The 144,179-nt window shown below is 30.3% G+C and overlaps 1 protein-coding gene and 1 non-coding gene across 2 annotated transcripts; one reads left to right on the top strand and one right to left on the bottom strand.

Annotated features, from left to right (window-relative positions):
• Nucleotides 1–14,794: 14,794 nt before the first annotated feature.
• LOC142332661 (5S ribosomal RNA) lies at nucleotides 14,795–14,913 on the bottom strand. The gene has a single exon (XR_012758374.1). It is a non-coding gene; the product is annotated as a 5S ribosomal RNA (ribosomal RNA).
• A 76,066-nt stretch (nucleotides 14,914–90,979) lies between these two features.
• LOC142331934 (soluble guanylate cyclase 88E-like) lies at nucleotides 90,980–142,784 on the top strand. The gene is made up of 13 exons (XM_075377987.1): nucleotides 90,980–91,147; nucleotides 99,112–99,238; nucleotides 103,729–103,907; nucleotides 107,167–107,348; nucleotides 110,938–111,061; nucleotides 118,024–118,168; nucleotides 118,379–118,505; nucleotides 119,052–119,256; nucleotides 123,299–123,445; nucleotides 126,500–126,674; nucleotides 132,655–132,882; nucleotides 136,859–137,089; nucleotides 142,315–142,784. Exons 1-13 carry the CDS (start codon nucleotides 90,980–90,982, stop codon nucleotides 142,782–142,784), a joined length of 2,508 nt encoding a protein of 835 aa, XP_075234102.1.
• The last annotated feature ends 1,395 nt before the right edge of the window (nucleotides 142,785–144,179 follow it).

Raw genomic sequence — 144,179 nt, 5'->3', positions numbered from 1 at the left:
ATGTGGTGGTTTATAAAAAATGAACTGAGGGGGTTACGTGTCATTATTTTAACCACACTATCGCAATTTAAATCAATAAATGTATGAGATTGTTGTTACAGCTCGGTTAAAATGCTATGAACGCTACTCTGAGCATGTGCACTTGTTACTAAATGCCTTCCGAACCAACAGTCTTCAGTACATTGCATAATATTAAAAATAAATCATACAAAACATAATGAACTATTTCATACACACCTTACTATTAGCCTGTATTATATGCGTGGTCATACAAAAAAGTCATTCTATTTAAAATTTAAAATATCTTCTCAATGGTTAATTTATTCATTTTATATTTAGCTGCACTACTTATAGAACGTTATTTACATTTTAATACATTAGGAAAAAAACCACAAAAATTATTCAGTGAATGATAAAAATATTCAATAATATTTTCAGATTAAGTATTATTGAGAATTTTTTTTTCCTGAATTTTTATGGGCATCGACTGCTAAGGTCATTAGCCCTCGTCACATTCTTTAAAAGAAATTATTATCTCCATCAGGATCGTCATATGTAAGGGTGTAAAGGGCCCTTACATTTTATTTAAAAACACAAACTTCACAATAAACATTCAGACATAAAAGACAAGGACAATCATAAAAACTTACGGGGTGTAAAGGGCCCCAATATTAAAATTTGAGATAAGGTTCTCAAAAGACCATGAAATTAAAATTTCAACTTATCAATACCATTTCTTTCTTTATATATATATATATATAAAACTACCGCTTAGAGATTCTTTTATCACAGCTTTAAACTTTCATTTTATAGACTTTTAAGAAGTCCACTGGCGTGCAAAAATGCAATTATATTTTCTTCATTTCCATTATCCAGATCAGCACTAATATTGTTTCTAAGACGGAACCTCTTTCTGAGGTCCTCATATATGGTACACTCTTCTATTAGATGCTTGATTGTCAGTGTTTTATTACAAACACCGCACATTGGTCTCACTTCGCCGGTTAACATATAAATTTGTTAATCGCGTGTGACCGATTCTAAGTCTGGTCACCGCTACTTGTTCACGGCGAGTCAACTTAAAGTCGCTTTTCCATTTATAAAGAGAAGTTTTTACTAAGTTTAATTTTGTATTTAAACTCCTCCATTCAGCGTTCCACTTGTTTTTTACTATGTTTGTTAGACGGTTTTTAACATCTGCCACTCTTACAGGAAATGCATCCAAATCATCGCAGACTGTTGTCTTTCTGGCAGCTTCGTCTGCGATTTCATTACCTGTAATACCAGCATGCAAATACAAATACAAATACGGAGTCCATACAAATACACATCGCTGTCCTCGTTGTTTTAGAACGTGTAAAATGGACAGGATGTTTGCAATTAGGACATCCTTAATGTTCTTGTTCAGAATTATATACATAAAAATTTTATACATTTAAATTTAAGATTTATTTAAAATACATAGACAAATTAAATTCAGTAAATGCTTTTTCCTCAAAACGTTTTATTTTTTGACATGAAACCTCTATACTCCACAGTTCCAAGGTTCCATGAGGAGCAATTCTAAAATTTGGTTGGAAAGTATAGGGTTGTGACATATCATTTTAAAAGAAATTGAAAAACAAAAATTTTGACGAAAAATTCATAGGTCTACGACAATACTAAACAAAATGGCTATAATGATTTTCAAAAGTGGTTTAAAAAACTCTTAATAACAATGAAACACACTTTTAAAATTAATTTTTAATGTTTTTTTAATATATTTTTTTGCATTTTTATGGAATTTTACGGGTGATTTTTTTTTTTTTTTTTTTAAATTTTGCTGTTTGAGTTTAAAATTTATTCTTTTTTTAATTTCCCGTCTAGCGCTGTAGCTGAACTATAGCTGTAGAAGGGAAAGTATAATTATCGTTTCAATTTGTGCATAAGCGATTTTCACCCGATCTTGATGTTTTGACACTTAAGGAACCCAAAAAACCGAATGGAAATTTTTCCGGATGTTCGTATATACGTGCGTGTTTTCGGTGTTTCACACCTTACATCTCCAGAACTACAGGATCGATTTCGAACAAACTTGGTCAGATTACTTTTGTATGTTGATGACATTAAATTTTCAATTAAAAAGGTTAAGAAGAGGGTAATGCTGTAGAGCAAGGCCATCCTCAGTATCTTGAGATTTTGGCCAATTAAGGTCTTATTTTTCTTAGGTATATTTCTTAACGATTAAAAATAATATTTGCAAAAAAGGTATTTCAAAATCGCCCTCCCACCTCAAAAGTACTCTAAACTAGTGGCTAAGTGGGTGTAATGCACCAATAGTACCTCCTCTGTCGCCACAAGGAACGCTATTGTAACACTGACGTACAGTTGTAGAAAAATATTATATTTAAATAAAATGATAAATATTTTAAATTAAGTTGTTGTATATGCGTGTGTAAGCCGTGAATCAGCACCCGTGGGTAGGGGATGCAAGGCTTCACCTGCGACGTGAAGATGCGGTGCCTGCTCAATGCTGATGGGTGTCTGTGGGGGACAGTCCCGTTCAGAAAGGGTGGGAGGCTCCGACGTCCACCATCAATGACTGGACAGGGACTCCTTTGCAGCACCTCTGGGGGAAGGAATGTAAGACCGTAGTTTCCGGTGGGGGACTCCTTGGGGGTTCCCTATTAGAGGCAGGGCATTAAGACCGGAGTTCCGGTGAGGAGACCCCTTTGGAGTCCTCTCATTAGAGACATATACTGCAAGTACTGTGTCACGGCTACCTGGACGGAACATTGTGTTCTGCCGAGGTAGTTTGAGGTTTAACCCACCGGGTTTGTCTAGTGGTTAACGTCTTCCCAAATCAGCTGATTTGGAAGTCGAGAGTTACAGCGTTCAAGTCCTAGTAAAGCCAGATATTTTTACACGGATTTGAATACTAGATCGTGGATACCGGTGTTCTTTGGTGGTTGGGTTTCAATTAACCACACATCTCAGGAACGGTCGAACTGAGAATGTACAAGTTACCGGAGGCTAAACAGGAAAAAAAAAGAAGAAGAAGAGGTAGTTTGAGGCGAAGGCATCCCCCGGAGCTGAGTTATGCTTAGATGCTTGTTCTGGCTCCGGGGGGCGGGGTAAATGAAGATGAAAGAAAAAAAGCCGTTCATCAGAATCAACCAACCATTATAAGACTTTTCCGGATCGCGGCTTTAGCCTCGGGAAAATCCTACAACTATGTTGTATTTATTATAAGTGTAGCTTTTATTTATTTAATTTTTTTAAAAATATTTCTAAGCGTTTATATTTCAATAAACCCAATATTTTTTTCACAGCCTAAAGTTTCTTTATGTCAAAACTTTTGTTTTTCACATATGTGATTTGTGCAAATACGAGTATATGTGATAATAAAGTAAGGGCTTAAATAACCTTTTAACAGTAAAACATATAGAAATGAACTTTAACAAATGCTTCTTCCTCGAAATTATCTATTTTTCAGTATTAGATTACTCACTACAATTCAAAACACTAAGGGAGACAACTGAAAAAAAAAAGGATAGGATATGACCCTGCAGATGTCCCGACAAAAGGGCGTTGTTTTAATTGTGCAGTTGAGGGCACCTCCGGAAGGACTGTCAAACGGAGGCTAAATGTTCGCTATGCAACACTCGCGGGCATTTCAGGGCCAGCAGAACGTTTCATCACCCCTACAGATTAGATTACTTCACTACCTAACCAATCAATTTACCGCATTTTCTTAACCAATCACTAGTGAGAATACGATTGACTTATCAAAATGATACTACCACGCACCAATCACCGTTGTAAATGGAACTGACCAATGAACAGGCAGCAAATTCCAACCAATCATAATCCTTTTTTATAACCAATGATGAGGTGTGAATAAAACTTATCAATTAGGATAAAAACGAATTTTGCAGTATAAAATAAGACCGCTCCTATATGATGTTAACACTATACCATATACAATTTTCAAACTTTGCATTTTTCATCAGACAGAGACAGACAATCATCCAACATGTAATTATGTGTGACCAAACCAAAGAGAGAGAATTATCATCACTATTATTTATTCGATAAACATATCAAAAATAATTTTAACCAATACAATTCAATATTTATACATATGTTTACAAAATCGACTGTATCATATTTGTATGATTTTAATTAAATAACTGAAATAATGTATTACTATATCTAGTACTTTTTAACAGATGAAAATAGGAAACTTTTTGTAGACCATAAATAAGTGTAAAAGCAGTTTAATTTGCAGATAATTTTAAAAATATATATTGATTGAATATTCTTATTCGTTGAATGTATTAACCAAACTAGGAAACAAAACTTAATTTTGCGGAATATTAGTAAACCGGTTTTTGATTCGTTCAATGAATTAGGAATGATGAAACTTTTCAATGCTCTTCACAACGATTTAAAGATTCTATCATGTAACAGAAAAGCCTTATCTGGTATTTTATATAGAATTATTTTTTATTTTCGTATTATGGTTTTTAAAAAAAATAATCCATTGTTACATTTTACAAATTATAATTTCAATGTTGTATATATTTTCTATTTACTCTTTGCCAAGACAACGAGTTTATCTGTATAGAATCAAATATATCAATTTTTGTTAACTATTTAAGTATTAACTGTTTCTTAACAGTTAAATACAATGTTTGTATAATTCTATATTCTGGTTTAAACAAATAAATTATAACTTTAAGGATTATTACAGCTATGTTTAGGAAATTCGCCTAGATCCTCGAAAACATTTAAAAGCAGACATTTATAAATTGACTTATAAAAACATTAAAAGCAATTTAGGGATATTTAGAACGAACTAAAAGAAAGATTGAAACTGGAGTACAGTAGCATTAGCTTAATAAAATCATAAAAGAGCAGAGTAAAAGAAAGTAGCGAAACATTGTCAAGAGACCGTTAACAAAAGTATTTTATTAGAAACAGTAATTTTAAAAACTTACGTTTTAAAGGAATTAAGTGAGTTAAAAACTTCATCTGATAGCCTTTTAAATTTTAAATAAACTAATTAAATTTTTTTTTTAATCAAATGAAGGAAGACCAATCAAAATATCTAATATGTATTAAATATCTTATTTTTCATACTATTTATTTGCTTAAGTAGGTATCATAAAATTAGAAATAAATATTTTTATATAAAAATCTGATGTGTTCACTACATGACTTCCTTGTACGCCTATTAAATTATATATACACATTTAAAAAAAAATGAAAAGTATATAAAATTTTATTTCATTAATAACTTAAAATATTTTTTCATTTTTATTATTATTTAACGCAAAATTTTTTTAAAATAATAATATTTAATAATTTAATTAAATTATAATTAAGTTAAATTAATTATTTTTTATTAATAATTATTAATAAATCAATATATTTAAATTAAAAAAAAAGGAAATGAAATCTGATTCGAACAGATGTGCCTTCCCCTTGTAAGATCGAAATATTTCATTAATTAAAATTTTATTTCGCTATAACCCTGGAATCAATGAAAATAATATACACTTATGATATATGGTTGAAAAGCTCTCAATGAGGGCTTATTACTGCAATTAAGAAAAGGTCCAAAATTCAGATTTTTCGGATTTTTTAACACTTTTGGTCCAGTTGATTTTAATCAAAAGGGGAAATGCACAACTAGATGTTACAACAGTCCTAAATCCAAAATTTCAACATCCTGCGGCTAATCGTTTTTGAGTTATGCGAGATACATACGTACGTACAGATATCAAAACGAAACTAATCAAAATGGTTTCAAGGATGATCAAATATTTCCTTGAAATCTGAAAACCAATCTTTTTCGCGATTACAATGCTTACTTTATTTTGCACAAGGAAGTAGAAAGATAAAAATTTGCAACAGAATTTATGGAGTATTTAATTCCGAGAAAATCTGTTAAAAGTATTGTCAATTGAACGTCAAGAAGAGTATAAATAATTTTATTTTTAATTTAAACGAATAGAGATATTGAATAAAAAAATAAAAATTTCTGTCTGATTCCAACTGATGTGACTTCCCCTAAGATCTAAATATTTCATTAATTAAATAAAATTTTATTTTGCTATAACTCTGGAACTAATGAAAATCTGTTCCACTTATCGTTGAAAAGCTCTCAATGAGGGCTTATTACTGCAGGACCCTGCCCGTTGTCCAATGTCCCAGCATTGATAACATCGTTCCTCGCCAGATCTCCTCGAAACCCGACAAGATACACATCCTACACGAAGTCGGCTACCTTTAGTAGTTCCTTGGCCCGCAATGTCGGGACCGCCACCTTAGTTTCCCGATACGACGGCCGCAGGAAGATTACATCAATAGTGATCTAATCCCAGCAATCTTCCTCATGTCACGTAGCAATTCCTTCTCCGAGGTAACGGCGTCGACGTCGTTTATCAGCAAATGGATCCACCGAACGTCCCTACCAGCTGTGACAGTGGTTTCTTCCGCCTTGTCCAGTATTTGTTACCTCAACTTGGAAGTAATGTCACTAGTATCCTGAAATAATATGTGGAGGTTTTCTCCCTAACCCCTACGTATGTTGGCCTCTATCGGCGACAAGGTATCTCTTACTGTCCGGAGAAGATCCCCGTACGACGCCTTTAACATTAAATGATATAATGGTACTATTTGAAATCTTTGAGTTGCCCTTCTTCACATAACTTCCTGGATGCTTGACTTATGATGGTGTCATGCTTAAAAAATAGATCGTTTAATAGCAGTGACATCTACTAAATATGAAAAGTTATAGTTTAGTGTCGCTTCGACAGATGTACTCTAGATACCTATTATCTATGAGATTCAGCATGTTATTTCGCAAATGCCTCGACGTAACAAAACTGTGAGCTTCTGCTGGATACCCAGTCATATAGGAATTTCAGGCAATCAGCGAGCTGATGGTGCGGAAAAATAGCCTTGTTTTCAGCCTCCTTTCACCAATCGCATCGCTTCGAACAATTTTGTCTTTTTTTTTGAAGAGAGTGTTTCATGATGAGTGGCAGAGTAAGTGAAGTGGATTGCTAATATTAACAATAAACTTTGCCCGATTAAGAACAGTGTATCTCAGTAGAGCTTCTCGTGCAGAAATAACAGTCGAGAGAAGATTATTATTTGCCATTTGCAAATAGGACACACTAGGCTCACTCATGGATATCTGATGAGTTAACATAAAAAAATAATAAAATTGATTAATATAAAGCTGGTTTTTTTTAATCCGCATTTTAATTTTCAAAATACGATAATTGTGTTCTACGTCAATTATTCGGACAAAAAAAGAGTTTTTTTTTTTTAAATCCTCGACAAATTAAATATTTTTTCCTTTAAAGCTATTTATTTTAATTTAATTTAAACAGAAGCACCCGTTCGTTCATTGCATCGCAAGTTTAACCTAGGGGCTGACATGCGACCTATTCTAGAGGATAATGAAATGATGTTATTTTATGATTTACGATATCTTAAAGCCGTCTGTTTATTTGAATTACTGTAGTGTGTTTCAGTTATTTAGCCATTTGCCGTAAATCAGATGGTAATTTCATTATTTTAAGTTAGATATATAATGTGATGTAGCTTTATGTTTTTATTTCGCTTTTAGCATACTTTACAGGCTTTTTACTTATAAGATGTATTTATATATTACTAGGTTTTAGTTTTTAATAGTCAGTTTTTAACATTTATTTATTTACAACGCTTATATCGTGCCCGAGTGATGATAACGCAAAAGCGTTTTTCGCCAAGAACCCCCCAAAAAAATATTGAATTGTTATTTTAAATTTTTCACACTATATTCACATTCAGTGTGTTCCAGATGTGCAACTTGAAATTTCCATTACGAAATCTGAAAAAACAAAAATTTTTTGACTTTCTGTCTATCAGAAAATTTGTCTATTTTTAAATTATGATAAGAGTGCAGTTTTTAGTTTAGTTCTATAATTTTAGGAAGTTATTTAACTATAATAAAAAAAAAATTCTCTTTCGGTTTGCCGGAAAGTGGAGGTAGATTTCACCGGTGCTAAGTAGAGGATCAAAAAGATTTCCACCATAAAATTAAGAAAAACTTCAAATTTATTCAATACGACAATTGTTGTATGTGAAAAAAGGTTTCACATATTTAACATACGACAAGCCCCATCTTCTTACAATTCCAGCAACCAATGCTGTAAGGGTTAGTCATATCAAAAATTGTTACATACAAACGTTTTAGGTAATATTTAGAGGATTAACGACCGCTTTAAACCGATTCGATACTGTGCCTATTAAGGGTGGTATGATTTTTTTTTATCTTTGAAACCCCATTTTTTCCACCCAGTGGTTTGTGATATCAAAAAACTTTACTTAAATAGGTTTAAGGCCCTTATCCAAAGAATAGTAGGAACTTTAAACGAATTCGATATTTTACTTAATAAGAAAGTTATAGCGATATTTTGTTTTTTCGAAAATTCCCCCCCCCTCCGTTTCCTCCGCCACGGACCGATTTTTCCCATTAACGAACTCGACCGAGATTTTGGGTCGTTATATTTTATGTATCAATTTGAAAGTGATTGGCTAAAAATTACGGCAGTTATCGTGTCCACAAGAAAGTGAAATATGTGTGTGTGTGTGTGTGTGTGTGTGTGTATGTGTGTGTGTTTATATATATATGTATATAAACTTTTGAAATTATGGTGGTTTTGGGGTCTGGGGAATGTGAAAGACGAAGATGTGTCTAAATTTTCCTGAAGTCTGATTTCTCATGAAGTCTATAAAAAAATTAATTGTTAAATTAAACTTTTTTAATTCACTTTTCATAAGAAATTCATAATTTTTTAAGTGTTTTTATTTTATTTTTTTTTTACCGACTTTACGAAGAAAAATACGGTATTACTTTCGGTGATAAGGTGTAATTGGGGGAGGGGGGGGAAATGTAATTTTCTTTACGTTTTCCGGTATGAGGAGTATAAAAATACTATTCACTTAAAATGTATTTTCCTCCTATATGCATATATATATATTTATTTATAGGCTTATGTATAAAATTTGTGGCTGGAAAATCTCCAAAACCGCAAAAAAATTTTATTGAAATTTAAATATGCTGTAGTAGTATATGTGAAAATTTGATGAAGACTGATCAAATCATTCTTTAGTTTCGATTAAACTTGACAACAGACAAAATAACCTCAATTTGAAGTATTTTTTTCGATCGTATGGTGAGAGTGGGAGGTGAAAAAAAATTTTCTTTACGTTTTCAGGTATGAGGATTACGAAAATATCATTTATGTATTTTGGGTCGTAGATTTCCAAAAATACTTGATCAATTTTATCGAAATTTAGATATGTTGTAGTAGTGTATCTTAAGTTTTCCATGTGAAAATTTGATGAAGAATTTTGGTTGATACACTCTTCAGTCACGCTAAATTTAATGTCGACAACAGACAACCTAACCCACCGGGTTGGTCTAGTGGTGAACGCGTCTTCGCAAATCAACTGATTTCGAAGTCGAGAGTTCTAACGTTCAAATCCTAATAAAGGCAGTTTGTTACTTTTATACGGATTTGAATAATTGATCATGGATACCGATGTTCTTTGGTGGTTGGGTTTCAATTAACTATCCATCTCAGAAATGGTCGACCTGAGATTGTACAAGATTATACTTCACTTACACTCATACATATCATCCTCTGAAGTAATACCTTACAGTAAATCCCGGAGGTTGAACAGGAAAAAACCGACCTAACCTCAATTTCAGGTTATGTTGACCGTGTAGTAGTGTATTTTTCATACGTGCTTATGCAGCGAATCACAATAGTAGTGAGTTTACTCGTTAATCGAACGTATTTAGTGCGTTTCACTCTGAAAATCAGTGCTTTTCTGACTACGAAATAATGAGGGCTTCGGAAAGGAAAAGTCGGAATTTTTTTATTTCATTATTTTGAGTATTAATAGTTACTTTTATTTGTAATCTTTATCAAAGAAATTTTTAGTTTTAAACAAAAGTTGTATTCTTTTAAATTTATAGTTGTTTTCAATTAAATAATTTTTTTCAGAATTAATTTAACAGTTTAACAAATAATTATGCCAAATCTTTAAAATGTGTTTTTCAACTAAAACTTTTCGAATTTTACTAAAATATTTACGGAAACTTTTTAAAATAAATCTGGACTCATTTTTAAAAAAAAAATTCAAATATTAAAACGATTCAATTTTTTAATATATAATTTATGTACGAAAAATTTCCGTATTTTTACATTTTCAGGTGAAATCTGGGCGAAAGTTTTTGTTAACCGAAATTAAAAAAAATAAAATGTTTTCGTAACAATATTATAATTATATTGACCTTTTTTTATTGTTTTAATAACAGGAATAAATACTTATAAAGTTTAATTGGAATCTCCAGGAACACTCTGTATATCTTTACTAAAACTTTAATTTGACTGTAATGGGTTTTTTCTAGCCCTATAAAGTAGGTTTCGTAAAAAGTATGTGTGTGTGTGTGCGCGCGCGCGGGCGCGGGTGTGCGAATTGAAACGGTTGTAACAGAATCCTAATTCTTGAACTGCACATCTTTATTACATTAGTTTTAAATAAGATATTTTACTCGAGGGAGAAATTTATTTTTCTTTAAATGTATTACTGTAGATAAAATAATTTTTAGTTATTATGTTTAATTGTATAATCGTAATTTATGATTACGTGCATAATTTGTGAATACTGAAATAAAGATTAGGAATTATATTTTTTAATTAAATATCATTTTCGTTTAAAGTTAAATAGAATTTTTTATGTCATATATATTACTATAAAATTTAAACTTTAAAAGTTAAACATTGTTTTAAAATATGATTTATTTGTTTCATAACCTACTTTCTTTGTTAAGTGAAAGAAAGTTTAACTTTAGTTAAACTTCGAGTATAATAAAGGCTGTTGACTCTAACTTGGAAAAAATATATATCTCACTTTTTAATAAAATTTGACTCTCTCATTCTCTATCTCTTATCTCTCTCTCTCTCTCTCTCTCTCTCTCTCTATATATATATATATATATATATATATATATATATATATAAGATAATAATAAAATATTTAAATCTCTTTCTTTACCGATATAATGAAAAATATTATTATTATTACATGTCGTTTGATGTAACAAGAACCGTGAACACCAGTATAACGTAATTATTAACGTACGGATATAACATATAAGGGTGTGTATTTTTCACACAGAAGTGGTTTTTTTTTATAAAAAGATAACTAATAGCAAAAAAATGAAAAATTTGAAGTTAGCGCCAAAGTGAACGATTTTAGTATTTTTAAATTTGATGTCGACTTCAAAAAAACCTGTAATGAATTGTATGATGTGCAATTCATTTTAGCCAGAAAGTACTTTAAAGAAAAAAATCTGATGTGAGTACCATATGAATCATTGTACGCGTATTAAATTACATAAACACATTTTTTTTTTTTAAATGAAAAGTACATGGAATTTTATTTTATTAATAACTTCTGATATTTTTTCATTTTTTTTTTTTTTGTTACTGAATTTTATTAATCGGAAAACGTTTTTTACAATGAGAAGTTAATAAATCATTACATTTAAATTAAAAAAAACATTTAAAAAAGAAGATGAAGTCTGATTCGAACCGATATGCTTTCCCCTGAGATTCAAACATTCATAAATTAAAATGTTATTTTTAACTCTGGAACCAATGAAAATAAGTACCACTTATAATATATCCTTGAAAGCTCTCAATGAGGGCTTATTACTGCAGTAATAAAAGTCCGAGATTCCCTATCTAGTGCTAGTCGTTTCATTTCGGTATACCCTCTACATCCTACATTCCTAACAATTTGTTTTACATATTCCAAACGCTGCTTGTCTACACAATTTTTTCCTTCTACCTGTCCCTCCAATATTAAAGCGATTAATCCAGGATGCCTTAATATGTGGCCTATAAGTCTATCTTCTTTTAGCTATATTTTTCCAAATGCTTCTTTCTTCATCTATTTGCCGCAACACCTCTTCGTTTGTCACTTTATCCACTCATTTCATTTTTAACATTCTCCTATAGCACCGCATTTCAAAAGTTTCTTATCTTTTCTTCTCAGGCACTCCGATCGTCCAAGTTTCACATCAATGTAAAGCGACGCTCCAAACATATACTTTCAAAAATCTTTTCCTGACGTTTAAATGAATTTTTGATGTAAACAAATTATATTTCTGACTGAAGGCTCGTTTCGCCTGTGCTATTTGACATTTTATATCGCTCCTGCTTCGTCCATCTTTAGTAATTCTACTTCCCAAATAACAAAATTCTTCTACCTCCATAAACTTTTCGCCTCCTATTTTCACATTCAGTGGTCCATCTTTGTTATTTCTACTACATTTCATTACTTTTGTTTTGTTCTTGTTTATTTTCATGCGATAGTTCTTGCGTAGGACTTCATCTATGCCGTTCATTGTATCTTCTAAATCCTTTTTACTCAGCTAGAATTACTATGTCATCGGCAAATCGTAGCATTTTTAACTTTTCACCTTGTACTGTTACTCCGAATCTAAATTGTTCTTTAACATCATAGGGAACATCCTTGTCGGAATCTCTTTCTTATTACGGCTTCTTTCTTATGTTCTTCAATTATTACTGTTGCTGATTGGTTCCTGTAAATGTTAGCAATCTTTCTTCTATCTCTGTATTTGAACCCTAATTTTTTAAAAATGTTGAACATTTTATTCCAGTCTACGTTATCGAATGCATTTTCTAAGTCTATAAATGCCAAGTAGGGTTGGTAATGGTAAGTAAGGTTTGTTTTTCTTTAATCTTCCTTCTACTGTTAATCTGAGGCCTAAAATTGCTTCCCTTGTCCCTATACTTTTCCTGAAACCAAATTGGTCTTTTCCTAACACTTCTTCCACTCTCCTCTCAATTCTTCTGTATAGAATTCTAGTTAAGATTTTTGATGCAAGACTAGTTAAACTAATTGTTCTGTATTCTTCACATTTATCTGCTCCTGCTTTCTTTGGTATCATGACTATAACACTTTTTTTGAAGTCTGACGGAACTTCCACTTTTCATAAATATTACACACCAGATTGTATAATCTATCAATCGCTTCCTCACCTGCAGCTACAGTCATATATGCAGCGATAACAACAATGGAAAGTACGTAGATCGGTCAAAACAAAATCTGTTATTTTTTAAATTTTCGGTCTTAAGGGAAACTTAAAAAGAAATTTTGATGTGGACACCACATGACTTCCTTGTACGCCTATTAAATTATATATACACATTTAAAAAAAATTAAAAGTACATAAAATTTTATTTCACAAATAACTGCTGATTTTTTTTTCGTTTATTTTTTTATTGTTAGTTTAGAATAATTATTTATTGTTAAAAATTTTTTACAATCAGAAGTTAATAATTAATAAATCAATATATTTAAATTAAAAAACAAAAAAAGTAAAAAAAAAAAGAAATGAAGTCGGATTCGATCCGATGTGCCTTCCCCTTGTAAGATCGAAATATTTCATTAATTAAAATTTTATTTCGCTGTAACTCTGCAACCAATGAAAATGAGTACCACTTATCATTGAAAAGCTCTCAATGAGGGCTTATTAGTCCAGTTAAGAAAAGACAAAAATCGAAATTGTTTGGTTTTTTGGCTATTTTGGACATTTTTGGTCAAGTTGATTGCAATCAAAAGGGGAGGCGCATAACTAGATGTTACAACAGTTCTATATCCAAAATTTCAACATTCTACGGCTAATCGTTTTTGAGTTATGTGAGGTAAATGTGCACGTACGTTTGTGCGTGCGTTCCTTTACTTCGTACAAGGAAGTAAAAAACAACAAAATTGATTTAAATGACTTGCAAAGAATATACGAAAAGAATTATTCAAATGTTCCCTAGTACAAAAATTCTATTCGAAATTTAGATATGCTGTAATAAAGTATCTTAAGTTGCTCATTTGATGAAGATTGGTTGAGTTGTTGGTGAGTTATGATCAACATAACATCAAAAGAATTTGAGCGGACAAAGTTAGAAGCAATGTTCCACATGATGCTATAATTTGGAAGGATGAAGTTTCTTTATCTGCAGTATCTACCAGCCATTTTAAATCCAATTAAAAAAAGTATTAAATGAACGAAAAGTCAGTCTTTTCTCTCATAACTGCCAGGAATTTTTTAAATTTATTATTACCGCTTAGGAATTACCGTCATAAACATTAATTTTACCCGTACGCTTTCTTTTCAATATAGGAAGCCCGAAATAAATTTTCTTTTTTCGCATTTTCAAATTTTTAATTCTCGAGTCACTTGTAACTCGATAATTGAGTTCTCGAGTCACTTGAATAATTGAATTCCCTAACCCTAACGGGGAGGTCACAGATGTTAAATAAAATCCATTTTTTTAAATTTATTTTGATATTAATATATTAAACGATAATTTTAATGAATATTTCAGTTTTAAACAATCCCCTCCGATCAATGAACCTTCGAAAATATATATATTTTTTCTAATTTGTAATAATAAACAGATATTAAAAAAATTTGGTTATTGTTCTTTTTAACCAGCTTAGATTCAATAATTAAAATTAAGAGACTTAAATAAGTGAAATATGTATTTAACATAAAAAAGACTTTTTTTTTGAATAAAAACCGTTAAAATATATTACAGTACATGTTTTTCTTTAATACAACGATGAAGAAATAACTGAAGCTAGTTTAACGTACGTTTTTTGGTCTGTATTTATAAAGAAGAAAAAATTATTTTGATAAAAGAAAAAATAATGCCAACAGCACGCGGTATTCCCAAGCGGTCACCCATCCAAGTACTAACCGCGCCCGACGTTGCTTAACTTCGGTGATCGGACGAGAACCGGTGTATTCAACGTGGTATGGCCGTTGACGACGATTGCAATAATTTGCCTACGTTTTCTATAACTGTATTCCTATTAGTAATATTTATACATTAATTTTTTTTTTTTTTTTTTTTTTTTTTAAATAAACCTCTTTTTTAATAAAAAAAAACGGTTCACTAATTTACACTGCCACTTATACATTTGATAACTTAAACAATGCGATATAAATAAGGAACTAGTTTTGTTTTGTTTTTTTTTTTTTTTACTTATCCATCATATTTACGAGGGTTATTTTTTTTTCAAGACCTTGAAAATACCCTGGTATTTAATAATAAATACCAAATAAATAGTCGATTGAAATTTTTAATGTCATTCCCGACTCTTCGAGATCTGTGTGAATAGTTCGGTAAACGTGTAGCTAGAAAAAGCGCAGACTTGAGATTTTAGTTATTTCGCAATATATAATCAAATGAAAATTAATCTTGTGTGTATAATTCAGAGAAGGGTAAAAAAAAATCCTATTGATTATAAATTGATCAATCAAATCATTGCCGTACATTAATTAATTAACAACACGTAATGAGAACTGGGTGAGGAATATAAAATGACTTCCCCCGGAAGCAAGTTATGAAAAGTGAACACCGTCACGCCCAGCGTATATAGTTTGATGGATTTGGGTCGTTCCTGTTTCTTCTGATTTGGTTACAGCGTTCTCAAGTCCTGGTAAAGCCAGTTATTTTTACATGGATTTGAATACTATCATCCTCTGAAGTATTATTATCTAAACTGTACCGGAGGCTAAACAGGACGAAGAAAAACACGGGGTCGTTCCTGATTAAACTTTTAAAAGAATCGGTAGTTAATTCTACCGGTTCGTTTAAAAGACGATTCCCTTCATTACGACGAAAAGTGGACCCGTCGAAAATACAGTTTACTTATTCCATCCGTCTACGATAATCCACATATTACTTCAGGTGTGTATATATATATAAATAAACTTTACTGAAATACAGATCGTGATGCAACGATGCTATTAGCACTTCAGGGATAATTTTGATCTAAGAGTAGGTGAGGCGAGAGAAAGAGGCCAAGAGGCGATAAGGGATACGCACACCACCGACACACCCGCCCAGAAATTTTACAAACTAAGATTCGAGAAGTTACAATATTTTTAATATTTTTCTCATTGTAATTTAATAAAAATAATTTTCAGTAAAAAAATTACATTAAAAAATACTTACATATTACAAGGATTCTAAGAAAATTAGATTAGAGCACTAAAAATACGTTTAAATTATATTAAATAAAGAATGTACAACAACGACGCTATCTGTATTAGTTTTAGGAACTGAAATATATATCAATATCTTAACACCATTATACATAGTACAACTACTTTTACTCGTAATTCTGATTTTAAAAGTATTATTTCTTCTTGAATAGAAACATCCATTACGGACCTTAGTTTACATTATTACACATTTAAATTATCTTTTTATTATCATCATCCTTTTAAACGTAAAACATGTATTATTTCATAACGTACTACGTTAAATCGAAATTGATTTACCAGTATTAAAAATATTAATACTTCACAGTATAATCCAATTCATAATGGGTATACATTTACTATTTTATTCTTCTGTCAATTTTGATATCGAATTTATAAAACTGAAAACGGATTATGTTTATTATAATAGTTTCAGGTTGCTGGTCTGCTCACTCATCCTTTCCTGTATTCCTTAGGATTTGTTACTAAAATTAATTCTACCATGACAACTAAACTAATAAATTTAGAAACTAAATCATTATTTTTATTACTGATAAAAAATAAACCGCTCTTAAGGTTCGGCTGAATGTCATAGCGATACGTGAGAAACTGGTCGAAAAACATAACTGAAATTTTACCTCTAACTAGCCTACCCGTAGCGGTGTAAAGAGCTACTTCACAAATGAATATCTAGGTTTGGTTAAAAGCCTACATCTAACTTATGAAATTTTAGCAACGGCTCGTCCATACGGACTGGAATTCTAACTGTAGCTTCTAATGAAATATTAATCAAATAAACATAAATTCGGTGATCGGTAGGTATGTACAACGTGGTTCGGCCGTTGACAAAAGGTTTATTTGTTAACAACTTTCGTAAAAAACCAAATTACGTGCTCCTTTTTTTCGTTTTATGAATTAATTTAATTAAAAAATAAGATATTTTAAAAACTTGGTGCATAAAAAATTAATATAGAAATAATTTTGTAAAGTTGTCCGACAAATTATGAAGTATTGAACAAAAAAAAAAAAAACAAGAAAACGATGCTGTTATTCCTAAGCGGTCACCCAACCAAGTATTAACCTCGGTCGTCGTTGCTTAACTTCGGTGATGAGACGAGAACCGCTGGGTTCAACCTGGTATGGACATTGAAACGATCTGTAACTATCCGAAAACAATTTTTTCTACGTTTTCTATTAATTCAAATAACATTCTAACTCTATTTTTCATTTAAAATTTAAAAAAACGAGAATTTTTAATTTTTCAGGTGAAACAACTACAACAATGGAAAACTGTATAGATCGGTTAAAAAAAATCTCCAAGTTTTTTACCCTAAGGGAAACTTAAATAAATACAACAAATAGAAATAAATGAATTGTAAATAATATACGAAAAAAAAATTCTAATGTTTCCTTTTCCAAAAAATCTATTTTTGTCAGACAGACAAAAATAGAATTACTTAATTACAAATTAATTACTTAATTTTTGTAATTACTAATTACAAAAATAAAATAGTTCGAATATACTTACGTTGGTCTTATAATTCTGGAGTTCGTAGACATATTTTCTACAAACTTGTTAGACGGGTAACACCTATTGGATGGGACAAATATATTAAATTTTTGAAAAATCTGAATAAAGGTAGGATCGGGTGCACTGGACGATAAAAAAATTTCTAAACTTAACTCGGGCAATTTAGCAAATAATTTTTCTTACTATACTTGATGTATATTATTATCAAGATCACAAATTATTTAAAAAAGAAAATTTAATATTCATCACAACCCAAAAAAATTATTTTTCCCCATCAATACCTACAATAGTCTGTAGTAATAAAAATAATTTTTTTAATAAAAATCGTTTTTTTCAAATTTTTTTAAAGTTTAAATCCATCTCAAAAGTTACCATTTCCTGTAAAATCTAAAAATCTTAATTTTTTTCATAGACCTCAGTCTTTGGTATTTGTTGAGAAAAGGAAACCAAACTATTCTTTCTACTCCTAGAAAATTACAACTTTGTTTAGTTGAATTTACGGTTGTATTTTTATTTTTTTTTTTTAAGCAATTCTTTTAGTTTATTTTTACTGACTTTTCCATGAAAAGTACAGTATTACTTTCCTTCACATGATAGTGGTAGGTGGTAAAAATGAATTTTCATTATCTGTTAAGGTATGATGAATACGAGAAAATACGATTTATTTAAATTGTGGTTTCCTTATATACATATTCATAATCAGACCTGAGTCAGTACAAGACTAACAAATTAATCGGTACAATTACATTCACTAGACAGAGAGCGTAAAGGTGCCTTGGCATCTCTGTAAAGTATTGTTGTTACCATCTTACTTGGTTTGTTACCTTGTAAACTGGTAATAAATAAACAAAAAATAAAAAAAAAATAAAAACATACGACTATATACGATCGAAAATCTTCAGAAATAAATCAGTTTCATTGAAATTTAAATATGCTGTAGTAAAGTATATATATGTAGTGAAGTTATGCACTTGAAATTTCGGTGAATTGTTCTTGACTTAAAATCGCTCAACATAAAACCGAAAAAATTAGACCAGGGCAAGTTAGAAGCAACGTCGTTATGATGCTGTAAGGTGGAACGCTGAAGTTTCTTACTGTGCAATTTCTGTCAACCATATTAATTCTTATTAAAAAAAAATGTTAACAAATAAAAACCAAATTAAATGAACAAAACTGTCAAAGAAGAATTAAATTTATTATCAGGACTTAGGGATTATTGTTTTAAACATTACTTTTACCCGCATGCTTTGTGCTCAGTACAGGAATCCCGAAATAAATTTTATTTTTATTTTTAATGCTCTAAACATATTTTGTTAAACAATAAAGTCCCACATGGATGGGTTATTAAATACCCCATCGCTAATGAGAAGCAAAAGATGTTTAAAAAAATTCAAAATTCTTTTTTTTTAATTTGATTTTAATTTATTAACCGGTAATAATTTTAGGGAATATTTTCATCATTAAATATCCCGCTGATCCATCATGAAGCTTTGAAATTTTCAAAAAGTAGAAAATATTTGTTTCGAATTTGTAATGCTAATAAAACTAATTGTTATTTTTTTCATCTTAGCTTCAACAATTAAGATTAACACAGTTTAAACAAGTGATATATATATATATATATATATATATAAAATATTAATAAAAACCGTTAAAACATATTACAGTAGAGGTTTGTCTTTAATACCGCGATTAAAAAATAACTGTAGTTGGTTAAGTGAACATTTTTTGGTGTATGTTTATTTATTTGTTTCGATAACGTAGACTGGAATAAAATGTTAAACATTTAAAAAAAATTAGGATTCAAATACAGAGATAGAAGAACAATTGCTAGCATTTACAGCAAAAGTAATAATTGAACAACAGAAGAAAGAAGCCGTAATAAGAAAGGGAGTCCGACAAGAATTTTCCCTATCACCGTTACTTTTTAATCTTTACATGGATCTAGCAGTTAATGTTGTTAAAGAACAATTTAGATTCGGAGTAACATTACAAGGTGAAAAGATAAAGATGCTACGATTTGCTGATGATGTAGTAATTCTAGCTGAGAGTAAAAAGGATTTAGAAGAAACAATGAACGGCATGGATGAAGTCCTACGCAAGAACTACCGCATGAAAATAAACAAGAACAAAACGAAAGTAATGAAATGTAGTAGAAATAACAATGATGGACCACTGAATGTGAAAATAGGAGGAGAAAAGATTATGGAGGTAGAAGAATTTTGTTATTTGGGAAGTAGAAATACTAAAGATGGACGAAGCAGGAGCGATATAAAATGCCGAATAGCATAGGCGAAACGAGCCTTCAGTCAGAAATATAATTTGTTTATATCAAAAATTAATTTAAATGCCTAGAAAACATTTTTGAAAGTTTATGTTTGGAGTGTCGCTTTATACGGAAGTGAAACTTGGACGATCGGAGTATTTGAGAAGAAAAGATTAGAAGCTTTTGAAATACGGTGCTCTAAGAGAATGTTAAAAATCAGATGGGTGGATAAAGTGACAAATGAAGAGGTGTTGCGGCAAATAAATGAAGAAAGAAGCATTTGAAAGATGTAGCTAAAAGAAGAGGCCACATATTAAGGCATCCTGGAATAGTCGCTTTAATATTTGAGGGACAGGTAGAAGGAAAAAATTGAGTAGGCAAACCCTTTTGGAATATGTAATAGAAATTGTTAGGGATGTAGGATGTAGGGGGTATCCCGAAATGAAACGATTAGCACAAGATAGGGAATCTTGAAGAGCTGCATCAAACCAGTCAAATGACTGAAGACAAAAAAAAATTATTACCTGCTGTACTTAGAATATAATAAAAAGAAAGATGCCAACACGCGATATTCCCAAGCAGGTACCATCCAGGTACTAAGCGTGCCCGATGTTGTTTAAGTTCGGTGATCCGACAAGAACCGGTCTATTCAACATGGTATGGCCGTTGACAAGATTTTTCGCTGTCCGCCAGCAACTTAATTTTTTTTTACGTTATCTATAAATACAAATAACGATCTGTATTTTTCATTTAAACTTTCAAAAAATGAGATTATTTTTATTTTACAACTACAGCCAAATATGCAGCAATAACACCAACAATGGAAAGTATATAGATCGGTCAAAAAAAATCTGTCAATTTTTAATTTTTCTGTTCTAAGGGAAACTTAAAAAAAAAATTGATGTGGACAGCTCATGACTTCCTTGTTCGCCTATTAATTTACATATACATTTTTTTTGAATGAAAAGTGCATAACATTTTATTTCACAAATAGCTTCTGATTTTTTTTTATCGTATTATTGAATTATTATTTATTGTAATTTTTTTTACAATCAGAGATTAATTAATAAATCAATATATTTAAATTAAGAAAAAAAGTTAAAAGAAAAGGAGATGAAGCCTGATTCGAACCGATGTGTCTTCCTCTTGTAAGATCAAAATATTTCATTTATTAAAATATTTTTCCGCTATAACTCTGGAACCGATGAAAATAAGTACCACTGATCGTTGAAAAGCTCTCAATGAGAGCTTATTACTGGAGTTAAGAAAAAGTCCAAAATCCAATATTTTTTTTAATTTTGGACTTTTTTGGACACTTTTGGTCCAGTCGATTGCAATCAAAAGAGAAGGTACATAATTAGATATTACAACAGTCCTAAATCCAAAATTTCAACATTCTATGGCTAATAGTTTTGAGTTATGCGAGATACATACGTACGTATGTACAGACGTCACGCTGAACTAGTCAAAATGGATTCAGGGATGGTCAAAATGGATATTTCCGTTGAAATCTGAAAACCGAAATTTGTCACGATTTCAGTACTTCCTTTACTTCGTACAAGGAAGTAAAAACTAATCATAACTTTCTAAAATTTTACGAAATTAAATATTAAACAATTGCAATAGTTAGGGAAAAATATTTACTTTTAGATAGTAATATATGTTTTACGTAAATTTTAATTTTTTACTGCGTTTTGTGAGTTTAATATTTGTAAAATGCATCAGTGCGTACCAAATAGTGAAAATAACAATATAAATAAATATTTGTAAAAAGTTAAAAATAGATTTTTATGTTAAACTTGGTAAAATTATCCAGACAATATGTACTTTATTGAGTGTGTTGGCCTTCAATTTCATTATCTTTAAATGAAATTTCAATAAATTGAATTAAGAAGAAAAAATAATTTTTTTTTTGTTTTTGATATAAATAACAAATCATTCTCATTTTTATTTATAATCTTATAAAAATGTTATCAAACGTTTCTGTGTAAAATTTTCCGTTCTACAACTTTTTTTGAAAAGTTTTTCGAAAAATTCAATATTTAATTAGTTACAACCGAAAAACGGGGACTACGACACGTTTACATCGATATAGAATGGGCCATTTTACTACATTTACCCGGATATCTCAAACTGTTTTTTGTAAGTCTCTCGACTTTTAGTCTGTTAATTGAGGCCTGCTTAGGGACCTTTTCTACTTTGTCTAATCGATAGGAAAATTTTATCCTAAATTCATATTTTGAATTTAATGCACCTATTCTGGATGAGCTGAATCTTTTTGGGGAATTCTATTATCACTCATCCTTAAAAATTGGATTATGAAAGCCAATCTCTCTCGTGATCTTTTTCTTTAAATTTCTGGTATAACACTTAGGAATAAAGTAATTTCTGGTATTGTAGGAATAAAGTTTATATACGAGGTGTGTGAGAAAAGTAATGAGATTAGTAACACTGCGAGCGATCTGGCAACGCTGTGTCTACCAGTCTGTGCTAGACCGGTTTGTTCATCCTTTTCACATGCTCAGTACGAGTTTCAACTCCGTTCAGACAACACATTATTTTTGACAGCGCCATCAGTTAAGTTGTGTTTCTGTTTTGTGTTACGAAAATGAAGCATCGGAATTTAGAACGACGTTGTGCAATCAAGTTTTGTGTTAAACTTGGGGAATCTGTGAGTGTGTCTGACGAAAATGTTGAGCGTGTGAGGGTTCCTGTAAGATCAGACCGTCGTCTAACAATAAGGATGATGAGTGAACAGTTAAATTTAAACGCTTTCACCGTACATCAAATTTTGACAGACGATTTGGACATGGGAAAGTTTTGTGCGAATTGGTGTCGAGAAACCTCACAACGGAACAGAAGGACGATCGAAGAAACGTGTGCTTTGATCTTCTTGTGAGGATTGACAATGACCAAGAATTATTCAATCTTGTGATCACAGGTGATGAATCCTGGATATTTGAGTACGATCGAGAAACAAAGCGGCAAAGCGAAGAGTGGCACACTACATCATCTCCTCTACCGAAAAAATGTCGAATGAGCAAATCAAAGATCAAAACCGTGCCGATTTGCTTTTTTTAGGGGTATCGTGAATAACCCACCGGGTTGGTCTAGTGATTAACGCGTCTTCCCAAATCAGCTGATTTGGAAGTCGAGAGTTACAGCGTTGAAGTCCTAGTAAAGCCAGATATTTTTACACGGATTTGAAAACTAGATCGTGGATACCGGTGTTCTTTGGTGGTTGGGTTTCAATTAACCACACATCTCAGGAATGGTCGAACTGAGAATGTACTACACTACATTTACACTCATACATATCATCCTCATTCATCCTCTGAAGAATTATCTAAACGGTAGTTACCGGAGGCTAAACAGGAAAAAGTAAAAGAAAGGGGTATCGTGAAACCCACCGGGTTGGACTAGTGGTTAACGTGTCTTCCCAAATCAGCTGATTTGGAAGTCGAGAGTTACAGTGTTCAAGTCCTAGTAAAGCCAGATATTTTTACACGGATTTGAAAACTAGATCGTGGATACCGGTATTCTTTGGTGGTTGGGTTTCAATTAACCACACATCTCAGGAATGCTCGAACTGAGAATGTACAAGACTGCACTTCATTTACACTCATACATATCATCCTCATTCATCGTCTGAAAAATTATCTAAACGGTAGTTACCGGAGGCTAAAGAGGAAAAAGAAAAAAATGGGGTATCGTGAATAAAGAATTTTATCCTCCAGGACAAACTGTCAACCGAGTGTTTTACAAAGGTGACCTTGAAAGGCTCAGGAAAAGAGTGATTCACGTGAGACCAGACATTACAGACAAGTGGATGTTTCATCATGACAATACCCCTTGTCACACGGCCGTTTCCAACAGGGAATTTTTGATCTCAAAACGCATCCTACGGTTCCTCAACCCCCCTATTCACCTGATTTGAGTCCTTTTGTTTTTTTTTCCTTTTCCCGAAATTGAAACGTGTCTTAAAAGGACGAAATTTTGGAACTCTGGAGAACATTCAAAAGACTGTGACAGACAGTTGAAACCTTCAGGGCTGCTACCAGGTGTGGGAACAACGACTCTGCCGGTGTATAGCTGCCCAAGGGAACTACTTTGAAGGGGATAATATTGTTGTTTGAAAAAAATAAAAACTTTGGTAAGTAAAACGTCAGTCTCATTATTTTTCTCACACACCTCGTATATTATATGTGTTGTTCTTTATAGGAATATAAAAATATTTCCCTTAAAAAGCTCCTTTCTTTTAAATTTCTTTTTAAAGGCCCATATTGATCAACCCCAAAAATTCCGTTGCGTTTGTGTTGTTTCACTTTACTTTAATGTGTAAATTTTCTGTTTATAGAGGAAGTTTTTTTGTAGAAAATATTTTGTTTTAAACGAAAGATTAGTTCCATTTTGTTTGTTTGATTATTGAGGGCTGTTCTTTTATTGGTCTTGCCATTCTAAATTTTTTTCTACATATTTAAATTTATTTTTCCATACGTGGTTTTACGGAAAAATAGTATATATGTATTTTTTTTTTTTTTTGTTAATTAATATTATTAGGTTTTATTTAAAATCAATTTTCTATTATTACAACTGATTAAAAATCTAAAGATATTGCTGAAAGAAAGACAAGAGAGACAGAAAATAGATAAAAATGGAAAAAGGATTTTGTAAGTAAAAGCTTTTAAGCGATTGGGGGAAAAATTATTGGCCCGAGATAATGTACGGGTCAAAGGTTCAGATAATAAAAAGTGACTCTAAATGTTGAAATCAAAGCAGCTTGACTGTGTAACGTGTAGTGTAAAAGTGCCATATATTGAAAACATGTATAATTTTGTTAACTATTCTCTTTAATTTATATTATTTATAGAATTTTATTTCTCATTTATTTAATTCATGAATTGAATTTAGTGTTTTCTAAAAATTACATTTTCTAAAGTTTATTCTTTTATCAGTTTAAAAAAAAATTCAAAATTCGAAATTTTTGTACTAACAAAAAAATAAATAGAAAATTAAATTTTCAAGAAAAATATGGCGTAACGCTAAGAACTATGTTTCTCATTCAGAGGAAATTTATTTGAAATTCGATTAAGGTATACAATCTCCAATTTTGTGTGGATGATTATACTTGTCACACATATTATATCTTTATCTATGAGTTTGAAGAATAATACTTCGCTTCTTAACGGTAAAAAATCAATATAAATTATTTTTTTATTTCCCAATTAAGTTTTTATTATGTATTTTCAAACTGTATTGAATTTAATTTCTGAAATATGATTTATAATTTAAACAAAAAAAATTCTCATTATACAAAAATATGTATAGTTGCGGTATGAAAAGGATGTACGAATAGTGTGTGATGAATTATTAATTATAGTATTACTCTTAAACAAAAACTAGTCAAATTTCAATTAATATATAAAAAGTCCCTTTTGGCACGCCAGAATGGGGAGGAAACGGTAGGTTTCCTCCCCATTCTGGCGTGCCGAAATTATATTTCCCTACGAAAATCAGTCTCATTACTGTTTGGACCGCCCACTTTATACATACGTTAATCAAGTGAAATTTTGCATATCTTCTTTTAACAAAAATTTTGCAGATCTTTTCATTTCGTAACCGTTTAACCAAAAAAAATCCTTTTTGGCACGCCGAAAGGCGGAGGTAGATTTCAACGGTAATAAGTAGGGGATAAAAAAGATTTCCACCTGAAAGTTAAGAAAAACATCAAATTTACTCGATACGACAATGGTTGCATGTGAAAAAAATTTTCACATGTTTAGCATACAAAGCCCCATCTTCTTACAATTCCGGCAACATTTTGATCATCTCTTGCCGTAAGGGTGGTCATTCAAAAATCGTTTCAGACAAAAGTTTTAGGTAATGTTTAGAGAACTAACGACTACTTTAAAGCGATTCGATACTGTGCCTATTAAGGGAGGTATGATTTTTTTTTGTCTTCGAAACCCCATTTTCCTGAATCAATGTTTGGTGATATCAAAAAACTTTACTTAGATAAGTTTCAGACCCTTATCAAAAAAATAGTAGGAACTTAAACGAATTCGATATTGTACTTAATAAGAAAGTTATAGCGATATTTTGTTTTTTTTCGAAAAAGCTCCCCATGGTCTGATTTTGACCATTAACAAACTTGACCGAGATTTTTGAACAAGTAATTTTTAAGGAACAGTTTGATACTGATTGGCGCAAAATTACGGCACTTTCGTGCCGACAAAAAAGTGAAATATATATATATAATTTTGAGCTGATTGTAGTTTTGGGGTCTGGGGGATGTGAAACGCATGTCGAAATTATCCGGAAGTCGAATCATGGTACTCATTACCAATAGATAGCTTTCTTATAAAATAATCTAATTAACATATATACTGAGTCTATTACAAAATTCTCCAGTGACTTTCCTAACCTATTATATTCGTGAAAATAATGAAAAAAGTTCATACCAACATATATCCTAAAATAATTCGTTTAAGAGTTATGGCTAGTGAAAGATTTCGCCCGGATTTCAGCTACTTTGCTGAAATGAGGTCGTACTGAAATTTTTAAAACTTTAATTAAGGAACAGAATTAGTGATTTCTTATATTTTTTGACCTGAAAAATCGATAAAATAGGTTCCAGAACAGTCACATCTGGAGTAGTTTTTTGAGAAATCTGGGGTGAAAGTCAATAATGGGGGTAAAAACCCTGTTATATGTTTGATGTACAATAATTTTGTTAAATGATAATAAACACATAAAACTTTTAAATTAAACGTGTAGAAAATTTAATTATAAACAAAATAGTGTAAGATAAGTTGAATAAAACAAAGAAAAGTTAGAAAATTTGGAATTTTATTTATAAACAGTACACTAGAACAAAGTGCATAATTTTTGTAAATTTTCTAGATTTTTTGAAATTCTATCTTGATCGGAAGATGAAAGTTAAAAAAATTTTGAACAATAATCGCAAATGTTTTTAATTTCTGACTATACTAAATGAGATATTCATTAAATTTGGGCTTGTAAATACTATTTTTATTTTTTAATTTCCATTGTTTAACGGGTGCGACGGTATACGGTACGGCGGCTCAACCAACATAGCCACTGTTACAGTATATACGATGCGACTGGGCGAAGCTGCGACGGGGATGCTAACTACCTCCCCCCCCAAAAAAATAAACCTGAAACTTCTTTTAATAAATTTAATATCGTTGTACATACTAAGAGATGTCGTGTATATCGATCGTTGTCTATGTCAATATCGACTTTCACAGACAGTTATTATGTGATTAAATATTATGGAACTAACAACACTCCTGGGATAAATAATAATAAATTGTGAAATTTTCAACGAAATAGGTTAAGTAGTTTTTGAGTTATTACGACACTTACAAAGCGAAGATTGTATATATATTATATATATATATATATATAAATAAAAGACAATATATATATATATATATATATATCACGAAATCAGTGACTGTACATTTTAGAAATGATTTGAATTAATGAATATAAATACAAGAAGGATAAGTTAAAATTTATTCTAACCAGGATTTTATCGCGGTTTCCTTTGATCCATCCAGGAAAATTCTGAGATAGTTACTTTTTACTTCCTGTACGAAGTAAAGAAAGTATTGTGATCGCGAACAATTTCGGTTTTCAGATTTTAATGGAAATATCCATTTTGACCATCCCGAATTCATTTTGACTAGTTTCGTCTTGAGGTCTGTACGTACGTACATATGTATTTCGCATAACTCAAAAACGATTAGTCGTAGGTTGTTAAAATTTTAGATTTACGACTAACTGCAGTAATAAGATATCATTGAGTGATTTTCAACTGTATAAGTATCATAAGTGGTACTTACTTTCATTGGTTCCAGAGTTATAGCCAAATAAGATTTTAATTAATGAAGCACTTGGATCTTATAAGTGAAGGCACATCGGTTCGAATCAGTCTTCATCTTTTTTATTTAACTTTTTTTTTTATTATTTAAATATATTGATTTATTAATAGTTATAACCTTTGATGGTAAAAAAAAATAAAATACGATAAATAATGATTCATTAATAACAATAAAAAAAAATAAAAAATATCAGATGTTATTAATGAAAAAAATTTAAACTATTTTTCCTTTAAAAAAAAATGTGTATATGCAGTTTTAATATTCATAGCTAGAGTGGTCCAAATAGGGCAAAATTTTTGTCGAAAAAAGTGCACCCTCTGATTTAAAAGTACTCTTAAAAACAAAATTTTTGACGCGTTGATGAACCCTTTCCGTTCGAAAAAGTCATCCCCCACTCCACTTGAATTTTAAAGGGGATTTAACATGGGTTTTAGGTTATTTTCAAGTCGTGACGATATAGCGCTAGCATGTTTCTTCACAAAACTTCAAAAATAACGTATATAAGAGTTTTTGGGGTCGGAGAACACGAATTTGAAGTAAAAAAAACTCATTTTGGCTAGCTACGCTAGCTCTTTTTGATGAAGACGTCTCAACTGAATTAAAACTGAAAATGGTTGAAAAACTAGCAATTTCGAGTGAAACTTACGAAAATTTATTAACTGCGACAGATGATGATTGTGATTATGATAACGAACCTGCTCACACGAAACGCTACGAAACTAAATATGTTAACGAATTGTTAAACAACGAAATCGACTTTTTTGTCAACACGGAGTCCTTGAATTTTTTTAAACGATTCGAACTTGCGACTAACTTTCTAGAAATTGATCCATGTAAGTGGAGCGAAAACGAAGATTATTTGGCTGCTTTGAATTGTGTTAAAAATCTAAAGGTCGTCAATGACTGCTCAGAAAGAATGGTTAAGTTGGTGAAAGAATTTAGATGTAAATTCACTAGTGATGAACGTCAATTGCAATATATACTACAAATTGTAAATGATCATCGCAAAAAACATCCAAATGTATATAATTACATTACATATGTAATGTAATATAATAATAGAGATAGAAATCATAAAATTTTAACAACATTATTTGAATAATTATATACATGAATATAAAATTTTTTAAATAAAATGAGAGTTGATCTTTTTGAATCTATCCTTCAGATTTTTTTTAATTGACAACGACTTCAACAGTTTTAATGTGTCAAAACAATTTTTTCACTTCAAATTCGTGTTCTCCGATCCCAAAAACCCTAATTAACGTTGTTTGTAATGTCTAACATTGATTTTTCTACATAAAAAAGCTAGTTGTCAATTAATTGGCAGCGATAATGACAGTTTTAACTTGTCAAAATAAGTTTTTAACTTAAAATTCGTGTTCTCCGACCTCGAAAACCCTTATTAACGTTATTTGTAATGTCTACCATTGATTTTTATACATAAAAACGCTAGTTGTCAATTGATTGACAGCGATTTTGACAGTTACAATGTGCCAAAATGAGTTTTTTTACTTCAAATTCGTTGTTCTCCGACCCCAAAAACTCTTATATACGTTATTTTTGAAGTTTTGTGAAGAAACATGCAAGCGCTATATCGTAACGACTTGAAAATAACCTAAAACCCATGTTTAATCCCCTTTAAAATTCAAGTGGAGTGAGTGATGACTTTTTTCAAACGGAAAGGGTTCATCAACGCGTCAAAAATGTTGTTTTTGAGAGTACTTTTAAATCATGGGGTGCACGTTTTTCGACAAAAATTTTTCCCTATTTGGACCACTCTTTGCGTACAAGGAAATCATGTGGTGTCCACATCACATTTTTTTACTAGTGGAGGTGGTATAACTTCCTATTCCTGACGCGATCTATATAATGTACTATTTTATATAGATCAGATTAAAAGATTTATTTATAACTCACTTACATTAACTTTTTTTAAATCTATTTAAACTTTTAATATTAAAATAAATTTCCATCCCCAAAAAAGAAAAAAAAAACTTAGGTAACTTTTTATTGGTTGTACATTTTTCAATAGAATATTTTTTTAGTTTATTTTATTTAATAAAGTAATCGTACTCAATTAAAAATTTTCTTGGGAGGTGATTTTGGGGGTAAGGGATTAAAAAAAAAATGAAAAAATCTTCGTTTTTTTTCAAATATCGTTATTTTCCCATTTAAAAAAATAACTCACCGATTTCGGGAAAGTATTACAGCTTTGTTTTTTTTTAATAACTTAAAAAAAATAAAATAAATAAATAACTTGAAGCCCAGAAATGAGTATTTAAATCGTACCGTAAATTGTATCGGTGACCTTCCTAATATAAGATGGCTGTAATTTTTTTATATTCTGTAATATATCATTCTTTACATCGTATGTTAAGCTTTTCTTTTTTGATCTACTTCTGATGTGCACTTAAAATAAAAATGTGAATACGGTACATGTTCTTACACACACACACACACACGCGCGCGCGGGCGCATTATTCAGATTTATTATTTTTTATTTATGCTATTTATAAGGTCGATAGATGGTCTCGTTTCCTTGACCTAATTGCATCATTTTTAATACCCTTGAGACCTGATTTTTCTCTACCTCTTTTTTTGCAGAAGGGAGAAAGATATGCGTTTCTTACTTTTTAATAAATTACCCGCGTAGTTTCTACTACGTACATACATTACGGCCTTCCTAACTAGCTGAGTACGATCAAATAAAAAATAATAATAACTGGTAATATGTGTGCGATATACATTTTCAGGGTTTTTTTTAAAAAATTATTATATAAGTGATTTTTTTTTTGTTATTCAGTATGTTTGATTTATCAATAGATCAAAGATTACTTTTAAAAATTAAAAAGATAAACTATTAATTAATTAGTAAGCAGAGAGACATGTGATTTAAATCGATTGATGAATATTTTCATTTTAAAGAGTCGGTCAAAGTAACATGTAAATTTAAAGGTTTTTTGACTATTTTTTTAACCATTTTATACTGATAAAAGAAGTAAATTAAATTTACCGGCGGATATAACTAGACTCTAAGTTATATTCTTATAAGTTATAGCTAGTTGTATAAGTTATACTTAAGGGGAAAGTATTGTGATTATGTAAATAATAGGTTCTCGAGTTTTTTCCAAATCATAACGTTTTATGTTTCAATTAATTATTTTATACAAAAAAAAAACAACATTATGTATGTCGCAGTGATTTTAGCAATTTATTTCAGGATTGACCGAACCGTTTTTATTTTTTCAAATTTAGCTAAATATCTCAATATATGGGGCATTGATGATATTATTTCTTTTAAAATTCGTTATAGCAATGAGGGGAAATCGCGAAAAAACCTGTTTCATTTTTTTTCAGTGATATTCTTTTTTTTTTGTTTGTCTTCAGTCATTTGACTGGTTTGATACAGCTCTCCAAGATTCCCTATCTAGTGCTAGTCGTTTCATTTCAGTATATCCTCTACATCCTACATCCCTAACAATTTGTTTTACATATTCCAAACGTGGCCTGCCTACACAATTTTTCCCTTCTACCTGTCCTTCCAATAGTAAAGCGATTATTCCAGGATGCCTTAGTATTTGGCCTATAAGTCTGTCTCTTCTTTTAGCTATATTTTTCCAAATGCTTCTTTCTTCATCTATTTGTCGCAATACCTCTTCATTTGTCACTTTATCCACCCATCTGATTTTTAACATTCTCCTATAGCACACACATTTCAAAAGCTTGTAATCTTTTCTTCTCAGATACTCCGATCGTCCAATTTTCACTTCCATATAAAGCGACACTCCAAACATATACTTTCAAAAATCTTTTCCTGACATTTAAATTAATTTTTGATGTAAACAAATTATATTTCTTACTGAAGGCTCGTTTCGCTTGTGCTATTTCGCATTTTATATCGCTCCTGCTTCGTCCATTTTTAGTAATTCTACTTCCCAAATAACAAAATTCTTCTACCTCCATAATCTTTTCTCCTCCTATTTTCACATTCAGTGGTCCATCTTTGTTATTTCTACTACATTTCATTACTTTTGTTTTGTTCTTGTTTATTTTCATGCGATTGTTCTTGCGTAGGACTTCATCTATGCCGTTCATTGTTTCTTCTAAATCCTTTTTACTCTCGGCTAGAATTACTTTATCATCAGCAAATCGTAGCATCTTTATCTTTTCACCTTGTACTGTTACTCCGAATCTAAATTGTTCTTTAACATCATTAACTGCTAGTTCCATGTAAAGATTAAAAAGTAACGGAGATAGGGAACTCCCTTTCTTATTACGGCTTCTTTCTTATGTTCTTCAATTGTTACTGTTGCTGTTTGGTTCTCGTACATGTTAGCAATTGTTCTTCTATCTCTGTATTTGAACCCTAATTTTTTTAAAATGTTGAACATTTTATTCCAGTCTACGTTATCGAATGTCTTTACTAGGTCTATAAACGCCAAGTATGTTGGTTTGTTTTGCTTTAATCTTCCTTCCACTATTAATCTGAGGCCTAAAATTGCTTCCCTTGTCCGTATACTTTTCCTGAAACCAAATTGGTCTTCTCCTAACACTTCTTCCACTCTCCTCTCAATTCTTCTGTATAGAATTCTAGTTAAGATTTTTGATGCATGACTAGTTAAACTAATTGTTCTGTTTTCTTCACATTTATCTGCCCCTGCTTTCTTTGGTATCATGACTATAACACTTTTTTTGAAGTCTGATCATGACTATTGAAGTCTGACGGAACTCCCACTTTTCATAAATATTACACACCAGTTTGTATAATCTATCAATCACTTCCTCACCTGCACTGCGCACTAATTCTACAGGTATTCCGTCTATTCCAGGAGCCTTTCTGCCATTTAAATCTTTTAATGTTCTCTTAAATTCAGATCTCAGTATTGTTTCTAGTAGTATTCTAGAGAAACTTTATTAAAGCAAATTTGTTACCTAAAATGCATATATAAATGATACAAAAATAATAATAATAAAAAAAAAACAACCCCCACCTCTTAAAATTGATGAAATATATATTTTTTGTTCTTTTTCTTTATCACCCTTCGGTTTAAATATTTTGTAAAATCTTTTTTAAGTTTTATACTTCATATATAGCTCTATCAAGAGATGTTTAAATTTTTTAAATTATAAACCCCGGACTTGAAATGCGGAATTTTTTTTGAAAACCTTATAATTTTAGTCTTTATTTAAAGGGGTGTTAGATTTAGAGAAAATCTTATTTAGGCAAATTTGTTAAACTTACCTGTATATGAATATTTTTATATATAGGAATATTATTATTATACAATAATATATATTAATAATTATTACATATAAAAATAGATGAACTAATTATGCTATAAAAGGTAAAAATTTTCAAAAACCCAATACCCCATTTTTTGTCATGACATCGTACTTTCCCGTTTAATATTCCAGCTATACTCACAGGGAAAGTAATAATTACGAGAGTAAGTCTCCATCACTGAGCAGGTAATCACTATTACTTGTGTAGCTGTACTGATTTGTATTACCTGATATACGAGTATAAGTCAATTATTATCCGCAATGTAGTTATACATTTTATTGCAATACAAATAGGAAACTTACATGTACATCATTTTTCAACATAGTTCCCTTGCATTTTAACGCACTTGATCCATCGTTGCACAAGCTTCCTGATGCCCTCATAAAAGAAGGTTTTCGGTTGAGCTGCGAGCCCGGAATGCATCTCTTTTTTCACTGTTTCGTCTGAGGTAAATCGACGGCCCCTTTATGCCTCTTTGAGTGGACCAAACAAGTGGTAATCAGAAGGGGCAAAATCAGGACTATACGGAGGATGAGCCGGTTCTTCAAAGTTGAGTTTCTGGAGCGTTTCAGCAGTTTGGGCAGCAGTATGTGGACGGCCATTGTCGTGCAACAACACGAACACCTTTCGACAGCAGTTCTAGGCGTTTCCTTCTAATTGCAGGCTTCAGTTTGGCAGTAAGCATCTCACTGTAACGCGCACTGTTTATTGTCGTGCCCCTTTCCTCATAATGTTCCAGTACTGGGTCTTGTTAGTCCAAAAAAACCGTAAGCATCAGTTTTCCTGCGGACGGTTGGGTCTTGAATTTTTTTTTGCAGGGCGAATTTGGATGTTTCCATTCCATACTCTGCCGTTTACTCTCCGGTTCGTAATGATGGATCCGTGTTTCATCACCAGTGATGATTCTGTCTAAGATGTCTCGTTCGTTATCATAGCGATCCAAATGTTTTTGGCAGATGTCCAAGAGCATTTGTTTATGCAACTGTGTGAGTTGTTTTGGGACCCGTCTTGCACATACTTTATGAAACCCAAGTCTGTTGTGGATGATTTCGTAGACAGAACCGTGACTAATTTGCAGACGATGTGCCACTTCATAGATAGTTACTTGTCTGTCTAAGAAAACCATGTCACGTGTACGCTGTGTTTTCCTCATTTTTGGCGGTAAACGGTCGTCCGGCTCCTTCGTCGTGTGTAACACTTGTGCGACAGTTTTTGAATTTTTCAATCCATTCGTAGACACTCCGTTGCGGCAACACACTGTTCCCGTACTGTACCGAAAGTCTTCGATGAATTTCAGCCCCTGATACACCTCCGGTTAGCTTCTGAAAACTGATACGTATATATTTATATATAACCAAATATTTGCGCTAAATTTCAACATTTTTAATCAACGGTTTTTCGAAATATGACGTGAAAACTGTTTAGAAATAATGTTGAATATCTCCCAGTTCTAAATCCTATTGACTTAACACTTTTAAATTTTAAATAATAATAATAATAAGTAATTTCATCGTACTAAAGCTCAATTTTCTACGATCTACAAAAAGTCAAACGAGTACTCATATATGGTTATGACCATATAAATTTCATCGAAATTTCATCGTACTAAAGATCAATTTTCTACGATCTACAAAAAGTCAAACGAGTACTCATATGTGGTTATGGTAAGTCTTCCTAAATTATGAACTGTCGAATTTGAGAAACCATTTACTGTAGCAAAAGATGCTATAGCAAACCTTTTTTCATTTCAACTGATATAAAAATTAGCTGAAATGAAAAAGAAAAAATATAACATAATTTAATGTTACTTTATTTTTTATTGTTAAACTAATCGGTCAGGGGATTCCACCCCCTCGATCGCCGCTGTATTCGTTATCCTCATTGTTTGAAAATAATACTGATAAATAATAATTAAAACCTGAAAAGCTCTCCAAAATTTCCCTTCTACTTTACATGGAAGCTTCTGATGAAGACAAACATTTACATTTTGGTTTCCCTTTCCATTTCCAAGCGTAACAATATGAACACAATTTGTCATTTAAGCAAATGATGGGCTCACGTAATCTGTACTTTATAGCTAAAACCACTTATACTGTTATGTTACAATGATAGCTCTACAATGACATTAGTGACGAACTGATCAGGGGTTTAACTGCAACCAGCGTTGCAAATTTATTGTAACTCGAGTCTTCGCGTAGCGCTCTCGGTCAGCAGATAACCGAGAATCACGCATTTCAACTGTTTCAGAGGACCGATATATTCTCTTTCATTTAGTAGACTTTGAATAATAAGATAGGTTAATTTATTTCTTGGAAACATATTTTTTTAATTTTTGACAGTCAAACATAGACAGCCAAAATAAACAATCAAAACCCATAAAAGCTGCTAAATGTGCTAGCTAATTTAAACTAATTACAATAATAGTTATAATAATACCCTAATAAAATATTAAATAATTTACAGATTAGGTTGGATGATTTGTATATAGATAAATTAAAAATAATTAATTGTTAGTGAAATAAAATATTATGTACTTTTAAAAACGTGTATATGTAATTTAATAGGCTTTACATATGTGTATATGTATTAAATTTGGCGAAACATCTGATTATTTAATATTAATTGAAAATTATAATTAAGAATCGTATTATTTTTTAATTTTCTTAGCAAATTCTTATAAAAATTGTATATTTATTTTAAAAAATCATTTTATTTAATTATTAGACAAAAATAAAATACATTTTTGAATTGTATTCAATTTTAAGTGATTGTTGAAAATTTTTTTCACTTGCGCTTAATATGCACAGGATTTCTGGTGTGTCGTATAAATAAAAATCAATAATAATTAAACTTTTCCGTTTAGTGAACTCCAGTATACTGGTTACACATTTTAATTTTGACTTTACGGTGTAAAATATCCAGTTTTTATTATTGAATTATTTGGTAAACAATTTATTTAAAGAGTAATCAAGGGACGTTTGCTCTAACCTAATATTTCAGGTAAAATTGTTGAATTAATAATTGTATAAATATTTGACGTTAATAAAAACTAATATTTTAGCAATTGTATACTTTTATTAAAGAATTGGTGGATCGTATCTCACTTTCAAATGAAATGAGTTTAAATGAAGTGAAACAAAATTCTGTATATGTAATTTAATAGACGTTCAAGAAAGTCATGTGGTGTTCACATCAATTTTTATATATATATATAATATATATATATATATATATAGATTAGTGATCATTCATTTTTTACAAAAAAGATTATTTAGTAGCAAGTAACTTATGTACGGGGAATTTCATGCAAAAAATGAAATCAAAACACATTTTGTCAAGCTTAAACTTTCGTTCTATCATTTTCCTATTACATGAAGTTTCTTTTATATTTCAATATATGACAGTATTTTCTACATACAATTCTATGCCTAAACATATTTATGTTGAACTAATGTTTTTTTTTTTCAAACCATTTATATGCTAGATCTTAAAGTAAGGCCCGATCACACTGGCGTTGATACGACACACCAAACTGTAATCTTTTGACTGTGTAATGGTCGTTCGTGCCATTAACGAGGGTTTTCAGCCGTTCAATGTCCACAATTCTGCTTATTTACATATTCGTTGATAAGGAAATAAGCCTCATTCGATATAAAATGGTTGTCAACAAAATTGGAGTCGTCATTAATACTTTCAATCACTTTAACACAGAATGGTTGTCGCCCCACGTAGTCCGATGGTTTCAATTCCTGTACAACTTGAATTTTGTAAGGTGAAATTTCAAATTACAATAGGTATTGTTCAATTTAGGTTCAATGCTACTGCTGCTACCTTGCCCATCATCATGAGCTCCTTTCAATCGACACCCGAAGTGCTTCAATTTTTTCTGTAGTTCGTGTACCTCCTAGTAGTTTCTCTTTTAGAGCTGAACCTGTCACCTCGTAATTCTCAACCCATATCTCAGTCGTAAGATGGAACGCGACTGTGACGTCCTAAATTATGACTCGGAATTCTCGTCGAGCAGTATTCACACTGCACCATTCTTGTAAAATGCCTACACAGCAAACGCACGTTGTATACTGACCCACTGGTTCATGATTACTAAATTGGAGGTAATTATGCACAGAAGGATGCCACGCCCACCTTTACCAACTCCTCAGGGCTGCCACTATTACTTTCAAAATTTCCCGTTTCCCTGTGCCACTCTGAACATGTAATATACGCAACCATAATAAATTTTTAATAATGAAAAATTAAGCGTTTTATTAAATCGTTTCATATTAACATTAAGAAGGAATTACCAAGTGTAGTTTCATTCTCTACTGTGTATTTACTAAAAGACTAATTGTATAAAACTATTCATATCGATTCTGTTTGCTCTGTAATTGTTACAGGAAAAATATTTCGTTTTAATTAAAATTAATGAAAAATTGTCTGTCAAGAGCAAACCCTTTGCCGGGTTTTTTATAGGTGATTATAAAGAGATATTAAAAACATACTTTAAGAGAAACAAATACACTAAAAATTATTGTACATAAATTTAATTTTGTTTTATAGAAGTGAATAATGAATTATGAATTTCAAAAGCTGCTTTTATAACTCGTAAAAATAAATGTTACACAATAAAACGTAACATCTGAAAATAATGTTGAAAGTTATTGATAAGTTTGTTCTTAAAAATACCAATTTATTTGATTGAGTACTATTTATAATTTATATTCATCATGTTTTTCTTTTTCTGTTTTGCTTTTTTTATTACTTATTTTTACATTTCTCTATTATTTACTATGCTTTACTATGATTTTCCTTAAATAAAAAATACAGAAACACGTAAACACATATACATTAGTTGGAAAAATAGAAATTTAATAACAATAAAAACCTTATAAAGTAAAATAAAATTTTTATGTCTCTTGATAACTTGTTTTATATCTTTTTCATAAATTATAAATACAGAGTGATATAAAAGTTTGGAAACGGTTTCATATTTCAAAACTGAGGGATACTAAGAAGTAAAAAACAAATGCGGATCTACAGAGTGTGCGGGGATTAACTTCCTATTGAAAATTGTTTATAATACTTATACTTTATTGTTTGTAATCTTTAATACTTAAAAGATTTTCATGAAACAAAAAACATTTTGCTCCTTATAATGATAGAATTGTTATGCATTGTTAAAATTCCACATAAGCACCACTATTATCCACCAGTTTTCGTAAAGGTTACGGGTGTTTGCGACAGACTTCTGTAGATAATCCAGCGGTACGTTTCTAAGAACTAGGCGAATTCGCTGCTCCAATTCATCAAGAGTTTTTGGTTTTGTGCGATAAACTTCTTCTTTCGCCCAACCCCAGAGGAAGAAGTCGCAGGGCGAACTGGTCAATAGTCAGTAAGGTAATAGGGAACATCATCCGAAAGAAGACCCTGGAAGAAGTGGAAGGTGGGTGTTAGGGCAGGGAGGACAGTCCCGTTCAGGAGAAGTGGGATGCTCCGGGGTCCCATCTTCAATTATTCTTGGGGTCCTTAGGTGGGGAAAAGAAAGACCAAGACCCGGTAGCGGACCCCGGTAGAGGCAGGCGCTTATTAAAAGGCCGAGACCTAGTCACCTGGGGGGTGCTGTCGGGAACGGCATAGCCGGGTCTGGCATGGCCTCCCAAGGGAATAGAGGCAACTGGGGCACCCTCATGGCCGTGTTATACGGAATCGTGCCTTGAGGGGAAAGAGTTAAAAAAAAGGAAAAAAGGCCATTCAAGGGGGCCACGACGTCCCAACCAGCGTCTTGGAAAATGGGTGCCGAGCCACGCACGGACAGGACTTGCGAAGTGAGGCGGAGCACATCTTGCATAAAGATTATGTCGTTGTATTTGTCCCATGTGGATACAATACCGTGAACATAATCTTCAAGCATATCAAGGTACCGTTCTGCATTCATTGTATCCGAAGGAGATATGGAACTATAACTTTTGTGGATGCCATACCACACCACACTGTGATCTTTAGGCGATGTTGGCTTTTTTCAATAACCATCGTCGGGTTCTCTGTTTTCCAATAATACAGATTGTGCAGGTTAACAAATCCCCCTACATGAAACACTGATCATCTGACCACAAATGAATGCCGAAAATATCGGACCAATCTACATACCAAGCAAGCATCTCTCTATATTCCAACCGATGATCACAGTCGTCCGGCGATAATTCCTGGCAGTTCTGTGGTTTCCATGGACGAAAATTCAACTCTTTTTTTCAGAACAGTTCGGATTGTGTGTCTGGTTAAACCGCTTTCGCGAGATGCCTGTCTTTGTGATTTCGAGTGAACATTTCCTGAACCATTTACACATTTTTTTTTGTCCTGGATGTTGAGGGCGATTGCGTCTCCTAACATCTGATACAGAACCTATGTCCATTAACTTCGAGCGACAATTCCTTATGGTCTTTGCATCTACCGAGGTACTTGGTCTCTTTCACACTTCGCCACCATCTCTGTACTTATATGTACTTGTACCACTGACCGCCGTACTTCGTACCGAGAAGCCAACTGAGCACCCTCACCATCCATGGTGGACCGTGGAGACGTTGCTCCACGGTCCATCACTGATACCTGCAATGACATAAATGAGTTATCATGTAATAAATTCTACCATTGTAAGGAACAGAATGCTTTTTGTCTAATCAAAATCGGTTAAGTATTAAAAAAGTTATAATAATTTTTCAATAGGGTGTTTATTCCAACTCTCCCATATATAAGGTTACAAAATTACTACTTTATGGAGTGTTTGAAAATTTTGTATGCCATTTTCAATCAAACGTTTTTTTTTTAAAAGATAAGAAGGTGGATGTGTGATACATGATTTTACTATAAGATTTTACAAGAAAAAAGATCCCGAAACCCGTTTTTCGATAAATTACTTCATTTTCGATTTAATATGCGATAAAAGTTGCAAGAACGGGAAATTCATGATAGGGATAAAACTAGGTAGTACACCTTTCTACTTCCTTGTATGAAGTAAAGGAAGTATTGTGATCGCGAAAATATCCATTTTGATCATCCCTAAATCCATTTCAACTAGTTTCGGTGTGACGTCTGTATGTACGTACATATCTCGCATAATTTAAAAACGATTTGCCGTAGGATGTTGAAATTTTGGATTTAGGACTGTTGTAACATCTAGTTGTTCACCTCCCCTTTTAATCAACTGAATCAAAATGTCCAAAAAGCCGAAAATCCAAACAAACTGGACTTTTTCTTAACTGCAGTAATAAGCCCTCATTGAGAGTTTTTCAATGATATATCATAAGTGGTACTTATTTTAATTGGTTCCAAAGTTATAGCCAAATAAAATATTAATTAATGAAATATTTGAATCTTACAAGGGAAAGACATATCGGTTAGAACTGAACTTCATTTCCTCCTTTTTTTTATCTTTTTTTAATTAAAAAAAAATTACAACAAATAATAATTCAATAATAATATTTAAAAAAAAATATGAAAAGAATTCTTTATTGAAGAATTGGAGGATCGTATTTCACTTTCAAATGAAATAAGTTTAAATGAAGTGCAGCAAAATATATGAGTATGTAATTTAATAGGCGTACACAAGGAAGTCATGTGTTGGGTTTCAGTTAACCACACATCTCAGGAACGGTCGAACTGAGAGTGTACAAGACTACACTTCAATTACATTCATACATGTCATCCTCATTTTTTCTCTGAAGTAATACCTTGCGATGGTTCTGGAGGCTAAACAGAAAAAATAAAGGAAGTCACGTAGTGTCCACATCAGATTTTTTTTAAATTCCAAAACTTTTAAATTGTTAAAGTTTTTTTCATATACCTTACAGTAGCAATTTTGTATCTACCTCCTAATATCCATAAGTTTTGAAATATGAATCCGTTTCCACATTTCGTTACACCTCTTATATTATTGTATGTAATTTATAATTATGTTAATGTAACTGCATATAAGTTTATATACGAGGTTTGTTCCAAAAGTAAGTTTACTGATTTTCCTACGGACAAATAGATAATTTAAATAGTCCTTGATGTATAACAGCGTGTAGGTAGTGTGTGACCTTGGCTGCACATGCATACTTGTTTCAACTCTTATCTTTTTCCTATTTAGCCTCCGGTAACTACCGTTCAGATAATACTTCAGAGGATGATATGTATGAGTGTAAATGAAGTGTAGTCTTGTACATTCTCAATTCGACCATTTCTGAGATGTGTAGTTAATTGAAACCCAACCACCAAAGAACATCGGTATCCACGATTTAGTATTCAATCTGTGTAAAATTAACTGGCTTTACTAGGACTTGAACGCTGGAACTCTCGACTTCCAAATCAGCTGATTTGGGAAGACGCGTTCACCACTAGACCAACCCGGTGGGTTATACTTGTTTCAACTGGATCGGTTGAGTCAGTCGCGCGCTACCGTTGTCGTGTTTTACAACCTCGTTACGTTTGCGTTGGAGGAAAATATTGAATAACATTACGCTATAAAATTTTGTGTGAAAGAAGTCTGCCACAGAAACATTTGATTCTTTAACAAAAGCTTATGGAGATGCCACTCTATCGAGAACTATAAAAGTAACTGCTTTTACTAGGACTTGAACGCTGGAACTGTCGACTTCGAAATCAGCTGATTTGGGAAGACGCGTTTACCACTAGACCGACCCGGTGTGTCCTAAGTTTGTCGAGGATTAAGTCCTCGGTTGCGGGCGAGGCTAAAAAAAATCGTACACCTCTTTTAAAATAAAAACTACATTAAATAAAATTGTTCCGTAGATCATCGAAGTTAGATAATTGTCGATGAATTAGTAATAATAGTAAAGAAATGATGTATTTCCATAATTTTGGAACTATATTGTTGTCTAAATAAATTTTTTTATATCAGTGATCCAAAAATTCTAATGAAACGATTATCCAAAAAGGAATTTTAACAATTATTGAAGTTAAAAATAAATATTATTTATAGATTTATTAATCTAAGGTTAAATTAATATATAAAATATGGAAATAGCAGCCTTTATTTTTTTTTGACAAAAAATTTAAAATTAGCAGCATCGTTTTGAAATTAATAATATTTTATAACTCGTAATGAAATCAGGTCGAAAAAAATACAAGTTTTTAAAAGAAAAAAAATATCATTATCTAAAGTTAAATCAGTTTTCTTTCTAAAATTACCATAATAAGGAAAAGATATGAAAGAGCTTTTAAATAAATGAACACATTTTCTACCTCTTTTTTTTTGTTTAAAAATAATGACATGCTTTATAAATACAACATGTTACACTTTATATAGCTTAAACATCACGCACAAAATACTTAATTACAGAAATAGAAATTATTTCATAATTATACTTTAATTAGCATTTTAATCTTTTTATACAATTTTTACCTCGCCTTAATTAAAAAGTAATCTTACAAAAAATAAATATTTTTAAAAGCTACGCATTTGTTACAATACTAATAAAATTGGTCTAGAAAAAAAAATTTTTTCTATAAGATGCATTTAATAAGGTGGGTGTTATAATAATTATTTGAACCAAATTTCAAACCTGCAAAACGAAATTTAATTGAGGGTAGGTTATTGTCTCACTGGCGTGAGTGGTAGCGTCTCGGCCTTTCATCCGGAAGTCCCGGGTTCGAATCCCGTTTAGGCATGGCATTATTTTCAAACACGCTACAAATCATTCATCTCATTCTCTGAACCAATACCTAACGGTAGTCCCGGAGGTTAAACAAGAAAAAAGAAAGTTGTTTAAGTAACAGGAATTTAAAGAAAATCTTCTTTTTTTTAAAATTAATTATACAGTGTAAGCAATATAAAACCGAACCATAACGTAACCCCTGGAGAATTTATCGGTAATGTTGGAATGAAATTTTATGAATGATACAGATAGATTAAATAAGAAAAATATAAAACGTAATTTAAATGTTGCGTTTATTTACCTTATTGTTACAAAAGATGTTCAAAATGACCATCCTGGGTATCGATGTACTTTTTGTGCTCGAGTCATCTGATGCAAAACGTTGACGTCAATTGCGTTGATTTCTCGTTGAATGTTCACCTTCAGTTGATCAATAATGTGGAGATTAGATGTAAAACTCTCTCCTTTAAGTAGCCCCAAAGGAAAAAATCGCATGTAGACAACTCTACCTGTCCACTAAAAATGTTTTCGAGAAGCCAGTTGCAATAATCAAGTCGTTTCGATTTGTCTGTCTTCTTCAGTACGGTTTCGATATTAATTCACGAATAATTTTACGACAAAATGTGTATTTAACACCAGATTGATGAGATAACTTGCATAGTGATTTTTTTGGACAGGCAGTAATTTTCCTTTCAATATCGACGATGGTCTGTGGAGTTCTAACGGAAGAACGGATTCGTTTTTCATTTCAAATCGAATCTGTTGTACGCCATTTTTTAACTAAATCGTGTATACTCCTCTTCGCTGGGATTAAGATATTCGGACATTTTTCTACGAATACTCGACGTGATTCTTACAAATGATCCAGAATGAATATAGTCCTCAACTATAGTTATCCTCTCCCGGATTGAATAAGGCATTTTACACAAAACATAACTTTCTTTCTTTTTCCTGTTTAGCCTTCGGGAATTACCGTTCAGGTATTACTTCAGAGGATGATATGTATGAGTGTAAATGAAGTTTAGTCTTGTACAGTCTCAGTTCGACCATTTCTGAAATGTGTGTTTAATTGAAACCCAACCACCAAAAAACACCGGTATCCACGATCTAGTATTCAAATCCTTATAAAAATAACTGACTTTTCTAGGACTTGAACGCTGGAACTCTCGACTTCCAAATCAGCTGATTTGGGAAGATGCGTTTACCACTAAACCAACCCGATGGGTTTCCACTTCTTTTTCCTGTTAAGCCTCCGGTAATTACAGTTCAGATATTACTTCAGAGGATGAATGAGGGTGACATGTATGAGTGTCAATGAAGTGTAGTCTTGTACAGTCTCAGTTCGACCATTCCTGAGATGTGTGATTAATTGAAACCCAACCACCAAAGAACACCGGTATCCATGATCTAGTATTCAAATCCAAATAAAAATAACTGACTTTACTAGGACTTGAACGCTGGAACTCTCGAAACCCGATGGGTTAACACAAACATAACTGCACTCACAATACTGCACTGCAAGAAAACGTATACTGCACTGACAAGTAACCACCTGACAAACGGCAGCAACAATCAGTAGTAACATATACATCCACTAATTGCGCTAGTTGTGTCAGAATCTTTCATAATTAGTGTTGGGTATCGGTTTAATTATGGGTTCTTCTTTTTTTAAGTTATGGATTCGGTTTTATGTTGTTCACTGTGCTTATTTATTATTATTCCTACTGCGTACGTTGTAATCTGTTCAACTATTGAACAACATGCAACCCCATTGGCTCAGTGACATAAGGATGATATTTATGACATATAAATGAATTGTAGTCTTGTACAGACTTAGGCCGACCATTTCTGAGATGTGTGGTTAATTGAACCCCAACCATCAAAGTATACCGGCATTCATTATCTGGTATTCAGATCCGTATAAAAATAAACTAACTTTTGCTGGGATTCGAATCTCAGAGTAATTGACTTCGAAAATCAGATATTAAACAAGTAATTTACGACAAAGAAAATGCCATTAGATCAGTCTTTCAAAATTCTAAATCACTGATAGGTATCGTAGAGCATGCATGGGCTCCAACCCGGGGTCCGTTTCAAAGATTTTTGTGGCCGCGAACTCAAAAAAAAAAATGATTATAAACATTGATTAAATATTTGAGTACTTATAAAATAACTTAAACAGAATTAAAGTATGAAATATTGGGTAAAACCTTATTTAACTTCGTTCATTATTTGTCAAGTTTTTAATAACTATTTTGGAATATTAAACACAACTGAATATAGTGATCACTTTAAAAATTAAATTTGCATATTAATAAATCGATATATTTAAATTAAAAAAAAAAAAAAGTTAAAAAAAAAGGAGATGAAATCGGATTCGAACCGATGTTCCTTTCCCTTGTAAGATCCAAATAATTCATAATTAAAATTTTATTTGGCTATAACTCGGGAACTAATGAAAAAAAGTATCACTTATGATATCGTTGAAAAGCTCTCAATGAGGACTTATTAATCCGGTTAAGAAAAAGTCTAAAATCCAAATTGTTTTAGATTTCAGGCTTTTTTTTTGGATAATTTTGATTTTTTCGATTGCAATCAAAAGAGGAGCCGGCCGCCGTGGCGCGAGTGATAGCGTCTCGGCCTTTCATCCGGAAGTCCCGGGTTCGAATCCCATATAGGCATGGCATTTTCTACCACGCTACAAATTATTCATCTCATCCTCTGTGGAGTGAATTGCTTGATTCCGGACCCGGAGGTAGAACAAACCAAAAAAAAAAATCGAAAGGGGAGGTGCACAACTAGATGTTACAACAGTCTAAATCCAAAATTTCAACATCCTACGGCTAATCATTTTTGAGTTATGCGAGATACATACCTACGCCGAAGCTAGTCAAAATGGATTCAGGGATGGCCAAAATGGATATTTCCATTGTAATCTGAAAACCGACATTTTTCGCGATCATAATATTCCTTTACTTCGTACAATGTTCAGTTTCATGTTCTCTGTATTAATGGTAAATAATCTATGTAACACTTTTCTTCTTATGTAAAAAATATAAATTTGTTATCCAGTTAAATTGAACAGCTGTTTTATATTATATATTTTATATTTCTAATAGTAAATCAAACAAAAACAAAAGATATAAGTACATTAATTTAAACATTAATATTGTACATGTACACCATTTTAAACTTAACAATGTGAGATAATTTATTAATAATAAAATACTCGTATCTAAATGTGTAATAAATAAAATATATATTGATTAGACTAACAACGACTTTATTTAAAGATATTAATGATCCAGCGGCATAAGTTCTGAATAACTGGCACTTAGACGCAGTTATTCAAACTAGTACAAGGAAGTAAAAATTCTATAATAAAAGTATGAAAATTTCCATAACTCAAAATTAGTATACATTGAAATGATACGGGCTTTTGGCTTAGAATAATAATACAGGATTATATATAAAAGTAATATAAATTTTTATATATTTGATTAAAATTTGTTTCCACTGAATTACGAACATCAATACAGGTTAGAAATGTTGGAGTCAATAAAGGTTAGAAATATTAGCCCAAAGGTGAAAAAAGGTTGAAGATCCCTTTCGTAGAGGAACAATCCCCGACTTTCTCTCTCTTGTTTATTTATGATCGTATCGGAGCATAAGTATGTCAAAGGTCACATATACCTCCCACTTGATAGTCTTATGTGACAAGAAAAGAAGAAACGATGAATTTTATAAAATCGTGGTCATAGATTTTGTTTCGATGAATAGGAAAGGTATGATTGCGTTCGGTTCATTTTACATTATAGATCTTTTAGAGATGTATGGATCAAGTCCACTGGGAGAAATGAAATGATTGCTTCATTCTCTCGGTACGATTTCCATAAAAGTTCATTCTTAAAAAGCAATTTTAGGTTCATTCTTAAAATAGCTATTTTACTGCTACAATCTGGGATTCCGTAGCAGGAATGCGCTTGCTGAAGTCTGGTATTAACTTTCTGTACGGGGAGAGGCTGATGATAATTAACTATCTATCGGTTGGTAAGTTTTGGTTGTGTTATTTAGGAAAACAGGAACAAAATTGTCAAAGCTTATTTTTTCTAGTCATCTGGTTTAATGGTACTCTTGCTTTTTCACTTGTTTTTCTTCTTTTTCTTTTGCCTGATTGTGAAGAACGATCTCTCTGTATCCGCCGATTAGCTTTCTTATAATCAATAGAAGTACTGTGAGCCCTTAAAAAGCGTCATAGTGAAGAGAGCAGGAATATATTTTTTTTGATCTCTGTCGAATTCTTATCTTTAGGCGAATCATTTCTTTAAGAATTAAATGTTCGCTAGATTTAATGACAAGTACAAAAGCCAATGCTAGGTATAAGTGGATCATCCACCGGGTTGGTCTAGTGATGAACGCGTCTTCCCAAATCAGCTGATTTTGAAGTCGAGGGTTCTTAGGTTCAAATCCTAGTAAAGGCAATTACTCTTATATGGATTAGAATACTAGATCGTATTAGGATCATCAATACAGGTGGAGTTCTTTGGTGGTTGGGTTTCAATTAACCACACGTCTCAGAAACGGTCGACCTGAGACTGTACCAGACAATACTTCATTTATATTCATTCCTATTTAAATAATGATTTAGGTAGTGGTAAATTACTTTAATATTTCTTTGAATACACTTCTTTTAAAAAGCTTTTATTTAACTCGCTTTAGGAATAATCAGATCTTGCAACTGCTATATCTTTTGATCTATCGTATGAAAATCAATGAAATTTGGTACACGTATGTAACTTCGATGACAATACAGCACTACGGTATCGGAATTTGATATGGCCCGCCCCCACGCGCTACCCCTACGCTAAATTCGTGCATTTAGTTGAAAATTTTAATTTCTCATTAACTATCGTATGAAAGTGATTGAAATTTGGTACACGTATGTAACTTCGATGTGTAAAAATAACTATTTTTACTTTTTTTTAGTCTTAAAAAAAATACAAAAAAAATTACAAAAATATATTTGATTACATATAAAAAATTATTTTTTAAAAAAGCTTTTATTTAACTAATATTAATATTAACATTAATAAAAAAAGGAAACAAATTAGAAAAACCCTCTAAAAAGTAAAAAATAAGAATTAAATGAAATTTAAATTAAATTAAATTAAATTAATTAAATGAGAATTTTAAACAAAAAAATATAATATATTAATATAAAAATGCACTGAAAAGTAAAAAATAAATTATATAAATATCTAATAAATAACCAATAAATAAGTGTAATAATTATTAAATTGTAAAATTAAAAGTAATGAAGATATTTCGTTAAATAAAAGGCCTGGAATTCCACCAAGATAATTCCATTCCGGTCCCAGAACACAGTAGCCATACACATTCTGTTGAAGAAGGTTCGCTTGAACGTCTTCGGTTTACTGGGAGAATGGTTTACTGGTTTTACCGTACACATTACTTATTCATCGATGAATTTCAGCTGCATTACACCCCTCAGCCTGAAGAAATCGAATTACCGGACGCACTTCACACTTGGCGGAAGATGCTATTGTTATAAACATGTTTACTTGCTAGCTGCGTGTTCAGAACTAAACGAAGTGACGCGGCGTGATTGAAGGCCATGCTAGAGACGCTGCGCAACATATATGCGCAAAGATTCATCCGATTTTTGCGCGGGTTTTTATTTCGCGACCGATTGGACCTTGAAAAAAAATAACCCTCGTAAAACTATATCCGTATATCTAATGATGATAAATAAGACGTAATTCAGCAAATTATAATAATATTTATATTTATATCGATTTAAATGATGTTCTTCGATCGTATCGCACGGTAGTTACACGACTCTACCCAACAAGGAGTGTTACATATTTAGGGTGTATATAGCATATGAACGACTGAACCGATTTAGATGTATGACCCTGTGTTGGAATCCTTACGTTACCGGGAGTGTATATATATAAATATGTGTGTGTGTGTGTGTTAAAATAAATTTGAAAAATTGTACTGTATACAAATACTAGGTTTAAAATTGTCACCCGCATGCTCAATGATTTTTTTTGCAGTCGTGTTTTATATTTCTTAACATTTATACACTACATTCAGTATAATTTTGAGGAAAAAAAATCATACCTTCTTTAATGGGGTCAACTGGGATCCAAAATATTTTACTAAGTATTTTGATTTTTATCTCAATTTTACTTTTAATACTGCATAATTTTTAAAATGAAAACGTCATTTGATCAAATAGTATCCAAAAATCTTTTACTGGACATTTTGATTTTTTTCTCAATTGTAGTCCAAATATTGCATAAAATTAAGTTATTAATATTTAAAAACCTTATCGCATATTTGAACTAAACATCTTTCAAAATACCGGGAAAGTTATAAAATCCTTTGCTGGATTTTTTCAATGCGTATATGTATTTTTATTACATGGGATTTTTTCCTTATTTTAATAACATTTTGGTTTAATAATATATTATATGTATATATCTATTGATGTTAGTTTTAAATTTAATTAAAAATTATCTTAAAAAAGAAATACTTCGTTATTTTACGGTAAAGGTGGAATTAAGTAGAAAATAGGTTAACGAATAAATTGCTTTAAAAAATAAACTGGGTGAGTAATTGAAAGTTTTACGAGAAATGACTAATAAATTTTACCGGACGATCTATTGAAGAAGTTTTTTTACTTATACTAGATATCATTTCTTCTGTCTATCTTTGTTTTTTCTCTTTTTTTCCTCTTCCGTTCACATTGTGTAATTTTGTGTGTTTTCTTTATTTTTTTTTTGTTATTATTATTATTAGTTTCGTCCCAATTTCTGAAGTTTAAATCTTTAAAGGATATATTTTATACTACTTTTGTTTTATATCCTTTCTCTTAACCCAAATTCGTTTCAGATTTTCCTTTTCTTCCTTCATAAAATATTATTTCATTTAAAATAAAATTACTACCGCTTCAGTGACTTTTTTTTCAATATGTTTTATATTTTTATGTTTTACTATAACAAGAAACGATATTGTAGTGAATTCCATTTGAATATTTGTTTGTTTGCTTTTTTTGTTTATGAAAGAGGGAGTATCAACAACTACGGTCCTTATTCCGGTGAAAATTGGGAGCGTATGAAAAGATGCCATGCTGGCCGGGATTCGAACCCGGAACCTCCACCCGAATACACGAATATTTTTTTAATTTATTTATTACAAGCTTTTATATCTTTGATATAAAATTGTTCTTTAATAAAATTATTATTTATTTTTAAAAAGAAAGAGTAAATACCAATTTATAACACGAAGGAAGAGGTTATAAATAAAAAGAATAGATTTTTTTCGCATGAGGAGGAAAAATCTGCGTCCAGACGCCCAGCAGCCCGCACTACTGTGTGTATGTGAGGTTCCCGTCAGAGACGGGGACTCGCTAAAAAAACTCCCCCTATGAAACAACACTCCCCAGTACCCGCCTCGATAGCAGAAAACCGGGTCGTGTTGTTCACCATACAGGTCGCCTGAAAACCGGGTCAGGAGTCTCACATACCTCATCGATAACAGCGATACGAGAACCCCTGCCACTTCCACATACAAGCTCTCCCTTCCCGGCCTTCCCCATGTATACTTGATCTTCCTTCTGGACAGGATGTTCATCCTCTGCTTTTTACATACAGCGCACTCTGGGAGATGTAAAAACAGGCCGCTCTACCGCACCTTCATACCAACAGGTGATGCCAAACAACGTGCTTTTCGAACATCTAGGAAGCGGGTGGGTCGAGAAGCCCCAAACACTTCATCAATGATGGCAACTCTGAGGCCCTCATCATCCTCCAACTACGATTCATTCCTCCAAAGCTTTTTGCTTAAGAACTTTCCCAAACTAATTCGAGGCTCAGTATTAGCCGTTTGTGGCAGAGACATTTGGTCCTCTGCTTTACGGCGACCGAATGGGGTGGTGGCGGGAGAAATGCCAAACAAACCAATGTCAAAAAACCAATGACCAATCAGAAGCCGGTATTGTTTAATGTATCAGCTGTTTTTACTTCCTTGTACAAAGTAAAGAAAGTATTGTGATCGCGAAAAATTTCGGTTGTCAGATTTCAACGGAAATATCCATTTTGACCAGTTTCGGTGTGACGTCTGTACGTACATATGTATCTCGTATAAATCAAAAACGATTAAACCTAGGATGTTGAAATTTTGGATTTAGAACTGTTGTAACATGCAGTTTGTGCAACTCCCTTTTTGATTGCAATCGATTGGACCAAAAGTGTCAAAAAAAAAAGCCCAACATTTTTGGTTTTTTTTTTAAAAATATTTTGAATTTTCAACTGTTTCTTAACTGCAGTAATATTCTCATTGAGAACTTTTCAACGATATTCATAAGTGGTACTTATTTTCATTGGTTCTAGAGTTATAACCAAATGAAATTTTAATTAATGAAATATTTAGATCTTACAAGGGGAAGGTACATTGATTCGAATCCGACTTCATTTCTGTTTTATTAACCTCCGATTAAAAAAAAAAAAAATATGAAAAAAATCAGAAGTTATTAGTGAAATAACATTTTATGAACGTTTCATTTTAATTCAAAAATTTTTACAGAGGTTAATAATTTTTAATAAGTCAATTTATTTAAATTAAAAAAAAAAAAAAGTTAAAGGAAAATATATGTATGTGAAGTCGGATTCGAACCGATGTGTGCTTGATTACAGAACCAACACGTTCTTACACCACATAACTACTTGAACGACGTGAAATAAACTGAATATACAAACTAATATAAAATGCTGATACGGATACTACAAAAAAATGTGATGCAAATGTGGTGTCCACCACAATGCAATTGTGTAACTGTCAACTTTATTAAAGAATTGGAGGATCATATCTAACTTTCAAATGAAATAAGTTTAAATGAAGTGCAGGAAAAAATGTGTATATGTAATTTAATAGGGGGGTACAAGGAAGTCATGTGGTGTCCGCATCAGATTTTTTTTAGTTATTTAATTAATTTTTGTTTGTATTTCATTTTCATGTAAGATAGCACATAGAAACACTATTTGCTGATTAATATGTGTCCGCAGAGTTTTAATTTATCATTATTTGAAGTTTAGAGCAGAAATTTGGGCGTTTTTTTTTCAGTTAGTCGTAATTCAAAACAAAGCATTTCCATACCTTTGTTTATAAGAACTTTTTTCATTATTTTGATGAGAGAAATACGCTTTTAAAGTATACGCCTAAAACATTCTACATATCTTTCGGTATCTATATATATACATTAATTAATAAATATTAATTGATAAATTAACAGTATTCAGAAAAACAATAAAAGTCATATTTTTAGAAGAACACAAAAATACAATCAGCTGTTGTAATTTTAGTCTCTATTGAAAATATTTAATTCGAAATATCTAAATCACTGAAACTTCCATCAAATACTGACTATCATGATCTAACGCACACTTCGTATATAAAATGGCTAAGATAAAAATTAATTTTAAGAAAGGTACACATACATACTAAGAAGTTAGATAAGTCAAGCAGATATCTCTTCCAATAAACAGAATTGAAAGGATCGTTTAATGATTTGTTATAGAAAACTTTCACAAAAAGTCTTTTAATAAAGTTTTTTAAAATTTAAAAGGCTATTATCATCTACTGGTATCCATCGTTATTCTATAATGAAGTTTCTGCTTCATCATTGATAAAGTTGCCCAACTAATTCCCTTTTATTACATTTTTTAAAACTTTGGTTCTTTGTAAACTAATTTTGTTTCTAACAGTGCTAGGATATAAACAATTTCTCTGGACTAAATTTGTAATGAGTTTATTGCTTCCTTATTATATTTTGGAGCTTTTGAAAATACTTTTAATATTTTATTTTTCTTGTTTAATCTATATTCAAGCCTTATTTCACATTAATTTTTCTTTACCAGTGAATATCACCTTTATTGAATGGGAAAGTATGTTGATCATTTCAAAAATAGGAATTTTTGGAAATATTTACGTTTTAGGATATAAATAATTCATCTAGACCAAACAAAAACGTATGTGTCTGTGTATATGTGTATGTATGTGTGTGTGTGTTTCTAAAATGGTGGGCTGGCTATACTTAGTCGGATTCTACTTGTAAAATTAAACAAAACATATCCTTCAGAAAAATGCAATTTCTTCTTTGTTCTCCCACTGTCCGCCATTTTGTTATTTTTATACAAAAATTTATATCTCAAGTTCGGTTAGATGAATCACATTAATATTTGGTAAGCGTCTTGGTAATAAAATTTTAAAATTATCAGGACTTAAAAATGTTCTCAAATTACAAAATGGCGGCCACGACTATTTTTCAATCCGTTATATTTTCATAAATATTAGTTTTAATTTATATTATTCAATAAAATATTAAGTCTTTTATTTTGAAAAAAATGACATTTTAATTTTTAAACTCTGTTAACAAATGCCCGAGTTATGGCAGAAAATTGATGTTTTAATTTTGTGTCTGTTTTCATGTCCTCCCTTTTACGTTCAATTCGACTAAATATTATTTGTTTTTATTTATTGTTAATTCTAGTATTGTAAATTAGTATCAAATTAAGGAATAATTTTCTCACAATAACAGACCTAATAATTATGACACATAATTACAACATCAATTTTCTCACATAATTTTACTTAAAATCGATTTTATATATATATATATATATGCGTAAATATGTATGTTGCACTCCTTTTGCCCTTATATCTCAGGAAGGTCCAGCAGAGTTTCTTCAAATTTGACTAAATTATTTCTATATGCCAGACATTTATCATATTAAATTTTTGCTTTAATAGCCGGTCAAGCCTCGCTTCGCTCACCCGACCGTCTGGCTGGGGGATCCGTCCCCTTGACCCTCGACTCGTTCGTTCCTCATGTTTGTGTGAATATTAAGTATTTTACAGACATTCATTAAAGAAAATTTTACTTATGTTTCTGTTGCCATGGTGACAGAAATATATTAAATAAAAGGATTAACACACTTACATATTTATACTACAGAGTTATCATAAAATAATGGTACGGTTTCAGTAATTCATAGGAAGATTGTACGGAAATTTCTAGATGTTATATTGGTATCCCTGAAAGCCTCCAACCCAAAAGTTTGTTTATCAGCAGTTGTAACCACAACGTCAGTTCTTGTATTGTTGTTGCGGTGAGTTTAGTGAGTTACTATGTTCTCGGATAAAGACAAAGCAAAGTGTGTTTTATTGATGGCTGAATTAAAATCCGTAATTTTAGTTCAACGTGCGTTTCGAGGTGAATTCGGAAGAGATCCATCACACAAAAATAACATAACACGTCGGTTCAAACAATTCGAAGAAAGTGGATCAGTTAAGAAACAGAAATCAACCGGCAGATCAAGTGTACCAGACGAAACGGTTGAATTAATTAGACAATCGGCAATTGGAAGACCTGGGAAGTCCACCCCCCGTCTAAGCGTCGAATTAGATACTCCAAAATCAACAGTTCACAATGTTTTACGTAAAAAACTGAAATTACACGCTTATAAAATCCAGATACTGCAGGAATTGAAACTCGATGATTGTGTAAAACGTTATAATTTCGCTGTTGAAATGTCGGACAGAATAATTGAAAACGAATCATTTTTAGACGATATAATTTTTACAGACGAAGCTACATTCCATGTGAATGGATGCGTTAACAGATACAATTCACGAATATGGGCTCTGAAAACCCACACGCAATTATCGAGAAACAACGCGATTCGCCTAAAGTTAATGTTTGGTGTGGTGTGATGAAAAATTGTGTAATAGGGCCTTTCTTCTTTGCTGAAAAAACAATTAACGGAGTTGTGTATCTTGACATGTTAACCAATTATTGCTTTCCTCAGTTGGATGAACTCGAAAATATTCATCGACTTCATTTCCTCCAAGATGGTGCTCCCCCGCACGTCAATGCATCGGTCACAGACGCTTTGAACGAAAAATTTGGAGATCGTTGGATAGGCCGTCAAGGACCCATACTTTGGCCTCCAAGGAGTCCAGACCTGACACCTTGCGATTTTTTCTAGTGGGGGTACATCAAAAGCGTTGTTTATACACAAAAAATTCGCGACCTAAACCGCTTAAAAAAAAGGATTAATGAAGCGATGACAACCATTAACGAAGAAATGTTAACTAATGTTTGGAGAGAAGTTGAGTATCGTTTGGACATTTGTCGAGCGACTAAGGGCGCACATATTGAAATTTATTAGTTTGTAAAAAAATGTTTGAGACGAAAAATTTGAAAAATAAAAAACATAAACTGTACGTAATTCTGTTTTAATTTAAACCATGTTCAAAACCGCACCATTCTTTTGTGATAACCGTGTATTATATAAAAAGAAAGAGGTTTTTATTTGTTTGGGATAAACAAAAAAATACTCGATCAATCGCAACCAAATTTTTACCCATGTTACTTGGCATAACTGAGAAGATTTTAGATATATTTAAATCTCGAAAAAAAAAATATATAGAGTGTTTCATGAAGAAACTGCAATACTTTACAGGCGTATTCCGCTTATCAAAACAATGAAAAAGATGCAAAGAGGTACAAAGATTTGTCCTTTCAGATGAGCACTCGATTCTTTGGGCCATTCATCACGCATATAAAAAAATTGGCAAAAACATCAAATTTTTAATTTGAAGCTATGACTTTCACGTAATCTTACATACCATCATCAAAGCTTGTTGTCAAATCCATTCTGAGATACCGTCCTAAAATTATTTTTTACTTATAAATATCTAAGAGTAATTTTTAAAACGTTTTTTTTAAATATGTTTTTTATTTTCTATACTTTACAGCTGTGCTAGCGCACAGGTTTGACCGATTATATGAAATTTGAATTTTTGCTTCAGCCGTAGAAAAAATATTTTTGTTCAATTTAACCAATTGAAACGGCAATATTATAAACATTAATTTTTTTTTAATTAAGAATATATGAATGTAAACGAGGTTGCATAAGTTCAAGGAGGATTTTATTATTTTTCACTTAGCAACTTAAAGGCATTTTAAGCGACTTGAAAATGTTGATAAAATGTGTTGTCATCAGGAGAAAATCTCTATGCAAAATTTCAGAGGGAATGAATAGCGGAAGTACTTAAAAATTCGACTGAAAGGTTCCGTACCATGAATCTCACATACATAGTTCAAGAGCGAGTTAATATGAGTGGTAAAAGATCCAATTTTTATATTTGTATAGTACAAAAGGACTTATACTACTTTATTTGATTTTCTTTCTTAATTTTGTTTATGATAAATTCATTGATAGATTAGTCTATTCTCCTCATTAATATTTTTTTTTTTTTTTTAATTTATTTAATAGCTTTTTGTAAAAAAAAACTAAAATTGAATTTTATTTCGGTATTTATAGTTGTTATTTTATTACGCAGTTATTAGACTTTTATTTTATAGTTATTTTATTAGAGTAAAATTACAGTTTACTCAAAGGAATAAGAGAGAAAAACATATTTAAAGCTAGAAATAGATGTAATAAAATATAGTTTGATGAGTAGATGTTGAATGACATGGAGAAAGGCGATGCAAATTATGATGAAAGTTAACGAAGTATCTTGTTATATTATATGGAATATAATGAAAAATAAAAAAGTGGGCTGAAAACTTAATGAATGAGAAGAAATCTTAAATGTCTCAAGGTTTTATTTCATTAAAAAAAAATAAGTTATACTTATCAAAATTTTTTTTTTAATTTTAAAAATCTAAATAGCAATGTGAATGAAAATTGTAACTGTCTTTTAATTCAAATCCAAGATATATAAATTTCATTATTTTTTAATGTGGTGAAGTCCGTCACGTTTACTGGTTTGAATTAATTTTTTTTTTCTTTATTTTCTACGTTAATCTTTTTTTATCACGATATATTTTCGTTTAACATGTTCATTTACGAACATTAAATATTTTAATATTAAAAAAATCTGATGTGGACACCACATGACTTCCTTTGTACACCTATTAAAATTATATACACACACCTTATTTAAACTTATTTCATTTGAAAGTGAGGTACAATCCTCCAACTCTTTAATAAAAATGGACAGTTACACAATTTTTAAATACTAATTTTTAATAACATCAAATATATTTACACAATTATTAATTCAACAATCTTACCTGAAATATTGGGTTAGAGTAAAAGTCCATTGATTACTCTTTAAATAAATGTAATTCTTATTATGTTTTTTTAAAAATTATTATGATGTCACCATCAACAAAATGAAAACAAATGGAAAACAGGATTATTCATCAGGTAAAATGAAACAAATGCATAAATCAAAATAATACGATTCTAGATTATAATTTTCAATTAATATTAAGTAATCGGATGCTTGAACAAATCTCATCTCGCCTATTAAATTACATACACATTTTTCAAAGTACATAAAAATTTTATTTCACTAATAATAACTGAAGTTAAAGAACAATTTAGATTCGGAGTAACAGTACAAGGTGAAAAGATAAAGATGCTACGATTTGCTGATGATATAGTAATTCTAGCCGAGAGTAAAAAGGATTTAGAAGAAACAATGAATGGCATAGATGAAGTCCTACGCAAGAACTATCGCATGAAAATAAACAAGAACAAAACAAAAGTAATGAAATGTAGTAGAAATAACAAAGATGCACCACTGAATGTGAAAATAGGAGGAGAAAAGTTTATGGAGGTAGAAGAATTTTGTTATTTGGGAAGTAGAATTACTAAAGATGGACGAAGCAGGAGCGATATAAAATGCCGAATAGCACAAGCTAAACGAGCCTTCAGTAAGAAATATAATTTGTTTACATCAAAAATTAATTTAAATGTCAGGAAATGATTTTTGAAAGCATATGTTTGGAGCGTCGCTTTATATGGAAGTGAAACTTGGACGATCGGAGTATCTGAGAAGAAAAGATTAGAAGCTTTTGAAATGTGGTGCTATAGGAGAATGTTAAAAATCAGATGGGTGGATAAAGTGACAAATGAAGAGGTATTGCGGCAAATAGATGAAGAAAGAAGCATTTGGAAAAATATAGTTAAAAGAAGAGACAGACTTATAGGCCACATACTAAGGCATCCTGGAATAGCGCTTTAATATTGGAAGGACAGGTAGAAGGAAAAAATTGTGTAGGCAGGCCACGTTTGGAATATGTAAAACAAATTGTTAGGGATGTAGGATGTAGAGGGTATACTGAAATGAAACGACTAGCACTAGATAGGGAATCTTGGAGAGCTGCATCAAACCAGTCAAATGACTGAAGACAAAAAAAAAAATAACTTCTGATTTTTTAGATTTAATTTACTAATCATTTGGCACCGTTAGTATTAATACAATTGTATAAATTAAATTTCTACTTAACAACAATTTAAAAAGTGTAAATTCTAGTACTTTCGGAGCTGTTACTCCATCTTCAGGAATTTTCTAAAAGATGTTAATTTAAATTCAAATCAATAATAATTTTTAAATTAAACTGTTATGTTCATAAAAGTCGGTGTAATAAAATCTATATAGATATTTATAGAAATCCAACAAAACAGAATACATTCTAACTCTTTTCTTCTTTGGAATCAAAAAACGTTCATTAATTTAAAGAGCATTAAAATAATTAAAATATGATATCATAAAATTGAGTTATGTAATGAATAGTATTAAATATATAGCTTTAAATAATGGATATGATACTAAATTAATAAATAAATTATACATGGGAATAAAACAATAAAATGCACATAAAAGACAAAATAAAGCTAACGAACAAGAACATAATAAATGAATTCGCTAAAATTGAATATAATACAGAGTCTGACATATAAATCTGACGATTTTGTAGTAATTGTTATGTTGGCACCACTGTCAATGAGAAGGCGGGAGTGTTGTACATCGACAGGTCTGTATTCAAGCTATTTCAGTAGCCAAAATAATTTGATATATTAAATTTCTTAATTTTATATATTAAATGTTTTAATAGTACGAAATACAGTTTAATTATTATCCCTCAAAAATCGTCAGGTTTATATGCCGGACCCTGTATAAATTTTATAAAATATTTAAGTTAAAAACAGTGTGTATAACAAATAATAAAATAATAAATAATGTTCCCTTCTATTATAGTAAATCAAAATAATAATTATTATTTAGAAAAACAAGGAGTATGTAATCTTAGTTGCGAAAATTGTGTCTTATATTGGAATGACAAATCATTCATTCACCATAAAAATTAAAGAACATACTAACTGTATTATTAAAAATAATAAAGCAAAATCTAATTTCGCTATGAATAATTTCGATATGAATAACCCCAACGAATAATAAAATATTAGAATATAATAATAATTATTTAAAATCAGTATCTTAGAAAGAGTTTATATATATTTAAATAAAAATAAATTGGTGAATGAACAGGTCAGGTTCGATAATGATTCCTTTATAAACAAATTATATAATAATTAATTATGAATAGTTTGTTAAAATTTCATTTAATATTAAATCTATTTTATAATAGTCGGAAACATCTTACAAACATGACGTTACTCCTTTATTGACGTACGATTTTATTTTATTCTTGATGACCGATTATTATAAACATAACAGTTTAATTTTAAAAAGATTATTGATATGAATTTAAATTAACATCTTTTAGAAAATCCCTGAAGATGGAATAACAGCTTCGAAAATACTAGGATTTATACTTTTTAAATTGTTGGTAAGTGGAAATTTAATTTATACAATTCTGATTTTTTCATACGTTTTTTAATGGCTATTTTTGAATTATTATTTATTATATATATATTTTTTTAAATTAATAATTAATAAATCAATATATTAAATGAAAAAAAAAAGTAAAAAAAGTCGAAAATGAAGTCTGATTCTAACCGACGTGCCTTCTCCTATGATCCAAATATATCATTAATTAAAATTTTATATGCTTATAATTCTTTCTTTTTTTCTTTCTTTTTCATGTTTAGTCTGCGGTAATTACCGTTCAGATAATACTTCAGAGGATGAATGAGGATGATATGTATGAGTGTAAATGAAGTGTAGTCTTGTACAGTCTCAGTTCCATCATTCCTGAGATGTGTGATTAATTGAAACCCAACCAGCAAAGAACACCGGTATCCACGATCTAGTATACAAATCTGTGTAAAAGTAACTGGCTTTACTAAGACTTGAAAGCTGTGCCTATAACTCTGGAACCAATGAAAATAAGTACAACTTATGATATATCATTGAAAATCTCTCAATGAGAGCTTATTATTACAAAAGTCCAAAATCCAATTTTTTTTTTTTTTAAAGGGGAGGTGCACAACTAGATGTTACAAAAGTTCTAAATCCAGAATTTATCATCCTACGGCTAGTCGTTTTCGAGTCATACGAGATACATACAAACGTCACGCCGAAACTAGTCAAAATAGATTCAAGGATAGTCAAAATAAATATTTCCGTTGAAATCTGAAAACCGAAATTTTTCGCTATGACAATACTTCCTTTACTTCGTACAAGGAAGTAAAAAATGTGAATTTAAAGGTACATAATAAATTAAAATATCTTCGTATAGAAATTATATTGCAAATAATAATACTTTTATTTTATAGTTGGTCTGTCTCATTTTTGTTTCTGATGAAATATGTAAAAATTAATTTTTATTAATTAGCATAAAGCCAGAAAATAATTTTACAACTTGTTTAGCGAACAAAGGATGAAAATTACATAACTAATTTCACGATTAAATTGTTACTATCAAATTCGCAATACAAAGTATCAAAATTATATTACCGACCGTTACTGAGTTATTTAATTACTCCTAAGTACAAATACCCCATTTTCCTTAACGGATTGAATTCAAAATAGAATCAGATGATTTTTAGAAAACATGTGATTAATTTTACTTAAAAAGATATATTTTGCAATACATATAGATTAGCAGCATTAAATTCAAAACATGTATATAGAAGCAAATGTTTCCTGTCGATCAGACCAGTGCAAAAAGTCCCTAAGCATACCTCAATAAACGTGTACTAAAATCACTACCATTCTCACATTTGTTTATAAACAAAATGAAATTTAAAAACCGGGTTTTATTTTTTCTCACTATTTTTGTTGTAGGTCGTTAAATATTGATTTTATAGAAAAATTCATTCTTGTAAAAAATATACAGCGAAATCTTCTCCACGAAAAAGTTTGTGAACACATTACGGTCAGATCAAAAATAAACGAGCTAGTGCAATAAACAATATACTGCCTATGAGAGATATAAGGTAGCCGGCGGCATCGTTTCAACATGCGTGCGCGATAAACAAATACTTATAACGTTTGATATATGATAAATAATAATACTCGTTGTGTACGCCGACGATTTGGGGATGCTCGTTGATGGCTCCACAGAAGATGAAGTGGAGGAAAAGCCGAATAGGGTCATAAGGCAGATAAGCATGTGGTTGACGACAAGGGAGCTACGACTCGTTCCACAAAAACTGCAACTTGTACTTGTGACTGGCAGACGTAAGATTAAAAGAATTCGAGGTACGGTCAATGGGGATAGACTAGAAACTACGCCCTTTGTGAAATATCTCGGAGTACGGTTCGATCAAACTGGGCTACACAACCGAACCCACCGGGTTGGTCTAGTGGTGAACGCGTCTTCCCAAATCAGCTGATCTGGAAGTCGAGAGTTCCAGCATTCAAGTCCTAGTAAAGTCAGTTGTTTTTACACGGATTTTGAATAGTAGATCGTGGATACCGGTGTTCTTTGATAGTTGGGTTTCAATTAACCACACATTTCAGGAATGGTCGAACTGAGACGGTAGATTACACTTCATTTACACTCATACTTATCATTCTCTGAAAGGTAATTACCGGAGGCTAAACAGGAAAAAGAAAGGGGTACACAACCGACACCTCATTGAAGTATACAGTAAAGCGGAGCGGATCGTCAGCGTTCTGAGTAGACTGATGGGCACCAAATGGGGACCCAGAGCAGCTAAAAGAAAGCTATTGATGATAGCAGCGACGTATGTAGTATGCAGTACCTGCCTTGTAGAAAATGTCTTTGCAACACCAAGGGGATTCGAGGAGGAAGAGGACGCAACATACACCACTAAAATTTGTTACGAGGATGGACAAGTGGGTATGGCCGGACTAAATTACGGAGAAAGAGATATATCCGTACATAACAAACAAATATGAAACACCGATTTACATTGCACCTAGACCCTACGCAGGGTCGGCCCTAGTCGGTAGGCAAGATAAACAATTCCTTTCGGTAGCAAAACTTAGCAGTGGCAAAACCGCTTGAACTTGAGAGCAAAAAACAAAATAGTTCACTAAAATGAATTTATGATTATAGATATGTCTATGAAACAACAGTCAGGTTGTCGAAAAATGTTTCCAATTGCCTTGGCTAATTCGATTACTTGAGAATAATATTATTTATCAATACAATATTATTATTGTTTATTGCTTTAAAAGTATATTTAACTCTGAAAACAGTAAGTAATAATTTAAGATTGTAAGTACGTTGTCGTTAGCTCGTTAAAAATGTAAATATTGTTTTTCAATAAAGCAATTTGCCGTAAATTTGTATTAGTATTATTGTCTAAATTCAATTATATGTTATTTTTCTGGTCATTATTTTATGAAGAAAAATAACCACATAAATAAAAAAAAACTGATATGGTCATCACATAATTTCCTTGTGCGCCTATTAAATTACATATACAAATTTTTTTAAAATGAGAAGTATAAAATTTTATTTCGTATTACATAGTATATATAATAGTATTACATAGAAGTATTTTATTATGTATGTACATAAAATTTTATTTCATTAATAACTTCTGATATTTTTTTTTTATTATTATTTATCATAATTTTTTTTATAATCAGGGGTTAATACTTATTAATAAATCAATATATTTAAATTAAAAAAAAAAGGAGATGAAGTCGGATTTGAACCGATATGCCCCCTTGTAAGATCCAAATATTTAATTAATTAAACTTTTATTTATATATTTTTTTTTATTTTAGGTTTTTTGAACACTTTTGGCTTAGTCGATTGCAATCAAAAGGGGAAGCGCAAACTAGATGTTACAACACTCCTAAATCAAAAATTTCAACATACTACAACTAATCGTTTTTGATTTATGCGAGATACGTTCGTACGTACGTACAGACATCACGTCGAAACTAGTCAAAATGGATTCAGGGATGGTCAAAATGGATGTTTCTGTTAAAATCTGATAACCGAAATTTTTTGCGATCACAATACTTCATTTGTACAAGGAAGTAAAAATATATTATTAATAATATATATTTCGCATATATATATATATATATAATACGATATATCGATATATAACAATATAACAAGTACACACCTGACCACCACGAGACATGTACAAACGAACCGCGATTTTACGCTGGTGTTCGGTACAATCCGATGATAAGCTTAGAGGGACAAACAAAATGTCCTTTAGTAGGGTAGAATTATTATAAAAGATATTATATTAAGTAATTTTTAAGTGAAAATTGCGGAAAAAGAAGTGGTGGGGGGGCGTAAAACGAAAAAAGTACCACTTATGTTAATGAATTTTGTTTTCTTTTTTTTTTTGCTTTGTTATAATTATTTCATTCCACCTCTATTTCAGAAAAAAGAACGCTGGTGTAATTGATAGGAGAAACATCTCTATAATGTTGTACTGATCGATGGAACTAGAATACTACTTTTTTCTTTTTTTTTACTTTTAAAGCTGCAAAGGACCACTTTAGTCAGAATAGTAAATCTTCGTAAGTCAAATTTAATTCTTGCATGTCTTCTTTAATTTCTTTGATCCATAATGACGGATTTTTTAAAGACCAAAATTGATAGATAATTCTCTTAGTAATCCTATCCTGCGGTTATCTTAATAAATATGCACAGAAAGAAATTCGCTTCTTTTTCATAGTATCAATTAAGGATTCCAAGTTTTCGTACAAAAATCTATTAGGCTATAATCTGTACTGATTTTCGTGTTTATATTTTTTGTTTATGCAGGTTCTAAGAATCCTGCGTTCAACTTTAAGCAAAGGTTCAGTCCTATTTATCTGATTTAATCTAAATAAAATCTCGCTCGCGTAAGTAATTACTGGTTTAACCACAGTTTTGTAATGTCTAATTTTAGTGTTAATCGAGAGCGATTTTTTGTTGTAAATATCTTTGGTTACTTGTAGCTTTTCAAATAATTTATTAAGTCTTTCAGTCCAATTTTGTTTTTCGTTACAATTAGAAGTAATGATCTCTCCAAGATATTTAAATTTTTCTACAAGTTCTACTTTGTTTCCATTAATATTCACAGAATTAATAACTAAAGGATCTATAGCCATCATTTTAGTCTTTTCGTAAGAAATTTTAAGTCCAATTTAATTCGCAAGTTCTTCTATACTTGTTATTTGTATTCTGGCTTCTACGATACTATTAACTAATAAGTCGTCGGCCACTTTATTATAACAATATAAACAAACAAAAAATCTCGTAAGTAGTAATAGTATTCATATCAATTGTTACATTTAATTCAAAACCGGTTCTATGATTATTTGCGATTAATGGGAGGGGGTTGTGTATAGAAATTTGAAATTTTATAATCACCTTACATTGAATCGTTTGTATTTTTTTTGTAATTTCCCAAACGGGATCTTACCTACAGACTGTCAAACAAAATACCGGAATAAGAAAAAAACTTATCACAGATGTATAAAGATACTGGATTTGTATTTGTACAAACTTGTAGTGTAAGTAATACAGAAATCCTACATTTTTACGAAAAAATACTTGTTGCTATCACAATTTGCTTACGATTTTCGTATGTTTTTTTTTTTAAATTAATATATATTACAAACAATATATGTTAAAATAAATAATGTAAAAAAAAAAAAAAAATTATAATAAATGTATTAAAATTTATTGCATCTCTAGTGGTTGGTAGACTGATTACGGAAGAGATTCTTTAGATGAAGTTAAAAAACAATTTATTTTACCATTTTTATACGATGAAATTTTAAAGTCTATATTTCTATATCTATTAATAATATACTTAACTGAAGAAATTATGAAAAAGCATATGGGGGGTGTAAAACTTCAAACGTTATTATTATCATAGCTGTGCGCTTTACATTTAATGTGCGTGCGTATGTTTGCGCACACGGACCCACAAATACGTTGATTTCCCGTGTGGAATACACGTGACAGACGATTGGAAATCACATTTAAATGAAATAAAAAGGATAAAGGTTTTGGCTCATCGCCTATTTAAACATTAATATCGACGTGGGTTAATCTAAAATTGGAATATATCCCTCTTAAGTTGTTATATATTGACTGAAATTTTTTTTTATGTTTTGCCAATGCTAATATTAACTTTTATTAATATTATTATTAATTTATCTTTATTTTATATTTATCTCTATCACCGGCTTCGCTCGGGCATTCGGCTTTAGCTCGGGAGTACATCTTTTGGCAAAATTTTCAAACAAAATTTAACCATAGATTAAACGTTTTTTAATTTTTTTTTATATTTTGAAAGAGCGAGCACAATAGTTATGATCATTAGCCGGATGGAAATTGATAGTGTATGAAAAGATACCGAACCTGAACGGGATTCAAACCCGGGACCTCCGTATGAAATTCCGAGACGTTACCTACTCGACTATTAAACGATTGTTCTGCTCACTTCTCAATTTTCTATTAGTATTTAATTTTTTATCGTTCGGTGTAGCCTAACCGGTGCCCTGTTCCTTACAAGGAATCTAATTTCGGGAGAACGCAGCTTGACTGTACAACCGATCGAGTAATTTGAATATCTTTTTAATCTTTTGTCTTGTAATTGTTCACTTATTGAGTCGATAGTAAAAAAATCAGCTACTACGTTTTTTTAAAAGTCTCCGGGACCACTTTTAGGTACTGCTTCAGAGATTGTGATGAAATGACAATTTTTTAGCGTGTAAAAATACCATGCTTCACCGGGATTTGAAATGACCCGTGTACGAAAACCGATTGACCATTAACCCTAAATAACGTGAAGATCTAAATTAAATTTATACTCAAGAGTCCTAATCGGTAGGTCAAACAGAAAGGATAAGCTTTAAAACACGGGACGAGATCTATTTTGTTTTTTTTTGCATTCATATTTTGGTTTTTCACCTCTATTAGTTGGCCTTCCTACGCCGCGAAGATATAGTCCTAAGCCGGGACAAGCTACGCCAAGAAAACTTAATGGAAACTTATGATTGATCTTTTATGTCCTTTCCCGATAAAAAATTATTTCTTTCGTCATCGAGCCAGGCTGGAAGCAAAAACGGTTTGTCCATAGCTTCTTTATCGTATATTCTACTCGTATTTGAACAATGTAAGGGGAATAACGGAGGATGAAAACTATTAAATCTTCTTCCGTCGTCCGCTACGAGATGTCGGTACAAAGGTAATATTTAAATTTGTATTCGTTTTAGTATTACCAGGAAATAAGAGTGATCTCAGTTACGATAGGTAGGTGATTGCAATCAGGTGTAAACGGTTTGACGAGAAGCTTCGGTTTTTGTTGTTCGCTGTGTTATTACTGGGAAATTCGCAATCGTCTGCTTTCTGTAAATAAAGTTAAGGTTTATTTTGAACATAGTCGTTAAGTATATATAAATTGCCATCATCAATGTGTAAGAAATTTATAAGAGTAAAAAAAAAAACGAACCTCAAGAAGATCGATGCAGATTTTATCCTTCTTGTTTTTTCCTGTTTAGCCTCCGGTAACTACCGTTTAGATAATTCTTCAGAGAATGAAAGAGATCGACGATGCAGAACATACTTTCTTCATATGTGAAAGATGGGCCGCCCTCAGATTTGACATGGCGATCGACGGGATGACTCCCGAAGCTATAGTACCTTTTATGACTAGTCGGGAATCCAACTGGAAGAAAATAGCGTGTTACACCAGACAGATCGTATCGCAGAAAAACATCGATGAAAGGAAACTGGGTTTTCGATTTAGGTTAGGGAAGGGAGGACAGCCTCAGCGAGGAGGGCCGGCATGCCGAGGTGTGTCGGTTCCAGTGAGCCGCTGGGGACTCCTGGGGATATAGTTTAGGGAATAATAGAATAATAAAACACAAGATATAGAGAAAAGACCTCGACACCCCAGGTATGGCGTGGTGTCTGAAAGGGGGGCATATAAAATAAAAGATTACTCTCAAAAAGAGCTACCGGTAGGCCGACCTACCATGCCAGTATATAGCTGGTAGGCGGGAAGGCCTATTTGAGTATAAAGACACTCCCCTGGGTGGCGTAATACCAACAAGTCGGTCCGGCCCAGGGGAGCTGAGAGAAAAAAAAAAAAGGATGAATGAGGATGATATGTATGAGTGTAAATGAAGTGTAAAGTCTTGTACATTCTCAGTTCGACCATTCCTGAGATGTGTGGTTAATTGAAGAAACCCAACCCCCAAAAACACCGGTATCCACGATCTAGTATTCAAATCCATGTAAAAATATCTGGCTTTACTAGGACTTCAACGCTGGAACTCTCGACTTCCAAATCAGCTGATTTTGGAAAACGCGTTAACCACTAGACCAACCCGGTGGGTTGCATCAACATATCGTAAAGCTCAGAATTTGAACTGATCTTTATATTCTAGTTGAAGTGACTGTTTAATATTTTATGTAATTAATATTTTTTTGTTAGCGCAAAATTTAATTTTGTAGATTTACATCTTGAAAATTAACAAATAATACAACGTAATGAAAAATTAGATATAATTTATTGTTTAAGCTATTCCGGATTTAAAAACGATTAATATTATGATATATAAGGAGTTAGAAATAGTTTTTTTTTTCTACTTTGTTGTACGAAGTAAAGGAAGTATTATGATCGCGAAAAATTTAGTTTCTCAGATTTCAACGGAAATATTTATTTTGATCATCCCTGAATCCTTTTTGACTAGTTACGACGTAACGTCTGTTCATACGTACGTATCTCGCATAACTCAAAAACGATTAGCCGTAGGATGTTGACATTTTTGATTTAGGACTGTTGTAACATCTAGTTGTGCATCTTCCCTTTTGATTGCAAGTCGATTGGACCAAAAGTGTCTTTTTCTTAACTGCAGTAATAAGCTCTAATTGAGAGCTTTTCAACGATATATCATAAGTGGTTCTTATTTTCACTGGTTCCACAGTTATATCCAAATTAATAACACCGCATTTCAAAAGCTTCTAATCTTTTCTTCTCAGGTATTCCGATCGTCCAAGTTTCACTTCCATATAAATTTACGCTCCAAACGTACCTTCAGAAATGTTTTCCTGACTTTTAAATTAATTTTTGATTAAGCAAATTATATTTCTGATTGAAAGCTCGTTTTGCCTGTGCTATTCGGCATTTTATATCGCCCTTCCCACGAAAATCTTTAGTAAAAGGCCAAATATTTGTTCGTAACGAAGGGAGACCAAAGCTTTATATCGCTCATGCTTCGTCCATCTTTAGCAAATCTATTTCCCAAATAAGAAAATTGTTCTACCGCCATAATCTTTTCTCTTCCTACTTTTTTATTCAGTGGTCCATCTGCATTATTTCTACTACATTTCAATAATTTCATTTTGTTCTTGTTTATTTTCATGCGGTATTTCTTGCGTAGGACTTCATCCATACCATTCATTGTTTCTTCTAAATCATTTTTACTCTAAGCTGGAATTATTATATCATCAGCAAATCGTAGCATCTTTATCTTTTCACCTTGTACTGTTACTCCGGATCTAAATTGTTCTTTAACATCATTAACTGCTAGTTCTATATAAAGATTATAAAGTAACGGGAATAGGGAACATCCTTGTCAGACACCCTTTTTTTATTACGTCTTCTTTCTTATGTTCTTCGATTATTACTGTTGCAGTTTGGTTCCTGTAATTGTTAGAAATTGTTTTTCTATCTCTATACTTGAACTAAATTTTTTTTAAATGCTAAACATTTATTCCAATCTACGTTATCAAATGCCTTTCCTGGGTCTATAAATGCTATGTATGTTACTTTATTTTTCTTTAATCTTCCTTCTACTATTAATCTGAGCGCTAAAATTACTTCCTTTGTCCTTATACTTTTCCTAAAACCAAATTAGTGTTCTCCTAATACTTCTTCCATTCTCCTCTGAATTCTTCTGTACAGAATTCTAGTTAAAATTTTTGATGCATGAATAGTTAAGATAATTTTTCTCTATTCTTCACATTTATCTGCTCCTGATTTCTTTGGTATCATGGCAGTAACACTCTTTGAAGTTTGATGGAAATCGGAAGTATAGGGGCGGTAAATTGACCACTTAGATCATCGGACCTTACTCCCTTAGATGACTGTTTATGGGGATGTACGAAATGCGAGGTGTACAAGTAAAAATTAGACACACGTGATGATACTGATCGCTTCCATTCTCAATGCTGCCTCTCTCCTCAAGGAACGCAAAGATATCATTAGGTTGTTGATAAAAAATTTAAGGAAATTATTTGTAAAGTGCATCTATGTCAATGGTACGATTTATTAAAATTTATTGTAAATTATTTGTTATTATAGCTGTTTTGGTGTAATAAATTTAAACCTTTTAAAAATTAAAATACTTTTATTTTTTTTTAAATACTATGGTTTAAAATGCATTAATTTTCAACGAAAATATAATTAATTAACAAATATAATATTGAATCAAATATTATATTTAATAAAAATTAATACAATGATTGGATTAGGAATGTAGTACATTTAATTACATTTTTTTTTAAATACATACAAATTACATACACGTATAAAGTATATAAATTATATACAAATGTATATAATATATATACAAATTATATTATTATATAATAATACAAATTATATATACATAGAGTATTCCATGAAGAAACGGAGAAACATTCAGAACATGTTGTACTGGTGAAAACATTGAAAAAAGTTCATATAAATATAGGTCTGGAAATGCTTTGTTTTCGAGTTACGGCTAGCGAAAGATTTCCCCCGGTTTTCAGCTCTTCTAATTAAAAGAAGCCCTGATGTAATATTTTGGGACCCAAATTAAGGAATAAATTTGGTGATTTCTTATGTAATTTAAACCGAAAATTAGGATAAAATAGGCACGAGAATTGTAATTCTAGTAGTTTTTAAGATATTTGACGTAAAACACAAAATTCGGTGTCGAAAAAACAGTTTTTTTTTTTAGATAAGTAATACGTACGATAGCTTGGTTAAATGACTAATAAAGCAGAAGATTTATTAATAAAACGTACAGAATTTTATTCTGAGAAAATTAATGCAAATATAGCCGATAAAAAATAAATGTTAAAAACCGTTTTTTTATTGAAGCAAAACAGATGAAAAATACACAGAAAATCGTATTATTTTTTCTGTACCTAATTATGTGTACGAGTATATATTCAAATTATGGTACAACAAACAATCAATTAGTTCAAACATCCACCGAAAGATTTATTTTAAAAACAGCAAAATAATTAGTTTTATATTGGTTACAACACGGTAAAACTGTTTTATATATTTTTATTTGTTATTCTAAAAATTATGAGTTTAATTTAATTCGGCAATAAAACGTTTTGTTAATACAAGCAATCCATCAAATCGTGTCTCTAAAGGATTTTGCGTACGATACCGTGAGATTTTGATATCACATTACCGTATTATTGATGTTCCCCTTTTGTACCGTTACGTGTACCCGTTTTAACAATGTCCGTTACGTTATCTGACTGATATTAAACGTACTAAATTAATATTACATACTCCTCTACTGATTTTCTCATATAAATACATAAAATAAATCGAATTATTTGCTATTCCAAAAATGTTCATCTATTACCTAAGTAAGAAACGTTACTTAGAATTAAATAAAATGTTTTAAAAAATGGTAAAAAGCCTTAAAATTTGAATTTTGGAAATTCTATTTCCATTTACATTTTTTAATGAGATAAATCACTAAATAATAAAGGCCTTTACTTGGTAGGTTAAAAACGTTTAAAATTTATACTTTTAACATGTTCATCGCTTTAAATTTATCATTGAAACGCATCTTTAGTGAATCTAAAAAAAAAATATATTGTAACAGGACCAGTGTAATGAATTTATTCCAATTAAGAAGAAAGAGAAAATAATGAAAAATCTGATGTGGACACCACATGACTTCCTTTTACGTCTATTAAATTACATATACACATTTTGTTGCACTTCATTTAAACTTATTTCATTTGAAAATGAGATACGATCCTCTAATTCTTTAATAAAGTGGACAATTACACAATTGCTAAAATATTAGTTTTTATTAACATAAAATATTTATACAATTATTAATTCAACAATCTTACCCGAAATATTAGGTTACAGTAAAAGTCCCTTGATTATTCTTTAAACAAACTGTTTACCAACTAATAAAAATTAATTATTCTACATCGTAAGGTCAAATAATATTTATAACCAGTATACATGAGTTCACTAACGGAATAGTTAAATTATTATTAACTTTTATTTATACGATACACCAGAAATCTTGTGCATATTACAAGTAAAAAATTTTCACCTTTCACTTTAAATTGAATACAAAACAAAAATGTATTTAATTTTTCTGTCAAATAATTAAATAAAATTATATTTTTTTAAAAATAAATATACAATTTTTAAAAGATTTTTCTAAGAAAATTAAAAAAATAATACGATTCTAGATTATTATTTTTCAATTAATATTAAATAATCATATGTTTCACCAAATGTATTATTTTTATTTTATTCAACTTCTAATTTTATTTCACTAATAATTTTTTTAACGGGTTAATAATTATTAAATCAAAATATTTAAATTAAATAAAGAAAAGTTAAAAAATATATATATTAAAAAAAAAAACAAAAGGAAATGAAATCTGATTCGAAACGATGTGCGTTCCCTTTAAGATTCAAATATTTCATTAATGAAAATTTTAATTTTAATTTCGATTGCAATAAAAAATATAGGTGCACAACCGGATGTTACAACAGTGCTAAATCAAAAATTTCAACATCTTACGGGTAATCGTTTTTGAATTATACGAGATACATAAGCACTTACATACGTAGACGTCATGCTGAAATAGTCCAACAAAAAAAACCATAGAAATTTCCAGAAAATGTATTTCGTATATGTTTTGATTAATATTTTCAGATGAAAATATTGATGCTACGATTTGCTGATGATATAGTAATTCTAGCCGAGAATAAAAAGGATTTAGAAGAAACAATGAACGGCATAGATGAAGTCCTACGCAAGAACTATCGCATGAAAATAAACAAGAGCAAAACAAAAGTAATGAAGTGTATTATAAATAACAAAGATGGACCTCTGAATGTGAAAATAGGAAGAGAAAAGATTATGGAGGTAGAAGAATTTTGTTATTTGGGAAGTAGAATTACTAAAGATGGACGAAGCAGGAGCGATATAAAATGCCGAATAGCACAAGCTAAACGAGCCTTCAGTAAGAAATATAAGTTGTTTACATCAAAAATTAATTTAAATGTCAGGAAAAGATTTTTGAAAGTGTATGTTTGGAGTGTCGCTTTATATGGAAGTGAAACTTGGACAATCGGAGTATCTGAGAAGAAAAGGTTAGAAGCTTTCGAAATGTGGTGCTATAGGAGAATGTTAAAAATCAGATGGGTGGATAAAGTGACAAATGAGGAGGTATTGCGGCAAATAGATGAAGAAAGAAGCATTTGGAAAAATATAGTTAAAAGAAGAGACAGACTTATAGGCCACATACTAAGGCATCCTGGAATAGTCGCTTTAATTTTGGAAGGACAGGTAGAAGGGAAAAATTGTGTAGGCAGGCCACGTTTGGAATATGTAAAACAAATTGTTAGGGATGTAGGATGTAGAGGGTATACTGAAATGAAACGACTAGCACTAGATAGGGAATCTTGGAGAGCTGCATCAAACCAGTCAAATGACTGAAGACAAAAAAAAAAAAAATATTTTCAGAGTGATCAATATAATTTCCCAAAAAGGGCTCAAAAAGTCTTTGCATATGGGACATTTGGTGGCATTAAATTTAAAAGAAAAAATTAAAAAATTGCATGTAAATCTTTGCCATTTCGAAATTTTTATTTTTTGTATAGCGGCAGTAGAAAATAAACCTTTAATACGATGAAATTATTTATTAAGTTATTCAAAAATTCCAAAATTTAATGTGATTCGGAATTATTGGTGAGAGAATATTCAATATTATTTCAAAAAAAAAATTTTCATTACATATCGCGTAAACCAAATGGATTAAAAGAGTTGAAATTTGGCCAGATTTTCAACTTAAGCGAAAAATGGGGCATCACGATACCATATATATTTTTTTTACCTCGACAGAATGTCCCAGGAGATATTGGCCGAAAGGAACTGATTCAGGATATCAGAATAAACAAAAAACTTTATTTAAACAAATCCTTATCTCCCTTCATTTTCTCTGTCTTCGCCACTTCGTATTTTTTTCACGCAATAAATATTTACACCTTAAGTACGGATCGAGATATTTTAAAGAAATTTAGTGTGCGTGAACCCAAAAACTTTATATTCAAAATAAATAAAGTTGAATATTTCAAAATGACAGCCATTTAAATGTTTGACGTGAAACATCTTTAAAAACACACCGAAACATACGGGTACCAGAATAGAAATTTGTAACAAACGAAAAGGTCTATATCGTCCTGACTATTAGTCCCTAACTTAATAACTCCCTAACTATTAGTCTCAGAGACGTAAATGAGGTATCATTTTATAATTTACATAATCAGCTCATCGATACGACTTTCGGTTTGCATCACTGGTGAGCGGGTTGGCGGGGAGGGAGCACAGCGCAGATCGGCCAAAACTGGCGCTCTCGCTCATTTCCATTCAGTGTAGCTCACGAATTACACATGATAGCGCGGTGATTCGCGTGTTTATGTTTAGAGTTTGTTGAGATACATCGATTTACGTAATAATAAGTATATTTTATAAGTGTGTAAAAAATTAAAGTAAACATGTAAAAAAGTATAAAAAATCAATATTTCAGCCTCAGCCCGCGCAAAATCCAGCCGGAAATATAAATTACGCATATCATTGGAAAGGAGAGGTTATTGACCACGCACAGATACCCCGATGTCCAGTGCCGAGCTAGCGAGACTGTTTCGGGAGCGTCGCAAAGCTGGCACGGCGCGCTCAGTGAACGACGCCGACGGCGCGAGCTCCTCTACCGCTGATTATTATGCCTTATACCTCTTACTTTTTATATGACAGACCGATGTTGAACAAAATTGTCTTTTAATATTAGTCGAAATAAATATCATGTACCATTTAGTGTCTTTTATGTTAAAATTAAATTTGGTACGCAGTCAACGTCTCGTTTTTATTTCAATCAAATACAGTAAAAGTGACTCGCTGACATACAGACCGACCAATTTATCTGTAAAGTTGGCCAAATGAAGGAACTAAAATTTTCCATTGGAGACTTTCAGTTTTGTTATAAAAAAAAAATATGATAGTAGCTCTCCAATTTAACTCTCCAGATTAGTTGGTCGGTCTGTAGCTCGGAGGAACTTTGCCTAATGTCTGTAACTTTTCACGTTAAACCAACGGCCGTGCGTCCCGACACAGTCCCACCCGATTTTTAATCATTAATAGCTGCGTAAATATTAGTTTTGTCTAATTATCTTTTTATACGACTGTCCAAAAAGGAGTGTAATATATTTAGGGTGTATGCATGTTATGTATGAAGATTCTACCGTAGCTGCTGAACCGATTTAGATGTATGACTCCGCGTTGGAATCTTTACGTTACCGGGATTGTCATAGGCTATGTATATGTGTGTGTATATAAATACAATAAATTTTAAAATTATGCTATATGAAAAATAGTCACGCTCCTTAAATATCCTATATTAAAGAGCAGTGTTTTTTTTTATTGACTGTCGTATTTTTTAATTTTTAATTAAATTTCTGTATAAAATGTTATGTTTTTTATTTTGGTCAAAACGACATATTTGTTCAAAATAAAAAAATATATAAAAAATATTTGTTCAAATGATTTATTTGTTCAAAACAGTTGATAAATAACTGTGATATATTTCTGAAATTGTTTTAAGTGTAACGTAAAAATAAGTCATGAAAACAGGTATAAAATTATCAGACTCCATAATTTCCAATCTGTACCCCTACAAACAAGTAGATAACGTGGTGCCCGATTTCACATTTATTTGCTTTTTATTAACACCATCAAACAAATTTTATATTAAAGCGCGAGATTTAATTAAAATGTTTCCTTATAAATAAAATATACAATAGGTTATTAATTTTTACCCGAGGTAAACATTACTACCATTCGGTACCAGCTAATGAAATATCAGCAGAACCTCGAGGACCGGTCAGTAGAAACCGAGATATAAAATTGTTTATTAAATTCTACCCTAGTAAAAAAAATATTTACATGTGTGCCTGTCTGTGTGTGTGTCCGTTCGTCCCCCTTAGCTTAGCACTGTAATTTACCAATCACTAGCGGAAAATCGCGAATGGTTAGTACGTGTCTCGTGGTGGTCAGGTGTGTACTTGTCATATATATCGATATACCGTGTATATATATATATATATATCGATATATGTGCGAAATATATATTAATAATTTATTTCTTTATGTGATACAACTTAAGCGTGATACATAAATTAACCGTATAACTTATTTATACACAAATTTACCGTGATACAACTGGAAAACTGTTTCTTCTGACCATCCTTCATCATTCTTTTACGATTTCATTTAATTTTCATATTCATTATTCATAGAATATTCATTTTAATTTTAAAAAAATAACTGCGAAACTTATTTTATTATTAATACTGATGTTTTAATTCACCTTATAAATTCATGTTTTCTCTTATTATTTAATATTGAATTTTTATTAATTTTAAATATATTTATATAGTTCTATTTAGAGCCCGTTACAGAGTGCCCTGACTGAATTATGTGTAGTTTTTCATTTGAAAAAATTCTTATTCTACGATCGTTAAATATCATCTTTTCTTTAAGAAGTAATTTTTTTTTAAATTAAAAACCTTTTTTTTCCTAAGTGTATGAAATCAGAAATAGTAATTATTATTATCTCCGAAATTAACCAGAGAAGTAGTAGCTTGAAAAATGACCAATAAGCGAAAATCGATTATACAAATTATCCATACTGGGCAATAAGAACCAGTAAAGTGTATTTTAGTTCTTGTGATGAGAGGTAATCAATTTTGTAGAATTAATAATTCCATTCCGAGACGCCGCCGGCCAGGGCGTGCCCTAGGCACGCTGGAAAAGGCTAGTTTGTTATCTAAATTCGTATCCTGTTGTATTTCATAATTTATTTTATCGTTTTTAAATAAAAATGATAAAATAATTATCAATTAAAAACGCAACGGGTATATTCGAAATAAAGATCCATCCATGGCGATGACAGGAAAGTTATGCCACTCTTTATCATTTGTTTTTATTAATTAGTTTTTTTTTAATTTTATTACTAAATTAATAAAAAGTGTTAATAAATTAATAATTACTTTTATTACTAAAAAAAGTATTATAGTCATGATACCAAAGAAAGCAGGGGCAGATAAATGTGAAGAATACAGAACAATTAGTTTAACTAGTCTTACATCAAAAATCTTAACTAGAATTCTACACAGAAGAATTGAGAGGAAAGTGGAAGAAGTGTTAGGAGAAGACCAATTTGGTTTCAGGAAAAGTATAGGGACAAGGGAAGCAATTTTAGGCCTCAGATTAATAGTAGAAGGAAGATTAAAGAAAAACAAACCAACATACTTGGCGTTTATAGACCTAGAAAAGGCATTCGATAACGTAGACTGGATTAAAATGTTCAGCATTTTAAAAAAATTAGGGTTCAAATACAGAGATAGAAGAACAATTGCTAACATGTACAGGAACCAAACAGCAACGGTAATAATTGAAGAACATAAGAAAGAAGCCGTAATAAGAAAGGGAGTCCGACAAGGATGTTCCCTATCTCCGTTACTTTTTAATCTTTATATGGAACTAGCAGTTAATGATGTTAAAGAACAATTTAGATTCGGAGTAACAGTACAAGGTGAAAAGATAAAGATACTACGATTTGCTGATGATGTAGTAATTCTAGCCGAGAGTAAAAAGGATTTAGAAGAAACAATGAACGGCATAGATGAAGTCCTACACAAGAACTATCGCATGAAAATAAACAACAAGAAAACAAAAGTAATGAAATGTATTAGAAATAACAAAGATGGACCACTGAATGTGAAAATAGGAGGAGAAAAGATTATGGAGGTAGAAGAATTTTGTTATTTGGGAAGTAGAATTACTAAAGATGGACGAAGCAGGAGCGATATAAAATGCCGAATAGCACAAGCTAAACGAGCCTTCAGTAAGAAATATAATATGTTTACATCAAAAATTAATTTAAATGTCAGGAAAAAAGTTTTGAAAGTATATGTTTGGAGCGTCGCTTTATATGGAAGGGAAGGTTGGACAATCGGAGTATCTGAGAAGTAAAGATTAGAAGCTTTTGAAATGTGGTGTTATAGGAGAATGTTAAAAATCAGATGGGTGGATAAAGTGACAAATGAAGAGGTATTGCGACAAATAGATGAAGAAAGAAGCATTTGGAAAAATATAGTTAAAAGAAGAGACAGACTTAAAGGTCACATACTAAGGCATCCTGGAATAGTCGCTTTAATATTGGAAGGACAGGTAGAAGGGAAAAATTGTGTAGGCAGGCCACGTTTGGAATATGTAAAACAAATTGTTAGAGATGTAGGATGTAGAGGGTATACTGAAATGAAACGACTAGCACTAGATAGGGAATCTTGGAGAGCTGCATCAAACCAGTCAAATGACTGAAGACAAAAAAAAAAAATTACTAAATTTTTCGTAAGTTTTAAACTCTGTAGTTAAATGCAAACGATATTAATAAATTTAAAGAATGATATATTGATCACAATTTTAAAATTAATGTATAAAATTAACATTTAAAAAGGTATCGCTTATCATAATAATAAAATAATTGAACCGTATTATGTGCAGTTTTTAGCAATAAAAAAAGAAGTAATTTTTATTTTAAGTTCGTTGAAATAAAGTACTGGGTAATAGAATCCTTTGTTCATTGCACGTCTTTCTTATTCCATTTCAAATCCCAACATTGTTTTATACATACAGACTGTGAATTTGCTACTTTTAGTATCTTACATGTTTTAACCATTTAGATTTTATTTTTAAGAAAAAAATATTTTGTAACAATAGAAGAAATTATTAGAAAAAGAAAATTTATATATTTCACGAGAAATTATTTTATTATTATTATTTATATTTTTTAAGAGGATAAAATAACTTTATTTTTAATTTATAAAACTATATGAACGTTTTATAAAGTTATTAATACGGTGTGTTTTTCGATCTCTACTTTCATTTAGTTTTACAAAAATAAAATACTATACAGACTGTACCACGACATTCTCCCGGGACTTTGATAACCTATCCTACTAGTTAAAATAAGTGAAAAATTTCATATAAACAAATATCCTAAAATGCTTCGTTTGCGAAATGCGGCTATGAAATATTTCCCTCAAATTTCAGCTACCCCGGTTAAGTCCCGGTGAAATGAGGTAGTACTGAAATTTTTAGGATCTAATTTAAGGGGCAGAATTTTGCCTGATCAGGGATCAGGTAAAATCTTTAGTATCGTGTTTTTCACAAATGCATAAAAAAGAGTTACAAAAATTTTCGGAAGATATATGTTGTATGGTGTATGTTGTACATATATTAATATCTCAAAAAAAAATTATAAATGGAGCACGATTAGCGTTCAATTTTGCGCAAAGTTTAAAACGGAGGAGGGTTGATTTTCTTTGGATTTTTACTTCCTTGTACGAAGTAAAGGAAGTATTGTGATCGCGTAAAGGAAGTATTGAGTAAACCGAAATAAAATTTCGGTTTACTCAAATTTCGGTTTACATCTGTAAACCGAAATAAAATTTCGGTTTACAGATTTTAACGAAAATATCCATTTTGACCATTCCTCAATCCATTTAGACTAGTTTCGGCGCAACGTCTGTACGTACGTATTTATCTCGTGTAACTCAAAAACAATTAGCTGTAGAATGTTGGAATTTTGGATTTAGGACTGTTGTAACATCTAGTTGTGAACCTCCCCTTTTGATTGCAATCGACTGGACCAAAAGTGTCAAAAAAAGTCCAAAATCCAAAAAATTTGGAATTTAGACTTTTTCTTAACTCCAATAATAAGCTCTCATTGAGAGCTTTTCAACGATATATATAATAAGTGGTACTTATTTTCATCGGTTCTAGAGTTATAGCCAAATGAAAGTTTAATTAATAAAATATTTGGATCTTACACGGGGAAGGCACATCCGACCTGATTTCCTTTTTTGTAACTTTTATTAATCTAAATATATTGATTTATTAATAATTATTAACCTCTGATTATAAAAAATGTTTTAAAATAAATAATAATTCAATAATAATATTAAAAAACGATTATATATGAAAAAATATCAGAAATTACTAAATAAATAAAATTTTACGTACTTTTAATTTTAAAAGTATGTATATATATGTAATTTAATAGGCGTACAAGGAAGTAATGTTGTGTCCACATCAGATATTTTTTCGGGCCGGCCTCCGTGACGCGAGTGGTAGTGTCTCGGCCTTTCATCCGGAGGTCCAGGGTTCGAATCCTGGTCAGGCATGACATTTTCACACACGCTACAAATAATTCATCCATAAATACTTACACTGGTTCCCGTAGGTTAAACAAAAAAAAAAAAAAAAAAAAAAAATTAGCTACCACTGGAGTAGAGCGGACCAATGATGGTACACCCGGTGGCTACGCGCAGCGCACCAACAATTTATACTTCTCGAACGATTCATTCATTCGAACGATTTGTACTTCTTTATACGAACGATTTATCTAAAGTTATATTTATGTTTTGGGGGTAAAAAAGAAAACCATTGGGGTTAGAATTGTGTTAAATAATCACAAATCAAGAATCAGCTAAACATGTTCAGGATTTTGAAGATTTTCGTTATAAAAGTTATTGTTATTTTTAGTACGCTAAATTCATGAATGTTATTTAGTTACAATTGGCAAAAAAATTTAATAAAATCATGTATAATGAAATATAAATCATGTAATATTTTCGCGGCGGGTCTTAGGCTCGCCTTTTTCTTAGTATTTATAAAAATAATTTATGAATCAGAAATTTTTATTCTCTGATGAAATTTTCATAAAATAACAAGTTAAAAATTTATTTTTAACTTTTTGTTTCTTTACCTAATTAATGAAGAGGAGGTAAAGAAGATTTTTGAGGAGGACATCGCAAGAGGTCTGAGTAAAAAAGATGTTGAAAATGTAAAAGAAGAATGGGAGAATGTTAAAAAGGAAATTCTTAAATTAGCAGAAGCAAACATAGGCGGAATAAAGAGAACTATCTTCTAACTATCTTCTGGTAGAAAACCATGGTTTTCTACCAGAAGATATATTGCAGCTGTTGGATGAACGTAGAAAATATAAGAATGCTAGTGATGAAGAAAGTAAAAGGAACTATCGGCAATTAAGAAATGCTATAAACAGGAAGTGCAAACTGGCGAAAGAAGAGTGGATTAAAAAAAATTTTCAGAAGTGGAAAAAGAAATGAACATTGGTAAAATAGACGGAGCATACAGGAAAGGTAAGGAAAATTTTGGGGTACATAAACTAAAATCTAATAATGTGTTAAACAAAGATGGTACACCAATATATAATACGAAAGGTAAAGTCGATAGATGGGTGGAATATATTGAAGAGATACGGAGGAAATGAATTAGAAAATGGTGTTATAGAGGAAGAAGAGGAAGTTGAGGAGGATGAAATGGGAGAAACAATACTGAGATCTGAATTTAAGAGAGCATTAAAATATTTAAATGGCAGAAAGGCAACTGGAATAGACGGAATACCTGTAGAATTACTGCGCAGTGCAGGCGAGGAAGCGATTAATTGATTATACAAACCGGTGTGTAATATTTATGAAAAAGGGGAATTTCCGTCAGACTTCAAAAAAAGTGTTATAGTAATGATACCAAAGAAAGCAGGGGCAGATAAATGTGAAGAATACAGAACAATTAGTTTAACTAGTAATGCATCAAGAATCTTAACTAGAATTCTATACAGAAGAATTGAGAGGAGAGTGGAAGAAGTGTTAGGAGAAGACCAATTTGGTTTCAGGAAAAGTATAGGGACAAGGGAAGCAATTTTAGGCCTCAGATTAATAGTAGAAGGAAGATTAAAGAAAAACAAACCAACATACTTGGCGTTTATAGACCTAGAAAAGACATTCGATAAAGTAGACTGGAATAAAATGTTCAACATTAAAAAAAATTAGGGTTCAAATACAGAGATAGAAGAACAATTGCTAATATGTACAGGAACCAAACAGCAACAGTAACAATTGAAGAACATAAAAAAGAAGCCGTAATAAGAAAGGGAGTCCGACAAGGGTGTTCCCTGTCTCCGTTACTTTTTATCTTTACATGGAACTAGCAGTTAATGATAAAGAACAATTTAGATTCGGAGTAACAGTACAAGGTGAAAAGATAAAGATGCTACGATTTTCTGATGATAAAGTAATTCTAGCCGAGAGTAAAAAGGATTTAGAAGAAACAATGAACGGCATAGATGAAGTCCTACGCAAGAACTATCGCATGAAAATAAACAAGAACAAAACAAAAGTAATGAAATGTAGTAGAAATAACAAATATAGACCACTGAATGTGAAAATAGGAGGAGAAAAGATTATGGAGGTAGAAGAATTTTGTTATTTGGGAAGTAGAGTTACTAAAGATGGACGAAGCAGGAGCGATATAAAATGCCGAATAGCACAAGCTAAACGAGCCTTCAGTAAGAAATATAATTTGTTTACATCAAAAATTAATTTAAATGTCAGGAAAAGATTTTTGAAAGTGTATGTTTGGAGTGTCGCTTTATATGGAAGTGAAACTTGGACGATCGGAGTATCTGAGAAGAAAAGATTAGAAGCTTTTGAAATGCGGTGCTATAGGAGAATGTTAAAAATCAGATGGGTGGATAAAGTGACAAATGAAGAGGTATTGCGGCAAATAGATGCAGAAAGAAGAATTGGGAAAAATATAGTTAAAAGAAGAGACAGACTTATAGGCCACATACTAAGGCATCCTGGAATAGTCGCTTTAATATTGGAAGGACAGGTAGAAGGAAAAAATTGTGTAGGCAGGCCACGTTTGGAATATGTAAAACAAATTGTTAGGGATGTAGGATGTAGAGGGTATACTGAAATGAAACGACTAGCACTAGGTAGGGAATCTTGGAGAGCTGCATCAAACCAGTCAAATGACTGAAGACAAAAGAAACCTAATTAATCACACACCATTCACATATACTAGAATTTGTTCTATGTAAGTTAAAATATCCAATGTTATTTTATTTATAAATTTTATCTTTTATCTAGAAGATAAGCCTTTACTCAAAATTAAAAAAAAAAACTTCAAACCAAAATTGTTTTTAACTTTGTTTATTTTAATCTTCTTTCTAAATTTTTATATTAAATATATCCTTATCTTTTAAATGATAAAATATTGGGGAAGGGACTTTGTTTGGAATTTAAGAAATGTTTAAAGAAAGTTGTTTAAAATCTTGTTTTCTCTGATTTTCGTTTTTTTTTGAAAATGAAAGAAAATATATTTCATTAAAAATATTTTTCTTCAGTAAATAACAAAAATAAACAAAATAGGTGTACTACAAGGAAGATAGAACTTCTGCTTTCAATTCAAAATAAAAAACAAAACTTTTCCGTAAAGGTTATTTTAAATTAATGACCGTTAATATTTTCTGCTAAAACATATTATTATTTTAGATAATATGTAAGTTGACAAAAGGGAAAAAGTTAATTTTTTAAAATATTTTATGTGTATATATAAAATTTTAATAATTAATTTTTCTAACTTTTAATTAACGTAACGATATTTGTTGTCACCATTTTGGTTTCAATATTCATAATTAATTTTTTTTTGTTACCGTTTTGCTTGTCTTGGAAAGACCTTTAAAACAACGTATTACATGATCTTATGTCCCGTTTATAATGTTTGAGCCGCTCTGCTCCCGCCTCTGTCTTTAAGGTTGAATACTTTAAATTGGAACTTACTGAGTATCGGAGAAGATTTCCAAAGAGAAAATCGGGATAACTCAAATAAAAAATAAAAAATAAAAAAAAATTTAAGATTATATCGTTTCATTTTTCACATCTCACCGTGCCTTTAAAAATATGTACGTATTTAATCCGCACGGGTGTGGCGGTACTAGCGGTGACGGTCGGTACTAACTAAAATAATATAATTTCACAACTTACAAAGAGTAAATTTCACTTATACGGTCGGAATACCGGTGTAGCCGCGAGGCTTAACGCACCAGTTATCAAACCGACCCGGCGGTCGTGTTCGAGACCCAGCCAAACTACGTTTCTTTATTACACTTGTGACGTCACAACATAGCAGAGGACTACACAGCATTTTTTGGGGGTGAGGGTACGATTTTGCAAAAAATTAAAAAAAAAAATATTTAGAAACAGTACACCAGTGTATTACCCATGTAGTAAATGTACCATTTTAAGTACATTTATTTTTTTAAGTTATTTAAGTACTGTAGAAAAGTACTTATTTAAAACAAGTACTTATTTAAAATTTATAAAAACTAAAATCCTTTTTGATTTTGTGAAAAACTGATAAAAATTCATTTTACTGTCAAAAATTGCTGTTAAAAAATTTTTATAAACGTATTAACTTGTCGTATTTACTTACAACAGAAGAATATGCTGATATGGTATTCATTTTTGGTCTGTGTAATGGTAATGCTACAGCTGTTACAGCAGAATATGAAATACGTTTTCCGAATCGCAGGATTCCAGACCCCAAAACAATTAGCAAGATTTTACGTTATTTTCGGGAAACAGGTTTACTACCTAGTATTCTTACCAGCTACGAGCAATCTGTTCAACACGATGCTGTTATTAATGAAACTATTATTGATGCAGTTCAGCGCAGTCAAGGCGCCAGTACACGACGTCTTTCTAAGCGAATCGGAGTGTTGACATTTAAACAAAATAGGTTTTATCCTTATCGTAAACAACCATTTTCAACATCTACACCCAGGAGAATGTCCACTTCGTTTGAAGTTCTCCAAATTGTGGAATACAAATCGACAATTCTACAAGAATATTTGTTTACCGACGAGGCAAATCTTACTCGAGATGGCGTTAACAATGTACCCCATGATCATAGATGGGCAGAAGTAAACCTTCATCAAACGGTTGAAGGCAATTTTCAACACCGATTTAGCGTCAAAGTATGGTGCGTCCTTCTTCATAATCAGCTGATGGACCGTTCATATTACCTGGTCGCTTAAATTCTGAGGTCTACTTGCAGTTTCTTCAAGAAGAATTGCCGAAGCTGCTTGAAGATATTCCTCTAGCGATGAGACGCAAAATATACTTTCAGCAAGATGGCGCACCTCCCCACTTCTCTTTTTCCCTTTCCACTCAGTTAAATTATCATTTCTGAGACTGAACGGACCGTTCTTTTTCCAGGAAGCAAATATAAATGGTTTCGTCTATCTGGAAATGCTTCAAAATTTCTTAATTCCTCACTTAGACGACGATGACCAAGATAGATACCATTACTATCAGCAAGACAGGCATCATCTCACTAATGCCTAGAAGTCCGAGATTCCCTTGATACTCGATTTCCAGGTCTGTGGATCGATCGTGAAGGTCCAATTACATGGCCGCCTCGCACCCCAGATTTTATCCCGCTAAATTCTTTCTTGTGGGGTTTCATTAATGATCGGGATTTATAGAGATATAACGGATTGAAAAATAAACATGGCCGCCATTTTGTAATTTGCGAAGGTATTTAATTCCTGATTTTTTGCTAATTTTAAAACTTTATTACTAAGACGCTTACAAAATATTAATGTGATTTCTCTTCCAGAACTTGACATATAAATTTTTGTATAAAAATATCAAAATAGTGGACAAGGGGTAAAGGAGAAATTGCCATTTTTCCTAAGGATACTTTTTGTTTAATTTTACAAGTGGAATCCGAAAACGTATAGCCAGCCCACCATTTTAGAAACACTCTGTATATATATATATATATATATATATACGAGGTGTGTGAGAAAAGTAATGAGATTGGTAACAGTGCGAGCGATCTGGCAACGCTGTGTCTACCGGTCTGTGCTAGACCGGTTTGTTCATCCCTTCCACATGCTCAGTACGAGTTTCAACTCCGTTCAGCCAACACATTATTTTTGACAGCTCCATCAGTGAAGTTGTGTTTTTGTTGTGTGTTACGAAAATGGAGCATTGGAATTTAGAGCGACGTCGTGCTATCAAGCTTTGTGTTAAACTTGGGGAATCCGCGAGTTTGACCTTTGAAAGGATTAACAGGCCTACGGGAAACATTGCTTATCAAGAGCACAAGTTTTCCGCTAGCACAAATCATTTTTGGAAGGCCGAGAACACGTTGAAGGTCAACCTCGCTCAGGGAGATCTTCAACTTCAAAATCCGACGAAAACGTTGAGCGTGTGAGGATTCTTGTGATATCAGACCGTCGTTTAACAATAAGGATGATGAGAGACCAGTTAAATTTAAATACTTTCACCGTACATCAAATTTTGACATAAGATTTGGACATGGGAAAGGTTTGTGCGAGATTAATGCCGAAAAACCTCACCACGGAACAGAAGGACAATCGAAGAAACGTGTGCGTTGATCTTCTTGAGAGGATCTACAATGACCAAGAATTCTTCAATCGTGTGACCACAGGTGATGAATCCTGGTTATCTGAGTACGATCCTGAAACAAATCGGCAAAGCGAAGAGTGGACACTCCGTCATCTCTTCGACCGGCAAAATTTCGAATGGGTAAATCAAAGATCAAAACCGTGCTGATTTGCTTTTTTGACAGTAGGGGTATCGTGCGTAAAGACTTTGTTCCTCCAGGACAAACTGTCAACCAAGTGTTTTACAAAGGTGTCCTTGAAAGGCTCAGGAAAAGAGTGATTCTCGTGAGACCAGACATTGCAGACAAGTGGATGCTTCATCATGATAATGCCCCGTGTCAAACGGCGGTTTCCATCAGGGAATTTTTTACTTCAAAACGCATTCCTACGATTACTCAAGCCCCCCTCCCTATTGACCTGATTTGAGTCCTGTGACTTTTTCATTTTCCCAAAATTGAAACGTGTCTTAAAAGGACGTCATTTAGGAACTCTGGGGAACATTCAAAAGACTATGACCGACCGGTTAAAAGCCCTACCAGTTAAAGCCTTCCATCGCTGCTACCAGGAGTGGGAACAACGACTCCGCCGGTGTATAGCTGTCCAAGGGATCTACTTTGAAGGGGATAATATTGTTGTTTGAAAAAAATAAAACTTTGGTGAGTAAAACGTCAATCTCATTACTTTTCTCACACACCTCGCGTATATATATATATAAAAAAAAAAATATCTATCTAATCTATATATCTATATATATCTAAAAAAAAAATATCTAATTATATCTCTCTCTATATATATATATATATATATATATATATATATATAGAGAGAGAGAGAGAGAGAGAGAGAGAGAGACAGAGGGAGCCAAATTTTGATTTTTTTTATCAACTGGTTTGTGAGATATAAGACATTAACTGTATAGAAATACTCGTATGTTGAATATCTCCATCCGTAAATTCGATTGTCTTAAAATTTTTGAATTTAAAAAAAAAGATTTTTATCGTAGTAAACCCCAATTTTTAGGACCAGTAAATAAAAAGTCGATCTAAAATCGCGTAAAATACCCCTCACTCTTTTTTAATTTATCCAAATTTTAATGCCGTTTATGTCCCGCTAGTAGAAACGTTTTGAGAATTTTTTCAAGAATTTATGTTGACCCAGTCCGGATATATCAATCAAAATACAGACCAACATACGTACGTACATCTTTTGGAAATTTTTATAGCTTCTTTTGTGGTTTTTTTGGAGTAAGGGAGTTTTTTAAACGTCAATATTTGTATAAATTCTAATACCCAAAATTGTTTGGGCCCATCTTCATAGCTTCCTTTTATAGTTATGCTGCTGCAGCAGCAACAGAACCATAATCGGTAAAATAAAAATGCTGCGGTGGTATATTTAACAGGAGAAGATAATTTACTATTATCGACAGATTCGTAAAAATAAATTTAGTTCACCGAGCAGCCATTTTAAAAATCGGGTGCTCGGTTCATACCGTACAGTAAATGTTCTTGTGACCTTGTTTCATTACATTTAATTTAGTCAAAGTAGAGATAAAAGAGGAAAGTACTTCAGCAATGAATGCATTTAAAGTGTACATTATCCTGTGTGTATGTGTGTGTGTGTGTGTGTGTGTTTCTCTGTGTGTGTGTGTGTGTTTGTGTGTAAATCCTTTAATACTCAAAGGATATTTGTGTAATTTTGCTGAATAACTCTTTGTTCACCGGTTCTTATGCTGAAATAACTCTACTTCAACTAAAGACTATTCGTGTAATTGTGAGCGAGGAAGCTGTGATTACATTTTATAGTTGACGATTAAATCTTTGTTGTATTCAAAAGCAGAGAAATCGCTTGGTTTTTAATTTAATTTAATCATTACGCGAAATTACGTTAACTTTTTTAAATTAAATATTAACTTTAAAAACTAATTAATTATATTCATTTTTCGACTTAACTAATAAACTAAATTAACTAGTAATTAACTAATAAAACTTCATGATACGTTCACGGCTATTATAGAATTTAATATGGAGAAAATAGTAGTATTTTCTCCATATGTATCCATTAAGATACATATGTATTTTTTTACTAAAGACCCAATGAAATTTCAACATCCAGGAAAAAATTTAAAAATTGATATACTCTAGTGTGTGTGTGTGTGTGTGTGTGTGTAAAAATGTACCTATACAGCAAGTTGTTCTGACTGACTGATTCATCAACGCCCAGCAAAAAGTACTCAGTTAAATCGGTGAAAATTTGCTTACGTATTCTTCTTACGGTGTAAATTCACAGTAAGAAAGGATTTTTTGGAATTCGAATTTTAAGGGTTAAAATGGAGTAACAATGAAATTTTTTTTATTTTTTTATTTTTCGGTAACAAATGAACATATCAGCTTGATTTTTAATGTGTCGTCTAATGTTCATGAGAATATCTAAAAATTAATTTCTAGATTTTTTAAAATTCCGAATTTCAAGGATTAAAATGGATTTTGAATTCTTTTTAAACCTGGCTACATTTTATAATTTCGTGGTAACAAATGAAGATATCAATTTGATCTTTGTTGTGTGTAATTTTCATGTAAATAAATATTCAACAAGAGATAAATATTAAAAATCTCATGATGAAATGCATTGCGCACAGTATTCAGCGCGCATGCGTATACGCTCGTCCCAAAATCTCATTTTCTACCGGGTTATTTGAACATATAAGTAAGGGATTTTGGGACAAAAGTTTTTAGTTGTACAAAAATTTTACAAAATTTTAAATACATGATAATGATTAAACGAGCTAACAATCGAATATTTATGAATGATTATTCACTTTCAATATGAATTAGTATTATTTGGTACTGATAAAGTTGTAATATTTATTAAAAATAATAAATTTTTTTTTAATAATCCTTAATAAAAATAAATATTTTATACAAGTCTATTGATTCTTAAGAGTATTGAAATTGATTGTTAATTAAGATAAAATTCAAAATAATGAATGAAAACCTAAACAAACAAACAGAGGATACATCTTATAAAGTGCAACTGACACAAAGTCTTCGTGTAGCGTGTGTGGCTCTATGGTAACGACTCCTTTTGCTATTCGTGGGGTTCGGTATCGAATCACCGATAATTTTTTTTTTTATGCTCATAAAATATTTTTTTTACTAATATTATTTTCCATTTATTAGGTGAAACTATTTAATGCTGTTAAAATGGAAAATCAACTAAATGGGAGATAACTTATTTCAAAATTTTATAACTAAAGATCTGATATTATTTATTTTGGTCAATCTTCGAATTGATGATTTTTTAGTTTAATTAAAAATATTATCACAAAACAATTTTTGAAAGAAATTGCTTTTAATAATCTAATTTACACGGGAAAATGAGATATTACTTATTTTTTACGGATACCAAAGTGAATATTACTTTATAATACTGAAATAAAAGTAAAATAAAAAGTTGTTGTTTAGTGAAAAATAATTTTATATTCAATAAACATATTTTTTTAATGAGTCAAATGAAATGCAAGGGATTTTCTAGGTAAACCATTTTAAACCGCGTGCAATAAAGAGAACAATTCCAAAAGGTCAGTTTTTGTTTTTATGTTAATGAAAACTATTTTATTTTCTATTTCATATAAAATGTTTCTATTATATTTTCATTTTGAATTAAAATAATTAAAGTTAATTATTTTCTGAACCGCTCTGTATATAATAGTACATTAATAATTATTTCAAGGTAAATTGTTTATTAAGAAAAATTATTAGAAATTATTATATTGTAATAATTTATAAAGAAATAAACGAAATTAATCATTCAGATCATAATTCTCGACTCCACATACAGTCAATTAAATTTTATATAATATAAACAAAAAATCCTGCACTCCATATTTATTTGGAAGTGCGTGTACACGCACACGTGAGTACGGCACTTCCTATTTATAAATATTAGAGTAAAAATCCACATTTCGACGCCAATTTTCATATACGTCAATAAATTTTATTCTTTTATGTTTGAAAAGTTTGTTTATTTTTGATAATTCTGCCTTTAATCACATTGATGTCTTGCTTCTGTTTGTGCGCCAACCGCATAAACGAATTTAAACATCATGGCGGGAAAAGGGTTTTGGGACGAGCCACTGCGCAACGCTGGGTGTGCGACACCTTGTTACTTTCATCATGAAAAATCTGATGTGGATAACACATGACTTCCTTGTACGCTAATTAAATTACGTTTACACATTTTTTTTTAAATGAAAAGTAAATAAAATTTTATTTCATTAATAACTTCTCATATTTTTTCATAGTTTTTTTTTTTTTTTTGTTATTGAATTATTATTTATTGCAATTTTTCTTTACAATAAGAGGTTAATAATTATTAATAAATCAATATATTTAAATTAAGAAAAAAAAGTTGAAAAAAAGGAGATGAAGTCTGATTCGAACCGATGTGCCTTCCCCTAAGATCCCAATATTTCATTAATTAAAATTTTGTTTGGCTATAACTCTGGAATCAGTGAAATAAGTACCACTTATGATATATTATTGAAAACCTCTTAATGAGGGCTTATTACTGCAATTAAGGAAAAGTCCAAAATCCAAATCTTTTGGGATTTTGGGCTTTTTTGGACACTTTTGGTTCATTCGATTGTAATCAAAAGAGGACGTGCACAACTAGATATTACAACAGTCCTAAATCCTTAATTTCAACATTCTACAGCTAATTGTTTTTGAGTTTCGCGAGATACATATATACATGCAGACGTTACGCTGAAACTAGTCAAAGTGGATTTAGGGTTGGTCAAAATGAATATTTCCGTTGGAAATCGAATTTTTTTTATGAAAAGCCTCTCTTTCGAAATTTTCCTCAGTTTTCGATGTTGAAAGCTTCCCTGAGCGAGGTTCGACTTCCATTACTTTTTGGACCTCGAAAAATGCTTTGTACCATTGAAAAGCTTGTGTTCTTGATAAGGAATATATTAATTTTTGTTGGTCAAACTTGCATATTTACCAAGTTTAACACAAAATTTAATGGCACACTATTGCTTCAAATCCCGTTGTTCCCATTTTCGTTACGCCTTACAAAAACACAACTTTACTTGTCACGCTCTCTAAGGCCGCTTAGTTACCGCAAGAGGCGTCTGGGAGTGGCTGACGCCCAAAGGGGAGCCTGCATCGTTTCCAGATCGCTCCCGTTTGTTGCCAGTGTTCCAAGTGTTGCCAAAAATTATTATGTAATAGTTTATTAATATATCTTAAGTATATATATATATTTTTTTTGTTTGTTTAGGATGTACGGCTTGATTTTGGAAAATATGTGCGATTATATAAAACAAGTATACGGTGAAGAAAGATGGGAAGAAATTAGAAGACAGGCTCAAGTCGATCAACCAAGTTTTAGTGTTCATCAGGTTTATCCAGAAAATCTAATTCCCAGATTAGCAAAAAAAGCTATACAGGTAAAAAATGTAATTAAATATAATAATATAATTTTTTTTCCTCTACTTCCCTGGGCTGAACCGACTTGATGGTATTACGCCACCCAGGGGAGTGTCCGTTACTCTAATTAGCCCTCCCCAACAACCGGCAATATACCGGCATGGAAGGTCGGGTTAACCGGTGGCTCTTTTGAGGTTTCTTTCATTTTTTGTCCTTTATGGCACCACACCATACCTCAATGCCGTGGTGTGGCCTATGGATCTTTTGATATTTTTTATTCCTACCAAACACACCCAAGGAGTCCTCAGCAGATCATTGAAACCAGCACACCTCAGCATGCTGGCTCTCACTGCTGAGGCTGTCCACCCCACCTAACAAACTAGTACCCCATATTTCTTTCATCTATGTTCTTTTGCTTTAAAACTGTTCTTATGTAATCAGCAACCTTTTTCCATTTTACCTCACTATCAAGCATATAGTCAACTGTTTCCTTCGGCGTTTTCCCTCTAATACCTTCATACTGCCTTAACTCCTGCCATTTGTGGCACCTCAAAATGGTATGTACAACTCATTTTGTTCTACACAGTACATACACATAGGCTGATCTCTTTTGGCAATTTTATGAAGATATGCATTGAAACAACCATGCCCTGTTAAAAATTGTGTAACATAATAATCCATTTCACCATGACGCCTACTTGTCCATATTAATATGTCAGGTATTAATAATCTAGTCCAATTAGCTACCACTGCATCCAGCCATCTTTGCTGCCATAAGTTATCTTCTTCATTGTCTGTTCTGCTTAAGTATTTCTCAACTCTGTATTTAGCGATAAGATCTATTATAAATAACAGATTTGAATGACATTTGACATAATTATTTCTGTATATGGGACTTCAATAAAATTTGGCCACTTTAATTTTGATCAGCCAAAGGGGCAGAAAGACACAAATCTTATGGATCCAAAATTTAAAAATTTTACTCATAGAGTAGATGTATATTTTTTTTTACACATTTAATGAGCTCACTTAACTAGTTAAGATAATTTTTGATGGTGTTTTAGTCTTAGTCAAAACCTCATAAAGGAGGAAACATATTTTCTTTTTAACATTTCTGGGCTCAAAGCCACATTCTTGTGCAAATTTTATGGTTTCATTACATCAGTTACTTTGTTTTGTTTCGGGTACTTCCATAAGGGGTAAAGGATAATAAGCATATTTTTTTAGCATTTTTCATCAGTTAGCATTTTGCTTTATATCTTCAGATTGGATTAATTGATTTTTATTAAATTTTGTACAATAACTTCTTAATGCGAGTCATCGATCAAATTTAATCTTGGTTACAGTTATTCAAGGGGGTAAAGTATTCCATAATTCTAAGACATGGAATATGGATTTCATGTCTTAGATTCCATAATTTGTATCTCAAACCTTTTCTGTAAGAGTAGAATTATTCGTTTCGTATAATTCAATATATTTTAGGAGGCTATACACATTTAATATGTGTTGTGTTTCATCCGACTTGAAATTAACAGCATGAGAGAAAATAATTTTTTTCAATTTTTTTATGTCATAAATATTTCCTTTTTTACTTAAAACTGGATTCATATTTAAAATTGTACACGATTTTATTTTTAAATCATTCAGATGGGTGGAACATTCTTTACTTAGGACTAATTAAATATCTCAATAATGGTTTGTCATACAATTTTGAAATTTCTTATGGAGAATTATGCGTCAAAAATGAGACAGTTGTAAAGTTAATTACGAGGTGCTATCCAAAAGTTCGGGGAATTTTAATTTCGCGCGCGAACCATTCCTGGTACGACCTGCTGCCGCTAGATGTGGCTAACAGTACTCTTGTGAATCAGTGTTCGAACTGCTGTGACGGTGAGAGGTTGCATGGTTGACTTTCTTGCGGTTGTGTTTTACTGCTTCGGCGAAGTTCTAAATGGCAGATTTTAAAGAGCAAAGAACCAGCATAAAATTTTGTTTCATGCTTAAAAAAACTGGTGCAGAAACCCATCGCATGCTTGTGGAAGCATTTGGTGATAATGCTATGAGTAAAAGTAAAACTTTTTTGTGATACAAACGATTCAAAGATGGACGAACGACAGTCGATGACGATGAGCGTTCAGGAAGACCATCAACAAGCGCAACACCGGAAAGCATCGCGAAAGTGCGAGAGGCTATTGTTGCAGATCGTAGACAAACAATCCATGATGTTTGTGCAATCGTACAAATGTCATATGGGTCCGTGCAACGCATATTGTCGGGCAATTTGAACATGAGACGCTGCAAAATTCGTACCGAGACTGTTGAACAGCGACCAGAAACAAAATCGCGTAGCTGTCTGTAGTGAATTGAAAAATTCAGCAAGAGATGACCCTAACTTCATCTCCAACATCATAACCGGTGATGAGACATGGGTATACGGGTATGCCCCTGAAACTAAGCAGCAGTCGTCGCCAAGTTCACCGTGGCCAAAAAAATCACGCCAAGTTCGCAGCAACGTGAAGTTCATGATGATTGTTTTTTCGACATCAAAGGCGTTATACATAAGGAATTTGTTCCTCTTGGTCAAACTGTCAATGGGATGTTCTATTGACAAGATTTGAAGCGGTTACGTGAAAGCATTAGGCGCAAACGTTTAGATCTGTGGGGTAACAACAGCTGGGTTCAACACCATGACATCGCGCCCGCGCACACATCGCTAGCCATTCGGAATTTCTTGGCTTCAAAAAGACGTTAGTGATTCCCCACCCACCCTATTCGCCTGACCTTGCTCCGTGCGACTTTTTTCTCTCCGAAAATAAAATTTCAATTGAAAGGCCGTCGTTTTAACACAATTGAAGAGATTCAGGTAGAAACCCAGAACGTGCTTTGAACACACACCTGCAGACTTAAAGGAATGCATGGAATCATGGGAAAAACGCTGGGATCACTTTATCAATGCCCAAGGGGATTACTTTCAAGGAGACAGTGGAAATTATAAGTTATGGTAAGTTATTTTATTTTTATGGTAAAATTCCCCGAACCTTTGGGTAGCACCTAGTATGTCCTTCTTAGTAGTAATCTATTGAGAGTAAAGTTCTATAGCTAAGTTATATACAACTCTTTACTGGTTTTTTTATATGAAAATGAATAAAAGTTCATCTCACCTATTTCATCAGTATATTAAAACTTAGCCAAACAACTATAAAATAAAGATTTGGATGAAATTTGGCACGATGATTTCTGTGTACTTTCATGAAATCTTATTTTGGTCAAAATCAGTCAAGGGGCAGAAAGAGATAGGGTCTATACCTAATGGCTTTTGTACTTCACAACATTACTCAAAGAGTATGTAAATTTTTTCACATAACTTAATGCCCGTTAGGAGCTTCGATCTTTCTGATGGTGTTTGGTCGTTTTTTTCCTTGATGATATTGTCAAATAAGCTTGAAGCTTCTGCGTGGGATATGGAAATTCTGTAGTGTATGATAAATGCTATGCCTGACCAGGAATCAAACCCTGTGCCATAGAGGCTGGCGTGATTGGCATAAATACCATAAAGGATTGGAAGCAAAAACCATTTTTTTGTCTTCTCTAAAATCACATTCTTATATTAATTACATTAGTGTATCATTTTCGTTAAGTATTCAGGCAATTTCAGTCAGTATCGGTTTTTTAAGCTTTTTGCTTTTTTCTTCAGTTATCATTTTGTTTGATATCTTTTGACATGATCAACTCATTTTTTCCTGATTATGGATCATTGATGTCACTTAATTTTGTTTATAGTTGGTCAAGGAAGTGAGGAGATAGATTACAATTTGTCCCATATCTCAAAATTTTATTCAAAATTAAATAATATTTTACATAATTCAATATAACGTAGGAAGTTTTTTTGTTTGTGTTGTGAACATCAGATTCTAAGTCAAAAGAGTGAAGACAAAACCTTTTTTTTCATGAATCATACAATTTTCTTATGTATTGTAAAATATATCCTTTGAGTAAAATAATCACGTATTTTAAAAAATTATGCAATTTTATTTCAAAGTCAATCATTTAAGGGAGGTAAGGTAGTCTGTACACTTAGGACTAGTTAAATATCTTTATAGTGGTTTATTATACAACTTTCAAATTTCACACAGAGATTCAAGTTTCAAAAATTTAACCATTGTAAAGTTAATTGTGTAATTCTCATCCTAATTTGTTCGGTAGCCAAGCTATGTAATTCTTTACTGGCTTTTTATGTATGCAAATTAATAAAAATTCAGTTTACTTATTTCATCAGCAATTTAAAATCTAGACAATTTAACGATAAAATAAAAATTTACAATATTGTTTCTATATGTAGATTTTTTAATTTATTATGGTATCTTTAAATTCTTTTTTTAATTAAAATATTTAAAACTGATAAATGAATATAAAAAGTAAAAATATTTTGAGATAAAAAAGAGGATTAATATAGAATATAAAATAATAAAAGAGTAAATAAAACCAGAAAACATGATGAATAGTTTAGGAAAAAAAAAATGAAATATAAAGCTTATTAAATGCTCTGACAACTGGGATTTGAATTTAATACAGTATTACAATTTTTAGTTACATTATTTTGCTAAAAATTCTATTTAAATTTTTAAATTAAAAAAAAATCTTTGTATAACTTTTTTCTTTTTCGTTTTTTAATAAAACCTAGAAACATTTAACATATTTTCTCTTTCAATAAATTTCCCAACCTTGCCAGGAAAGTTGTGTAATTCTTTATTGTCTTTTTTTCTGTTTTGTTTTAGTATTTTACGTTTATTTTAAAACTTTTTTATGAAGTAAACTTTACAATATACACACTTTACTTTTTTCAACACTACTTCAAGAATACACAATAAAGTCTTTATTAGTATTGTTTTCAACAGCAAATATAATAATATCTTGATGGTATTATAGCGAATATAGTTTTGTGAAAAAAGAATTCATCAATTAAATAGAATACCTTAATAATTTATATTGCCTTATCGATCTTATGAATTTTAACAATGGAATTACTGAAAAAAATTATTTTTGTTAAGAAGATCAGAAATCTTTTAGGAATTAATTATTAAAACACAACTCAACAGAGTATTGTTTTTTAATTTTTTTATTTTATTGAACTTGATGCTAAATGAGGATCCGAAATGTAAATATTGAACAAGAAAGAACAGGATAGGTTACACAAATGGAATGAAGTAATTGAAAAGACCTCCTAGGAAATGAACAATAGAAAGGAATATTGAAACAAGAATATTTATGGAAAGGGAGAAATCTGTTATCATAAAAACTTTAGAATGTAATTGGTTTAGATGGGGTTTGGTTATATATTAAGGATGATAGCATAAGGTTTCTTAAGGCTATTATGGGATGGTAAGTAAAGGAGCAGAGAAGATCAGGAATATTGTTAACACCATGTTACAACATAGTCAAGTATTAGTATGGAAAGGTATGATAGAGATAAGTGGCAGAATATGTTACATATTTTATTAAACAATTAATAAATATTCTTTGTTATAATTATATTTTCCTTTTTTGTATTACATATATATGTATGTTTGATTACAGAAAACCACAGTATTAAGAAAATTTTGATGTAATATTAATACAAGGGGTGGATGAAATGTACTGCAGGTCGCCCATAATTCATAAATGAAAATACATAGTCAAATGAAACAAATAGAGAATAAAAGTAAATTTTATTTGCTGCAAGTAATTAATCACCTGTTTACAGACATTACATACTAAGTCATCCATTACAAACATGAATGCCCTGACGGGGAGTCTTACTCTTTAAGACTTTGGGAGTTGGGGTCCCCATGGCACTACCTTCTGCAGCTTTTCTTTCTACTATACCTAGAGCTGCAGAACACTTTACATTATACACATACACTACATAAATTACAACATATACCCTTACATAACAACATTCCATACTAGAGACACTCACGAGTATCTGATGTTAGCAGTAAACGTACCAATGTGCGTACAACGCCATTTGACTGTGCACGACGTCCTTGTGAACTGTATATGTTACAGCAAATACAGTTTTGTGAAAAGAGAATTTATTGATTGAATAGAATACATAAACTATTTAAATTGCCTTATTCATCTTATGAATTTTAACGATGGAATTACTGAAAAAAATTACTTTTGTTAGAAAAATCGGAAATGCTTTGTTATGGAATAGGAATGTAATTATTAAAACAGAATTCAACATATTATTGTTTATAATGTTTTTTTTTATTTTGATGAACTTGGTGTTATGTGGATCAGAAATTTAAATATTGAACAAGAAAGAACAGGATAGGTTACATGAAAATAATATGGAATGGAATAATTGGAAAAACCTCCTAGGAAATGTAGAATCAAAAGGAATATTGAAACAAGAATATTTATGGAAATGGAGAAATATATGTACGCTTTGTGTCATAAATTAAAATTGTCCAGGTACCTAAGTCGAATCCTGGGCAATGATAAAAATATTTTAGACGAGGTGTTTTTATTTTTTTGACAAATTAATATTTTACATAGCATTTGATGTTATAATTTTTTTTTCTATGAATTTTAAGTTAAATCTATATTCTTTCTAAAAAATGGTTATTATAGTTTTTTGAGATTTATAGCGTGATATATCTTTGTTTATTACAAGAAATATAACATGTCCAAGTGATGTCCAATGCAGAAGCATTTTTCGCCCAGGAAAAACAAAAAAAAAAAAAATCAAATATGAAGGGTATAGAATAGGTTAAAATTTCAACTTCACGAGAACATCAGCGGTTGCACACAATATTTGTATGACTTAGCATCATAGTGAAGCAGAATTATTAGCTTTGTAGAATGTTGAACATGACATACACGTCTCCTAAGGTGTTTTTAATGTCTCTTTGAGTAACACATAATTTACAGTCAGTCCGGCTTCCAATAGTCAGTCATGTATATGTGTTTTGGGGTACCAAACATGTTTCAGAAATGCCAGAACACTATCAACAGGTTTTTTTTTACAGAGTGTTGCGTAATTTTTACACAGCGTTTTGAATTTTTTTGATTATGGAAAATCACTCTTCCATGCTCTGCTGTTTTTCTTCTGGGTCTTGATAACATTAAATAAGCTGTTTACAGCATTTCTTTCATTGCTGTTTATTCTTTTCTATGAATTTATAACATATAATATAACATTACTATTCAATTTATTGATTCTTATGTATTTTCATATTTGTTTCAGTAAAAATTACTGATTATTATTATAGTATTTGTGTTAAATAACTTAATGTTATGTAACTTAAATAGTTTAATATTAATTGGTTAATTGATGGAAAAAATGTATGCTGAACTTCTAAATAAAGTTAAATAATAACTATTCTCTATAGGAAAAGAAAAAAATTCTCATGCAGTTCTGCCCAAGAAGACTGACTTTTCGTTTCCAATGCCTCACTATTTCAAGTCATGAACACTGAGTCTGATTTTCAGTGACCATCCCTGTCTGATTTTCAGAGTATACTACATGAATTCGATTAAATACAGTCTATTTATTAATATATAATATATATACATATATATGTTTGTCTTTTTGTATGTCTTTTTTTTAATAGAAATGTAAAATTACTGACAGATTTTTAATTAGATTTTAAAAACAGAAATATATTTCATTTTTTTATATGAATTATTCATCTTATAAAGTGTATGAATAAAAATATGGTATAGAAATTTTTTAGAATGTACTACCATGCCAAAAGAAATTTCAAATCTAGAACCTTCTAAACAAAATGTTCTCAATCCAACATAATAATCAGTAATATAGTTGCAATTTAAAATCAGCAAAATAAATTTAATGCGGGGCTAATAACTTAAGCCCCGTATTAGTTGTGTTTACAACTATTTAATTTTCAATAATGAGAAATGAATATTATATAGTAATTTTGTTAATTTATTTTTTGAAATAATAATTTCATTTAATTTTTCTCTTTTTTAATTATAGATACTTGGTATAACAGAAAGAGAATTTTTTGATCAAATGGGAGTCCATTTTGTCGGTTTCGTTAGTCAATATGGTTATGATAGAGTTCTGTCTGTACTTGGAAGACACATGAGAGATTTTTTAAATGGTTAGTAAATTATATATACCTTTATCATTAATTGTTTTTAATTGTTTATTTATTTTCAAGAAACAAAGAATTTTATGAAATGTATATGATTCACTTTTTAAATTTGTGAAAAAATATGATTTCAGAAGATCTTTTATTTACCTTCTTCATCAATATCATTATAGTTGGCATTATTTATAGCATTCATATTGAGCTGGAAAATACTGTTGGAGTTTACTACATACAAAAGGAAATTCCTGCAGCTTTTAATCAAATAGTATATTTGATATACATTGAGTTTGTTCATTTTTTTTTTTTTTTGTATAATCTAAATAATTTATTGTGCTGATAAACTTCATACTAATCTTGTATGATGAATTCATGAGTCTTTTTTGTTGTGTATGAATAAAATTGATACAGTTTTTTGATTAATACCTTTAAATATATATCTTATTTCTATGCGCTGGAACATAAAGGTTAATCCAATTAATGTATGTGTTAATGAGATGTTTTCTTTGTATCAATAATTTAATGAACATCCATCCTGTCTGTCAAGTGTAATATTTGATGCATTAACTGCAATTCACGTATTTCTGAGATATTGTATTTATCATTACATGTTTCATTATTGTTAAATGAATGTGTGTATTTATTTTTTTTTTTTTTTGTTTTAAAGCAACAGTTTGAATTTTTTTTCTGAAAACATTGATTTTTTTATAGTTGATTGACATTTATTAACAAAATGTATTTTTTTGTCCTAGGTGTGGTTTTTGATCTTACTCTACATATTACACATATATTTATGTGTATTGTGATAACACATTAAAAATCTGTTGCAGCAATTAACATAAATGTATTCTGTTCAAATTTCTAGAAAAGCTACATGCTTATGCGCAGTATAAGGTTATTACTACCCGACTGAATATTATATTCAGTTGAGCCCAAGGACAAATTTGATAATTCATAAATGGATTATCAGATTTTCATAACTGTATTTAAAAATTTTGCCTGTTAAGATCTGTCAATTGCCTTTAAGGGGATAGTCAACCCAAATTTTGACTAAAAAAAAACTTTTTTCCATTATTGATTCTTTAAAATTTATTTTTTAATGTGATAGAATAATTTTTTCTATATTTCAATTCATCATATTAAAAAAAGATTTTTTTATAGATTGTTGCTAGATCAAATTTCTTCTTGTTAAACAAAATATTTGTCGATTTTTAAAAATTTATCTCTCAGGCTTTAATGATGATAAGTAGTTCATTTACACTAATTTTCAAGCTTATTTTCCCTTCTTCTATACAATTTTTCTTCACCTGATAGTAGCACTACACTTTGAGTAATATAGTTATTTGTTTGTAAATAGAAAAGACAGTTATTTGTTTGTGTTATGCACTTTTGTTTACTGTGTACTTTGACAAATACTTTGCATTTTTTGACTTTTTGGATTTGTGATGTAAATTATTTACATTGTATCATTAATTACTGTTTTTTATTTCACTTTATGTAGTTATTTGGAATAAATAAGGTGCCGTTTTTAAAATATTGTTCTCATGTGATTGTAGTATTTAGGTTATGTGTTGGTTATAAGTACAAACATTTACTTTTCTTTTTTTTTTGGTTTACATTTGTTATAATTTTTTATGATTAGTTTATTTGTGTGTAAAGTAAATTTTAATAAGTTACTGATGAACAACGTGCTTTACAAAAACAAAATGTAAGAGGATGAAAATAAAAAATTCAAATTATGAACGAAAAACTCTAGTTGTCCTGGTAGCTCCTGAGATTCAAGATAATGATCCAAAGTCTGGCCCTTCTCATGTAAGTACATGTGACATTAGCACAGAAAAATATTAGTTTACAGCTGTCTGATTTCAGAAATTCATGATGACCAGACCTGAATTTATCAATTAATTATATACTAAAAATGTTTTTTACATTTTCCGAATACTTTTTTCAGGATTTTAAAATGCTAGAAACATTATAATAAGTTGACCAACTTATTTATAATGTAAAGAAGGACACAAATTGAAGAAAAAAATATCATAAATAAAAGAAACATTTTATTCATTGCAACAAAAATACAGAATACACTATAATATGATAAATGCATAATAAAAACATTTGTAACATTTTATATTGTAATTACGCTTACATGCCTATTAATTATTATTTAAATAAGTACTTTTTATTGAATGAATATTTTTTGTCAATATATCATCTTCTAACAGTATATCACTTCAAATAATACAAATACATCACATCACACACAATGGAGTGGCTCAGCTTCAATTGAATATTGAGATTTATAGATTAATCCTCAAACATCAGAAAGGACACTTTTCAAGGGAGGATTGAACTTACAAAAGGACTGTTCTTCCTAAAGGAGGAGGATGATTGGTCAACTTAGTTTATAAGTAAACTTGAATGCATGATATTTAGATGAATTTTTTTTAAAATTGTACATAAATTCTTGATCTGTGATTTGTAGAGAGGTTATCTTAAAATAATTCACATGGAATTAAATAAAATATCAAGGAAATATTAACATTTTTATTAATTTTTGCAAAAAGGTTTTTCCTGTCGCAGTGAAAACTGACAAATAAAAACTGTCTCAACACATTATAAATCAAAACTTTCTGTTTATTTTGGTTAAAGAATTAGGTTTCTTGGATAAATCATACCTGAGATAAAGTGTTTCTTGTAAATGACGATTATTTACACCACCCTCAATTTTCAGGGTTGTAAATCATATATGGATATGATATTTTGTAGCATAATTTCCATTTAGATACTAGTTCACTTTCAAACCAGAACAGTAAAAGAATCCCAAAAACTATTAAAAAAAACCTACTTCCTTAAATATTGCAGGTATTTTATTTCAAAATTTTTTTAAAGGAATTCAAAATCCTAAATGTGTTTTAGAACTCTTATTCTAATAGTGTTTTTTGAACGATTATAACTCACAAAATCCATAACCAGATTAATTCAAATTCTGGCATTATTTTTCAATTTTTTTTTTAAATAGATCTGCCACATTTCAAATTTACTAACTTAACTTTTTCATATTTAGTGATAATTATCATAATTCATATTTAATTCATAATCCTGAATTTGTAATGGAGCAAAGACACTGTGTCTCTTATCTCTACCAATTTATAGCTCAGTTGCTATTCACAGGGTGGATTGTAATCATCTAACTTTAAATATGAATAAGAGTGTTGCATTATGTTCTCAAGCAGACATAACATTACTAATTACACAAATAGAATTCCCATTAATGATAATGATAGTATTTGTTTTGCCCACAAAGCAAAGTTTTGGAGTGTTTTATTAGATAAAAAATTCTCTTAGGTTGATCAAATAGGATTCATTTATAACAAAGTCAAACAGTATTGTTTTGCTTTGCTTTGAAGCATTTAAAAAAAAAATAATTATAATTATTAAATATTTATTATGCTTATTTATTTTCCTGATTGAAATAAAATATAATCTCGTTAGGTTCCCTTAAAAAGCAGAATGGATTTTCAAGATGCAAAAATGGGCTGATGAATCATTGTTTCGCCCCCATACGTATGAATTGTACTGATTCATATCAATCATAAGTAAATATCATATCTGATGTTTAGAAAGTTAAAAATGTTAACGTATTCTTGTATTTATGTTTATGAATATCCAGTCTTTGCTAAAAATAATAGTCACCAATTTTTAAAAAATACAGCAATATCCATCGACTCAGACTACCAGATAGCATTAATTAATATTTTTAAACGATATTAATAAAATTTTAAAAATAAACCAACTCTTTGCAATATTTTCAATAATTGTTCGTGTTCAAATAATTTTCGTTATACCCTTCTGAATTATGAATTATTTTGCAGTTATTTTTTTAACAGTAATGATTTATACAAAATAAAATGTAAATTATATTGGGCAAACGGGACAAATGTTAAAAATAAGATTTAACAAAAATATGAGATCTTTTATATATGCGAAACAAGATTCTAACTGTGCAACACATTTAATAAAAGAAAGACATGTCACATTGAAAATGGAAGACTCGATGAAGCTGATCCAGAATTGTGTAAAAGTAAAAAGATTGAAAATCAAGAAATGTTTAAATTATGAAATAGTGGAAAAACGATTATAAATGAACATTTTAATAATGAAGTGGATGTTTTATTTAAGAATCTTCATTTGCTAAGAACAGGAAATGGATAATTATAAAATAAATAGATGGAGTTAACCAATAGATAATAGAGAACAGGAAAAAAACTAGCCAGATAATGTATTTGATTTGAGTGGAGTAAGGGACATATAACCTAACGCATATAAAGCCTTACAAAGTATAAGAACTGCCTATACAGCGAGTTTTGAAAATGGAATTTATCTGAAACATATGAATGTATGATTTAATTATGATGAAGGTAAGAAAGATAGATAATTGTACTAAATATAAAAATTAAATTAAATTTGGCATTTTTATTTTTTTATTCTTTTAATATGTATAGGTCTGGATAATTTACATGAATACCTCAAATTTTCATATCCGAGAATGAGAGCACCATCATTTATTTGTGAAAATGAAACTCGACAAGGTCTTACATTACATTACAGAAGTAAAAGACGAGGATTTGTGTATTATACAATGGGACAAATAAGAGAAGTCGCAAGACATTTTTATCATAAGGTATGTTACGTTTTATAATACTATATTTATATGAATTAATTCTTGTTAATTCAGAAAATATTGTAATAGAATGAATTCTAAAAAAAAATTTACACTTATATGAAGCTGCATTTCTAATTGACTTTAAAAAAAGAGGAAATTTCAAAGATGTAATAATTACTTTAATGTATGTACAAGGCTCATTCATGACAAAATAGATTTAATGTTTTTATTCATAAAACTTACTTTAAATTACATCTGTATCTTCTCCTCGATTGTTCACACAAAATTTTATTGGTTATCAAGTGTATTTAGACATTCCCTTCCATGTTGAAGGATCAGAGTTGTAAAAATAATCTCTGACAACGGTTTTCAGTTGCGTTAAGGTATAAAATGATGTTAACATTTCCTTTAAATAATATTGTCCTATCAGATGTGTTTCAGGTATTATTTGTGACAGATGGCCACAAATGACATGGTTACCCATATCATCATATTCATTATTTGTGACAGATAGTCTGTTATTTCCTCATAAAAGTATGGATTTTCTTTACACAAAAAATACACTTTCTGCGATATATTACTTGGGTAAATGTCACAATTATTGAAGAAGTCTGTGATCGATCATTGGAAAAAATGACTTAGAACTGTTTTGTAACAAGTTTTCCTCAAAGCCATATCCCATTTGTAAAGCTCATTAATATTTAAGCAGGCATTAAATAGTTTAAACCCAAGATTTTTTAATTATTTTCTGAAATGTAAGGCAGAGAATATTTATTTAGTAATGAAGACCTTTACCTGGTTGACTTAAGATGAAATGGGTAATTTCAGGATCCTTAAACAGTATTAAAAATACTCAAATGACTGGAAAGACCTCCCAATTTCCGATCTCAACGGACTTCCAACTGAGGACTGACTCGTTGGAAAAGGTTATTTTTCCATTTCCAGAGTGTTACTACTGATGGAGCTTCCTTACCAAAATACTGAATGACTATACATATATGCATGAAATCTTTGTTACAAACTTAATGCAAATTTACATTTTCATACACAAGCAAATGGATTGTTCAAATGTTACATAAGCATCTTAGCAGGAGTGGAAGGCATTTCTGCTTTGCTTATTTTTCTTACAAGGATGGAGAACTATTCAAATGTTTACATAAAATAAAACAGAGAAAGCAAAATTAACAAAAGTGTGTCATTAATGAATACTTATTTCCTAAAAATATAAATTGTTTATCGTTTCATTACGTCTAGAACATTAAAGACATATCTTACAAAAACGTTATTGTAATGGTCTATGAAAATAATTCAAATGTTCCAAGAATATCATAGCAATTTTGGAATATTAAGATATCGTCAAACTTAAAGGTTGTGTACTAGACCAGGAACATTAGACATTGATTTCGGAAAAATGTGTACCAGTCTGTAACTTGGCTGTTGACTTGTTAACTGGTAATTTCATTACCAATTAATAAGTGTTTAAATATTGCTTATTAAAAATAATGAGAGTAATAATATTTATTTTTCTGTATTCGTATTTAGTAAGCATAAATAATACATAACCAAAATAATTTTAATTTTTTCAAAAATAATAACTTTCAAATTATTATTTTTATGTATTAATGTAGACTTTTACCACTCATTTTCATCCGTAACCTATCTAAAGTTGGTTACAACATAACCTATAAATATAGTTCATTCTGGTGATGATTTTAGATAACATCAATGCAAAATGGTCATATTTGTTTAAAATAACTGAATTGTGATATAAAGGTTAAAAAGTTGTTTTGCATGAAAAGTATTCACCAAATGAAGTTAATCTTATAATTTTTTGCAACTGGATTTTTTTTGAACTTCTGAAAATTGTATTATTTTGGATGGGGTTGAAATCGATTAATTATATGATTTCTTGAGTGAAATGCAGTCTTCTTTATGTTTTGGATGTTGTCCTTTATTAAAACTCAGAAGAAATTTGTTTTTAGAAATATTTACTGCAACTCATATAATTCTTTATATATATATAAAGAGTTAAAAAGGAAGATATTTAAAATATTTCTAGTGTATTATTTTTATTATTATTGTAATATGGCAACCTCTGTACCAGAGTGGTAGTATCTCTACTTCATCTGATTCGTTCTGGGTTTGAATCCCAGTCAGCCTTGATATTTTTCTCATACTACTAAAATTCATCTCTCATCGATGGTCATAATTAGACAATTAGCTTGTAATAGCTTGGAAATTAAAATAAACAAAAATGATTAACATTTCTTAAAATAGTTTTATCATCTTTATGTATTATGATACATAATCATTACAACATGATCACAATGGTACATTTCATCCTTTATAACCACTATTCTGCAGCTCCAGTGGCATTCTGGAATATCTCTAGATATGCTAGCAATCATTACTTTATTTAATAACCATTTCTTGTGGTTTGTTAAAGCCCTGGTAGAGTTTTCTTTCTAAATAGAAAACTGCAACCATAAGTTCAAAAACATGATTTAATTTTTCTTATTTTATCATTAGATGCTGTAGAAGTGATATAGTGGACTGTATAGAAAGTTTATTCATTACAGGGAGATGGATACTAGAAAAATTATTATATTGTGGTCATATCTTTTTCCATCTTTACTATCGTTGACTGGTGAATTAATTAAATAAAAAGCAATATATAATGGAATTAATACAACTCTACAATGTTTTGAGTAACAGTATTAAATAAGTTTAATGATGGAGGATTTTTAAATACATAATTCATTTTATATTTTTAAGTGAAGCTTAAAGTGGTACCAGATGTAAGGTTAATCTTTAACATTTATATCAAGTTAAAACCGCAAAAAAATTGTTTTTTAATTTGTAATTTTGGATTCAGAATTCAATTTTCTATTTTTCTTATTGTTCTCTTAAATCAACATAAAAGAGTGATAATCTTTGTAAAAGCTTTCTGATTATACATATTATTATTATTATCTAAGAAGCAGAGAATCACTGATCTCCATGACAGTGTGGTAGCATCTCTGGCTTTTATCTGAAGTTTCTAGGTTTGAGCTTCAGAAAGGCATAGGATTTTCATATGTTACAAAATTCATTGTCATTCATCATGTTTACTATTATTGGGTGTCAAATTGTTGCTATAAATAAATAAATAATTATTCTTGTTTCTTTAATAATTAATGCATTGAACAGCGAGAGAGTAAAATAATACAAATTTGTGATTAATATAAAAAAAAATAAAAATTTCTATTTATTTATATGTACATATGTTTTTTTTTAGGAAATGCGTATAGAGTTAGTTAGAGAAGAATTATTATTTGATACGGTTCATGTAACATTCCAGCTGACATTTGATAATAGGGCATTTACTTTAGCATCTTTAACTATGACAAGAGAAGAAAAACATCTTCCAGTTAGCGCATCAGTATTGTTTGAAATATTTCCTTTTTGTATTGTTTTCAGGTAAGTTTAAACAAAAATATATTCAGTTTATCTATCTATATATAAATTATTTATAAATTTAAATTTTAACATAAAAATGATAACCTTTTAAGAATTTATGAACAAGACAATTCAATTAATTTTGGATATCGAGAAAATATTCAATCTGTTATATTCACTATACTGATTTTAAATTTTCATCCTCATCATAAAACATTTTCCATTCTCAATTCCTGATGTGTTTTTTTTAATATTATTCATTATTATTGCTGTACTAATTTTATAATAAATTATGATAAAAAATCTCAAACAAGAAAGATGATTGAAAGCGCTCTCGCTTTGTGAGTTCGGTTCAGTTATGATGTTTGGTGCTTCATTTATGTACATATGGAATTTATATATAAAATAGTTTCAAATAAATAAAATTGAATAAAATAAATAAATAAATAAAATACGAGTCGGAGCGTGGAATGTTAGAAGCTTAAAAAAGGTTGGTAGGCTAGAGAATTTAAAAAGGGAAATGGATAGGGTAAACGTTGATATAGTAGGAATTAGTGAGGTTCGGTGGGAAGAGGAAGGCGACTTTTGGTCGGGTGACTTTAGAGTAATTAACTCAGCGTCAAATAATGGGCAGGCAGGAGTAGGTTTCGTGATGAACAAGAAAATAGGGAGGAGAGTGGAGTATTTCAAGACGCGTAGCGATAGAGTCATTGTAATAAGGATAAATTCAAAACCTAAACCGACAACGATTGTTAACGTCTATATGCCTACAAGCGCCCATGATGATGATGAGGTAGAATGTGTATACGAAGAGATTGATGAAGCAATTAAACACGTAAAAGGAGATGAAAATTTAATAATAGTTGGAGATTGGAATGCAAGCATTGGAAAAGGCAAGGAAGGAAATATAGTGGGTGAATACGGGCTGGGCAAAAGGAATGAAAGAGGGGACCGACTTATAGAGTTTTGCACGAAGTATAATTTAGTAATTGCCAACACCCAATTTAAAAATCATAATAGAAGAATATACACTTGGAAAAAGCCAGGCGATACTGCAAGGTATCAGATAGATTATATCATGGTTAAGCAAAGATTTAGAAATCAACTCGTTGACTGCAAAACTTACCCTGGAGCAGACATTGATAGCGACCATAATTTGGTGATAATGAAATGTAGATTGGGGTTTAAAAACCTGAAGAAAAGGTGTCAGATGAATCGGTGGAATTTAGAGAAGCTTGAGGAAGAGGAGGTAAAGAAGATTTTTGAGGAGGACATCGCTAGAGGTCTGAGTAAAAAAGATAAGATAGAAAATGTAGAAGAAGAATGGGAGAATGTTAAAAAGGAAATTCTTAAATCAGCAGAAGCGAACTTAGGCGGAATAAAGAGAACTGGTAGAAAACCTTGGGTTTCAGACGATATATTGCAGCTGATGGATGAACGTAGAAAATATAAGAATGCTAGTGATGAAGAAAGTAAAAGGAACTATCGGCAATTAAGAAATGCTATAAACAGGAAGTGCAAACTGGCGAAAGAAGAGTGGATTAAAGAAAAGTGTTCAGAAGTGGAAAGAGAAATGAACATTGGTAAAATAGACGGAGCATACAGGAAAGTTAAAGAAAATTTTGGGGTACATAAATTAAAATCTAATAATGTGTTAAACAAAGATGGTACACCTATATATAATACGAAAGGTAAAGTCGATAGATGGGTGGAATATATTGAAGAGTTATACGGAGGAAATGAATTAGAAAATGGTTTTATAGAGGAAGAAGAGGAAGTTGAGGAGGATGAAATGGGAGAAACAATACTGAGATCTGAATTTAAGAGAGCATTAAAAGATTTAAATGGCAGAAAGGCTCCTGGAATAGACGGAATACCTGTAGAATTACTGCGCAGTGCAGGGGAGGAGGCGATTGATAGATTATACAAACTGGTGTGTAATATTTATGAAAAAGGGGAATTTCCGTCAGACTTCAAAAAAAGTGTTATAGTAATGATACCAAAGAAATCAGAGGCAGATAAATGTGAAGAATACAGAACAATTAGTTTAACTAGTCATGCATCAAAAATCTTAACTAGGATTCTATACAGAAGAATTGAGAGGAGAGTGGAGGAAGTGTTAGGAGAAGACCAATTTGGTTTCAGGAAAAGTATAGGGACACGGGAAGCAATTTTAGGCCTCAGATTAATAGTAGAAGGAAGATTAAAGAAAAACAAACCAACATACTTGGCGTTTATAGACCTAGAAAAGGCATTCGATAACGTAGACTGGAATAAAATGTTCAGCATTTTAAAAAAATTAGGGTTCAAATACAGAGATAGAAGAACAATTGCTAACATGTACAGGAACCAAACAGCAACAGTAGCAATTGAAGAACATAAGAAAGAAGCCATAATAAGAAAGGGAGTCCGACAAGGATGTTCTCTATCTCCGTTACTTTTTAATCTTTACATGGAACTAGCAGTTAATGATGTTAAAGAACAATTTAGATTCGGAGTAACAGTACAAGGTGAAAAGATAAAGATGCTACGATTTGCTGATGATATAGTAATTCTAGCCGAGAATAAAAAGGATTTAGAAGAAACAATGAACGGCATAGATGAAGTCCTACGCAAGAACTATGGCATGAAAATAAACAAGAACAAAACAAAAGTAATGAAATGTAGTAGAAATAACAAAGATGGACCACTGAATGTGAAAATAGGAGGAGAAAAGATTATGGAGGTAGAAGAATTTTGTTATTTGGGAAGTAGAATTACTAAAGATGGACGAAGCAGGAGCGATATAAAATGCCGAATAGCACAAGCTAAACGAGCCTTCAGTAAGAAATATAAGTTGTTTACATCAAAAATTAATTTAAATGTCAGGAAAAGATTTTTGAAAGTGTATGTTTGGAGTGTCGCTTTATATGGAAGTGAAACTTGGACAATCGGAGTATCTGAGAAGAAAAGGTTAGAAGCTTTTGAAATGTGGTGCTATAGGAGAATGTTAAAAATCAGATGGGTGGATAAAGTGACAAATGAGGAGGTATTGCGGCAAATAGATGAAGAAAGAAGCATTTGGAAAAATATAGTTAAAAGAAGAGACAGACTTATAGGCCACATACTAAGGCATCCTGGAATAGTCGCTTTAATTTTGGAAGGACAGGTAGAAGGGAAAAATTGTGTAGGCAGGCCACGTTTGGAATATGTAAAACAAATTGTTGGGGATGTAGGATGTAGAGGGTATACTGAAATGAAACGACTAGCACTAGATAGGGAATCTTGGAGAGCTGCATCAAACCAGTCAAGTGACTGAAGACAAAAAAAAAAAAAAAATAAAATTGATCAATGAGAAGCAATTATTACTGTGATTATTGTCACTTAAATTCATTAGAATGAATTTATTATTTTCAATAAGAAAAAATTAATTACACCTGAAAAAATACTTATAATATTATTATAAAAAATAATTAGGCTGTATATTTATTTGAACTCATATTGTAAATAATTTTATAAAATTATTGTAAATATAGAGATTGTAAATTACATTTTAAGTTTAATTTTACTGATTTTTTCTTATTAATTATTTAAATAATGATTATAAAAAATATTTCTTAATTTGTTTCAGTTCTGATATGGTTGTTAGAAGTATTGGTAACTCATTATTAGTTATATTACCAGATTTAGTTGGAAAAAAAATAACAAACTGGTTTGATTTAGTAAGACCACTTATCGCATTTAAATTTCAAACGGTATAAAAATTTACTTTATTTATAATCAAAGAAATACAGTAGATTTCCTGTTAACCAGCTTAATTGAGACTTATATGATGCCAATTATTTAAAAAGATTTGGTTTGTTAAGTTAAGATTAACATAGCGATATCATTATTTAACTAATAACGATTTAAGTAATAACTGGAAATAAGTAGGTAAAATGAAATAAATTAATGCAAACAACAATTTAGTATATAAATAGTGTAGCAGAATGCATCCGAGTAGGGGATAATAATTATTTATAAAAATAATTTTAAACTGCTTTTACTTATTACAATTTTTTCCCTATTATTTATGTGGAGTGCTTTCTCAGAGAATTTATCATCAAAATGTATGAAATTATAAATATGAGAGGGATGTTTGATAAGTCCATGTAAAAATAAGTCATAATTTTTTGAGAAAAATCTTTTTTTATTTCTTAATAAAACCTTCTTTCAAAGTTATACACTTAAAAAATATACTCCAAGTGCTTCAATCCCTTTCTTGTAGTATGATTTATTCAAGTCTTGAAAATAGGCAAAAATATTCCAGCAATAATTTTATCATTTTGCATAAATTTTTTTCCAACAGGTCATTTCTCACATATGGAAATAGATAATAGTACAAAGGTGCTAAGTCTGGTGAGTAGGCTGAATGTGGAAGAATTTCATAACATAATTCAAACGATTTTGTTGAAAAATGAAGTGTTCCATTGTCTTAGTGAAAAAAACCTTCTTTTTTGTCAGATGTGGTCACTGTTTCTTTATTTCCTCATTTAGATAATCTAGCAAATATGCATAATATTATGTGTTTTAACCTTAAGAAACAATAAAGATTGTGCCATAAGCATCCCAAAAATCAATGGCCATCACCTTTCTTGCTAATGGAATGGTTTTTGCCTTCTTTAAAGCAAGTTTGACTATACCTGGCTGTTTCAATTGTTCCTCGGTTTCAGGTTGATAATGAAATATTATGTTTCATCAACTATTGTGAAATTGTACAAAAATTCCCCTCAAATACATAGAAACGATCTTAAGTTATGTTTAGAAATATTTACTTGTTCACACATTTGATCAATTGTAAGCAAATTGGCAACGTACATTTTACATATAGTTGTCATATTTATAGATATTCATATAAACTATGATTTTTGTCCTAGCAATCTTGAACATTTTAATCTTCTATCCTTTATTACCATATGATGGGTATTTTTTCAATATTCTCTAATAACTCTAGAAAAATAGCTCTACCAACTTGTAGACTTTGTAATCAATGGCTGATTCTTCACAACATTTATCTGGTTTGGTTTGAGTTTCCTGTGTGATTTCATCTTTCAGAAACTAAATTTGATCATTGTAAGAAATTCTCCTTTATCAATTTTTCACAAATTACAATACTTGATTGACTCAAACAAGTGCCAACAGGATTATAAATATGTCGACTGAAACTCGTTGTATGCTTCCAGTGGAAGTGTGAGAAACTAAGAATGATTTCAACAATGTACTATGAGAACCTTCTCTTGATTTTACATGATTTTATCAAACACTCCTAGCTATATTAGGTTAAAAATGTATTTCATACATTCCAACAAAACACTTACATACTTTCTGTGAAAGTGCTTAACGTGAAAAAAAGAGAAAATAATAATAATATTAACGGTAAGTAGCTGATAGTTTTTATAATTAAATAATTTAATTACGTAATTTGGTTTTTTAAATTGATAAAAATTACAACTCCATACCTTAATAATAAATAGTGCAATTATGTGTTCTTTTCAAGACTATGATAAAGTCTTATCTGAAAAGATATTATAAATGATGCTGTTCCTAAGTAATGTGTGACTCATACCCTGATGAGTAAATCGGGGAACCTTTTATTAATTGACTTTTTCACCACCTACTTTCTTATCCTTGATTCCTTCATCTCTATTATTAGTTCTATGGATTAGGTGTGGTTTTCCATGCTGAGGGTGCTAAGAACTGAACAAACTAAGTATCAGGTAGGAAGGCTGTTTGTCGACTGAATAAGCAGCTATCAAACACTGCATAACAAGCCTAATAACTGAATTGCCAATGGGGTTAAGCCAAATGCTCTAATCCTCTACCTTCTCAATCACCAACAACCAGTTATAGCACTCATTCTTAAAATGGTTAAACTTGTTCAATTTGTGGTCAAATATAGTGAATTTGTAAATTTTTTTATTGCTTGAGAATTTCAAATTCATGACTGTCATGTATAATTTTCATGTTGAAGATTGTATCTTTATATGTGTCAGATTTCTGTGACGTGATTTTCAAAGGTTAATTCTGATGCTGCGCTTGTATATGGGTAAATGTGCATCCATTTTTCCAGTTTAATATTTATTGTAATTACTTTATTTTATTTTTTATGTTTGTGGATTCCAGTGTTAATCGGTTTACACAGTATTATGTTGTATGGGTTCAGGAAACATAGATCCACGCTGCAAGCTCTGGATAAAATTACCAACTGGGTATTATCTGTCAGATCTGGTACGTGGTGTACCAGAAGAATCCCATTGCTTATTCTGTTAGATATAAAAAATGCCTTTGGATCGGTCCGGTGGGATACGATTATGGCAGCTCTCACGGACAAACAGATTAGTTCCTATATCAAAAGACAAGTACGAGAATATCTGACTGATAGGTGAACTTTGGTCGAGGCGCTCGAAGGTAAATTTAGATATCAGCTTCATGGAGGAGTACTGCAGGGGTCTGTGTTAGGCCCGTTGCTTTGGCTAATAGTAATTGATGGAATACTCAGACTGAGATTACCTGAAGGCTCGGAAATAGTTGCTTATGCTGATGATTTGGCTATATTAATTGAAGTCAAAACTGAACGTGACCTTGAAGTTACCGGTAATGAAGTGCTAACATTAGTTAATAACTGGCTCTCGGACCGACAACTATCTTTGTCTTTAGATAAATGTCACTATATTTTTCTGGCTGGAAGAAGGTGACTCAGAGACCTAAATCTCTGCGTGGGCGATCGTAGACTAGACCGTGTGGCAGTAACAAAATATCTTGGTGTCATTATAGACCCAGCTCTAAAGTTTAGTCCTCATCTCGCACAGAAATGTAAAGAGGTCAAGAATACCGCAAAGGCTTTAACAAGATTGTTGGCTGGACATGAAGCTCCACGTCTAGGCGGCAGGTCATTGCCTCAACTTTAACCTCTGTATTATTGTATGCTGCACCTATATGGAAAAAAGCACTTTGTGTTACAAGATATGTTGCAAGACTTAGAACTCTGCATAGGCAAGCTCTTATAAATATGACTTCTGCATACCGCACCATCTCTTATGACGGCTTGTGTATTATCATCGGTTCCCCCTGTCGACCTCTTAGTTAAAGAGCGATCACTTAGGTATCGTGGCATGCCAAAACAAGAATCCCAAGCCAACATCAGGCGCATATAGCAGGACAGATGGAATCTTTCCACTAAAGCTACTTGTTTAGGAAATGAGTTGTGATTTTTATTATTTTATAAAAATGTAAATATTTCATTACCCTGAAATATGAATTAAAATTTTATTTTACGGATGTTTAATTTATGAATTGTATTTTACATACATGCTATAACATATTTTTTTTAAATAAAAAAATATGCTGCAATCAGTAATCATAATTATATGACAGCATGCTGGAACTTGCATACAGTACTGATGAAATTCCGTGATTTTTAAAGGTTTAATTTGTTAAACATGATTTCATGTCTTTGCCATTTATTTTTACTTTACATCCTTCAATTTTAAAGATGCTATTTTTTAAGATCTAGGTATTACAGATTCATTAATGGGTGATACCACAATTCCAAAAATCTTTCAACGAATTGAGGTTTCCTTTTTATAGGAACATTACAGCATTATATGTGAAATAATTCCCTTATTTTATTTATCCTTTTTTTTTATTAAAATACAGAAATTGAAAAGCTTTTCTTGATGATTAAGAATTATTTCTGTACTTTGCTAGTTACTCGTGTAATTATTTATTTATACTAATTTTTTCTTGTCTTTATATTTCTAAAAAATCAATGTTGTTGTTAAAGATTTTTGCTTTCATTGTTTTGTTTTTCATATGGAATATTACACTTCTTTGCTTTCACAATGTATAGATCATTAACAGTTTGCATTGCTAGTAAACTTCTATTTTTAGTAATAAAAAGAAAAAACAAATTAAGGTTTACTGATTCAGAACAGGAATTATATCATGACAAGGAAAAAAAATGGCTGTCACTGATATAATTTTTTGATTATATACATAAATGCACCTGCTGTAAAGTAGTTTAAGATCTACATCTACATTTAAGTTACAGTTACATGTAATTGAACTTAAATAATTTAACATTAATGTAACTGTTGATGTTAATATTCATTTTTTTGGCTCATTATTCAAAGAGTTAGATAGTTGAGAGAAAGTTGGCATAACGAAAATCTACTGTGTTCTTATTTCTTAGATGTATTAGTTATTTTTTTAATCTTAGTCTTGGGCAAGACAATAAACTATCCTGATTAGAAGCAGTCCCTCCATGAATTGATTGTCCTCTTACTCTCTTCCATTATTCTTAGAATAATGGAACTCCTCTTTTCCATTTTTCTTCATCCTTTCTTTATTGAAGTAAATAAGTCAATATGATGTAACCAGTTTTACATTGTGGATTATGAAATGGTGAATCTGTGAGACTGGGGACTGTTTTTCTGTCTATGGAAACTTAAATTTTTTTAGGAACTGCTAGTAATGTTTATAAATATTCCATTGTGATTTTCTAAATCCAAAGCCTATGAATTCAAAGGTATAAGGAAGCAAAAACTGATATTTATTGTGTAGAACTTGACTGAATTTTTTTCTTAATAAACAATTACTTGATGTGGTAACACTGATAAACAAAAAAAAATTGTTTAATGCTTCTCTAAGTGTGATATCATTTCTTGAATTGCTTTTTTGCATACATTACAGAACTGTAAATACAATTTTTCTATCACCCTTAGTTTTAAATAAATTTAACTAATCAGATACATAACAAAAAGCATCCCCATCATTTACACAATTTTGAGGCATTATGACTCTGCACTGTTAATAAACTTAAGATAGTAATAAGACTGAACAAAATTAATTCATTCCAAAATCCATTGCTTAATACAAACAACACAGTGTGTTTTCAGCTACATGATTTGACCTATTTGATCTGCAGAGACATGATTAATCTTTTCCATGAAGGCTCATTCCTCAATATTAGATATGATGTCAAAATATGTGAATATGATATGATTTAATTCATTGTCTAGTATTGTTTATTTATAACTTACAAATGAGTGTGATTTCTACACTTTTGAATTTCTTAAAAAAAGTGATGAATGACAAGTCTTTCAGATTTGTTGAAGAAATGAAACAAATGGTGAATTTGTGGCAACTCTCTTATTCAAAAGAATTTTTCTTGAGATATTTGTTCACTTTTAAAGAGTTGGAATACTTGTATTCCACACCATGGGGATTTGAAAAAAATTATTTAAATGTCTACCTTTTATAAACAATAAATTAGGAGATAAAATTATTTAAGTTTTCTTCATTTAACATCCCCTCGAATATTTATTTCTCTATACTTATAGTATGAGTCAATTTCATACTTAAAAATACTGATCTAATGAGTTTTTTTTAATATGTGATACCTAAAAAGTATTTCTCTTTTTCATTTTTGTGTATGATGAAAAATGCTGAGTGAGTCCAAGCTAAGAATTGAACCTTGAACTTTCGGTTAATATCAGTAACTTTACCTACCTGTTGGGCTATTTCACTGTTAAATCTTTTTTTACGTATATTTCATTATAAAGTATTTTTATAATAAACTTTGAAACTTAATGCAGAATTTAATTCAGAATAGAAATCTACTGAATCATTTTATCATATGGAAGATCTTGTTTTCCAGTTTATATCTTTTAATGATCCAATATTATGTCTCATAATAATATAGTTCGTCTCATAATTTTCCACTTTATGTTGCAGTAAACTGAGATTAATATTATTGCTGCCTACCTTCTATTCTTTGAAGTAATAATGTTAAAGGGTCCAGTTTTCCAAGTTATGTTTCTATTTATTTTATTTTTTTTACTTGATTGTCAAAATTGTTGACTTGTACTTTGGTTTAATTAATGGCACTGGCTTATAATAGTCATGTATATATATTTACAAACACGCGCGCGCACACACACACACACATTCAAAAACCAGGGAAAACCAGGGGTTTCCCTTCGTATTATCCATGGATAAAAATAGTTCATACAAATTTTTTTTTTAATATTTGTAAACTATGGCATCTAAAAATTACTGTATTGTTATTTCAGTTACAGCTACACTACACACCACAACCATTTTCTGATGAAAAATAAATTTTGTAACATTTGAAAATTGCCATGCCTGATTAGGATATTGTTATACCTATAGAAGTTCAAACTATAACTATCCTTCTGTTTCATAATTAATAGTGTTATACAGATAGATAATTTTCAATCATTAATTTTACAAATTCTTTTAGAAAATTTCATAAAGTAAGTTACATTTTATTAAAATAATTTTTTTAAATTTTAATTTAAAATTTGATTTACTTTCTAACTACGTGGAAACCTTTTTTTAATTACTTAATGAAAGGCTGTTTTCCAGATTTACTTGTAGCAAATAATTATTTTCATGAGAAATAATTTATGGCATGCAACAGGTGTTTTCCCTATCTAAAATTGTAATCCAGAAGTTTGCTAAAGAAAGACAGAGGTTTAACAAACAAATCTCGGCAGTTTTCGAAGAATATTTTCATAGCCTATTCCTTATGTATTATCCTGCTTTTTCATCATTTGTGTATTCAGAAAGTATTCATATTTAATCTTTTTTTTAATTTAAATCAAATTTTACTCTGGTTGAAGTATTTGTAATCAAATTTGCATTATTATTTCAGATTCTAAATAGAACAAATAATATATTTGAATTAGTTACGGTTGAACCAGTACTTACTGAAAAACCAGCAGAAAGAAAGCGTGATGTTGTTGTTATGAGCGATGAATTAGAAGGTAGTCCTGATGAAAAACATCTTAGACTTAAAGGTATTTTTTTCTACAGTAGAATTTTGATAAAAATTTATTTCTAAGAGTGACCAGAGTCATTGGTATTTATGCCAGCGACTCTATATATGCCTGTATATAAAATGTTATATAGTCTAAGTCTGAATCAGATCCAACCCTGAATCAGCAGATTTCAGGATGATGATTTTTTTTTTTAATTTATCATATTTAATGAATATCTTTTAATTTCAGGTCAAATGATATATATGGATAATTGGAGAATGATGATGTACTTAGGAACACCAGTTATGCCTGATTTAAATGCATTAGTACGAACCGGTCTTTATATTAATGATTTATCAATGCATGATTTCAGCAGGTTAGTAAATATTATATTAAAAAAAGTGTTTTTTTGTAATATACTGAATGTTCATGAAATATGTGACCCTTAAAAATTTTTCAACTGGTAAATATAGAAAATAAAAATTATCAAAGTTCCTTTCTCAAAACAACCTATTTTTCTGTTTCAGACCATTACTTGGGGTGTACTGTAGGTCACTTTCACAACTAGCTTTGAAAATATTAAGTAGCCACCACTTTTGCTAGTGTAGTCATAACCTGATAGTTTTTACATCAGAAGATTTTTTTCATTGTTCATTAAAATGATGTGTGCCACAAACCTATTCTTTCCATTTAAAATTTTGAATTGCCCGGGTTTGGGGGCTTGGACTTGGTGGTCCCATACTGGAAAGTTACATTGAAATTTGTAAAACTCTCCAAATCTGAAATTCAGACTGATCACCATACTTTTCCTTATGGCTATAGCAGTTATATACATATTGAGAGGAAAGTAAAAATTAATTTATTAGAAATTACTTGATATAAAATCAGTTAAGTATTTTCTTTTATGATTTTACTTGTACAGAGATTTAATGCTGGCAGGAACACAACAATCAGTTGAACTGAAACTAGCACTAGATCAAGAACAACAAAAATCTAAAAAGTTAGAAGAATCAATGCGTAAATTAGATGAAGAAATGAGAAGGACAGATGAACTTTTATATCAAATGATACCTAAACAAGTTGCAGATAGATTAAGACTTGGTGAAAATCCAATTGATACCTGTCAAGTAAGTAACAGAATACAATATAATGTAATGTTACTATGATTTTCATTATGCTTGTAATGTTAATAAATTAAATTAATTCTTTGTTGTTTGTATTTTATTTGTAATATTTTCTTATTAGTTAAATATATTATTTTTTTCAAATTTATGGTTAATATAAAACTCATGTAAATAGAAATATATATTATTACTTTTTTTTATTAATGTGTCAACAACTTGCTTTCTGAAGCATCTACACACAAAAAAAAATTAAATAAAAATTAAAGGAAGACAACCAAAATTTAAAAAAAACACCATCCAAAAACCCATAAAAATGAAGATTCAGAAAAAGCTCTTAAAATTTACTGGACTAAATAGAATAAAAACAAACACTTGTTTAATGGTTTATGTATAAGCCTGATATGTGTAAACTTAACTGCTATGAAAAGGAAAAAGGAAACTAGGAGAAGTTAATAGAAGAGATAAAAATTAAAAACTACAAAGGGATAAAGGAAATAGCATGGGCCAGAGATGGCTAGAGGGCAGCAATGGCATAACAGGCTTGTTTCCACGTAGAACACCAGAAGAACTGCTCAAACTGCACAAAGTACTACATTGAAAAAATAGGACAGTTAAAAATATATGAACATATAAAAGTGTATTTGGAATCTGATGTAAAATCATTTGCCAGACTCATAAAAGTAAATCATAAATCTATTAAGATTAACTATGTGGGTGAATCAGTTGAAAAACTTGTAAATGTGTTGAAAGTTTGAAGTACTATTATCTTATATTTATTTAATAATGATACTGTCAAGTGTTTTGCAGCTCGATCAGGATGTTGAGAGGTTAACAATTTAGAATGTTTGTATAATTACAATTTATTGTTTAAAATGTTCTTAATTACAACCTGACAAATTAATAATAATAACAATGGTGATAAATACAATAATGAAAATAATAAGTAATAATAATAAAATAGTTAATTAAAATATTAAATACTCTAACATTAATATAGTAATTACAACCACAATAATAATCAGGATAATAGTAGTAAATGATAATAATATTGTTAATATTAACAAATCAGATAATTAATACATAATGTATTACATGACATAAAACATAACATAATCAAAACTGTAAGCATGGCATAAAAACAGAGCGTAATCAACAAAGATAACAATCAAAATATTATACATCAAACAGTGAAAAATGTCAATAGTAAATAATAAATGCAGATTACACATAAGACAGAGTTCAAAATTAATAATTTTTTGGAATTTATTCCAGGTAGATAAATAGAAAACTAGAATTCAGACCCATTAACAAAATAAACCGCTAGTTTTAATCATTTCTAATGAATAGTCTTGTATTAACAAATAATTTTACAGTGTTCACTTGCAAATACCTTTGCTATCTACCCTAACAGTTTATGAATGAAGTTTATTGCATTATTTCTTTCACTTATACACTTAATAGTTTTACTGTAACTCACCAATAGTATTTCTTCTATACTTGGATTTACTCATGGTGTCACCTTACTCATATTGAGCTGGATTCAGGACTCTCCTCACTGGACCGACATAGTAATGTCTCGCTGGACTGGTTCGCAGAACTCCGCCAAATCCACACAACTCCACGCAGCTCGCAGCCTCTCCTCGCAGAACTGTCCTTGTGAGACCAACACCATAACATCTTGCAGACTGGTTCTAATAAAAGTCTTTTTTAGCTGATCTTACTGGGCTATTTATACTGTTAGCCTCTTTACCTGTCAGACTGGACCCAAGTTGAAACATGAGACCAGTTGACTGAGACTTTTGTTTCCAAGAATTCTAAACCCGGTCTCTTCTCACCGTACAACAGGTGTTCATTGTGTGACAGTGGGTAATATAACTAAGGACGAGTGTTAAACAGATCTATTCTTTACAAAAAGGATTCTCCTTTTTATCCCTTTTTGGATTTTCCAATTATTATACTTTATATTTCTTTCATGATAATTGGTAGGAATCCGTTACTAAGGCCTGCTATACCGGTCTTGTTACAATACTCACGGTTTAAAGAATGATCAATAGGTGGCAACATAATAACAGAACATAACACATTGGCTTTTCTTAAATAGTGGTTACGCTTGCAACATAGTTTAAAGAGGAAAAGTATGCTCATTTAATTTTTAAGTCGTGAGAGGGTGAAATCATGAATTTCAAAATTCATAAATAAACATAAATTCAGTATGATGATGCATGTCTGTCACTAAGTCAGATATATGAGTGAACCAGTAAGTTCCTAAACAACATTAATACTCTATGTTCCCCGGCTAGGTTAAGGACATATTGAGGAATGATGATGTAACCCACCGAATTATTCTAGTGGTTAAACTCGTCGCAAATTCAGCTGATTTTTGAAGTCAAGAATTCTAAGGTTTGAGACCTTGTAAAGGCAATTGCTTTTATGTGGATTTGAATACTAGACTGTGGATACCGGTTTTCTTTGGTGGTTTGGTTTCATTTAACCACGTTGGGAAGGATGGAAAACAACTCATAAGACCTGCCAAGAAAATCTCTATATGGAATCGCCAAGAGTCAAATGTGACTGAATGGCTAATTTGTTTTTTTTATTGAGGTTATGCAGCATTCCTTCATCATTTGGAAATGATGAAGAAAAATCAGCACATAATAATGCATCGGTCAGCTACCCATATGGATGTGAGTGAAGCACAAAATATTATCTATATTTTGCCGATAATAAAAGTATCTGGAAGTGTCTGCCATTAAATCCAAACAATATGAGCTTGAGAATATAAACATGTCTTGTCGTACCATAATTATGCTTCACTCCAAAATGATGTGTTCAATTGGGAAATCTCCAAAATTTGTCTTTCACATTCGGATATGTCCTCCGTATGTGCTATCATCACCAGGCCTTATGCCTAATGATTTTTATATCTTTGGATAGCACAAAAAGATGATAGGAAGAATCATTTTATGGTCCATCAAAGAGATATAAGCAAAGAATGATCTGCTACAACAGATGTAGGTAGTGAATGATTGGCTACACTCTCAGCCAAACATTTTTATAGTGATTTCCATACACTTTCAAGTAGTTTGAAAACTACATTGAACACCACAGAGACTACATCATAAAATTATTTATGTATGTAACTTGTGTATTTAATAAATTACAAGGTAAGAAATATTTATGGTTTTAATTTGATTCCTCCTTATGCAACTTAAAGATTCTAGACAAGTTCAACAAAGATCATATCTGAATATGTTTGAATTACATTAAATATATAAACACACAATAAAAAGTTATAAATAAATAGTCCAAACTGAAATCTAACCTACCCTAAATATGTCTCTTAACCAAAAGTCGGTTAATGCCACAGTGAAAAATGCAACATCGTTGAATATAGCTGCAAAATTAATTGAAAATATTGATTTGAATTTTAAAAACAATATCTTAAAATAAATTTGGTTCAGTTTGCCATCAAAAATGAATAATTTTGTAAAGTTATAATATTAATCCTTTCAGGCAAAGTATAAATTACATTTAAAATTTGAATACACATTGTTGCATGTTTGATATTTTAGTATTGTTTGATGAATAAAAATTTACTTCTAGTATTTTTCTGATCTAATTTGTACGTTCTGTTAAACTTATGTTCTCTATTGAATACAGATAGATTTTTAGATTTTTCTTAAGATTTAAGAAATTATTAATGTATTAAAAATACTGATCTTAGAACAGTGGTGCTAATTGCTACAATAGAATTGTCACAAAACATATATTTTTATGTTTTGTGCCAATTTTTTTTATAAGTACACAGAATTGCAGTATGAATGTATTGTTTTATAGGAACATGTATGTATTTATAAATCTGTATGATAAATCTGATAAAGTACAAATTTATAATGAGTTTATTATCATTGTTAGAATGATGACTGTTATTTAATATATATATATATAAAAGAATTATTTTTTTCTTACCATTCATTTTAGTAAAGCAATTCATATTTACTCTATAAAATTTTTTTAAAACTATTTATTTGTTTTATTTTCACAGATGTTTGATAGCGTGTCCATTCTATTTTCTGATGTTGTAACTTTTACGGAAATATGTAGCAGAATTACACCAATGGAAGTTGTTTCAATGTTAAATGCGATGTATTCAATATTTGATACATTAACGGAAAGGAATCATGTATACAAAGTAAATTATAATTAATTTATTTGATTTATTTGTTTATGTTTTTGATAGTTGCATCTAATAGATTAAAGTTTCTTTTTTATATTTATGTTATTTTTTAAATGTATACATTTTTAAATCATAAAATATTACTAGTAACTTTATTTTTTATAACATTTTTTAAAATTTGAATTTTGTTTAATAATTATAATTTTATATAAATTAATTTTTTTTTTTAATTTTATTCAATTATTATAGAAAAAAGGTTATGCGTTTGGGTTGTTTGATTGTTTGTTTTTATTTGTTCCCCTCTGTACTAGATTGGCTTACTAATTCTTTTTGTAGTTATTAAACAATTTATCAATTATCCAACAAAAAATGTTAAGTAGTTGTAATTTAGTATAAAACTGTAATTTCAAGTGTAATAACTTTAAATCTATAATATTTTTAAGAAAAATTAAAATAGCGAAAAGGAAAACTGTTTACAGTCCAACAAGTGGTGTATCTATAATGTATACAATATCACAGCATAGTACGCCTAAAAAAAGTTATACATTTATTTTATATATATGTTTATTTAAATAAAAAAATTATTTAAATAAAATTAAAATCATATAATTAAATCATTTAAATTGCCAACCTCGGTGATCGAGTGTATAGAAGTCTCAGCATTTCATGTGGAGGTCCCAGGTTCAAATCCCAGTCAGGTGTGCAATATTTTCATACACCACCAATTTTCACCGGGTAATAACCATAGCTGTTGATAACCATTTTTTCATTAAAAAGTTAAGTTAATAATCAGAAAGTAAAAATTAATAATCAATAATATCTTTCTAATTTGCATAACTGATTATATGCCTTCAATATTTATTTATTTATTGAAGAATCCAGACAAGTTTTTTAATGTTTTCTATCCATCAACTTTTGCTTATTTTATCTCTTTATCTTTCTTTCCATATTTTTAATTAATTATGATTCTTTTCTGGTTAAAAAGGTAATTAAACCTCCAAACAAAAATCACATTAAAGAAAATTTGACTACTGCATTATCAACATTTATATATATATATATAAGAAGGCTCAGTTTATCTGATAATTCTGGAGTGGGCTTTCTTTTATGGTCATCAGATTCAAAACAAAATTCCTGGATAGATTCACAAACAGAGCTACTACTTGTTTCAAACCTCATCTCTTTGGGTTCTAACCAAAATTCGCAGAACAAATATAACGAGAAAGAAGGAAGAAAGACAAATGAGAAGAATGGATAATAAAAATGAAAAAAACTTCCTAGACAAATTACTCCCCCTGGATAAAAAATCCTGCAGGTAGTGGTTGGCTATCCTACCTATTATTGTTTGGGAAGTCAAGGTTTCTTTATCTAAAATTAATTTTATTAATATCTTTTTAAAAACTATCGCATATCAGTTGACAAAAATAAATATTCAGGTTGTCCATTAGTCAGCTCAGTACCTGAAAATGTTGCTGAAGTTCAAAGGGCAGCCCTCAAAAACTGTAGGAAATCAATATGTGCAAAGTAAATAAATCATGTCGGAAATGAATAGATATGCAAGTCCACAGGTAAAAAAAGAACTGCCCCAGCATTTACCTGAATAGATTAAGGGAAATGATATAAAATGTTGATCAAAGCATCATAAATACAATATAATTATAATATAAAAAACATTAGATGCTAAATGCTAAAATATAATATAAAAAAAGTTCACAACCCGAAGGTTAGTGAAAGCTATTTAGATATTATTATTTTTATGTTAAACAAAATGCAGAGAATTCAGGGGATTTTTTAGTTTTTCAGTTAGTTTTATTTAAAAAGTCATTATTAAAATACTGTTGTTTATGTAAAAGAAAACATTTTAATTGTATTTTAAATAAATTGGTGGGAGGATCTTTTAAATGATTCAGTAATTTATTAAAATGGCAACAGAAGCACAATACTTTTTCTTATTAGGCAAAGTATATTGTTGAGTTACATGAAAACAGTTCATCTGGTTTGTTAGGAGTGGATATTATTATTTTTTAAGATATACATTCATAAATATAAACACAAGGATAAGTTAAAATATTTAATTTTTTAAATATCAGTCTACATGATTGCGTGATACATGAGTGGTGCCAAGTAGTGATTCAACAGTCCATTTTTTTCTCTTAAAATTGATTCTAACTTTTTGAGAGGCCCAAGAGATGAAATATTGTAGATGGGAGTCATCTAAAATTATAAATAAATAAACCATCAAAGATGTCGGGCTATAACCTCTTCCCCAATTTATTGAAATCTGCTGTCTGTAACATCTTTCTTGTTTCCAAAAATAAGATAATATAACCAGTAATATATATTAATAAGCAATTGAATAAGTCCCATAAAAAATAAACATTGCAGGTACTCAGACCAGGTGTCTTACACATATTAATGTAAGAAAATTTCTTGGAAACTGATTATATGAATACACTAATATTATTCCCTAGTCTACAAAAGAGATGTCTTCAGATATGATAGTGATTAAGTGCATTTTGTTTGAACTTAGATTTTTTTATAAGGCAAATTTGAATCTTTGGGTACCACCTTATAGTTAATAAGAAGTTTTAATAATTTCTTAGTGTACACTAGGTTAAAAATATTATCTTGCCTGTGTCAAACATTTTTTTTAATATGCAATCATTTTTTGGTATTCTCTGAATTGCATAAATAACTCGTAAACTTTGCATGAATAATCTTTCTGGCGTTAAATGTAGACATCTAATCAAGTTGTGTGTTTAGATGATAATTATTCATTAAATTTAATAATTTTTTTGTTGTTGTAGATTTAAGCTGCTTATTATTTTAATTCCATTTTGTATTATTATTTTCTTTTAATTTATTATTGGTTAGATTAATTAACAATAACTGCTAATAAATTTTTTTACAGCATTTTATTTTTTTCTGTACATCTCTCTCTTTTTTAATATTATTTTAATTATTAAAAAAGTGCTTTATTTTATTTTGTTTTATTTTTAGTTTTAATACGTATTGGTGTTTTAAATGTTGCATGAAAAATGTGACTCAATGTTTTTGTGTGCATGAAAGGTATTTGCACAGCGACGAGATGACGAGGCTGTTTGTCGCCAGGTAGAGACGATTGGCGATGCATACATGGTAGTGTCTGGTGCACCGGAGAAGGAATGTAACCACGCTGAGAAGGTGTGTGATATGGCGCTTGATATGGTTGAAGCTATTACTGATTTAAAGGATCCATCTACAGGTTTTTATTTTTTATTATTATTTTTTTATTTTATAAATTTTCCTAATTATTATTTCCTTAATATTTGTGTTTTTTTGTGTTGAAATATTCAGCGAATTATCAAATCTCAACATTTTTTAAAGCAATCTGTTACCCTGACTTCTTTAGTTTGTAGTTTAACTTTATTAATTGATGATTTATTAGGAAAAAAGAATATTCAAACAGCAAATATTGGACAAACCAATATGATTCAACTGGACAAACATTCAGTTACACTTTAACAGCTGGTTTTATCCAATCTAACATCAGTCTGCTGATCTTGTTGACCATTTATCTGGATATTTCAAATTTGAGTCCTGGTCAGGCACAGCATTTCATACACTGTATAAAATTAATTTTTACCCATTGATAGATGTTGTAGGGCATCAGTCTGTTGTTGTTGGTATAAATTATTCTTTAAGAAATTCCATTAACTGGTTTTAAATGTCAAAGGTGTATCTGTAACATCAATATTCAATCCAACTAAATGTAATTAACATATTTTTTAATAAATTTAAACCGAAATTACTGATAAGTTGATCACTTATAATGAAAGTCATCTTGCAACTGAGTGATCTTCTGTTCATGACCTTCTACTTCAGAACCAAACAAAATCTAGAAAAGATTAGCCAGAATGCTGAAGATCACTGACTCAGTGTCTGAATAACAACTTAAGTCATGCATACTGACAAAACATTTTTGAAATTTCAAAAATATATTGAAAATTTTGTGTAAGAATCTCAATATGAAAAAGTTTCTATAAAGCTGGTACTTGAGTTCTCATACCAGACCTAAAAGGACACTTCAAGGACATTTGTGCTGATATGCGTCAGGTGTTGCCTGACGCCAATCTCAATCTTTTTCAAAAAATTATCACTATGACAAAACCTGGATCTTCCAGTTTGATCATGAGATGAGACAATATTCAATGTGTTGGAAATCACTGTCATTATCAAGAATAAAAAATCTCATCAAACCAAGCCCAAATTCAAAGCCATCCTCATTATATTTTTTGATGTCAAAGGAGTAATTTTAGATAGTATATTATAATTGGATCGTATATTAATAAATCAAGATCCTGATTGCAAAGATACAACTTCAAAACTGTTTTCCTATAAAACACTACTTCAATAAAATTTAATACTGAGCTGTTTTGACAAAAAAAATATATATATTACATAAGAATGTTATAATATTCAAATCCTGAAATGGACAAGCAACTTGTGTATGTTCATACACTGAAAATTTGTGAGCATTGTCAGAAAAAAGTGGTAATATGAACTGTACCATAAAACCACAAAAACTGACTTCATTAAATTTATAATACCTGTATTATAACATCAGCTTTTTTATTTCGTGATGAAGTAAAAAAGCTGACAACACAGTTGTTAACACTTTCCCATCATGCAGCTGAAGCCACGTTCTAGTAAAGTCCTACAACTGTAAGTTGTTTCTGATGCACAGCTTACACATAACTTAATTTAAAATATTTATCATTTTATTTAAATATATTTTTTGTTTATTTAATTCCATGATTCTAACTAAAGCGCGCATGCATACCATATTTAATTCGCTTAAGTGTGACAGTATAGTGACAAAGGTCAGCACTAACTAAACGAATGTAATCACAACTTACAAAGAACAAATTTCGCTTGTACAGTCACAGACTGCTGTAGTCGTGAGGCTTAATTCACCAGGTACCAAGTCGACCAGGAGATCAAGTTCAAGACCCAGCCAGATTGAGTTACTTTTTTACACCTTAAATATTATTCATTTATTTAATTCTACCTCTCACCCGTGACATCACAACATAGCAGTAATTTAGAAAATGTTTTGGGGTGGGGGTGCGATTTTACAAAAATATATTTTTGCAAATATTGTTATTTTTTAATCATTAACAAATGCGCCTAAGAAAAATTAGGTAAAATCTAGAAATAATGAGGGTGACCTTGGTCTACAGCCTCACCCCCTTGACCTTTTAAGTTGAAAATTTAATGGCATCACTGCCCATATATAGAAGTAATTTGACCAAGTTTGGTCAAAATCGGTCCAGTAGTTTGGGAAATATAAGGTGATTTAGAAGACATCAAACACACGCACATACATATGAAAATTAACATCCAAAAAATTTCCATCCGGTTTTTTGGGTTCCTTAGGTGTCAAAACATCAAGATCCAGTGAAAACAACATATACCCAAATTGGACCAATTACAATACTTTCTCTTCTAAAGCTATAGCTTTGCTACATCACTATCTAGATGAGAAATCAAAAATGTATAGTGAGTTTAATGATTGTTTATCAGACTGTGTATGTGAAGTAATTTAGATTAAAGGTGTATGTAATAGCTATTAGTTATTTATTTAATTTTTCTAATTTAAATTACATTTGATTAAGTAATAACTGTGACTGGATTAATTTCATGTCTCTACAGCACTATTAATTGAAACCATTTGAATCTTAAGAAATTAAAAAAAAAAAAAACAGTTAATATAAAAAAGGAGAGATCAGTTAATATAAAAAAATTATATCTTGAAATTCTCTGTAATGAGCAATTGCTCTTTTTTAAACTTTTCTTTTGGCCATAATTGTTATATTAAATGTATGCATATGCATTAAAAACTCGTATTATCTTCAAATTAATTGTCTTTTGAAAATTTTTGTTTGTTTAGTTTTAAAATAAAACTAAAATAGAAATTTTAGATACAATACAATAATGTAAAAAAGAAGTTGATTGTAAAAAATGTTGGCACTAGTTGATGATATTGCATTGATAAATGAATGTTGTAAGAGATGAAAAATAACTTAAAACAGTATTATACGATGTGGAACTTGAAAGTAAATCCTGAAATTGTATATTTCATTTTTCCAATTTCAAAAGAAATTGGATAGTATATTGAATAAAATGTAGAATAAATTGTCTTCTGACATTAAACAAACAAGTTGCATTAGTAAAGTTTTATATTATTAAAAGAATTAAAGAACTTCAAACATTACATTTATAATAAGTAAAGTTCGATTATGGTAAATTGGAATATGAAGACCAAACTGGAATTAATTAATTTAAATGAATATTCATATGTTGCTGGTTTCAGATGTTTAATGTATAACAAAGTTGAATATTAGGATGTTATGTATTTTATTGCTATGTATCCTGCTCAAACAGAATTATTTAAAAAGAAAATACTTTATAAAAGCACATAACCCATATGTAGCTGAAGTTGCGATAACACAACGTAATTTGTTATTTGGTTTGCATTATTATTACATGAAATAATATTTGTTTACTATTTTTAAGTAACCTGTTTTAATCACATCTTTTATATTATTAAATAATAGCAAAACCCTTTTTGTTGGCAATAAGTATTTTATGTTATTATTCATTAAATTAATCATTTTTTGCTTAGCTGGACCTATAAATAATTTATATAAGAATAAACTCAGACATACAGTATTAGTTTAACTAATTATTAGATAGTCAAAAATAGCAGTAGTTTTTCTGTGTAAACTTATCTTATCATCAATTATTTATGTCTATATCTAAACAAAAAAAGTTAATGTTGCGTTTTCGCAACTTCAGCTGCAATGAATATTTGTAAGGAAAGTCATGAGCCACCAGCAGTATAGAGATATAAAATGAAATTTACATTTGGCTGTATATTAAATTGCTGAAGAAGGAAATTTTTACGCAACTGGAACAGTTAATGAAAGTAGAATTCAAAACTGCCATTTGGAAGATTCTCATTCTTTGCGTAAGGAACCTTGTAGGATGTAACAGTATCAATTTGATACCATCGATTCAGCTTTTATTACAAAATGGAACAACTTTCTGTTACTCTAATTATAAATTATCAGTCCACTGAACCTCTGAATAATTTTAATCCAACAGCGAATACTATCAAGCTATTGCTTTGATTCATTGGATATTGATGTCAGCAACTATCATAACAATGAAAAGAAAAAATGGTTGTTTTTGTTTTCAAACTTTTTTGATGTAATTTTAGTAAATTTGAGGAGGCTTTATCAATACATTCACAAAGAAAAAGTCGAGTGACTCAAATTTTGGCAATGTCTAGTTATCACACTATTATCATCAAAGGCAAATAATATGGAAGAAATTGCTATTCCACAAATACAGAGACTTGGATGACCGACAGTGTTTTTAACTGCAACAACTCAGCGACACTCAGTTTACAAGCATGTTCCTGAAAAAAATGTAAATAATAGAAGAATCCGTTGCTGACAATGTAAAAGTACAACAGTATTATCATGTAATAAGTATAAAGTTGGACTTTGCCCAAAATGTTTTATTGAATACCATAAAAATAAACTTTATATCTTCATTGTATACTGAAATAAAACGTAAGCATTTCAATTTATACTGTATCTTAATTTTTGTTCTGTTTCATTTTTATTTAGATTCGTAAAAATATAAAATAATTGTTAGATTAATCAACTTGTGTTAATTACTCTTTCCTGTTAAAGTTGTGTTTTTGCAACATTTCATAAATCTATAAATAAATAAACCTAAGAGTTAAAAATCATATATATGATTCAGAAGCATCTATAAACCTAAGAAATCAATAAAAAATTATTTTATGACCAGTGCATCAGAGCATGGCAAAATGTGAGTTAATAATGCATGTGAAATGAAAGAATATTGGAATAGAAAGATATGGTATTTTATTTGCTTATTAAGTTCTTTATCAAATCACATAACACACTCTCAATACAATCAAAATGTAGATTAAAAATATAAAATATACAAATATAATTTAAAATAAACATATACGTAAAACTGAAAATTAATTTAAAATTAAAAAAATTAAAAACTTAAAATATATAATATGACGTATGTATATATAATATATAATGACATATAATATATAAATATATATGACGTATATATAATATGACATCATAATTAAAAAATTAATCTTAAAATTTAAACTTTAATTTTAAGACATTAATTTTTATTTTGAAATGTTTATTTTAAATTATATTTGTATATTTTACATTTTTAATCTGTATTTTGATTATATTGAGCGTGTTATGTGATAAAGAACTTAAAAAACAAATAAAAAGAAAAATTACTTCTGAGGATGTGGGTTGTCACGAATGTGCTTTTGGAATAATTGCGAAAAAGCAAGGTAAGTGTCAACTCATTTACTTTGTAATTCTGTACTTGGATCAAGCTGGTTTTTGATTATAAATATATATATATATATGTTTCTTATTTTCTCATTATTGAAAATATATAAATGTTTTCAATATAATGTTATTTTAATTATCATCATTACACTAATATATGTAATAAAAATGACTTGAAAAGCAGTTAAATAAACTTAAAAAGATAACACTTAATTACAATATAAAGTTAAAAGGTTGCCTTTTAATTTTTCTCTTGAAGTCGATAACAGATTAAAAAAAACTACTAAGACTTAATGTCCCGTCAAAGAAAATGGTAATATTTTATAGAAGAATTGAAAAGGTTGTTTTTTGTTTTTAAATATATTGTAATGTATTTTTTGAACTTTAGAACTCTTGACTTCAAAATCAAAATGATCAAAGTCAAATGAATCAAAATGATTTGCGATGACACGTTAACCACTAGACCAACCTGGTGGGTTAGAGTCTCTAACCCCCACCAGGCTAGGTTGGTACAGCCTGTACCAACCTAGCTCAAGCTCAAGCTAGGTTGGTACAGGCTGTACCAGCCTGGTGGAAGAGCTCAAGCTAGGTACAGACTGTACCTAGCTTGAGCTAAGGTTGTCTGGAATGCAAGAATTTTTTTTTTTACCCCTAAGTTTTCATAAATTAATTTTTCTTTAATCGACTATGTAAATAATTTAGAAATATTTTAAACATTTTTAAAATCCCCAATACTTATAAATTTTAATAATAATTAATTAAAATTATAATTTAAAAAAGTTTGATTGTTTTTTAATATTGTTTTTGTTATAGGATCACATTTACAAATTAGAGTTGGTGTACATTCAGGTGCAGTTGTTGCCGGTATTGTCGGTTTAAAAATGCCAAGGTATTGTTTATTTGGTGATTCTGTTAACACTGCATCACGTATGGAATCTACTAGTGAAGCAATGAAAATACATATTTCACAATCTACAAAAGATCTTTTACCTTCAAATTATCATGTTAAAGAACGTGGTGAAATTCAAGTAAAAGGGAAAGGTGAGATGTTAGTTTAGTAAATAAAATGTCTATTATAAATGTAAATTTTTTGTAATTTTTGTTGTCTATACCAGGAATTGAATTGTCAAAACAGTAATAACTGTTATCTAATTAAATATTATTTTAGTTTAAATATATTAAAGTACTAAACTTAACTTTGAAGTAACTTTAAAAGAACACAGTTTCATTGTGAGCTCCTCATCCAGAAATAACCGTCAAGAGGTAATTATTTGCTATAACTATTTGCTTTATAATGAATAGGGTACACTAGGCTCACTCATGGTTATTTGATGACACAAACAGATACACAACTTTGCACTTGCTGCGACTGCCAATTTACAGCGCACCACATCTTTGTGGATTATATCTTTTTGAGGTATTGCATCGCAAATTTAAGCTAGGGGCTAACATGCGAACTAGGGGATAATGAGATGTTATCTTATATTTTATGTTTTCTTAGAGCTGTCCGTTTACATTCAAGTATTTGAATTATTGCAGTGACTTTTATCTATTTATGCTAATTGCCGTAAAGCAGATAGTTATTTTTTTTATGTTAATTGAGGTATATAATATTATGTATCTGGGTGATGATAACATGAAAGTGGTTTTGGCTAGAACAGTCAAAAAAAAAAAATGAAAAAGAAGTTTAAGAGCTCTGTATTAAAGGCATTACTTTGGCTGATTACACTGGTCAACAAAAAAAAATCTGTTATATGCATTCAAGTGTGTCTTATAATATTTTTGTACTTTTTTTAAATCTTTCAACCAAAATTGAATGGAGGGCTAGGTTTTTAGTAACACAGACTTAAAAAAACCCTGATTTTTTAAGGACTTCAGCCTAGAGTATGATATTATCTTACTCTATGATATGTGATTTTTTTTTTTTGGTTTTCTCTAATCAGCCTCTGGAATGTCCCTTTTCAGTCTCCACCAGTAATCAGCAAGCACATTCAAGCTCCATTTTCCTAGGTAGTGTGTTTCTATCATTGATCCTGGTAAAAGCATTTATCTTGCTCATCACTTACATCAAGGTTAATTTGGAAAAAACTCTTAAATGTAAATGCAACATGTGTATTTTTAGAGACATAGTTTTCAAGAGTTCACTCATTGATTCTACATAGTTCTCAGCCTTCTTTTTGCCCAGGAATGATTTAATAATATTTTGAATTCATATTTCTATCATTATAATTGTAGAAGTAACTAACTTCTATCGTCTGAGAACACCTAAGCGAAAAATATTTTCCTATTAAAAAATGGGTACTTACGTATTAATGCCATCGCAGCGGGTACTTACGTATAAATTATATTTATATAATTAATTTATATATTTATATTATATAAATATAATTTAATCAAACTTAACCTACGCTTGCTAACCTTGACTAATTAACACCGTAATTTTTTGAGTATTTATTTAATAAATTACGGTGTTAATTAGTCAAGGTTAGCGAGCGAAGCGAGCGTAGGTTAAGTTTAGTTAAATTATATTTATAAAATAAATATAAATAACAATTTATTAAAATTAATAGAGACTGTTTTGAATCTATGTTAAACTCAAATAATAATTTTGGGATTTTAATCTTGCAAAACTTTACAATAATGATATTTAACAAAAATTATAACTTCTTTTGTGTACCAGTTATATAAGTATGTACTTAATTAATTAAAATGCTGAGCCCTTTCAGATCATAAGGATCACCATTTGATTGTAACACTGGAAAACCATACACACAGAGTGAGTGATTCTTGTAGGATTTTACAAACTTTGTTAGTAAAATAGGCAATGTGGAATAAGATCCACAGTTTAAGTTTCTTATTAGTTTATTTAAGCTTGAGATAACATAAAACGTTTAATTACAGTTTAAAATATGTAATATTAAGTTTAATTACATTCCATTTAGTATAAGTTGTACATAAAAGTATATCACTATGTTTACTTAGAGCTATCATTCGTTATTGACAACAATAAGAATTACTAACTAACCAATGTATTTAGTTCTTATTTATTTTATTAAATTAGAATTAAACATCATATTAATCATATGACATTTAATAACATTAATCACATGACATTACTTCCGTTAACAAACTTTCAGGACTTGTTCTACCACTGGAAATAAAGAAGAAAGTTGGTATTAATATAGGTTCGAAAACACTTCATTTGTGAGTGTCAGCTGGTGAAACATTTTACCCTGATTTCTGCACCTTTGATAAAATTAAGCCAGACTATAAATCTTGGGACCCAAATTAAAGGATAGATTTAGTGATTTTATTTGAAATCTGTCCCAAAAAAACTGGAGAAAGTAGGTCCTAGAATTGTATTTTTAGTAGTTTTTGATAAATCTAGTGTAAAAGACAAGATTGTGTTGAAAAAACACACTATTTTATGTTTGGCATAAAATACCTTTGTTAAATGGGTTATAAAGTTTGAAACAAAACTTATACAGTTTGATTCTGAGTAAAATGATATATGTAAAGTCTGTGGAAACAAAATAAAACCGAATTTTCAATACTGCAAAACAAAAGAATTGAATAGTTTAAAAAAAGAAACTTTTAAGAAAACGAAAAATCTAATAAAACAATATATCAATAAAACAATTTATCCAATAAACATTTAAATAAGTGAATAGAATAGTGCATGTATGTCATTATATAACATATAACTATGTGTATAATATACTACTATACTTATTATTCAGTTAATTATTATTCACTTAAACTCAATACAAGTTAAAAATAAAATTTACATTTCATCATTCAACTTACTATTAAAGACATTGTTATTAAACCAAATTGAAAATTAAAAATATTAACCTAATGAAAACTGAATAAATAAAAAAAAAACATATTTAACATTATATTGATAGAAAAAACTTTTATGCATTTGTTATAATTATAATTAGAAAAAATTAAACTTTACACAATATCAGAAATTTATTTATTTATTTTTATTATAGTTATGTGTGTAATCTTTGGTGGATCTCTGGTCCATGTTTACCTCCCAACTGTTATTATTGCTTATTATTTCATTGTTATTTTGTGAAGTACCAGGAGCAAAATTAAAGTAATTTTTTTAATGTATATACACGTCGTACATTCTAATAAATCATTTTCTTTTAATTTATGCTGTAAATTAATTCCCTCAGCTCACAAACAGCAATTTCATTTACTTTATTTACTCCAGAAATCATGTTTATTTTAAGAAATCTTGTTTTAAAAAAATTAATTAATATTAAATGAGTGCAAAATGTATACATCTGATAAAAAATCAGCACTAAGGGCAAACATATAAATTGAATAAACAGTCTCAACTGCATTAAACATAAAATGATTCATGCAGTAAGTATTATTTATTTTCTATAAATAATATCAGTACACCTCTATGTAAATAGGAATTATAATTGTTCTGCTACAAAAAAGTGTATTTTTAATGCACAAATAAAATCAAATGAAAGATTATTTTTAGCAACAAATCTCTTCATCTTTTGTTTAGAATATCCCCTGTTTGGAGTATTTAGAAATCCCATTTTAATGGGTGTTTTTAAAGTATGTTTTTTATTTCTATTGTGTATGTGTAAGTGTAGTTAAAGTATTTCAATGGTTCAACTATTTACTGTGTCTCATATGACATAAATAATCAGGTGCTAATGACAAAAATTTTATCATATAATGCAAATATTATACATTACCTTTAAATGTCACAAATCAAATATATTTTAAGGAGTTTTCTAGCTGCTACATATAGGTACAATTATAACAAGACTATCTACAACTCTAGTGAAGAAGCCAAATAATAGCTCCAAAAGATCTTCTACCAGTATAATCTGAACCATTCAGAAAGAGAGTTTTTAATTTCCTTTTTAAATACTATAAATCACATTTCATCATAAACATCAAGGCTAAAAGAAAATTAATTTATTATAAAAAAATATAAATATTTTAAACCAAATAATTGTAGTGAGATACTTTGTTTCAGGAGCAATGAAGACATATTGGTTAGAAAACAGAGAATGGCGAACACCAATATCAAGAATACAAAGTTTACCAACTGGAAGCGCAGAACCACCTGAATGGGAACGTAGTGCAGATACCATGATGGGAATCGTTGAAGATCGTGCTAGAGTTTATTCACCGGTAACATTTCAAGGACTTAATCGCCGATCAATCGAGGGATCTCCATTAAAAACACATAATACCGAATGTAGAGGTATTGTAATTAAAAATACTGCTGTATAAATCTAGAAATAAAGAGCATGGTGTTTTATATTGTAAACATCTTTTATCAACAAAAAAGATGAGTCTTCTTAAAATCATTAACAGATGTTTTATTTTTACAATTAGTTAGAGTAGAAAAATTGTTTGTTTGTGATACTTATTGTGGTGTTTAATTATATTTATAAGTAATTACAAATTTTGTTCTCCCCTAAAACTCAAAACAATTGATTTTGTTACATCCTTATACCACTAGATTTTAGACATCTATAAACGATAAGGGATTGAATTCTTAACTCTATAAAACTTTGAAAAATATAAATAATAAACCCTGAAATATAAATTTTTTGTATGAAAGACAAATAAAAATAATTTCTTGCAATCTTTAACATTGTTTTTGATTTTGTACTTCAAAAGAAATTATTTATATAGAGCAGTTCATAATTAATTTTTTTTTTTATTTAAATTTTATTGCATTTTATGAAATAGGTAAGCTAATAAATTTCATACAATTTTCAACTATAATAGTAGAAAATGAATAAAAGTATTATTTAAGAATTTAAATACTAAAAGTTAAAAACTTAAAGTGAGGTTTGATTGTTCAGCAATATGATAACATGTTTACCTAACTGTTGCATCTTTAAACAAAGATTTCAAAAATATCTAAAGATAAAAAAATTAAAATGTAAAATCTTAGCCAAAAAAATTACAACATATAATACAGGCACTAAAATTACTCTGAATAATTTCTAAGTGATGTTTAAATTTGAATCACCTTAGTAAAATATTAAGACAATTCCTAGCTATATCATGAATCCCTATAATATCCTTATTCTTCCTTTATCTTGAGGCATCAAAATAATGAATTGATTCATAAAATTTGATTTCATTACACAACATTACACGATGGCTTTGCACAGTTACTTGTGTTTGTATTGAAGAATGATAATTCCTGAGTTAGAATTTTGTTTAAACTAGCTTGTTTAGATTGAATACAGAAGTCTGGTAAGTTTTTAGACATAATTACCATCTTGACAGATGTCATTGGATCATTGCATTCTACAAAACCTGATGGAAATGATTCTGTGTATGCAACCTTGTTAATATCATATTTCTCTATTGTTAGAATACTACAATCTAAGGAGTGCTTAGTACTATTTAAAGGTGTTTCAATTCAGACAATGCAACTTTTTTATCTTTTTCATCACCATTTTTGGGAATCTTATTTCATTTCTTGGAAAACAGCTTTCCTTTCAAAATTTCTTGCTTTGTGCTTTGAAAAGTTTGTTAATTTTCTGACAATTTAATCTCTTGACTGGCTCCACAGTTGCAACCAGAATTATAGTATTCTTCTGCAAAATACATTTCATTTTTGGCTGAATAGATTGTAACCTTTATAAATTAAGAAGTACCTAGGGTTTTTAATGAATTTGATGATGATTCAGTATAAGATATTAAGTGTTTCAAAATCGAATTTTCCTGAAAATATTTCCAAATACACTTTAGTTGGTTGCCAGTCTTTGTTCGTTAACAAAAAGTAAGTGTACAGGGATAACAGCATGCATTTTCTAATTATATAATTGTGCTAATAGGTTAGGTTTTTTATTTAGTTATTTATATGGAAAATTTTCCCTTTTAATAATATTTTTTTAAGGAATTAAAACCAGGCAGGTATTTTAAAACACTTTAGAGCAATAATTAAATTTAGGTTTTTGGGAAAAAGCCCAAATTAGTTATATTTGTAGAAGATATATTCTAAAATTATTGATAGTCAGAAATGCTCATTAAAATTATATAAGTAATATAGCCCCTGATCCAATCACCCTAAGAAAGACTAGTTTTCTCTCTTCTTCTCACTTTGATGTAGTTAATGGTACACTCTAGTTTCATCACAGGTCATGATTTGATGCAAAAAAAAAATCTTTCTCAGCTTGGTAACAACTCAACAAGCACACCTCTAGCCGATAGAGATTCTGACCTTTTGTGAGAAGATGAGGCACCCATCGTGCTGCCACTTTTTTAAATCCAAGATCACCAGTAATGATTGACTCAGCACTGCTGTAGCTTATTTCGTTCCCAGAAGTAGTTTCTGCAATTGTTAATTGATGGATGTCCTTGATAATGTGATGAACCATGAGAATGTTTTCAGCAGTAGCTCTTGTCCTTGGGCGACATTGGTGACCTTCATTTTCAACTGGTCCTTGTCCTTCTGAAAACTGCTTTTGCCAATCATACACTTGAGTCTTTTTAAGTGTGTTGTGCCTGAAGTCTTCTCAAAATTTCAAATGGTTTCACATCCTCTGCTGTGAGAAATTTAATAATACGTTACACAATGAGCAATGATACCTCCTGCTCTGACACTGTGATACTGACTAGAAAAAAGTAGTAAGCTGGTTTTCTAAGAGTGGGATACCCTCCACGCATCCCTACATACAACACTGAGAAACCATGCCCCTCCCCATTAGCCATGTGTCAACAACAACAAAAGTTCTAATTTATATTTGATTCACCCTCGTATTGTGATTAACCCTTTGACCTTTAATAAAAATAAAATATACTTTGATGAAAAATCGCTGTATTTTTTTCTTTATGTCATTCACATAACAGTTAAAGATTTTGTAACAGCATCCAATTAATCATTGCATGTTGTTTATTTTGTTTTTCTATTATGTTTCTCATGTCTTTGTTTTATAGGTTTGAAATATAAAATTCAAGAAAATTAAAAAAATAAAAAGAATTTGTTTGATGTTTCTTGTTCATGTATCAGAAATCATAAATACAAAAAGTATAGTCTACTGTATTTAACAAAATAGTATACTTTACTGAAATCTCCTGGCAAATTAATAATATATGCTATGTACGTACCAAATCTTGAGTCTGCAATATCTTCTTATACATATTTAAAATTTTTTAAATCTGTTCTTAAAAATGTTAATTAATGTAATACTAATTATTTTTTATTGATGGCTTTTTTTTTAATAAAATTACTACAATTTTCTGTGGAAATTTTTCTGAAATTGATGCAGTTGTTAATTTTTTCCTTGTAATGTATATTTATCTTTCAATTTTTTCTATCTACAGTCATCAATGATTTTGAATATTTTATTTGTGATTTGGGCAGTTTCACAGTAACCATTTTACTGAAAATGTTGACAGTTTCGTATGAATATTAGTTAAATTATGTTAGTTATGCTAGTGTTACATTTATTCTGTTAAATTGAAAATTAGGTACATTTATAGAGAACAACTTGAAGATGTTTTAAGATGAATTTGGAGAACAGAAAAAAATTTTGGCAGAGTTTGTAAAAAGGAAATTCCTAATAATCTGTTGAATATTAATATTTCTAACATTATTGAATTTAGTTGTAAAAGAGGAAATGTAGAAAATAAAACCTGTAACAGAAGCCTGTTGAGAATAAGAAATAGGCAAAGAATGGAGAAGAACAAAGAAGTGTATTAAACCAGTAATAAGTTTGTATAAAAAATAATTTTTCATTTTTTTCTGGACATGTTACTGATTTTATCCTGTATTTTATATATTTATAATGCTTTTGTGTGAGTATCCCTTTATTAATGAGTATAGGTGTTTTATTAAGAACTAATTGTAGATATTAATTGGCACAGGTTGCGACACATAATGTGACCTACGTAAAACAGTTGGATGTTGGTAGTGTGTATAATCAATATATTATCTGTTCAGAGGATAAATGTTTTGCAGAAGGAACATTTTATAGTTGTTTTTAAATTATGCTTTTTGTCTACTATGGATCTGGTGAGATCCATAGGTGAGTCATCTGGTGAGTTTGAATGATTTGTTTGTATTGAGATCATCCTTTAAGGATTAGACGACTTGTCTTGAAGGTTTTCATGGATTCATGGAACCTTACCAACTCTTACCAATGGATTCATGGTCTATCCATATTTCTCCTTTCTACAGGATGTTTAAACTTTTTTCTGCTTTAGGAAGTCTAGAATCATCATTCTTCCAACATGTCTTTTAATCTTTTGATTGTATTATTAAGTTTGGATACAACAGTTAATTTTGGACAGAATTATATGTGCAATCACTCAAACACTGATGGATCTCAGCAGATCCAAAATAACTAATCAGCATGATTTCAAAATACTCATATATTCAAAATTCACCATCTGTAATACATTCATCCTCGAAACAAACAGCATAATGGTTCTACACATCACAAATCCTTTTATTGTAATTTTACAAATCTGTCTTCCAGTGTATAATTTTTAACAGAAGGACTCTCAAAAGATTTTTGTTTGAAATCTGCTTAATTTGATTTTTACAATCTAGAATTAACTCTCATATACCAGTTTGGATGTATACCAACATAGGTTTAAAAAAATGTTACCGCTGGTTTCATGTTTTATCTGTATTCTTTTTTCTACTGAGTAAAAAAAAAAAACTTCTTGCTTTTGGAAGTTTTAGAAGTTTAGAGAAATCAATTCTTTCATCATTTTTCAAATACTCTTTTGATTCTGTTACTTAGCAAGTATAGATTCAGCATTTAATTTTGTCCTTATATCATCATTCTACAATCGGTCTTCTACACATCGAAAGAATCCCACTTCACCTACTTGAAGTCTACTTAATTCTCCTTTAATGAATCTAAAATTCATTCCTATACATCAGTGTAGGCATAATGAATATCTCATGAAATTTTAACAGAGTCTCTTCTGGTTTTCCTATGCAGAATTTAACTGATAGTATCACAGATTGCCTGAAATCTTTAGGTCTTGAAATATATGTCCTGATACTTTTCATAAAATATGTAATAACACAACCAAGATATTTAAAATGAGCTGCCTGCTCACCAAGAAGATTTTTTTCTGTTTTATGTAGTTTGATGAAGTATTGGAATAAGTTTTTTTTTTTTTTAAATGTGTGTGAGGCATTGTTTTGTTTTGCTTTACTTTGTAAGGCAATGTAATGTGGTTTAACATAATGATGCTGATTTAATATTTTGTTTAGTCAGTGTTTTAATTATGCATTACTTATTTATTGCATGTGTATTTAAAAGCTTTAAAAAAAGTAAATATCTTATTTTTAATTTTACTTTCAATTACTCCATTCTCCTATTTAAAGAAATTACAATGGTTTCTTCATAGGTCCTGAATTTCTAAAGTTTTATTTGCACTAAAAATTAAAAAAAACACTAAATCAATTTGTTTTTTTTATTTATCTATTAATTTTTTTTACAGAATCTCGTGCAAATTCAGTCGTAACAATGTTTTCAATGAAAACAAATGGCAGTGAAAATGATATGTACGAAACAGATTATAACACACCCAATACAATGGAAAGACTGGATTCGTTACATAGTTCAATATTTAGACCACCATCTAGAATGACTCAAAATATTAATCGTAAATATTTTGATGATGCTGAAGATGAAGCTGATAATGGTGACTGTCGTGATGAGGACAATGAATTCTTTGCTAATAAACATCAACAGCAGCAGCAAAATAAAATTACATCAGTTACAGTTACAAAACATAATAGAGTTGTTACATCAGTATCGGAAAGTTATTTAAAACAAAAAACTGATTTTCATATAAGTACAAACAGCCTTATTAATCAACATGATATTTGCTGTGCAGGGTTCACCACTCATCATACAACAAGACGTAATAAACAGCGAGAACATAGAAATAGTTGTGATATATTTTAAACACTGTAGTTATTTTTTTTTTTTTTAAATTTTACAATATATTTTCCTAATTTATTTTATACAGTGTTTCAGGGAAACAGAAAATTTTTTAAATTAAATATGCAGAAAAAATCATATTAAATAAATTTATACATAGCATTAAAATAAATAAAAAAATTGCCATCATTGAATACATACAAAAGTGTATTTTTTGAAGATCACATCTTGCAGGTGACCTTTGACTCTGTGTAGGCATTCCTTCAGTCTCGTAGTGAAACTAGTATGGTTTTACGCAATATTTCAGCACTTGCTGTTCAGATTTAACCTTTTAGATCTTAGTAGCAGGTTGACTACTATACACTTTGCTTTTTAAGATGACCCCCACAAGAAGAAATCATATATTGACAAATCAAAAGACCTGGAGAGCCATGGAATATTATCTTCAAAATTTACAGTTTGTAAAATAAACAACCAATTGTTTGGCAACCAATATTCATGTTGTATGTGATGTTGATAAGTCTGATTGAGATCAAATGATGACAATAATTTGTGGAAATGTCAGTAGTTTTGTGCAACAAATTTTTTTCAGCATGGTAATGTACTAATGTGATGTGACTGTAGTCATGAAACCATCCTAATTTTTAAAAAAATAAGGACCTCTTACCAAATGATAATATAACACACCATACAATAACCTTGTCGCTGTGTAACAGGTGCTTGTGTAGCTATGTAAGGATTCTCTTGTGCTGAAAAACAATTTTTTTTTTTTATTAATAAATTTGTTAAGATGAAAATAGGCTTCATCTGATATCTGCAATTTGTGAACAAAGTGATTGTCCTTGTTTATCTTTACAAAATTTGTTCACAATAGTGATGACACATTATGTGATCATTTAGTTTCAGTTCCTGGATAATGTGCAACTTTTATAGATGATAAAGTAAGTCCTACTGCAGTATTCTTTGAACACTTTAACTACGCAACTGTAAAGACACTACTTATAAAGTGTATGCGTATAAAGATGATTTAAATGGCGTGAGCTTCTTAAGATACCAGTTTGAACAGTCAAGCTGCTTATATAAGGGCTATTTTATGGTGTAAGAACAGTCTGCAGATCGCCTGGAGGATTCTTTTTCATTGCTGAACCTGTTTCCTAAAAATGATGTATCCTGTGTTAATTGCATGTGCTGATAGTGCACAATTGTGGTTTCCTAAATTAAACTGGTGGCAAAATTCAACATGTCACCCGCCACTCTCTCATTTTTTTTTTTTTTGTCTTCAGTCATTTGACTGGTTTGATGCAGCTCTCCAAGATTCCCTATCTAGTGCTAGTTGTTTCATTTCAGTATACCCTCTACATCCTACATCCCTAACAATTTGTTTTACATATTCCAAACAAGGCCTGCCTACACAATTTT

The sequence above is a fragment of the Lycorma delicatula genome, chromosome 11 (assembly GCF_047948215.1).
Source record: "Lycorma delicatula isolate Av1 chromosome 11, ASM4794821v1, whole genome shotgun sequence".
Lineage (NCBI taxonomy): Eukaryota > Metazoa > Arthropoda > Insecta > Hemiptera > Fulgoridae > Lycorma > Lycorma delicatula.
Note: the sequence above shows the minus strand (reverse complement) of the source record. Positions and strands in the feature narration are given on the sequence as shown.

Coding starts and splice junctions, on each gene's coding strand:
- LOC142331934 (XM_075377987.1), top strand. CDS start 90,980: ATGTACGGCTTGATTTTGGAAAATATGTGCGATTATATAAAACAAGTA. Junction 107,349..110,937: donor CCTTTTTGTATTGTTTTCAG/GTAAGTTTAAAC, acceptor AATTTGTTTCAG/TTCTGATATGGTTGTTAGAA. Junction 123,446..126,499: donor AAAGGAATCATGTATACAAA/GTAAATTATAAT, acceptor TGTGCATGAAAG/GTATTTGCACAGCGACGAGA.